The sequence below is a fragment of the Microcaecilia unicolor genome, chromosome 2 (genome assembly GCF_901765095.1).
Source record: "Microcaecilia unicolor chromosome 2, aMicUni1.1, whole genome shotgun sequence".
Classification (NCBI taxonomy): domain Eukaryota; kingdom Metazoa; phylum Chordata; class Amphibia; order Gymnophiona; family Siphonopidae; genus Microcaecilia; species Microcaecilia unicolor.
Genome location: NC_044032.1, coordinates 336,456,770 through 336,600,948, shown reverse-complemented (window position 1 = coordinate 336,600,948; position 144,179 = coordinate 336,456,770). Strand labels below are relative to the sequence as shown.

Sequence of the window (144,179 nt, the reverse complement as noted above, 5' to 3'; positions counted from 1 at the left end):
CTTTTTGGATCTGGCGTTCTTCCACCCTTGTGTGTTTTGATATCCTTGTTTCGTCTGTGGAAGTATTGGACCTCCTTCTTCTTTTCTAGTTCCACAGTAGCCATCCATGAAGGTACTGATGCTCCTAGCTATGCATTTAAGCCATGCTGTTTGTTCCAAATACAATATTCTGGCCAGGGACCCCCTGATCAGGATGGACACTCATGCATATTTAGCCTTCTCCAGCACATTTACCCTTCTGTTTGTTGCACTGCATCTTACAAAATGATAGCACCTGACCCCTATTGTGCATTTATTCCATACTCGATATATCGCCTTTCTGTAGATACAGTGAAAGGGGTTTACATATACTGTTTTTGTGAGGTTGACACTTAATGGTGTGTCCCTATGTACCAATAAGGGTCAGGTGCCACCACTTTGCAAGATGGCAATGACTGAAGCAGGAGCAAGTGGGCATCACTCCTGCCTCCCACCTTTTGTAGGCACATGCAGGTTGGGGCTCTGGGGAGGTCTGAGAGAGGGGTTTACTTGGACCACCAGGGATAGTTCATGTGGGGTACTGGGGGACACCTGATCACTGGGCACTGTTTTGGTGGGGTTGGAGAGTGAGGCATCTGGGCCACCAGGGATGATCTGTATTGAGATGCTGCACTTAATCTCCGATCACCCCCTGTTTCTCATGCCAGTATGAGCTGACATAAAGATTCAGCACTAAAAAGGAGTTAAAACCTGTGCTAGGCTTTAGCACAGTTTTGTTTTTTACATTATTCAGCCATTTAATGCATTTTCTATGCCCACATTGCTACCCTTTAATGCAGTGGTTTTACACTGATTTTCCCATGGTAATATTTCTTCCTGCATTAGCAGTAAGATTAGCAACAGGAAAATTAAGAGTAAACCACTGTGCTGAAAGTAGTGCAGCTTACTACATCACCCCCTTATTTATTTATTTTATTTGTTACATTTGTATCCCACATTTTCCCACCTATTTGCAGGCTCAATGTGGCTTACATAGTGCCGGAGATGCGATTGCAGACTCCGGTGTAAACAAATACAGAGTGATGTAGAGATAAGATAGGTTCATGTGGTATAGCCACATGAGATAGGATAAGTTCATGTGGCATGGCCACATAGGGGCATCGTACTCAGGAGAATTGTGTTGTGTCCATGATGTATTTTGTTATTATTGTGTCCATACTGTGTTTTGGTTTTGTTGTGTCCATACTGTGTTTTGGTTTTGTTGCCTTGCAGCTGTCTGGATTTATGTTGAGTTGGTAGGGTATGCCTTTTTGAACAAATACGTTTTTAGTGTTCTCCAGAAGTGTAGGTGATCGTATATAGTTTTTAAGGCTTTTGGAAGTGCGTTCCACAGTTGTGTGCTTATGTAGGAAAAGTTGGATGCGTACGTTGATTTGTATTTCAGTCCTTTGCAGCTTGGGTAGTGCAGGTTTAGGTACGTTCGTGTTGATTTTGAAGTATTCTTGGTTGGTAGGTCAATCAGGTCTGTCATGTATCCTGGGGCTTCACCGTAGATAATTTTGTGAACCATTGTGCAGATTTTGAAAGCAATACGTTCTTTGATTGGGAGCCAGTGTAGTTTTTTGCGGAGAGGTTTTGCACTATCAAATCGGGTTTTTCTGAAGATAAGTCTGGCTGCCTTAGACTGTATCCCCTCCAGAGACAAGGAAATACCTAGAGTACCTGGATGTATGGGATGAGTTAAAGTATTTTCTTTCTACTTGGGTAGAATCTGAAGGAGTTTGCTGTGATCTCATGTACAGAATTCCCTCTGGATACATTTTATCTTTCAGCCTCCAGTGAACCCCGTGCAACCTATAGGAGAGTGAGAGGTGCTGATGTCATAATGGGGCATTGTGACAGTGGAACCTTGGCAATGAATCCCCAGATAACCTATTGGAGAGTGGGAGGCACTGATGTCATAACGGGCATTATGACAGTGGAACTTTGGCAGGAGAAGAGCCTTCCAGGACCACCTGACCAGCTTTACTCCAGCTATAGCAGGAGCCAGCCAGAATCACTCTGCATTCGCTGCCCAGATAGAGCCTACCATTTAGACCTCATCTGTCTTCCAGCAGGAAGTATGATCATCGGCTGAATGTGTGGTCATTGGGTCCTGTTCATCTCCATGCCTTTGTATAATGCCTTTCTCTTGTCTTCACTATCTGCTTAATAAAGATATTTGGCAGTTCTGAACACCAGTGAAAATATGAGCAAAGTCTGGGACAGAGTAATCTAAAGATCCAATAATTGCTGCTAGCCAGACCATATTTGGATGGTACTATAGCACTAAAGAGCTTTTGACATTTTAAATGGCTTCATTTAGAAAACTGTATTTTCCAGCTTTGTTAACAAGAATGATCTGGCTCTTTTCAGTAGTGGTTCAGGGCAAGTTATATTTAGGTATGCTATTTCCTTGCCTCCAGGACAGAGAGAGAGAGAGAGACTCCGCATTTCATTACTACACTTGGCCTTAAAGACTCCTCTGCAAAGATCATATGTTTTGAATCAACTCATCTCTCAGAAGTAGGTGTCAGACGGTGTTGAGTTTGAATACTAACTTTACCACTTACTCTTAGCAGAATGTTTGATGAGTTTTTTAAGTTTATCTGATAGTAAGCTGCACTTGGCACTCCAACCCACAGAAACAAACACTTCTAAGACTCGACACAGTGTTGTGTTTCGGCATTTCTGCCTGCATCAGGAGTCTGTACACAGGAAGTATTCAGTTTATATTTAAAAAAAACCTTAATTGCTCAAGGCTGTATACAGTACTAGACAAAATTTTGTAAGCCACATAGAAACAATAATAGTTGGATAATGTGGGATATAAGAACCAAGAAATGGAAATGGAAGGCTAGAACACCTATATCAGGAGACTGCTCACAAAATCGATCTGTGCTTCCAGCGATTTTTGGCATTCATGTCAAAGCATAGATCGATTTTGTGGGCAATCCCCTGATGGTGTTCTAGACTTCAGCGATTAAGGTCTTTTTGATATAAACTGAACGCTCCTGTGTACAGATGCCTAACTAGGCAGAATCACTGAAACACAGTACCGTGTCGATTCTTAGAAGTGTTGTTGGCCATTAAAACTACTGTATTGGAGTTTTTGCTGTTCTGTTTCTGTGATTTGAAGTGGGGGGGGGGGGGGGGGGGGGGGGTAATCCACCTAGGTGGATGAACAACAAAATCCCACAAATCAAATGGACGAAAAAGCAGGAGTGGGAAGTGGACCAATGACTCCAGAGACTGGGACAGTAGGGTGGAAAGAGCTGCATGACTTCCGTTTTCCCGTTTGAGCTCCATTGATAGAGCTGAATGACATGCTGTTCAGATTGCATACCTTCAGGTCTTTTTCAAGACCCCCTTATCTGTCAGAGGCATTCCTTTTAACTACATCTTACAGAGATTCCTGAGGCAGGCCTGTGGCTGAAACACAGATCTGTGTCGAGTCTGTAATAAAGTTTTTTCTCGTTTAACCCTACTTTCCCAGTCTTTGGAGTCATTGGTCCACTTCCCACTCCTGCTTTTTCATCTCTGTGATTTTAAGTGCCATCTGACACTCAACTCCTTTCTTGTGAGTTGTCGTGATGGTGTCTTTGGTTCCTCCACCTTCTGGTAGTTTTTCTGGCACAGTAAGCTGCACTTACCATTTTACATCCTGTAATCTTGAGGGAGACACTTTTGCCCTTTCCTCTTACAGAGCAGTTGCATAGCTACAGGGGGCCTTGGGTGCCCAGGCCCCCCTATCCTGCTCTCAGCCCCTCCCCCCAATGCTGGTGGGCAAAGAGGGGCCTGCTTTGTAGACAACTTACTAGATGTTCACTGTGCCTGCCTTGGAAGTCCTGTTAAAGGATGACAGTGCCTGACATCCGATGTGCCTCTGACACTGGCATCTGCTCCTGCAGCCCAGATGTGCTGGCTCCTGCCTATCGGCACCACATTGAGTCACTGAGTCATGTGGTGCCGGTAGGCAGGAGCAAGAATGTCTGAGCCGCAGGGGCAGGCGCCAGCGGTGAGAGCATCAGAGAGCCCATGCAACCCTCACTGAGGAGAATTCCGACGTGTGTAACAAAAATTACTTGAACCCCACCCACCACGACCAGTGTCAACCCCAACTCAGGCAGGAGCCCTATGGCCATCGCCCTTTAAGGGAAGCCCTTCTGGGCCGACCAGAAGGGATCAGACTGTGCCTTTAAGTGGAGCCACATATGGTCTGGTGTTGACAGGTTTCTAATAGAGGTAAAGAGAAGGGGAAAGAGCCTGGATCGAGAGCCAGTGGATGACAAGGGAAGCAAGGATCATTGGAAGCTCAGGCAGCCAGCAGAGATTAAGGAGGATATGATCAGAAGTAGTTCCATATACAAAGAACTTTTCAGAGCTCCTGCTGCGGAAGGGGTTATTTATTTAAGAAACATTTATATACAAAGCCATCCACGATCTGGTTTCATGCTGTTGCCGGCTGATGTTTCATCCATTTATAATTTAGTTTGACTCCCCTGGACATTTCTTATCCATTTATCAAGGATTTGGTGGTTGGGTCAGCCTACCTGAATACAGAGAAATACACGTCAATAAAAGTTAGGCGGAAAAGGAACAACTATGGGCAACTCAGAATCGGCGGAGATATGTGGAGAAACGGGAGTACAACAATCCTCACGTTGTAATTGAGGTCAATTTTCCTGTTTTACAAAAACCTACGGAGGTTACACTAGACACCCTTTGGACACTGATTGTGGACTTGGAGAAATCCTTAAGTCCACAAATAAAACAATTATCACAAGATATTGTTAATCTTGACCGAAAGGTGCAAGATACTGAAGTCAGGCTGGAGTCATTATCGAGCCAACATAAAGAAGTGGAAAAAGACTTGAAAGAATTACATTCACACCAAGAAACTATGATAAGAGATTTAATTTCACTCAGAAGGAGAACAGAATTTCTGGAAAATGTAACTAGGAATAATAATATTCGATTTGTGAATTTTCCTAAGCAATTTGGGGTTTTACCAAGAGAAATGCTCCGGAACTATATTAAAGAGATACTAGGAGTCTCAGAAGAGATGATTCCACCATTCACACAGATATATTATTTACCTTTAAAAAACCAAGTATCTCAGGAAAAACCAGCTCTAGATGTTTCGATGATGTTAGAGGCCTCAAAGTGAGTCAATAAATCCATCTACATTGATAGCTACGGTGGCCCTATCACCAGACAAGAACTGGCTGATGAGGCTTTTCTTTCAAAATAGAGAAAAGAGCTTTCTCGGATTGAAAGTTCAACTCTTCCCTGACGTGACTAAAGTAACAAAAGCGAAGACAAAGATTTTTGTTAATGAGACCTGGTGTAATCCAGTTAGGTGGAACTTTTTTCCTTAAGTACCCCTGTAAATGTATTATAAAATACCAGTCAAATAAGTTTGTATTCTGTGAGCCTTCACAGCTCTCTGTTTTTCTGCTGCTAAACAGAACAAGGGAGATATTAGATCATAACTCTTTTTGTTAATATATAGGGGTAATAGATTAGAGCCTCTGAATTAGTGAAGTTTCCTGTAACTTTGTCTTAAATTGTCCATATTCGAATATTTTGAATCCCATTAGTGTGGACTTTAGAAACTTGCTGTATGTATTTTTCTTTTTTTTTTTTTTTAGGGTATTTCCTTTTTACTACTACTACTACTATTACTTAACATTTCTAGAGCACTACTAGGGTTACGCAGCGCTGTACAAATTAATGAATAAGGACGGTCCCTGCTCAGAAGAGCTTACAATCTAAAGGACGAAATGTCAAGTTGGGGTAGTTGAGATTTCCTGAGAAGAGGTGTAGTGATTAGGTGCCGAAGGTGACATTGAAGAGGTGGGCTTTGAGCAATGATTTGAAGATGGGTAGGGAGGGGGCCCGGCGTATGGACTCAGGGAGTTTGTTCCAAGCATGGGGTGAGGCGAGGCAGAAAGGGCGAAGCCAAGAGTTGGCGGTGGTGGAGAAGGGTACTGAAAGGAGGGATTTGTCTTGAGAGCGGAGGTTACGGGTAGGGACGTAAGGGGAGATGAGGGTAGAGAGGTAAGGAGGGGCTGCAGATCGAGTGCATTTGTAGGTGAGTAGGAGAAGCTTGACCTGTATGCGGTATCTGATCAGAAGCCAGTGAAGTGACTTGAGGAGAGGGGTGATATGAGTATATCGGTTAAGGCGGAAGATAAGACGTGCGGCAGAGTTCTGAATGGACTGAAGCGGGGATAGATGGCTAAGTGGGAGGCCGGTGAGGAGTAGGTTGCAGTAGTCAAGGCGAGAGGTAATGAGAGAGTGGATGAGAGTTCGGGTGGTGTGCTCGGAGAGGAAGGGGCGAATTTTGCTAATGTTATAGAGGAAGAAGTGACAGGTCTTGGCTATCTGCTGGATATGCGCAGAGAAGGAGAGGGAGGAGTCGAAGATGACACCGAGGTTGCGGGCAGATGAGACGGGGACGATGAGGGTGTTATCAACTGAGATAGAGAGTGAAGGGAGAGGAGAAGTGGGTTTGGGTGGGAAAACAATAAGTTCAGTCTTGGCCATGTTCAGTTTCAGGTGGCGGTTGGACATCCAGGCAGCAATGTCGGATAAGCAGGCCGATACCTTGGCCTGGGTTTCTGCAGTGATTTCTGGTGTGGAGAGATAAAGCTGGGTGTCGTCGGCATAAAGATGATAGTGGAAACCATGAGAAGAGATCAGGGAGCCTAAGGAAGAGGTGTAGATTGAAAAAAGAAGGGGCCCAAGGACAGATTCCTGAGGAACTCCAACAGAGAGCGGGATAGGGGAAGAGGACGAACCATGAGAGTGTACTCTGAAGGTACGATGGGAGAGATAAGAGGAGAACCAGGAGAGGACAGAGCCCTGGAACCCAAAGGAGGACAGTGTGTCAAGAAGTAGGTTGTGATTGACAGTGTCAAAAGCGGCGGATAGGTCGAGGAGGATGAGGATGGAGTAGTGACCTTTGGATTTGGCGAGGAACAGGTCATTGCAGACCTTAGATAGTGCCGTTTCTGTCGAGAGTAGGGGCAAAACCCGGATTGAAGCGGATCGAGGATGGCATGAGTGGAGAGGAAATCAATGCAGCGGCTGTGAATGGCGCGTTCAAGTATTTTGGAGAGGAAGGGTAGGAGGGAAATGGGGCAGTAGTTGGAGGGACAGGTAGGGTCAAGTGATGGTTTTTTGAGGAGTGGTGTGACCACAGCATGCTTGAAGGTGTCCGGGACTGTTGCAGTGGAGAGAGAGAGAGGTTGAGGATATGACAGATGGTGGGGGTGATAGTAGGAGTGATGGTGTTAAGTAAGTTGGTGGGGATGGGGTCTGAGGAACAGGTGGTGGATTTTGAGGAGGAGGAGATGGGCGGTTTCCTCTTCGGTGATAGCAGGAAAAGAGGAGAAGTAGGCCTGGGTAGGTTGGTTGAGAGAGTGGGTTATAGGATGGAGAGGAGGAGAAGGTTTGGTGGTGAATTCGAGGTTGATCTTCTGGACCTTGTCACGGAAGTAGTTGGCCAGAGATTGGGGAGAGAATGAGGGGGGGGGGTGGGAGCAGAGGGCACTTTGAGGAGGGAGTTGAAGGTGGCAAAGAGACGACGTGGGTTAGAGCTGAGGGAATTAGTCAGTTGGGTGTAATAGTCCTGTTTAGCGAGGAATAGGGAGGATTGGAAGGAGGATAGCATGAATTTGAAGTGAATGAAGTCAGTATGGGCGCGAGATTTCCTCCAGAGGCGTTCAGCCGAACGGGCGCAGGAGCGAAGGTATCGGGTGCAAGGGGTCAGCCAGAGCTGGGGATTGCTACGCCTTGTGGGATGGGAGATGGACGGTGCAAGGGTGTCTAGAGCAGAGGAGAGAGTGGCATTGTAAGTGGAGACAGCTATGTCAACAGATTTGGAGGACATGGTGGAAGGGAGGAGATCAGAGATACTAGAGGATAAGGTGGGGGGGTCAACAGCCTGGAGATTTCTGGACGTAGTAGTTAGTGTTGGGCAAGATTGAGGGGGAGGGTGCTGAAGTGTGAATGTGATTAGGTGATGGTCAGAGATAGGAAGAGCTGAAACGCAGAAATTGGAGGGTGAGCAAGTAGAAGAGAAGATGAGATCAAGACAGTGGCCAGATTTGTGAGTAGGGGTGGTGGGGCTCAGTTGGAGGTTGAAGGAGGAGGTAAGAGTGAGGAACTGAGAAACATATGAGTCGGATGGGTTATCAGTGTGAATGTTGAAGTCACCAAGAATGAGGGATGGGGATGAGGGCTCAAGAAAAACGGAGAGCCAGGCATCGAAGTCGGTAAGGAAGGAAGGGAGGGATTTATCAGGGGGTGGTAAATGACTGCAACTCTGAGTGGCAGTGGGTGGAATAGACGGATGAAGTGAACTTCAAAGGATGAGAAGCAGTGAGACTGAGGTAGGTGGAGAGGTTGAAAACTGCAGGAGGGCGAAAGTAGTAGCCCGACGCCACCACCGCAGCCAACTGGGCGGGGCGAATGGGAGAAAAGATAACCTCCGTGGCATAGGGCTGCGATTGAGGCAGAGTTGTCAGGGGAGAGCCAGGTTTCAGTTAGGGCGAGCAGTTGAAGGGACTGGGAGATGAAGAGATCATGGGTGAAGGGAAGTTTGTTGCAGATCGAGTGGGCGTTCCACAGGGCGCACGAGAAGGGGAGGGAGGAGGGGGGGAGGAGGGGAATAGAGATGAGATTGGAGATATCGCGGGAACGTTTGCATAGATGAGATGAGGGCGAGGACAGGTGTGGGGGACCTGGGTTGGGATTGATGTCACCCGCAGATAGCAGGAGAAGGAGCAAGAGAGTGCGGAGAAGGGTGGGTGAGGAAGAGCGACGAAGGCGACGAAGACGGGATGCGCTTAGGAGGAAAGGGGAAGGGTTCATGGCAGGAAGGAGGTGTTGAAGGTTGAGAGCTAGGAAGGAGGAGGATGACAGTAGGGATGGTGAGGTGGTGGGGGACAGGGGTAGGTAGGGTATTGCAGTAGTGAGCAGGACGGAAGGGGACAGGGATGGGTAGTGAGATAAGTACATAAGTAGTGCCATACTGGGAAAGACCAAAGGTCCATCTAGCCCAGCATCCTGTCACCGACAGTGGCCAATCCAGGTCAAGGGCACCTGGCACGCTCCCCAAACGTAAAAACATTCCAGACAAGTTATACCTAAAAATGCGGAATTTTTCCAAGTCCATTTAATAGCGGTCTATGGACTTGTCCTTTAGGAATCTATCTAACCCCTTTTTAAACTCCGTCAAGCTAACCGCCCGTACCACGTTCTCCGGCAACGAATTCCAGAGTCTAATTACACGTTGGGTGAAGAAAAATTTTCTCCGATTCGTTTTAAATTTACCACACTGTAGCTTCAACTCATGCCCTCTAGTCCTAGTATTTTTGGATAGCGTGAACAGTCGCTTCACATCCACCCGATCCATTCCACTCATTATTTTATACACTTCTATCATATCTCCCCTCAGCCGTCTCTTCTCCAAGCTGAAAAGCCCTAGCCTTCTCAGCCTCTCTTCATAGGAAAGTCGTCCCATCCCCACTATCATTTTCGTCGCCCTTCGCTGTACCTTTTCCAATTCTACTATATCTTTTTTGAGATACGGAGACCAGTACTGAACACAATACTCCAGGTGCGGTCGCACCATGGAGCGATACAACGGCATTATAACATCCGCACACCTGGACTCCATACCCTTCCTAATAACACCCAACATTCTATTCGCTTTCCTAGCCGCAGCAGCACACTGAGCAGAAGGTTTCAGCGTATCATCGACGACGACACCCAGATCCCTTTCTTGATCCGTAACTCCTAACGCGGAACCTTGCAAGACGTAGCTATAATTCGGGTTCCTCTTACCCACATGCATCACTTTGCACTTGTCAACATTGAACTTCATCTGCCACTTGCACGCCCATTCTCCCAGTCTCGCAAGGTCCTCCTGTAATCGTTCACATTCCTCCTGCGACTTGACGACCCTGAATAATTTTGTGTCATCGGCGAATTTAATTACCTCACTAGTTATTCCCATCTCTAGGTCATTTATAAATACATTAAAAAGCAACGGACCCAGCACAGACCCCTGCGGGACCCCACTAACTACCCTCCTCCACTGAGAATACTGGCCACGCAATCCTACTCTCTGCTTCCTATCTTTCAACCAGTTCTTAATCCATAATAATACCCTACCTCCGATTCCATGGCTCTGCAATTTCTTCAGGAGTCTTTCGTGCGGCACTTTGTCAAACGCCTTCTGAAAATCCAGATATACAATATCAACCGGCTCCCCATTGTCCACATGTTTGCTTACCCCCTCAAAAAAATGCATTAGATTGGTGAGGCAAGACTTCCCTTCACTAAATCCGTGCTGACTTTGTCTCATCAGTCCATGTTTTTGTATATGCTCTGCAATTTTATTCTTAATAATAGCCTCCACCATCTTGCCCGGCACCGACGTCAGACTCACCGGTCTATAATTTCCCGGATCTCCTCTGGAACCCTTCTTAAAAATCGGAGTAACATTGGCTACCCTCCAGTCTTCCGGTACTACACTCGATTTTAGGGACAGATTGCATATTTCTAACAGTAGCTCCGCAAGTTCATTTTTTAGTTCTATTAATACTCTGGGATGAATACCATCAGGTCCCGGTGATTTACTACTCTTCAGCTTGCTGAACTGACCCATTACATCCTCCAAGGTTACAGAGAATTTGTTTAGTTTCTCCGACTCCCCCGCTTCAAATATTCTTTCCGGCACCGGTGTCCCCCCCAAATCCTCCTCGGTGAAGACCGAAGCAAAGAATTCATTTAATTTCTCCGCTACGGCTTTGTCCTCCTTGATCGCCCCTTTAACACCATTTTCGTCCAGCGGCCCAACCGACTCTTTGGCCGGTTTCCTGCTTTTAATGTGGGAGGGGAAAAGATTAGGGAGGGACAGGGCAAGGAATAGGATGTGAATGGGAGCCATGAGTAGTGACTGAGGTGTTCACAGGGCAGGTAGGTGGGCTGGGAGACAGGCAGGTGAGGGTGAGCAGTTGGGCAGGGGAGTGATGAGTTGGTAGGAAGATGGGCTGGGAGGCAGGCAGGTTTCAGGGTGGGTGGTAGTCAGTCAGTCAGGTGATTGGCTAGTAGGCAGGTTGAGTGGCAGGAGCAGGTGGATTGGGCAGCAGGCAGGCAGGAGCAGGTGAGTGCGGTGGAGAGCACAGCAGCAGTACTGGAACAAGCTGGGATGGTTTGAAGCAGGAGCTGGCGGACTAGAACAAGCTGAAGCAGACAGACTGGAACAGGCTGGAACAAGCTGAAGCAGACGGACTGGAACAGGCTGAATCAGGCAGTCTGGAGCAGGCTGGCTGTAGCAGAAGGCCTGGAGTAAGCAGGGAGAAGCTGGATCAGGCGGACTGGAACAAGCTGGATCAGAATGATTGGAGCAAGCAGGGAGAAGCTGGATCAAGCGGACTGGAACAGGTTGGAGCAGATGGACTGGAGCAAGCAGGGAGAGCAGGATCGGGCGGACTGGAGCAAGCTGGATCAGGCGGACTGGAGCAAGCAGGGAGAAGCTGGATCAAATAAGTGGCAGCAATTGTTTAATTTCTTGACAAGTATTGTATTTTGCTTGTTTTTGTATTATATCATTTAATAAAAAAAAAAAAAAAAAAAAAAAAGTTAGGCAGCAGTTCTCTTTCTGGTTTTTCTTCTTTCTTTTCCTGCGAAAGAGATTGCCCAGGAATGGACAGTTGGATTGGATTTTAATTAAAAGGGGGGGGGGCTTGGATGATGGTTTTCTGGTGACCCTTCAGGACAGCTTAGCTGACCAGTGCCTTTTCCTTCAGTTCTTGGTCAGATTATATCATCAATATTAAAACTTCAGGGGTAGAGGACCTGGCAGATAATATTAACCTGGAAGATGGGGCAGAAGGTAAGGATAATGGCCTGTCCAGGTTTACATACTTAATCCATGACAATCCTTTATTTGATTGCTCCTCCATAAGGAGAAGTGGGTGGAAGGAACACAGGAACTACAGGGACTTGAACTGGTGATGTCAGCCTCAAAAAGGAGAGAAAGCAGTAGAACCAAAGGAAGAGAAAAGACAACTTCAAAGGTATTTTCTTATTTTATTAATACAGATAAATAAGGCATTTTATATTTGTTATAAAGCAAAGTAGAGGGACATGCGCCACTGCAGTAATTATTATGTGTGTTGAGAGGTTGATCAGACTTGAGACAGACATGGGAAGCAACTGCTTACCCTCGGATTTGTAGTATGGAGTGTTGCCACGATTTGGGATTCTGCCAGGTACTTATGACCTGGCTTGGCCACTGTTTGGAAAACAGGATACTGGGCTAGATGGACTACTGGTCTGTCAGACCAGTATGGCTACTCATATGTTCTTATGTTCTAAGTCTAGTATGATGACAAAGTTTAAGTTACTATTATTTGTTACATTTGTACCCCACATTTCCCCACCTATTTGCAGGCTCAATGTGGCTTACATAGTACCGTAGAGGTGTTTGCCAATTCGGTTGATAGATACAAAGTTATATTGTGGTCAGATGAGGTAGGTGTGGATCAGGCATCAAGGGGTCGAAGGAAGTGAAGATTATAAATTGTCCAGTACGATCATTAGTTATGCTGTGTTGCTGGATGCTGGGATTTATGTTGGATCGGTGGGATAGGCCTTTTTGAAGAGGTGAGTTTTGAGTGATTTCCTGAAGTTTAAGTAGTCATGGATTGTTCTCAGAGCACTTGGGAGTCCATTCCATAGTTGTGCACTTATGTAGGAGAAGCTGTTATGGGATAATGCAACTTTATTTAAGAATGTCAGTGTTTGTAAAGTTTCCTTAAGGGTATATGTGGTTTATGTTGATGTAGGACAGACTGTTTACTTAGAAATCATTATCAAGTGCACTATAAGGCATTATTTTAGGAATATACCAAACATTACTCTCACCTATATGCCTAGTGCCCCCATGTTAACTCTGCCCTGCCCCCCCCACCCCCCCCCCCCCCCCAAAAAAAAAATGTCAGGTCTAGCAACGCCCCTGTTACAGAGGGATTGACTTAGGCGTAATGTTAGAAAGTACAACTTTTTCATGAAAAGGGTAGTGGATGCCTTGGATGCCTGGAAGAATAAAATGGTATCAGAATTCAAAATGAGTGGGATAAACACAAAGAATTCTTATATGGAAAGAGAAAGGAAGCAAAACAAAACTTAGCAGTGCTTAGATGGTAACTTCAGTAATTAAGTAGAGAGGTATGGTAGCCGTGTTAGTCCACTTTTAAAGGTAATCAATAGAAATAAAACAAAATAAAACATGGAAAAGAAAATAAGATGATACCGTTTTTATTGGACATAACTTAATACATTTCTTGATTAGCTTTCGAAGGTTGCCCTTCTTGTTTTATAAATTGTATTGATCTCCTGTCTCCCTGACTCTCACCTATCCACCCCCATCCTGTTAGACTGTCACTGAAATGCTTTGATGTTTCACTCATACTGTATATACTGTCATCTACCAACATTTGCTTATTTCCGATCTGGCGAAGAAGGGCAACCTTCGAAAGCTAATCAAGAAATGTATTAAGTTATGTCCAATAAAAAAGGTATCTTATTTTCTTTTCCATGTTTTATTTTGTTTTATTTCTATTGATTTCCAGTAATTGAGAAATAAGGCCAGTGCCAGGCAGACAGAATTCTACATGATATGCCCTGATTATGGCTTTAGACACATCTGGATGGGTTTGAGTAGGCTTCAACGGCAACTCCAGTAGTTGGGGATTATGTCCAGACTCTGATGTATCCTGTTTTCCAATAAATTTGCTGCAATCAACCTCTGGGCAAATGATTGATTGGTTGGCCTACATTCCCTTCCCTACTACTTCATCGGGAATCTTCCTTGTCTGTTGTAGTGTGTTAATCCAATCCTGACAATCATGAAATAGAATACAGATAGTAAACAAGGTATAAAACTTAGGAAAGAACAAGTAAATGATCATTCAGCAACTTTTCTTTGTAGCACAAGCACATATGCATACTCAGACACTTTGGAGGGATGAAGATTTTAAAAGTGGGCTTTTAAAGAATTGATTTTCTCAGTTAATAATATATACAATGAACAATAAACCATCTAGAAAGAATTTGATGCTTTGAATTAAGGCAAAAGTATGGAAGAATCAAAAAGATAAGACTAGACTGACCAGGAATAAAATTTGAGTCAACTGTGAATTTAGGTGTTAATTTTCTGTTAAATAGGGGTTCTTGAACGGTACAAGAATTGGTATTTATTATTGTTTTTTTTTCACAGATATAACTGTTTGGTATGTTTTATGGAGGACTCAAATGGGTATGCTTCCATCACTTAAACAGCACTGTCTCTCTCACAGACACACTCACACCCAGTCTCACTCTCTCTCTGTCACACACACACACTCACACATTCAGTCTCTCTCACACACACTCTCTCTCAAACATACACACTCCGAGGAAAACCTTGCTAGCGCCCGTTTCATTGCTTCCAGAAACAGGCCTTTTTTTTTTACTAGTAAAGCAATAATTCTCTCTCTCCTCTCCTCCATCCAAGTCCAGCATGTCTCCTCTCTCCCCTCCAACTCTTCCATCCATCCATGTCCAGCAATTCTCCTCTATCTCCTGCTCTCCTCTCCATCCATTTCCAGCATTTATCCTCTCTCCCCTGCCCTGCCTTCCCCTCCCATCCATGTGCATCTCCTTCCTGTCTTCCCTGCCCTCCATGTCCAGCATGTCTCCTCTCTCCCCTCCCATGTCCAGCGAGTCTCCTCTATCCCCTGTCCTCCCCTGCCATCCATGTCCAGCAATTCTCCTCTCTCCCCTTCCCTCCCCTCCTCTCTCATCCATGTCCAATGATTCTCCTCTCTCCCCTGCCATCCCCTCCCATCCATGTCAAGCATGACTCCTCTCTCCCCTGTCCTTCCCTCCTATCCATGTCCAGCAATTCTCTCTTCCCTGCCTTCCTCTCAAATCCATGTCCAGCATGACTCCTCTCTCCCCTGCCCTCCCCTCCTATCCATGTCCAGCAATTCTCTCTTCCATGCCTTCCCCTCAAATCCATGTCCAGCGATTCTCCTCTCTCCCCTGCCCTCCCCTCCCATCCATGTCCAGCAATTTTCTCTTCCCTGCCTTCTCCTCCCATCCATGTCCAGCAATTCCCCTCCCCTCCCCTCCATGTCCAGTGATTCGTTCAAACCCCAGCCCCATCTGCCCGCCCTCAGCTCCCCGACTTTCCGTTCGTGCACCCGTGTTCCCTGCCTTTAAATCTTCTGTTTACCCGAAGTTGCGGCGAACCGGCAGTGAAAGCAGCAGGCAGGCAGGGAGGCTCGCCTCCTCGTCGCTTCCCTTCCCTCTCAGTGTGTCCTGCCCTTGCGGAAAGGAAATTATATCAGAGGAAGGCGGAACGCGCTGAGAGGAAGGCGGAACGCGCTGAGAGGGAAGGGAAGTGACGAGGAGGCGAGCCTGCCTGCCTGCGTGCTGCTTTCACTGCCGGTTTGCCGCAACTTCAGGTAAACAAAAGATTTCAAAGCAGGGAGCACGGATGCACGAACGGAAGGGAGCGGGCAGGTGAGCCGAACCTCACAAAAAAGGTGCCGGTACACCGTACCAGCACAAAAAAGCACTGCTTGTCCGTCTCAAACAAGAAGCAAAAGCGGCTTACCTTAGCCAGGTCACAACTACTACTACTTAGCATTTCTATAGCGCTGCCAGGGTTATGCAGCGCTGTACAAGTTTAACATGGGGAAGGACAGTCCCTGCTCAAGACAGCTTACAATCTAAAGGTTACAAACTATGTAGTCAGTGTAGGTAGCATGAATGGGGAAGGTGGTTAGGCGCCAAAAGCAAGGGAGAAGAGATGGGCCTTAAGTAAGGACTTGAAGATGGGCAGGGAGGGCGCTTGGCGTATGGGCTCGGGAAGTCTGTTCCAAGCATAAGGTGATGCGAGGCAGAAGGGGCGGAGTCTGGAGTTAGCAGTGTTGGAGAAGGGTACAGATAGGAGTGATTTGTCCTGAGAGCGGAGGTTACGGGCGGGAACATACGGGGAGAGGAGGGTAGAGAGGTAATGGGGGGCTACAGATTGTATGTCACAAGTGGTGGTGGCATACAATGGGGTTTCGATTCCTATTCTCTGGGCCTGCTTAAACTCAGTAAGGCCCTGTCTTATATATATCCTGGTTTAGGCTCCACCCCTCCTCCAGGCTCACTTCCTCCCGGGTGGGACTAGTGCTCATAAGGTGGCTCAGGCTATCTAAGGGACTGTTCTTAAGGGTGAGGGGTAGAGTTCTATAAAGCCCCTCACAGGGCCCTTTTACTAAGCTGCCATAACCACTAAAGCGTCCTTAATGCAGCAAAAAAGTGCTTACTGTGGGCACCCTCAAGTGTTGTGCAGTAATGTTTGCATGTGTGTGCACATACCATGCACTACAAAATAAACTTTAATTTTTAGCACTGGGTGTGGCTCAGGGACAGAGAGTAGGCATGTTCTGTGTTAATAGGTTAGCACAGCTACATTGTCGCATGCAAACCGATTAGCACTTGGTTAGCATGTGAACCCTTACTGCCTACATAATAGGTGTAGGTAAGTGTTCATGCACTAATGGGAAAATTAAGGTATGGCCATTAATGCTGGAAATAGAACAATCGGCCATTTTACCCAGGTGTGCGGGAATGACACGCACTAAGGCCACTTTTTACCACAGCTTAGTGAAACGGCCCCTTAGATTGTAAGCCCTGCGGTGACAGAGAAATACCTATTGTATCTGAGTGTATCTCACCTTAAGTGGCCTGAATCCAAATAAACCAGAAAAAGCACAAAAACTGAGTAGAAGATACCAGACAAGCCAGGAGAGGGGTGAGAGGGTACTAGGGAAAGTGATGTTAGTCCAAGAAATATCTATTTTAATTTTATTGCATCGGTGTTTTGCATTATTGGTGTTTATTGGTTAAAACTTAAAATCAGAAGCACAGTATAATAATGATTAATAGTAGTAGTGTTAAAGCTAGCTTTCCCCACTCCTGACAACTTGGGCTATCCCTGATATCTCCTACAAGTTAGAGGTCATAGCAGACTGGGTATCTGAGCACAATCCCAAGATGAACCCAGGGAGAACTGAGGCAATTATCCTCTCCAGGGGCAGCACAACCCTTCTCTCCAATGTCCCCAGCATTAAAGGGTCTCTAGTCTTTGTAAAGGATGCCACTAAGATACTTTTCAAACCACCTTCATATCTTTGTTTTGTTTCTTTTCTGTCACCTATTCTTTAGACCCTGTACATTTAATAGGTACAACTCATCAGTTCCCAGTATAACTTGACATGATTCTCAGTCCTAGGTCGACACCTATCATATTTTCCTTCGACCTCTGCAATATCCTTACATGCACAAGCCTAGCTCAAGAACGCAAATATATCACTGAACACATATACATCTGTCCCGATGACAAAATTGGCAATAATCTTGTTTCCTACTATAACCCCTGTTGGTCCTGGGCATTTGTCCTATGGTCCATGGACCCAAAATTCTCTATCTAGGGTGTCAAACCGACTGATTCGGTTTTATTACACTTACAATGCCAAATGACTATCCTTAGGTCCCCAGCTGACTCTTCCCGATGTAGCACTATGAAATGTAACCCTCTCATTTTCACCTTTAAAAATGTTGACCAGACTTTGGCTCGTACCTATTCCCTAGCTATTGATAGTGCAGGTCGTGATCCTATGATCCGTTTTCGGATCAAGGTTACAGACCCACCTATGACCCCTGAAACCTGGTTACCCATATCACACAAGCATCACTATGATCCCCAAATTCTTAATGCTAATTCTGTTCAGGATACCATATTCCAAGAGACTGGATATGAAGATTTTAATACATGGTTAAACTGGCTACACTACACTGCTTCTTCCCTTAAGGTTTCTGACTGCTACACGTGTACAAGACCTCGTCCTGCACCCCAGTTATTTTCCTTTCCTTTTCTTTTAATTTCAAACAACATTATAATACTTGTTTGTGTATGCTATTGTCTTTTACTTCTGAACATCCTATTTCAACTTCTTGCAGGTTTATTTACAATTTATATCCGCCTTTAGCTCTTCTTTCCTTCTTTTGGTGTGCGTTTTAATCTAACCTTTTCTATATGCTTGTGACGCTACACTACCCAGGCATATTTTCACTTTCTAGGAAATGTTACCCATTGTTCTAATATTTTTGACCCTTTCGACCTCCCAATGCTTAATTTCTCTGGCCTCTCTATCCCACGTTCTGATGTATGGTGGTATTGTGGGACCAAAATTCTATATCCCCTCTTACCATTCAAATGGTCTGGTATATGTGCTCTCGTTCAGTTAGTTATACCTATTGTTATTGCCTATCCTCACCAGGTATCACGTGTCAAAAGACACGTTCCTAACTCTCTTGATGACACTATCTATATAGACGCTATAGGAGTTCCAAGAGGGGTACCTGATCAATTTAAAGCCAGAAATCAGGTTTGGGCAGGTCTAGAATCTACTCTGTTTTGGTGGGTCACTATTAATAAAAATGTTGATTGGATTAATTACATCTATTATAATCAACATTCATAAACTTTACTAGAAATGCCATTCAAGGCTTGACGGCCCAACTTGATGCCACTAGTCGAGTAGCCTGGGAAAATAGACTTGTTCTTGACCAAATGCTTGCCAAAGATGGTGGTATTTGTATTGTACTGGAGGAGTGGCCTAGTGGTTAGGGTGGTGGACTTTGGTCCTGGGGAACTGAGGAACTGAGTTTGATTCCCACTTCAGGCACAGGCAGCTCCTTGTGACTCTGGGCAAGTCACTTAACCCTCCATTGCCCCAGGTACAAATAAGTACCTGTATACAATATGTAAGCTGCATTGAGCCTGCCATGAGTGAGAAAGCGTGGGGTACAAATGTACCAAAAAAAAAAATGGTCATTGTTGTACTTTCATTCCCAATAATACTGACCCTGATGGTTCTGTTATGAAGGCATTACAAGGCCTTTCTGTTTTAGCCAATGAATTAGTTACCAATTCAGGTGTTGATACTAGCTGGACATCCTGGTGGGATACAATCTTTGGTAACTGGAAAACCTTTTTTATGTCTATTTTTACCTCCATTTTGGTTGTCATTTTAGTTTTTGCTTTAATTGTCTGTTGCATTATTCCCTGTGCTCGCAGGCTTGTTTTCAAACTTGTTGCCACTACTTTCAGTACAAGACAAAATGTACTTCCTTTATGAATGTTGTGTAAGCCTGCTGCTGTTGACCTTATTCATTTTATTACTGTTAGAACATTTACTGCTGTAATGCAAGTATACCTCCTTTAGGAAGACATTTATTCAGCTCATACTGCTTTTAGTTGAATTATATATATTCTTTTTTTATACATATATTTTTTTGCTTTTGTACCTATTTCACCCATTTTCAATCTTGTCTTTATGAAATTTAATGTTTACATTTATTATTAGTGGAGTGGAGGAGTGGCCTAGTGGTTAGGGTGGGGGTGGTGGACTCTGGTCCTGAGGAACTGAGTTCAATTCCCACTTCAGGCACAGGCAGCTCCTTGTAACTCTGGGCAAGTCACTTAACCCTCCATTGCCCCAGGTACAAATAAGTACCTGTATATAATATGTAAGCCACATTGAGCCTGCCATGAGTGGGAAAGCACGGGGTACAAATGTAACAAAAATAAAATTAGCACTTTTCTTGGTTTAGCCACTTATTTGTAACGTGTTTCTCCTTGTAGAGCTTATTTTAGCTCCCCAGGCATAGATAGGTTTAGTTTTGGTTCCTTCCTTTTCAAACTGTTGTACCCTTCATCGATGGACATCGAATGGGCACCCTGCACATTATTATCTGTACAGGTGATGATTTCACAATCATCAAGAGGGGAATGAATTGATTTGCACTTTTCTGACCACTGAATTGTATAGCTAAAAGCTCAAACTTTAAAATGCCTGAAACTGCATTTTCTGTATTTTTGCTGAGAGCTGTAAAAGCTGTGAATACAAGGTCATGTTGATTCAGCAAGGAGTGCTCGTCCCCTCCCCTGACAGAAATGGTGCCACCAACTCTAGTTCAGCAAGGACACAAAGAATATGGAAACAGTTTGAGAGAGAAGATGTGTTGAAGTTCCTAGACAAAATAGAGATAAGACCTGGGTTTTGGAGAGATTCCTGTAGCATGGTGGTGACTATAATCTCATGAGAAAGAAACCTTGGACTTCTGTTTTTTATAAACATTTTAGATATTGTGTGTTCTGTATTCCATAACATTCAGATAGTGTTTTCCATTTTATGTAAACAATAAAGTAAGACAGAAATTAGCTGAGAAAGACAGAAAATAGCTGAAATTGCAAGGTTGTATGATTTGGGAGGGAATTTCCATTGTGCAAAAGAGTATAAAAGTGGCTGCTGTGTGGTATTTAGACAGAGGCTGAGATGATCAACTGAGTGACTCTTTACCACAGTGGTCTCTCTCCTCGTAACAGATCTTTATTTGTTGTTGACTGATTGCTTTGTTGTTACCTAATTGGGTAAGTAATAAAGACTTTCCCCTTTGAAGGAACATAGTCTCTATCTTCTCTGGTTTCTCTGTCATCTCTGTCCATTGTATCTTGGGGTGGGTGTAAGGAGGCAGAAACCCTATTTGCCCCACAGGTCCAAATGGTATATTTCCCATGGTAAGTAGAAATATATCAGAGAAGGAATTCCCATATATTACAGCCCTTCCCTGAGACTAGGTAGTTATCAGGGGGGGGGGGGGGGGGCTTGGACTCCACTATAAACATTTGGTAGCAGAGGAACACGGGTTCGATTGCTGTACGGTGGAATCAGAGTTATGCTTTACTAATTCCTCTGGGATTGAATTTTGAAGTGTGTTTTTGGTAAATTTAAATAGATCTGAGATGGGGTTATATCTTTAAATTTGGGTACATTTGAGCTGCAGATTTTACTGCCAATTTTAGGATCCTAATTTTTTTTCTCCAGTTTCTGTTTCAGTGACAGGATTGCAGAAACTGTTCAGAGTTCAAATACTTTTTTGGATTCAGCTGTCAGATTTCTGAAACTGATATTTATCCACTGTTAGAATTTTATTTTTTAATTTTCAGGTGTGAAAGATCTTTTGTTTCCCTGTGCCTTGCCAAGAAATCAGTACAGGATTCTTGGTATTACAATATTTAGGTTCAGCTGCAGATATCCTGAATATCGGACTTACAGAAGCTGTGATTGACTCTGTAAGTACCTACAGACATCCAAACGTGAGTATACCTTTTATTATTTGACTATATTGTTTAGAAAGTCTGTTAGGATTTTGTTATTGTTGTTTACATTATGATCACACCTGTTGAAATTGTAGTAAGGTACTTCCCTACTCAGCAAAAGGAATTAGAAAATATTTGTATTCAATGGCATGATTGGAACAAAAGACAAACAGATTTTTTTTGGCCATCTAAAGGATCCTTTGATAGACAGCTTTTGCACTCACTTATGAATTATATTGAAAAAACTAAGAAAGGTACCTCTCGCCTTAAACACCTTCAGGCTTTACACCAATGGGTTTTTGTCTCCCAACATGAGAATGACATTAACTCCTTACCTCAGAGTGAGAAATTTCCTCCCCCACCACCTGAAGTGGAAACCGAAGCTAAGGCTCTTTCATCACCATATTACTCCCAGATTGAGAATACATCCGCAGTTGGATATAAGCCTATTTATCCTTCCCTATCCAACTGTACTCCTTCTTTTTCTTCCCCCCCATGATTCTCCTGATAAATTGGTAAATACAAGCGATTCAAAAATTACAGGACGTGCTTCTGCACGTTTTGAAGGCCAAATTGAAGGCCAGATTTCCCTTTCTGATCTTATGGTTACAAAACTTTAATTCCAGTCCGGATAATTGCGCTACAGATATTACCACCTCAACTGCAGTTTGCTTTCAACACCCTGGTAAAACTGATGCTAAACAGGTCCAAATAGACCACAGCCGTAATTCCTCTTCCACAAATCTGTGTACTCCCTCACAGATTGACGTTGATCATGCTAGTAACAGTGCAGCAGATCTTCTATCCTCTGTTACAGAATTTAATAGTGACCCTAGTATGTCCTCTTATGCGAATATTCAGGCACACCAACAGACCATAAAAAATCAGATGGATAATATCGACCAGGCTTTAGATGATATTACTAATACGTTGCAGTCCGCAGACAGTCCATAATAAACATGCAGCGAAAATCTACATCAGAAACACCACCTTTTCATCAAATGCTCCCTCATTCCAAACTCAACCCACGATCTAACATTGCTGCCACCACTGAAACTGCTAAATCATCCCTTCTTGAGGATGTTGACATTCTTGCCACAACAAAACCTGAGCTTTTGATCGGCGCTACCGCTCTTCCTAAGGAAACTGACCAGGTTATATTAAAACATGATACCCCACCTTGACCTGACCATTTATGCTCACACACTGGTCCTATACCTTCTCCTTGGAAATCGAGAGCGACTTCTACTGCACAGAAAGATGAAATCCCAGATACGTCTTTATTTTCTTCTCCAGGGTCCCAAAATCTTACGGGTTATATGGGAACACAACCACTTTCTGCTAATGAGTATGTAGCACAACAAGAAGATTCTTGGTATTTTGTGCTACCCTGGTCTTATGACCTAGCAAAATGGTCAGAATCTTTATATCCCCACTTCTTCTCTTCTACATGGCCACGCACAGGTTCCTTAACTACAGAAGGGCTCACGTTAGCACATAATCTACTCCCAGCCAGATCCCCAATGGAGTTCTAATGTTAAAACTTACCTGCAGGAAGGTCTTAAAGTTTGGTTAAAATATGCAGGAAAGTTTCTTCCATCTCGACCAACAGATGCACTGTTTCCTTTATTAGATAAACAGTCTGGTTTCAAACCCCATACAGAGTATGTCCCATATTCAAATGTAGAATTAACTAGCATTATTCAGCAGCTTCCAGATCTTACTAATGGTGTTGATAAGTGGATAAGGTGTTTTGAAAAACTGACTATGGGTAACAAATTGGCTGTTGGGGATATTAAAGCTTTACTTGGCCGTATCCCTCAAGCCAATGTTGTAGACCTCTTTACTTCAGCTGGTTATGTTTCCATGGTGACATCATCTGATTGCGATGGTAATAGCTTTGATCAAATCCAATCTGCACTTTGGGCTGTTATTAAGCGTTATTTCCCCACTAGAAAGGATTTCTTTGTCCTTACTTCTCAAAAGATGGGACTCTGTAGAACCTACTGAAAAATACATGTTAAAATTATAGGAATTATATAGAGATGAGACTGAGGAGAGATTCGATTCACCTAATAGTTTGCATGTATTTTATCATCTTTTTAAGGAAACTCTCCCTCCTAAAATAAAAGAAGGACTTGATAATACTGTAGGGATTTCTCAGAAATCATGGCCCGAAATGAAAGAACATATTTTACATCATTGCCGTTCTTTTATTGCACTGAGTCAGAAACAAACCAACGATGCACTTAAACTACAGAATCACCTCATGAATCTATAAGTACAGAAATTACGAACTGAATCTAACTCCAGTGCTACCACTAGCAGACCTGTTGAATCCTTTCAGTATGTGAGGACTAGAGGAAGGGGTAATTTCCATGGTAGACCAAGAGGTTTTTCAGGAAATAGAGATCTAACTCCCAACCCTAGCCCATCACGCAGATATAGTGTACAATGTTTTAGATGTAATAATTTTGGACACTTTGCAGCTGAATGTAGGGTTCCCCAAAGGAAAAGAGTTTGGGACCATTCATATTCTAACAATCACCAGCAACCTTTTCCATCATGGAACCCTGAGACACAAAACAATGAACATGATGCCCATTGACTAGCGGTAGTCCAGACCACTGCTGGATATAGCGAGTCCAGACTAGAGAGCTGCGCGGCTTCCGTCCCCGCGGGAATCCCGCAGAACCCGCGGGATTCCCGCGGGGACGGAGGCAGTTCCTGCGGGGTTCCCGCGGGGATGGAAGCAGTTCTGCGGGGTTCCCGCGGGCACGGAGGCAGTTCCTGCGGGGTTCCCGCGGGGATGGAACCAGTTCTGTGGGCTTCTCGTGGAAGTGTAAGCTGCACCTGCACCAGCCTCTCATCTACCGAATACCAATTTATTTGAGTGCTGTCTCTTCCTCCTCTTCTTCCTTGCTTTAACAGCATAAATGTGGAAAGTCTTCCATTAAGGAGGTGGTAGAGTCACAAATGATGACGGAATTCAAAAAGGCGTGGGATGAACACAGAGGATCTCTAATTAGAAAATGGAAGTTATATAAAAGCTTAACCTTAAATGGCTGCATGTGTGTGGATATGTCAAGTGACACTTAGATGGCGACTCTGGCTGTGATGAACTAGAGCTGATACCTGGCAGACTTGTATGGTCTGTGTCTCATACATGGCAATCTGGTGTAGGATGGGCTGGAAAGGGCTTAGACAGCAACTTCAGTGGCTGGAACATAAGGACAGTGCTGGACAGACTTTTACGGTCTGTGTCCCACAAATGAGAACATGAATAGGCTGGAGTGGGCTTCGATGGCAACTCCAGCAGTTGGAACATAAGGATGGGGCCAGATAGACTCCTGTGGTCTTTGTTCCAGAAACACGAAAGAAAGACCATAATCAAGTATATAATATCACACTCGTTGATTTAATGATGAATTGATCATGAGTGTGACTATTGGGCAGAGTGGATGGACCGTTCAGGTCTATTTGCTGTCACTTACTATGTTACTGTTATAATGCCGTTGTATCACTCCATGGTGCGACCGCACCTGGAGTATTGTGTTCAGTACTGGTCTCCGTATCTCAAAAAAGATATAGTAGAATTGGAAAAGGTACAGCGAAGGGCGACGAAAATGATAGTGGGGATGGGACGACTTTCCTATGAAGAGAGGCTGAGAAGGCTAGGGCTTTTCAGCTTGGAGAAGAGACGGCTGAGGGGAGATATGATAGAAGTGTATAAAATAATGAGTGGAATGGATCGGGTGGATGTGAAGCGACTGTTCACGCTATCCAAAAATACTAGGACTAGAGGGCATGAGTTGAAGCTACAGTGTGGTAAATTTAAAACGAATCGGAGAAAATTTTTCTTCACCCAACGTGTAATTAGACTCTGGAATTCGTTGCCGGAGAACGTGGTACGGGCGGTTAGCTTGACGGAGTTTAAAAAGGGGTTAGATAGATTCCTAAAGGACAAGTCCATAGACCGCTATTAAATGGACTTGGAAAAATTCCGCATTTTTAGGTATAACTTGTCTGGAATGTTTTTACGTTTGGGGAGCGTGCCAGGTGCCCTTGACTTGGATTGGCCACTGTCGGTGACAGGATGCTGGGCTAGATGGACCTTTGGTCTTTCCCAGTATGGCACTACTTATGTACTTATGTACTCTTTGCTCCCAGGCTGGTGCACAGACCTCAGCTCTGACACAGGCACGAGAATCAGATGTCACCTGACCTACTGGCGCGTGCATGTGGCGTGAATGGACTCATCCTCAGCACACACTGCCAGTGAATCAGAGACAAATCTTACATGTGCGCACCAGAGTGTTCTAAGTTCCAACTTCTATTCCTTCCTTGCCTACAGTGCTGTGGCTCAAATCCAGAAAGGGAGCTGACTGGAACTTTCTTTTATGTACTATTAAATTCTTACGGGGATGGGTGGGGATGGGTTAAATTCTTGCGGGGACGGGTGGGGACGGGTTGGAATGGTTTTAATTTTTGCGGGGATGGGTGGGGACGGGTAAGATTCCAGCGGGGATGGGTGGGGACGGGTAAGATTCCAGCAGGGACGGGCGGGGATGGGTAGGATTTCTGTCCCCATGCAACTCTCTAGTCCAGACCACTGCTGGATATAGTGATCCAATGGTCACCTTGTTAATTGAAGATATTCCTGTTCCCTTTCTTGTCGATATGGGTGCTTCTCGATCTGTACTAGCCCATTACCCAAAAGAATTGCACAAACATTTAAAAACTTCTGTTGAATCCATCACTACTGTCGGTTTTGATGGGATCACTTCGGATACACCCACACTACAACCACTTAACATCTGTTTAGACAACCAAGTGCTTTGTGCACCACTTCTTTATGCTCCCTTATGCCCCATTAATTTGTTAGGACGTGATTTACTTACACAATTCCAGTTTCAAATTCACTTTGATCTTCCAGAACCTACCTTAATTTTTGCTGTCATTACTTTACTTGATCAACAGGTATCACAAGCTTTAAGTAACTTGCCTTCTTTTCTTTGGGCTACCTCTGATAATCCTTATGGCTTAGTGGATATACCACTCCATCAGATAGAACTCTTGACTGACTGTATCGGTCCAAAGATAGGACAGTATCCCTTAAAACCAGAAGTTATACAGGGTGCTCAAGATCAAATTCACTCCCTGTTAAAACATGGTATCATTGAGCAATGTCACTCTCCATACAATACACCTCTCTTTCCTGTTAAAAAGAAAGAACCAGGTCAGTGGAGAATAGTACAGGATTCACGTGAACTTAATTCTGTGACAAAACCTATTTTCCCTAATGTTGAAAATCCCACGACCTTATTGCAGAGTGTGACTTTACAGAATTACCATTCCACCATTGACTTGTCCAATGCATTCTTCTCAGTGCCTCTTCATCCCAAATCCAGGCCATTCACTGCGTTCCAGTTTGATAATGTCACCTATCAATAGACTAGATTACCCCAAGGCTTTACTGATAGCCCTACTATTTTTTCGAGACTTTGGCTGGACACATTAAAGAATTTAAATAGCATTGTTGTATTATGCCTAAGAACACATATTTACTACAATATGTTGATGACATTTTGATTACTGCACCCGATTTTGACACCTGTTTGCAAGTTACCGAAGTTTTTTTGAGATTCCTTTCTCAGAAGGGTTACAAAGTAAACATGAAAAAATTGAAGGTTGCCCAACAACAAGTCACATTTCTTGGCCATGAGATAGGAACTCAAAATCGCCTTCTTGGCCCTGATACTTTGAACCATGTTTCTAAATTAAAAATTCCTCCTACTGTGACAGAATTAAGAACTGTGTTAGGTATGTTAAATTTCTGTAGGTTGTGGGTCCCTAATTATTCTGACCGGACAAAGCCCTTTTACCAAAAATTGACAGGACATCATGACAATAAACAGGAGCCTATACACCTTACTGATTCAGAACAATCTCAATTACTTTCACTAGTGAAAGATGTTATGCACAGTACCCCGTTAGCTACTATTGATGTGTCCCAGGATATCCATTTATGGATTGTTCATAATGACCATACCTGGTCTGCAATGATTATGCAGGATGATGTTGATATTTCCTGTGGATTTCTATCTGGAAATTTTTCCCCTGTTGAACTGAGTTTTGCAGCTTGTGAACAGGGTCTAGTTGCTGCTGCTACAGCTGTATTAAAATTGTACAACTATATTCCTTATTTAGCTGTCATTCTTCACACTTCTCACGATGTTAAATACCTCCTTGATAAAACCATTAGTTATATGACTCCTTCTAGATTGCAGAAATGTCAGGTTGTCCTTCTTATCATTGTTCATAAATTACATACTTTGAACTCTGCTGATTTACTGTGTCTTCAATCTCTAATTGCTATTAATGATACGTCTAATTTGTTTCCTCATGAATGTACTACTCAATTGCCCCTCTTACCTAATGCAGTACACGTTGTCTTCGAGCTCCTCAGCACCAGACCTGTGTGGTTTACAGATGGCTCGAAACAGGGTGATGTTGTTGGTTTTACTGCATTACATTATACTCCTAGTGCAGACATACTTGACATTTTTCAATGTAAATTACCGTCAGATTATTCGGCTCAAACTGCACAAAACCTGAAAATTCTTGGAGTTACCATTGACCGAAGCCTCACACTTGATGCTCACATGAAGAACACAATGAAAAAGATGTTCCACTCCATGTGGAAACTCAAAAGAGTAAAACCTTTCTTCCCGAGATACATATTCCGTACCTTAGTACAATCAATGGTATTAAGTCATCTGGACTACTGCAACGCACTGTACGCTGGCTGCAAAGAACAGACTATCAAAAAACTCCAAACAGCTCAGAATACTGCCACCAGACTCATATTTGGAAAAACCAAATACGAAAATGCAAAACCCTTAAGAGAGAAACTTCACTGGCTCCCACTTAAGGAACGCATTGCGTTCAAAATCTGTACTATTGTACACAAAATCATCCACACAGATGCCCCAACCTACAATGCTAAACCTCATGGACCTGCCTCCCAGGAACGCCATAAGATCATCCCGCAAATTTCTCAACCTGCACTTCCCCAGCTGTAAAGGACTAAAATACAAGCTGTTACATGCCACCACCTTCTCTTACATGAGCACGCAGCTGTGGAACGCACTGCCTACAGCCCTGAAAGCTATTGACGAGATAACTAACTTCCGCAAATCTTTGAAGACACATCTCTTCAACAAGGCATATTAAGAGAACCCATACCCTGTACAACATTACCACACCAACATTTCCAATTATTAAAGTCCACCTTCCACACTATCCTGTCTAGAACCTTCGTTCTCTCTTCCCTTACTTAATCTCTATACAACACTAAGTGTATCTGATATCATGTAATGACTATGCCATAACAAACTATGTAAGCCACATTGAGCCTGCAAATAGGTGGGAAAATGTGGGATACAAATGCAATAAAATAAAATAAAAAACTTGCAGCTGTACTTTATGTGCTACAAAACAAAGCCAAAATGGTAGATCTTTCCATTGTTACAGATTCTACCTATGTTTTTTCCTCACTGACTTCTCACTTGACCAAATGGAACAAAAGGGGTATGATTTCCTCTACAGGACACCCCCTCACACACATTACACTGTGAAATAAAGTATTTGAGGCCTTACAAGCTAGGCACTCTAAGGGTCTACGGACTGCCATTAAATGTATTAAAGCCCATCAAGAGACAGATTTTTCCTTTGAAATTATTGGTAATAATCTTGCTGATAGTATGTCTAAACAAGTTACCAATCAACCTGTATCCTCTATTACCATGTTTCCTTTAGTTGAACCTGACATTGACTGTATGGCAGACTCTGATTCTGGATCTGACATGGATTCACACATGCACTTAACAGACTTAATGGACTCTTCTAATCTCCCTAACATTGATTTGCTTGCACTGGAGGGGTGTAAGGCCTCTGATTTCGGTAATTCGGTACAAGAGGCACCGCGTCCTCCTGACTCTCTCCAAGTATCCCCATTAAAATCTTTACAAGATCAAGCCACGCAAACTGAATTTCAATCTTGGCAACATGCCGGCTGTACCCTTAGCCCTTTGGGACTCTGGACACACCCTTCTGGACAAATTTGTGTAGCTCACAGCCATATTTGGTTATTGCTCCATTCCCTGCATTATCCTTTACATTTAAATGCATCCATTTTGTATGACAATTTATCATCTAAAATTTGGACTCCTCAGTTGTTATCACTTTGTCATGCTGTTGTGCAGAACAGTTATAAATGTTTTTTAAATGTTCCAAAAAGAGGTAAAGTTATTCCATCTAGACATTTACCTACTATTCAAGGTCCAGGTTTGCATTGGTATTGTGATTTCACTGATATGATTAACCCTGATAAAGGAAAAAGATTTTTGCTTGTTTGTGTAGATGCATTTTCGAAATGGATCAAAGCAATTCCATGTACCAAAGAGAATGGTCATGTAATGGGCCAGGTACTTTGTAATGATATCATTCCTAGATTCGGCATCCCCTGTAAAATTACCACTGACAATTGAACTCATTTTGTCAATCAATTAATCCAGAATTTGACCTCCAAATTGAATATTACCCATCACACTCTGCATCTATAAACCCACCAGCAATGGGTTGGTTGAAAGATACTGTATAATGGTTTGCTGAAAACAAAACTCAGACAGTTGATGGCAAATGGTCTCAAGAATTGGCTAGAAGCACTGCCTTTGGCATTGCTCTGTTTGCGTGCCACTCCTTCTACCTAACTCAAATTGTCCCCATTCCAATTATGTACTGGACGTCGTATACATCTCATTCCTGGCAATCCCAATCATCACTTGCCTGATACCTATTCTGTATATTGGAATCAGTTACAGAATGTGATAACTGCCTTGTCCTCGTTTTCCTCTGTTTCTAGTGAATCTGCTCCTACAACCACCCCTCTGATCCAAGTTGGCGATCTTGTTCATCGGAAATTCTACACTCATAAGACTTGGAAGGATCCTATTTATGTGGGACCTTTCAAGGTAGAGGCGGTCTCAGCAACTGCAGTGAAACTAGAAGACCATAATTCTTGGGTTCATCTTAAAGACATACGTTTGCACCTTGGCAATGACCTACATGATACAGAACTTTCATCTGCAACTGAACCTTAGAGAACAGGAGTTGAAGTACTTTCTGTGATCTCCGAACAGGACATTGGAGCTGTGATTTAAATCATCTACAAATTAATAGAGACTAATTTGCTATGAACTTGATTTAGGCTGTTTTTATTTTTTAATTTACATTTTATGCTTTTTTACCTCCTACTATTTTCTTCTCCCGCCTAGCTATCGAATGACTGGTGTTTACCCTAATAATCCTCTACATGGTGCCTATCCCACACACCCCCTAGATTGGGATCCTGGCGTTGATGATAATCCTGACTGGGACCCTTTAACTAGATTTGATATTTTGTGTTACCATTTACTTGACCAATGGACTACTGGGCCTGATAGGTTAGTGTTCGATACCATTGACATTATCCACGGATGTGGACGAATTAAAGAGCAAAGTACACATCCATTACTCAGACCCTCTACCAGAGAACCTGTATTCTTTTGGTGTATTACTTACAACATTGTTCGTACTAGGTGTCATCCTTGGTTTTTCATCCGAAAAATTGGAAATAGATATATTGAAATGTTTAAACTTTTTTCCATATACGGATACATAGGTGCCGTACCTCTCTTGTCGCTGCATTCTACCTCTGTTTAATTTCCACTTTCTAATTTTTCCCTGATTATTAACATTATGTCTCCTCTAACCTTTACTTTTCAAACCACCTTCATATCTTAGTTTTGTTTCTTTTCTGTCACCTATTCTTTAGACCCTGTACATTTAATAGGTACAACTCATCAGTTCCCAGTACAACTTGACATGATTCTCAGTCCTATGTCGACACCTATCATCTTTTCCTTCGACCTTTGTAATATCCTTACATGCACAAGCCTAGCTCAAGAACGCAAATATATCACTGAACACATATGCAAGCCCAGAAACCAGCAGCTACCTACTTCTTCAGCTACCCAACTGCAGAAATATAACTTACAAATCTATCTACATGGCCGGATTTAACTATCTGGTCTCCAAATGGTGGAACTCAATACCAAAGATCACAAGAAGCATCACGAACTATCTCCAATTCAGAAAAGAACTGAGAACATACATCTTTAAAAAATTCTACAACACACAATTTAGCTACTGATGTCTATTCCAATCATGAATCATAAGCTATCCTGTAAGCCCCAACCAAAATGAAAACTGTAACTGTAACTGTAAGCCATCACAAGTCTTAACCAAACTGTAAAATGTAAACCAATACTGTAACTGTTAACCAGAATGTAATCTGTAAGCCACTTTGAACCAAGACTTGTTTTTTGATAACAGTGGGATACAAGATTGCATTCATGCATGCTTGAATAAGTAAGTAAGTAAGTAAGTAAATAAATAAATAAGGGGGTGTGGATGGGGAAATCTAGCTTTAATACTAGATTAAAGAGCCAGTGGGGGGAGGCGGGGCTGGTGGTTGGGAGGTGGGACTAGTGCTGGGTAGACTTCTACGGTCTGTGCCCTGAAAATGGCAGATACAAATCAAGGTCAGGTAACACAAAAAAGTCACATATATGAGTTTATCTTCTTGGGCAGACTGGATGGACCGTGCAGGTCTTTCTCTGCTGTCATCTACTATGTTACTATGTTACTACTGCTATTAATCATTCATATAACAGTACAAGACATACAATGTGCTATACAAACACATACAACAGAGAGTTCCTACTCCCTGAAGCAAACAAAACCAGAATGATCCTAAATGACTTACACTTGTAGATTATATTTGGTATGGAAAGGGGCTGTAAAACCACTACTAAAAGGTTCAACATGAGCACAATGAACCAAAACATGTATGTGTGTGTATGGGAGGGGGTGGATTGAATATCAGCTGCAGTTAACATAAGTGCACTGGCTGGAAAACAAATGTTTCATAAGCTCTCCAAGTTTCACTGTTTGTATAATCTAATCCAGAACAGGATGACCTATTTGTTTTAATTTTACAGATAATAAACCAACCAACATAGGTCCTGTTTCTGATTCTCTCATTAGTGAGAGTTGCCCTGGTATGGAATGAGTACTTTATACAGATAAGCTGAAGCAAAAGGAAAACAACATTTAAAGACTAACATGAGGATCTTAAAGCGGATGCAGGCAGAAACGGGAAGCCAGTGCTCAAGATGAAGAAGGGAAGTAACATGATCAAAACGGTGTTAACGATGTAGAAGTTTAACCACAGTGGATTGGATTAACTGAAGGCGTTCTATTGCTGAACAAGGAAGAATGGCATAAAGGGAATTGCAGTAATCTATATGAATAATAACCAAAGCCAACACCAGAGATCGAATGGATTGAGGGGACAGAAATGGATGGACAGAACAAATATGATGGAAAGCAAAGAAGGAGGAGCGAACAACAGAATCTAGCTGAGCTTTAAATGTGAGCCTAGAATCAAAGATAATCCTACAAATCTTTTTTTTTAACTCATGTTTATTAATCCAATTGCAAACATACAACAAACATGGTAATTGCAAAACAATTTTCAACTGAGAACTTTAATAGATCCCTTCCCCTAGGAATCTAATCCCCCCTACCTAACCCCCATTACCCTCCACTTTCTAAGTGTGATATCATGGAATAACAAATGTCACTGATTAAGTAGCTGACTATGAGCGACTGGGTGTGAGACAGTTCCAAAACAGCTCCCAACAAAATTGAAACTGGTGGTCTTGTGCAGAATCCATCGAAGAAAACAAAGCTTCTCCAGCGCTGCTAATTGTAACATAGATGAATGCCACTGGGCCAATGTAGGAGGCTCTGACTCCAGCTATTTTTGTAATATACATTTCTTTCCTAACAAAATAGAGTATTTAATAAATCGCCCAAAACCCTTTGGCGAAGGCTGTAGTATACCAACAGAACCAAACAACATATTTGCTGTCGGGTTCCACTCCTTCTACCACAGATGGCCAACATGTAAAGCAACAGAGTTCCAAAAATTCAATATTAGTGAACAATTCCAGAACATGTGACCCAATGAGCTTTATCTTGTGAACATTTCAAGCATAGACCATCAGGTTGAAGTTTAGCCAGAAATACTCTGTGAGGAGAAACATACAATCTCAAAAACCCCCAAACTTATATTGCAATTCTCCATACATAGCATCCTGTGTGCACCTTTATTCAGCACATATCTTTTAAATTGTTCTTCTGTTATTGAAATCCCCAAATAAGCATATACAATAAAATAAAGTAATAAAATAAAATAATCTACAAGGAACTTATAGTAGTATAAATGGTGTTTAAATAATAATAGACAATGCATTAACTAGAGTGAGCTTAAAACAACATCTACTATAATAAAACTCACCCTCAACGTTCTGAAGACAACATTCTGAAGTCACTCAGACACCCTGAACGGTTCGTGGATTCATGGTGGTGAAGCCACTCCACTGACCCGTGCCCCGCCCACGCGTCAAACGTCAGAACATTGTCTTCAGAACAGTAAACTAAAGGAAGTGAATGGGGATCGCAACCAAGCAGGTGGAGGAGTAGGGAAACACGCTCCGCGTGTTTCCCTACTCCTCCCCCTGCCTAGGAAACACAGCCTACCAACCTCCTGACCCACCCGCGGAAAAATTCTGGAGGGAAACCACCTCCAAAGCTCCGGAGTCCAAATGACTCCGGACACCAGTGTTCGAGGTCCAATCCCCCCCCCCCCCCAGCCACTCACCAAAGCTGCAGTTCAAAAGAAGCCCCGCCCACAGAATGCAGGAGGTGCAACACCCCCCCGCAACACCTCCCCCGCAACACCTCCCCCCCCTAAGCCACCCACCGTCGCGTTGCTTTGCCAGCGGGGGACCCGAAACCCCGCCAGCAGAAGTCCTGTGTTGTCTGCTGAGTCTCACTCCAGCGATCTTCGGCGTTGCTAGCCTGTGCAGGCAGGGCTTCTGTGCGTCTGACGTCCTGCACGTGCAGGACGTCAGATGCACAGAAGCCCTGCCTGCACAGGCTAGCAATGCCGAAGATCGCTGGAGTGAGACTCAGCAGACAACACAGGACTTCTGCTGGTGGGATTTTGGGTCACCCGCCAGCAAAACTACGCGACGGTGGGTGCGATGGCGACGGTGGGGTGCATCGCGGTGGGTGGGATGGCGGCGGGGGGGGGGCATCGCACTGAGGAGGCGCTTCCTTCCTTCTTCTTCAAAGCAGGATCCCCCCCCACAAAACTGAACTATACAACACACACACACACACTCTCATCTGGCAGCGCTTCCTGACCCCCCCCCCCACACACACACACACTTACTCTCATTTGGCCACACTTCCTCAACGCCCCCCCCCCAACACACACACTCTCACATCTGCCAGCGCTTCTTGAAACCCCTGCCCCCCCACACTCACTCATCTGGCAGTGGTTACTGAAACCCCCCCCCCCCCACACACACACACTCACTCTCATTTGGCCACACTTCCTCAATGCCCCCCCCCCCCAACACACACACACTCTCTCATCTGGCAGCGCTTCCTGAAACCCCTGCCCCCCACATACACCTCACTCATCTGGCAACCCCCCCCCCACCACACACACACACTCACTCACTCAGTCTCTCATATGGCAGCGCTTCCTGAACCCCCCCCCCCCCACACACACACTATCATGTGGAAACGCTTGATAAAACACCCCCCCCACACACACACACACTCACTTATTCATCTGGCAGCACCACACACCCCTCTTCTTCCAAGCTGAAAACCCCCAACACACACACCCCCCCACACACCCCTCCAACACACACACACACACTCTCTCTCACTCTCATCTGGCAGCGCTTCCTGAACCCCCCTCCCCCCCATACACACTCTCTCTTTCTCATCTGCCAGCGCTTCCTGAAACCCCGTACACACACACACAGACACTCACTCTCTCTCATCTGGCAGCGCTTCCTGAAACCCCCCCCCCCCCACACACACTCACTAATCTGGCAGTCGTTCCTGAACCCCCCACACACACACTTACTCACCCTCATTTGGCCCCGCTTCCTGAACCCTCCCCCCTCCCACACACACACTCTCACTCTTCTGCCAGTGCTTCCTGAACCCACGCCCCAAACACACACACTCTCATCTGGCAATGCTTAATAAACCGCCCGCCCGCCCAACACACACACTCACTCACTCATCTGGCAGCACTTCCAGAACCCCCACACCCCTCTTCTTCCAAGCTGAACCCCCCAACATACCCACACAACACACACACCCTCTCTCTCATCTGGCAACACTTCCTGAAACCCCATACACACAAACACTCACTCACTCACTCTCTCTCTCAACTGGCACCACTTCCTGAACCCCCCCCCCCCCCCCCCACACACACACACACACTCACTCTCTCTCATCTGGCAGCGCTTCCTGAAACCCCATACACACACACTCACTCTCTCTCTCTCTCTCATCTGGCAGCGCTTCCTGAACCCCCTGCCCTCTCCCCCCCCCACACTCACACACTCTGTCATGTCATCGCTTCCTGAACCCCCCCCCCCCCCACACTCACTCTCTCACTCACATCTGGTAGCGCTTCCTGAACCCCCCGCACCCCTCTTCTTCCAACCTGAACCCCCCCAACACATCCCCCCCACCCCCCCAACACACACACTCTCTCTCTCTCCCTCCTCCAGCACACCAGTTGCTTGGGTGCAGTGGCGGGAATCTCAGACAACAGAGAGAGGGGGGGGGGGCCTGACGCCAGAGAGAGAGAGAGAGAGAGAGAGAGAGGAAGGGAGGTATCTCTGTCACACACACACTCTCTCTCTCACATACATCTTTCTGACTCTCACTCTCACACACTCTGTCTCACACTGTATCACATTCACTCTCTATGTGTCACACAGTCACTCACACACTCGCTTGGTCTCATACACTCACTCTCACAGAGAATCTGTGTCTCACACACACTCTCGCACACACACACACTCTCTCTCACACTGTCTCACATACGCACTTGCACACACTCTCATTCTCACACACACACTCACACTTTCACTCTCTCTCTCACACAGTCACTCTCACATACACTCTCCCAAACATACACACTCCAAGGAAAACCTTGCTAGCGCCCGTTTAATTTGTGTCAGAAACGGGCCTTTTTTACTAGTATAGATAATAAAGAATACTAATCAATAGATTACTGCTGACCTTATAGGTAGGTTGCACAATGGTAAATGGTAGCGGGGATGGGACGACTTCCCTATGAAGAAAGACTAAGGAGGCTAGGGCTTTTCAGCTTGGAGCAGAGACGGCTGAGGGGAGACATGATAGAGGTATATAAAATAATCAGTGGAGTGGAACAGGTGGATGTGAAGCATCTGTTCATGCTTTCCAAAAATACTAGGACTAGGGGGCATGCGATTAAACTACAGTGTAGTAAATTTAAAACAAATTGGAGAAAATGTTTCTTCACCCAACGCATAATTAAACTCTGGAATTCGTTGCCGGAGAACGTGGTGAAGGCGGTTAGCTTGGCAGAGTTTAAAAAGGGGTTAGACGGTTTCCTAAAGGACAAGTTTATAAACCGCTACTAAATGGACTTGGGGAAAATCCACAATTCCAGGAATAACATGTATAGAATGTTTGTATGTTTGGGAAGCTTGCCAGGTGCCCTTGGCATGGATTGGCCGCTGTCGTGGACAGGATGCTAGGCTCGATGGACCCTTGGTCTTTTCCCAGTGTGGCATTACTTATGTACTATGTACTTATGGTATTTCCAAAACCACATTTTTGAGTAAGCGTCTCCCTTGGTTTTTTTGGAAGAGCCAGTCTACCCTACTTTTTGGGCTCCTTCTTTGTCAACGCTCATAGGGATTGAGTGTGCCTCCACTTTGAGTGGTTGTCTCCTGCTTTCGGTACCATGGCTTTCCAACATTGGGATGATGTCCTCAGCTACAGTGATGAATATTTGAATCATCTGATGCAAGACTTTGATCATTCTGAAGATGACACAGTTCACCATAAAGAGACCACAGCAAACATATGGAAGGATGTTGTAGAAATAAAAAACATTATTAGAAATGATTTGCATTTCATTGGTATGATCAACTATTGTAGGGCTAAAAAGACCCCTAGGGGGTCTCCGTATTTAAAAAAAAGTATGTTTTTAGACAATCAAATGTTTTTAGACAAATGGTGTTGCATATTAAACAAGTGTGCTTTAAATCTTATGATTTTAATTGCCGAAACCGCTAAGAATAAAAGTATTGCTTTGAGAAAGAAGTGCAAGGATAAATTTAATACACTTAAGGAGGAGAATCAAAATTATGATGCCATAAACAAAGATATAGATTATAGGATTGAAAAATTTGGACAAGAATTGAAGGAGGTAAAAAATAATAAATTTTCTAGAGATGGCGGAGACTATAAGAGAGGATCTATATATCCTTTCTCTAAAGCTAGGCCTTATTATGTCCCTAAAAAGGGAAACAACTTAGTTCCTTTTTCACAAAATGCTACTTCCCAAGCAAGAGAACAGATTCCCATTGAACAAAGGAGGAAGCGTGTGAGAAGTGAATCTGGTGACTTATACACATCACCTCTTAATAGTTCCATTATTTCACCAGTCTCCATAGATCAGCCGGACATGGCCATAATACGATCTTCACCGGAACATACTGTAGCTCTTCCTCAGCCATCTTTTTTAGAGAAAATTTGGCAGAAAGATACCTGAGAGATTCCACCCCACTTCTAGAATTCAGTTTACAATCAATATCAGATGCAGAACAGATATTCTCGGTTAGAAGGTTGGAGGGGGAGAGGAAGAGGCATGGGTCAACCCTACATACCAGAAAACAGAGGACACTGCCGGGACAGCAGGAGATGAATATCCCTGTTTTCAATTTATCAGACATTTCTCTTAGTTCCACAGATACCTCTGTACTACAAAAGACCTTTCGTTTGTCCCTACAACTAGGCATAATGCCTTTCAGACTCAAGTTGACCTGTTTAAGTTCACCAGATGACCTGTTTAAGTTCTCCAGAAAATTACAGATCATCCAGTGTTTCTCTCACCAGCCACCTAGTAGCGACTCTTCTGTAGTTAAGAAACCATCCAAATGGATTCCACCAGGTCCAGTTGATCCACTTATTAAGGCATTTAACTGTTCTGTAGAACAAGATTTAAAGAAAATTGAAAATAATAGACCACGCTTCCACAAGATTTCTAAAGAAGAAGAGATACCTTACATTCCTTAGCAGGAAATTCCAAAATCGTAATTAAACCAGCCAACAAAGGTGGTGGAATCATTATTCTCAATTGTCTGGACTACATCTCTGAGACAGAGGGTATTATACACTTATCTAATGATCCTACTGCGGAATTACAGAAGGATATTACATCTCTCATAGATATTGCATCCAAAGCAGGGTACCTAACCAATAAACTGATTTTCTATGCACACCCAATCCAACCATCCCAATGATTTATGTATTACCTAAAATTCATAAGTCTCTTACGAATCCTCCAGAAGACCAATCATATCTGGAAATGGCTCAATCTTGAAACCTCTTTCAATTTTTGATTTTTTCCTCAGGCCATTTGTACCACTGATACCATCATACACTTGTGACTCTACACATATGGTCAACATGCTTCAAGATTTTGAAGGAGATCTTAATGACACATTTATGGTTTCTTTAGATATAGATTCACTGTATACCAACATTCTTTAATATGAAGCTCTTCAAATTATTGAAGAGACTCTCAGAAACCGCATTTCCCACAGACAAATTCCCAACTGTTTCATTCTGACATTGGCAAGTTTTGCTCTTACTAACAATTATTTTTGTTTGACACAACTTTTATCAGCAGATTAGGGGCACAACCATGGGCTCAACCATGGCCACTCATGTGGCCAATCTATACGTCACTCAATTTGAAAAATCATTCCTTGAAGATCATTCATACCAACATCAAGCCATTTTTCACAAAAGATACATTGACAACATTATCATCATTTGGAAAGGTGATTCTGTATCATTGGAAAAGTTTTTCAATTGGCTCAATACCAGAAATGATAACCTACATTTTAAGATGCAGTACAATACCACCGAGATCAGTTTTTCAGACTTACTCATTCATAAAGATAATTACCATCTTACCACCACCCTTTTTAGAAAGCCTATGGATCAGAATGCATTCCTTCACTTTACCAGTTACCACCAACATAACCTCAAGAAGAATCTACCTCTGTGCCAGTTTTTACGACTGAAAAGGATTTGCACAGATTTAAAAGGTTTTACCCATCAGTCTGATATTATGGCACACAGATTTGAAAACAGGGGATATTCGAAAAAACACATAATGACTGGATATACTATAGCACTCAATGAAGACAGACAATCTTTATAGTCTTCTAGACCTGAGAAACCTGCACCGGACAATGAATGCACATTGAGGTTTTACCATCTCACAAGACATTTACAGAAGTCCATCAGACGCCACTGGCATATCTTAGAAAAGCACAAATGTTTCAATAAGAAACGCTTGGTTGTTGAATATTCCTGTGAGAGAATTCTCAAAGAAATCTTATTTCCATCTAGTCTTCCAGAGATTTCATCTACAGCTCAGAGTGATACACCTTTAGGCCATTAAAAATGTGGTATATGCAATGTATGCCCACATGCTTAATTACACATTTCATTACTCCAAGTAATGGAGTTACGTATAATCTTAAATATAGTTATGACTGTACTTCTAACATCATCTACATGATATTATGTCCATGCCTTCTAGCATACATTGATAAAACCCAAGAGACCCATAAAGACTAGAATCATTGAGCATCGAAGCTGCTAAAAAGAGGCATTGAATCCTCACCCTTGGTTTCCCATTGGAAGACAGCTAGACATCCCATACAGGATCTCAAGTTCTTTGTTTTTAAAATTTTCAGAAGATACTGGCGTAGAAATACAATAGATGATATGTTGATACGTGAAGAACAAAGAATGATTTTTCAACTATAAACACTGGACTATGCTAAATTATGTCACTTGCTCTGTGAACTTCACACAGTTTATCCAATTAACCCTTTTTATTTGTAGTCGTGTATGCCGAGGCTTAAACTGTATTTAGCTCACAGAGTACAGAGTGAACATAAGAAAACATCATCCTTAGAAAGGTGTTACTGGATAAAAACAGTTATATGATTTGATTTCTGTAAAGAGAATCAATTTGGTTCACATAAATTCAAGGCACAACCACTTGTAAATATAAATAATTTATTAAAGTGCAAATAAATGATTATATTGCACTTAGAATTTGCTATAACTAGTTAAAAATACTTAAAAGCTTAAATATATTAAATATAATAAACAGTTAAAATCCCTCCTGGATCCAGTTTTTAACACTCTAAAATATTTTTCTTTCTTATAGAAATTCATAGGATTACTAAAAACTACAAGTAAGTATTGCACATACTACTAGTACTACTACTACTATTTAGCATTTTATAGCGCTACAAAGCGTACGCAGCGCTGCACAAACATAGAAGAAGAAAGACAGTCCCTGCTCAAAGAGCTTGCATAATATTTCCTAATAAACTTGTACTTAATAACTCCAATTTTCTTTTCTCCTTTAGGAATTACTTTTAAGGTAAGTATTCATTAATGGTATTACAAATCAATTGTATTATTAATAAGTAATTAAACTAATTTAATGTCTTCTTTTTCTTTTGTCAGGTTCTCAGTTCCTTAAGGTAAGTATGAGTAAGCACTGTAAATGTAAAATGTCTCTCTGTCAGTTTCAGAGTCCAGTTAAGTTAATTTTTCCTCAGTACTTAGCTTGAATGTCAGCTTAACTTAGCTTGAATGTCAGCTCTGTATTGGTTGTCTTTATCTTGATCTTCTTTCTAAACTTATTCTTAAAAAGAAAATAACAGGAAAGAATCTGCCTCCCTGTAGTGTGTATCTGGAGATGAGCCTGCCTGTCACAGGAACCTGAATATTCTAGTATAAATAAAATAAATTTTCTCTGGGTCTATTTTCCTGACTTATTCTAACAGACTTTTAATTCCTAACCCTAACCCTGGAGAGAGCAGTTCCTCTTCCAGGAAGTTGCTGAATTTGAGGATCACAGCTGTTCATATCACTCACACACACAATCACACTGGACTCACACAGTACTAAGAGGTTTTGACTAAATTAATCTTTACCCCATGGCCTCAATGTTGATATCAACTTCAGACCTTTTCTTTAAATAAACATGAAATACTATTTATCAGTATTCACACTTTTTTGGTGCAATTTTAGCCATTTAAATAACTGATGCCACAGTGCGTCTGTTTCTTCACCGTTCTTTCGGCTTTTGCTGGCAGATGTTTTATGTTTGTTCTACATTTTGATGAGTACTGTCTGAAATGTTCTCATTATATTTTTAGCCTTGCAGTCTTTAAGATCGGGTATAGGTTGTCCTGTACATTTTCTTAACTAAAGGCCCTGTTTACTAAGGCGCATTAGCGTTTTTAACATGCCTACAATTAGCGCGTGCGCTGTGTAGACGCCTATAGGGATATTGTAGGCACATACACAGTTAACGAGCGTACATGGTTAATGCATGTTAAAAATGTTAACGCGCCTATAATGCAGCTTAGTAAACAAGGCCCTAAGATTCTTGAGGTTCTTTTCAAAATGGGTTCAGTAACTTTGTACCCACATTCATTTTTTATACGATCCACCTAGTGGAATATATTTAAGTATTTATGTTGACATAAACCTTTGTAGTGATATTATCTCTCGTGCTCACATACTTTAATCCATATGACATTCATATTTTTTTTTGTACATTTTTTCTTTTACGTTTGACTATTAGCACTTTTTGACAGTATGGCGTGATTCAACATTTTAAACACTGCTGCTTAGGTATGGTTGCTTCCTGTAAGTGTCCTTAAAAGTTTTTGGTGAACATCATTTGTCACATTTTTACTTTACATATTTTATGTATTTTATTTGCAAATCTAGATGTGTATTCTTTTCCTTTTTGGATTCTTCCCCTTATATGTTTATATATCTTTCATTATTCAGATGGAAATGAAGTATATTTTATGCTGTGTTTCTCATACTGCTATATTAGAAGATACTTCCAAATTATTGTTGACATTTTGTCATATTAAAACCATGTCCTCCATCATATCCCTCATTTTCAAACATTGCTGATTTTTTAATTGATTGTATTCTACATGTACTCCTTCCTTAAGAAAAGCATGTTTTAGGTTATGGGCAACTGTTTTACATGCTTTTGTTTTTTTCATATAGACAACTTTATCTACTTACGGTTGAACTGTTCTTATAGACAAATGCGGGAGGGGGGGCCCTGTGTAGACCAGTTCAGTGGGGCTCCCCCTGCCTAGCCTTTTTGACAAGATGGGTTTTAAAATGTATTTATGAAATTTCAAATAAAGACAAATCAAACAAATAATCTGGACGCAAACCATCAAACATCTTATACAAACAGCAAGCCAGTCTAAAGAAAATTCAAACATTAATAGGAAGCCAATTTAGCTTAACTAAACATGGAGTGGAACAATCAAACAAGAATAATAAGAAAGGCAGAAGAAAGAACCAGAGGTGAAAGAATAAATGGTTTTGTTCCTACCTGTGAAAAGAGACAAATATTTTTTTTTGTTACATTTGTACCCTGTGCTTTCCCACTCATAGCAGGTTCAATGCGGCTTACATATTATATAAAGGTACTTATTTGTACCTGGGGCAATGGAGGGTTAATTGACTTGCCCAGAGTCACAAGGAGCTGCCTGTGCCTGCAGTGGGAATTGAACCCAGTTCCCCAGGACCAAAGTCCACCACGCTAACCACTAGGCCACTCCTCCACTAGGTTCTAGGCAAAGGAAGGATTACCTAAGCTGTATGAAGGGACTATCTATTGATATCAACAAAATCACATACAATAGGCAATGCTGTGGGCCAGATTTTGTAAATTTTTTTTATTTTTATTTTTGTTACAATTGTACCCCGCACTTTCCCACTCATGGCAGGCTCAATGCAGCTTACATGGGGCAGTGGAGGGTTAAGTGACTTGCCCAGAGTCACAAGGAGCTGCCTGTGCCTGAAGTGGGAATCAAACTCAGTTCCTCAGTTCCCCAGGACCAAAGTCCACCACCCTAACCACTAGGCTACTCCTCCATGGCGTCTAAAATCTAGATGTATCTGAAAAAAGCACTTAGCGCTATTCTATAAGCTGCGACTAAAGTTAGGCGCGGTTTATAAAATAGCATATACAGCCGAGGAATGCACCTACATTTAGGTAAATACCAGCAACTAAATGTTGGCACGCTCCCCCAAATTCTATTACAATGCGAGTAAATTTGAGCAACACCCCCACACGGCCATGCCCCATTTTCAGCTACACACATTAGAATTTACATGCATCTCTTTTTAGAATACGCCTAAAAAGTGTGCATAAATTCCAATTATTGCCAATTAGTGATAATTGGTTATCAGTCAATTATCATGTTACTCAATTAAGGTGCACGTGCCTTATATAGAGCCCAGGGATATATACAGGTACTTTTCTCTGTCCCTAGTGAGCTCACAATCTAAGTTTTGCACCTGGGGTAATGGAGTGATTTGTCCAGAGTCACAAGGTGCTGCAAAGGAGATCCAAGTAATGTTTCTAGAAATTACAGACCAATAACATATCTACGCACAATCTATAAGCTGCTCACCACAGTAGATGCTGACAGAATATACGATCATATCAATTACAATACTATCAAGGCAATAAAGCAGAAGGGAAATACAAAGGGAGCATGTGGAACGAAAGACCAGCTACTACTGAATAAAGCCATCATGTCCAATGCTAACAAATGAAATCTCAATATAGCATTGACTAACTCTGATAGCAGCCCACATTTATGGTTTATAAATTGACTTCAAGTGTACAAAATAAACTCTGCATTGATCAATACATCACGTTCACCATGAAAATGTGGCAGACCACACTCATTCTGCAGTTTGGCGATAGGCAGTTTGTCATTTCTACCATAAGGATCTAGTGAGGAATACTCCAGGGACACACTCTGTTGCCCCTTTTATTTTGTAAATCACTTAATCCACTGAATATTCTTATTAACTCGTTGGTCTATATATTTAGTTCTACTCATGTGTACACCCCCTAGCAGTTACAAGTCATGGAGCCCTTTTACAAAGCAGTGGTAATTCCAATGTGGGCTTACCATGAGCCAATCTGTAGCTACCACTGGCCCAGCGTGGGTACCAGCAGTAGTTCCAACCCCAGGTGCAGCAGTAATCAGATGTCTCGTGCTGCCCGGTTACCGCCAGGTTAGTGCGGGAGCCCTTATTGCCACCTCAATAGGTGGCAGTAAGTGATCCCCACCTCCATGGCCATGCGGTAAATGAAATCTTACCATAAGGCCATTTCTTTTTCATCCTTTTTACCCGCTGCAGTTAAAAGGGTCTCAGTGTGCGGCAAAAACGGCCTCCACCATGGCGCAGGGCCCTTTTACCGCACCTTGGTAAAAGGACCCATGTAGCACTTACATGCTAACATATAGAATAGCACACAGTGCAATTATGCACATAAATATGCTATTCTGTTCGCTTACACAAACAAGGCATGTGTAACGGTACATGCCTATTTATAGAATTGCTCTTTATAAGTCCTCTGGATCTTGCCATTGAGGGTAGCATGGTGACAGAATACCCAGAGTCTTGGGTACCTGATACGCAAGGTACGGACGTTGACGACCGTGACAGATAGTACCTCCCTGGTCTAATGGTCTCTTGGGGGCAGGAATGAACCCCACTCATTCCTGCCCTGTGCGCTGCTCCAATGGAAATGGCTGCTCCCAAAGAGACTATAACAGCACCAGGGCTTTGTAAGGTAGGCCCGGGGAAGGTCTTAGGAGGTGGGGGCCATCGCTGGCGGGGTAGGCTTTTTTTTGTTTGGGGGTGTGTGTGGGGGTGCATTTTTATTTACAGTTACACTTTCTGCTGAAACCAAGCTGCCAATTTTGGTTGCAGATTCAGTTTTGGCAGAAAACAAAAATTCTGGAAGTGAAGAAGGCTTCTTGCTTTTGCCAAGTCCTTTGTCTATGCTTACAGTTATTAGTTTCACTGTGTTATCAGTGCTGTATGAAAATCTCTGCACACCTTAAACTGCCTCTCTGATTGAAGGAGTCGGCTCCCTGCAACATTGGTACAGCCAATCAGACATATGCGATCAGGTGACAATTAGGTCATGGATGATGATGAGGAATGTAGTAGTATATTTACTGTACATAACAGCAACTTTGTGTCATATTCAAGGTTTTCATAGCTAAACTTAATGCGGAGAAAGACTCTGGTACTAAGTTTGTAGCATGTACATAGTAATATTCGTTGCTCATATTCTGGCAGCATAGCCTTGGCAAACTAACAGGTCCACAGTGCTTTGTAGCAGAATCCATGATGGTGTGGCTCTGGCCTCAGATGGATACAAACAAGTTGATCAGGTTGTTCCCCTACAATAAGATGGGAAATTTCTTTATTTTTCTGGCACATCTTCTTAGAAGCAGATTACATTATCTTCTTTATCTGCAGGTATCCACTTAAATGTAGTTAATGTCTCCCATGTGAGACTCTTTGTGAATTTTTAGACTTGATAGCCAGATGAGGTTTTTATTACTCAGTACATGGAAATAGTTTCTCCCCCAGGTGGATCTTTTGGTGAAGTTTTAGCTGTGAATGCCAAGTGAAGTTTTTATGACACTCAATCCATGGAAATAGTTTCACTCACATGTGGATCTTTTGGTGAGATTTTAGCTTTGAAAGGCCTGTGAAGCCTTTATTACACTTTGTACATGTTAATGGTTTATCTCTTGTGTGGGTCTTTTGGTGACTTTGTAAACTTTAAAGTCAGGTGAAGCTTTTATTACACTCAGTACAAAGAAATGGTTTGTTTCCTGTGTGGATCATCTGGTGAGTTTTTAGATTTGAAAGTTGAGTGAAGCTTTTACTACACTCAGCACATTGAAATGGTTTGTCTCCTGTGTGGATTCTTTTGTGAGTTTTTAGAGCTGAACGGTGAGGGAAGCTTTTATTACATTCTGTACATGTAAATGGTTTATCTCCTGTGTGGGTCTTTTGGTGATTTTTTTAAACTTAAAAGCCAGGTGAAGCTTTTACTACACTCACTACATTGAAATGGTTTGTCTCCCATGTGGATCATTTAGTGCTTTTTTAGATTTGAAAGCTCAATATAGCTTTTATTACACTCAATTCAGGCAAATAGTTTCTCTCCTGTATGGATCTTTTGGTGGTTCTTTAGAGTTGAAAGCTGAGTGAAACTTTTATTGCACTCGGAAAACTGAAATGGTTTGTCTCCTTTGTGGATTCTATGGTGAGTTTTTAGAGTTGAAGGGTGAGTGAAGCTTTTACTACACTCACTACATTTAAACAATTTCTCACCGATATGGATCATTTGGTGCTTTTTTAGATTTGACAGTTCAGTGTAGCATTTATTACCCTTACTGTAGACAATAGTTTCTCTCTTGTGTGGATCTTTTGGTGGTTTTTTAGAGTTGAAAGCTGAGTGAAACGTTTATTACACTCAGTACACTGAAATGGTCTGTCTCCTGTGTGGATCATTTGGTGACTTCTTAGACATGAAAGCCGAGAAAAGTTTTTATTACACTCAGTACATGGAAATGGTTTATCTCCTGTGTGAATTCTTTGATGAGTTTTTAGAGTTGAAAGTAGAGCAAAGCTTTTATTACACTCTGTACATGTAAATGGTTTATCTCCTGTGTGGATTCTTTGATGAGTTTTTAGAGCTGACAGCTGAGTGAAGCTTTTATTACACTCACTACATTGAAATGGTTTCTCTCCGGTGTGGACCATTTGGTGCCTTTTTAGATTTGAACGCTCAACATAGCTTTTATTACACTTGGTGCACACAAATTGTTTATCTCCTGTGTGGATCTTTTGGTGGTTTTTGAGATTTGAAAGTTGAGTGAAACTTTTATTACACTCACTGCAGACAAATTGTTTCTCTCCTGTGTGGATCTTTTGGTGGTTTTTTAAAGTTGAAAGCTGAGTGAAACTTTTATTACACTCAGCACACTGAAATGGTCTGTCTCCTGTGTGGATCATTCGGTGACTTCTTAGATATGAAAGCCGAGAAAAGTTTTTATTACACTCGGTGCATGAAAATGGTTTATCTCCTATGTGGATTCTTTGGTGAGTTTTTAGATTTGAAAGTAGAGTGAAGCTTTTATTACACTCTGTACATGTAAATGGTTTGACTCCTGTGTGAATTTTTTGGTGAGTTTTTACAGATGAAAGTTGAGTGAAGCTTTTATTACACTCACCACATTGAAATGGTTTCTCTCCTGTGTGGATTATTTGGTGTTTTCTTAGATTTGAAAGCTCAACATAGCTTTTATTACACTTGGTGCACACAAATTGCTTCTCTCCTGTGTGGATCTTTTGGTGGTTTTTTAGATTTGAAAGCCGAGTGAAATTTTTATTACATTGAGTACACTGAAATGGCCTGTCTCCTGTGTGGATCACTTGGTGACTTCTTAGACATGAAAGCTGAGCAAAGTTTTTATTACACTCAGTACATGGAAATGGTTTGGCTCCTGTATGAATCACATGGTGCATTTTTAGTTGTGAAAGCCAAGTGAAGCTTTTATTACACTCAGTACATGGAAATAGTTTCTCATTACTGTGCTTCCTTTTGTGTATTTGAAGCTCTGAAAACAAGGGAAAGTGCTTATTACAGTTAGGACCAATAAAACTGCTGCTCCTGTTATATCCAGTACATGTAAATTCATGTTGGTGTATTTTTACTTTCCCCCCTTCGTGGTGGAGTTTAAAAGTCACTTGATCACTTTTAATAGTTTGGAAGTGTCTCTCTGGTAGGTATCTCTGGTGCCCAGGGATATTACTGAGCTCTCTGCCATTTCTATCATACTTACTGACTCCATCCATTGAGTTGCCTGATGGGTCTCTTTGCTGCATTGATTCCTGCTCACAATTCCTTGTGTTAATCCTCTTAGATTCCTGGGAACTATTCTCAGACACATTTTCTGAATGTCTTTGAATTTCTTCCATTTCTACAAGACGGTTTCCTCTGTTCTTTTCAATCTTTCTTTCTTGTGTAATCTGATGATCTGTTAGACAAACAAAAGGTATTAATTATGTGCTAGAAGGCAGTGGTGGTTTCTAAGATATTACCTATGCATAATAAGAAAGAGGATAGGATATGTTGTGGGATTTTCTAAGCATAGCTTAAGAATTAGTGGGTTTCTTATTTGCATACCATTTCTTGAAGCCTGTGTCTCCACCTACTGCAAGTTTGTGAGATGATGAAATGTCCCTTTCAAATAGCAATGTGTATATATATATAAGAGCTATGAAGAATGGTTTGAATAAGAATACATGAAAATCTGCTTATCAGGGAGTTTCTTCCCTAGTGATGAAGCAATAACACCTAACCCAGACTCCTACTGAAACACAGCCACTGTTAGGTCAAGTTTGTTTCCATCCTAACTTCCAAAAGGAAGAACTTCTGACTAGAACATGGAGACATATGACAGAAAATCTGTTTAATGTGACCCGACATAATTAATGATGCGGTTTATAAAGGACTCAAATATAAGGGGCCCAATATCCAGGCAGAAGAGGCTCCTACCCTAAGTTCTGCTCATTAAGTCATATCTGGATTTTCAGCAGCACTTATGCAGACAGTGCCACTGAAAATCTTGTCAGACTATCTCAGTACTATTCATGTATTGCCAAGGCAGTCCAGATGGAGTCAGGAGTTACCCAATTAGTACAACAACATAAGCAATGAGCTGCACATAGATAATCCTGAAACAGACCAGAATATATAATAACATAATATTAAAACAAAGGTTTATGTTTACTGAGACTTAGTCCATAGCCCATTATTAAAATGACTTGGGGAAAATCCACTGCTTATTTCTGGGATAAGCAGCATAAAACGTACTGAACTTTTTTGGGATCTTGCCAAGTATTTGTGACCTGGATTGGCCACTGTTGGAAGCAGGATGCTGGGCTTGATGGACCTTTGGTCTGGCCCAGTGTGGCAATACTTATGTACTTATATACTTATACTATAGCTGCCAAGGCAGAGCAGAGCGGTTTACATAAATTAAAAAACAAAAAAATAATAGAACAAAAGGAAAAATAATGCCATAAAATCATAGGAAAATTATTCATTCATACTTAAAGGGGGAAAGCAAGGTTAGGAGAGTATTATACACAGAAATCTCATGCTGGCTGGTCCATCACCCTATGTCTTCGAAAGCTTGATGAAAAAGAAAAGCTTTAAAGTTAACCTTGAAGGATTTTAAAGATGCTCCAAAGATGAATAGGAAGTGAGTTCCAGATTGGAGAAAGGAAGAAAAATTCAGTGTTTCTAGTGGATTCGTTGTGACCATTTTTGGGGCCAGGAAGGATGAATTGGTGATTGCTGATAGAATGAAGAAGATTTACTGGGGGATATGGGATGGTCAGATGTGAAAGATAATCCAGGAGGCCAGTTCTGAGTGCTTCAAAGGTTAGAAGACCTATGTTGTAGATTATACATTTTTCCATGGGCAACCAATGAATAATGACGAGCACGGCAAAGTAATTTGATTGCAATATTCTGGAGAGATTATCATTTTTTCATTGAAGAATGAGGCAGGCCTGCATATACAACATTACAGTAGTTGAGACAAGAAGTAAAAAGTGAGAGGATGAGGGCATGAAAGTGGTTAGTGGCGAAGAGGTGGTGAACTCCTTGAAGACACTTTTAGAGGCATTAATATGGAAACATAGATCATGGGACAAAAAAAAGTGTGCAGCTCCATTTTAGTAAAATTGTGGCAGTCGGAGCATAGATATTTAGAGCCTGTGACATATTTTAGAAATGCAGGATTGAACATTTTAGCCCACTGTAAAACTGACTTATCTCCACCCCCCCACCCCCCGAGTAAGATGTATTAAAGGCCACCAAAAGTACAGCACATCGAGAGTGGTTTCAAAATGTGTGAATGTAAAACATTCAGACAAATGTTACCCAGGAAGTTGAAAATGGTCCACAGATGCCTATCGAAGCATGTCCTTCCCCCACAGGACAGATAGATGGTGATTCTGAGGTGTCCAATCAGTACCTCGAAAGCAAAATGTGTTGTGCAGCTTGTGGCAGAAATGCAAAATGTATAAACCCAGCTGCAAAACCCAGTGCTAGCCCCTCCTACAAAACATATAGGGGCACAAGATGTATAGTGCTAGCCTCGGCTGCAAAAACATTACAGGGGCACAAAATGTATAGCACTAGTTTCTGCTGCAAAAAAATTACCGGGGCACACTAGCCCTGGCTGTAGATCAGATAAGGCACAAGAATTGCATATTTTGTGTACACTAATAGCACTATAGAAATGATAAGTGGTACTCGTAGTAATTTTGTTGTTTATATCAAAAAGTTCTCAAGTTGTGTGATACGTGGAGGGGCATAATCGAAAGGGACGCCCAAGTTTTCCTGGGGACATCCTCGCAGGATGGCTCCAGCAAGGAGCAGGGAAACCCGTATTATCGAAACAAGATGGGCGTCCATTTTTCATTTTGATAATACAATTGGGGACGCCCAAATCAGCAAATTTAGGTCGACCTTACAGGACTTGGTCGTTTCTGATTTTCAGCGATAATGGAAAGAGAGGACGCCCATCTCAGAAACGATTAAATCCAAGTCATTTGGTCATGGGAGGAGCCAGCATTCGTAGTGCACTGGTCCCCCTGACATGCCAGGACACCAACTGGGCACCCTAGGGGCACTGCAGTGGACTTCACAAATTGCTCCCAGGTACATAGCTCCCTTACCTTCAACCAGATGCACTAACTGAACGGAAAAAGCCCTTCCCTTACCGATCTCTTAACGATTCGAAAAGGAACAGGCATGCATGAAGGAAATCGCATGCAAATGAGCTGCTCGCTGTTAGCTCATTTGCACACGATTTCCTTCCTAAGAAGGGGAAGCCAGTGCAGAGCAGCCAAGCATTATACGTGGCTACTCTACGCATGCCAAAGACAGCTTCATACATGCAGACAAGCCGCATGTATAATAGCCATCTACAACCTCAGAAAAACACAAGTCCAGGTGAAAACGTCCAAGTGCTCGTCAGGGACGTCTTTTTTTTTTTTTTTTTTTTTTTTTTTTTTTTAAGAGTATGGGTGAAGGACGTCCTTCGCTATGCCTCCGTCCCTGCGACGGCAGTTTAGGACGTCCAAAATGTGGATGTTTCTGTGAGGACGCCCATGCCTTTACTATGTCTCCGACATCCCCTTTATTTATTTGGATTTTGGATCACAAGTAGCATCGGTGGGATTTGAACTGGCCACCTCTGCATTGCAAGACCAGTGCTCTAACCACTAGGCTAGTCCTCCACTCCACTCCTCCCTTGAAATTTGGCCGTCCCTGTGGGGGGGGGGGGGGCAGTTCAGGACGTCCAAAATGTTTGAAAGGACGTCCATGCCTTCGCTATGCCTCCGCTGACACACACATACCTCCCCCTCCAGGGACCTACATACTGCTGCGATAGACCTGAGTATGACATTTCAAGCCGGCAAAAAAAGTTTTTAAAGTTGTTTTTTTTCAGGGTGGGAGGGGGTTAGGCACCACTGGGGGAGTCAGGGGAGGGCATCCCCGATTCCCTCCGGTGGTCATCTGGTCAGTTCGGGCACCTTTTTGAAGTTTGGTTGTAACAAAAAATGGACCAAGTAAAGTCGGCCAAATGCTCCTCAGGGACGCCCTTCTTTTTTCCATTATCGCTCGAGGACGCCCATCTGTTAGACACACCACAGTCCTGCCTTTGCTAGGCCTCCGACATGCCCCCGGGAACTTTGGTCATCCCCGCGATGGGAAGCAGTTGGGAACGCCCAAAATTAGCTTTCAATTATGCCGATTTGGGCGACCCTGAGAGAACGACCATCTCCCGATTTGTGTCGAAAGATGGGCGCCCTTCTCTTTCGAAAATAAGCCTGACAGTGAGCTAAGTTTTGCTCTAGCTGTGTTTAGAGACTTGAGAACCAATGTGGACCTAGAAACTTTCTGTAAATTTTAAAAACTATGTAATGATGCTCAGAGCACTGCTTTGATAGCTTTTGGGCTTGCAAGTGGTATATTAGAAAATAAGGAGCCCTTTTACTAAGCTGCGTTAAGCAGCTAATGTGGGGTTTACCACATGATAGACAGAAGCACTGACCTGCGCTACTGTCTCCTTTGTTAAAAAGGCAGCCGTTGTGATACATTCTTGAGTGACTATGATAGTGATTCACATTGGTGTACTGAATGATTTTGGAAGAAATAGAAACTGGATTTGATCATGCATTTTGTGATTGTGACCTTACATGATTCTAAGACATTCAAGGACCTTGTCAAGATAAACTTCCGAGAGGGCAATGTATACGAGCAAAAGTGAACGACCGTTTGAATTCATCATTGATTTTCTGAATTGGGAAGGAGCTTGACTTCAGATAAGTCCTGGGATTTTTATGATTAGATCAGATCTAATCACATAGACTGCACTTTATTATTGGAAAGTTTTGTGGACAATATCTCAGCTTCTGATTGGTGGTTTAATATATGGGGGTAATCAGTGTGTATTTTTGTTATTTTATAATAAACATTTGCAAGCATTTGTAGGTTATCACTTGTAATGCTTTCATTTTCCTGATTTGTATTTATCATGTTTATTGTTTTTTGATGTATGTAGGTTATATCTAGGTTTTATATGATTTAATTACTTTATATTTTCCTGTGATATTTTGGGACATTAAATTTTAAACTGCCAGACCTTTGACCATTCTTCTAGTTTTTAGAGATCTCTTCATGGTTCCTATTCCTTCCAGGGTATTCACTCTATTGGCTATCTTCGTGTCATCAACAAAAAGGCAAACTTTTCTAATTCTTCAGCAATGTCTCTCAGAAATATATATATTTTTGTTACATTTGTACCCCGCGCTTTCCCACTCATGGCAGGCTCAATGTGGCTTACATGGGGCAATGGAGGGTTAAGTGACTTGCCCAGAGTCACAAGGAGCTGCCTGTGCCTGAAGTGGGAATTGAACTCAGTTCCTCAGGACCAAAGTCCACCACCCTAACCACTAGGCCACTCCTCCACTCAAAGCCTGAGGCATTCCACTACTCACCTTCCTTTCCTCCAAACAGATTCCATTTACCACTACCCTCTGTCATCTATCGGTCAACGAGTTTCCAAACCAGTTCACCACTTTAGGTCCTAAGTTCAGCCCTCTCAGCTTATTCACTAGCCTTCTGTGAGGAACCATATCAAAGGTTTTCCAAAAATCCAAGTAGATTACATCTAGCGCATGTCCTTTATCCAGTTCTTTTGTCACCCTATCAAAGAAATCAATCAGATTTGTTTTGCAGGATTTTTCTTTCGTAAGGCCATGTTGCCTCAGTTCCTGCAACTTATTGGATTTTATTTATTGCATTTGTATCCCACATTTTCCCACCTATTTGCAGGCTCAATGTGGCTTACAGAGTTTTGTTATGACATAGTCATTACATGATGTCAGATACAATTAGTAATATACAGAGAATAAGTAAGGGAAGAGAGAAGGAAGGTGTTATGCAGGATGCTATTGTAGGTGGACTTTGGTAACTGGGTGGGTTGGTGAGGTAGTCTTGTAAGACTATGGGTTCTCTTTGTAGGCCTTGTTGAAGAGGTGTGTCTTCAAAGATTTGCGGAAGTTAGTTATTTCGTCAATAGCTTTCAGGGATTTGGGTAGTGCATTCCACAGCTGCGTACTCATGTGGGGTATATCATTTATACCCCACAATTTCCCATTGCTGGCAGGCTCAATGTGGCTTACAACATTTAGTTAACAAACAGGAAAGTACAATAAATTGAAAGTGATATGGGTGGCAGGAAGGTACAGGGTTAAGAAAAAGTAGTTAAGTCCACAAGATCTTTATATGAGTTGGAGTCCAGGAATCACAGCTATCCTTTCTTTGATCAGCGACTCCATTATTTTTCCTACACTAATGTGAGGCTTACTGGCTTGTAGTTTCCTACTTCTTCCCTGTCCCTGGCTTTGTGAAGAGGGATCACATCAGCTTATCACTAATCCTGCGGAACTTCTCCCGTTTCTAAAGATCTATTAAATAAATCCTTAAGAGGTTCCACCAGGACTTCTCTGAGCTCCTTCAGTATCCTGGGATGTATATTATCTGGCCCCATAGCTTTGTCTACTTTCAGATTTTCAAGTTGTTTATAAACGCTTTCTTCTGTGAGCAGTTCAATATCCACTCCATTTCCAGATATACCCTCCACAGCTGATAGCGGTCCTTCTCCAGGATTTTCTTCTGTGAACACTGAAGAGAAGTTGTTTAGCAGGGTTGTCATATCCTTATCACTCTCCGCATAACCATTCTTAGCTTTTCTCCTTTTCACAATATATCTGAAAAAGGTCTTGTCACCTTTCTTTACATCTTTATCCATTTTTAATTCCACATGCGCTTTCGCTAGCCATGTTTCCCTCTTCACTTCTTTGAGTTTAATCCAGTAATCTTTTCCATGATCCTCTTGTTGCGTTCTTCTGTATTTATTTTTTCAACCACTTGTTTGGAGAACCATATAAACTTCCTGTTTCTCTTGTTTTTGTTTACTTTCCATGTAGAAAGATCTGTTGCCATATTTATAGCGGCTTTCGGTTTGGACCACTGCACTTCCACTTCTCCTGTGCCTACCCATGCCGTCAGCTCCTTCTTCAGGTAGTCCCCCATTTTAGCAAAATCAGCACATCTGAAATCCAGTACTTTGAATTTCATACATCTGCACTCTACTTTTGCTCTTATATCAAACCATATCATGTGATGATCACTAATGCCTAGGTGGGCACCCATCCGGATGCTGAAAATGCTTCTTCCACTTGTGAGCACTAGATAGTAACATAGTAGATGACGGCAGAAAAAGACCTGCACGGTCCATCCAGTCTGCCCAACAAGACAACTCATGTGTGTTACTTTTTGTGTATACCCTACTTTGATTTGTACCTATGCTCGTCAGGGCACAGACCGTATAAGTCTGCCCAGCACTATCCCCGCCTCCCAACCACCGGCTCTGGCACAGACCGTATAAGTCTGCCCAGCATTATCCCCGCCTCCCACCACCGGCTCTGGCACAGACCGTATAAGTCTGCCAAGCAATATCCCTGCCTCCCAACCTCCAGTCCCGCCTCCCACCACTGGCTCTGGCACAGACAAGTTGCCTGCCCTGATGTTTGAGGAGGACTTGGATATTTTTGCTGTTACAGAGACACATGGTTCAATGATTCCCATGAATGAGATGTGACCATACCGGGCTATAATCTTTTTAGTAAAGCAGGGAGTGCTGAGGAGGTTTAGGAGTGGCACTATGTGAAAAATAATACCAGAGTGGCTGAAATGAGGAGAAACTGGGGAAAGGAAAATGCTACATGGATCATCCTGGAAAGAGAAGATGGAACCTGTATCCATAAGGGTGCTATCCTCAGATCTTCGGCACAAATGGAGAAGCTGGACAAGGATCTGATTAAAGATATCCATAAGAATGGAATGAAAGGGGAGGCGCTGTTGCTGGGAGATTTCAACTTGCCTGATGTGGATTGGAATGTCCCATTGGCAGAATTGGAAAGAAGCAGAGAGATTGTAGATGCCTGTCAAAATGCTTTGCTCAAATAGCGATGGAACCCACGAGGGAAGGGTCGATGCTGGACTAATGTTAAAACACATACCAGGAAATGTAGATGGAATGCGTTGACCACAAATGCTTTCCTTTTGCTAAGTGAGTTTAGATGGTTTTCTATATTAACATTACCTTCCCTACTGCCATCTATTTTCCTGGGGGGGGGGGGGGGGGGAGTGACTTTCTGAATTCTCTTGCTTCTTTTTGTCACCCCACTCTCTATTTTAAATATCTAGAAATACACAATTTCTCCCCAAAGCTCCTTTTTCCTGTCACATAAAGATGTAGCCCATCATTTTATTTTTCCACGTACTACCCCATCCAACGAATGTAAAGCCTTCTTCTTTACACCAAGCTTCAATCTACTTACTGAATTCCTCTGTTTTACGTATTTATTTATTATGATTTATTTACCCCCTATTTGAAGGAAAATACGAAAGCGCGAAACCCCTACGAGAAAAACTACACTGGCTCCCACTAAAAGAACGCATCACGTTCAAACTTTGCACCCTAGTCCATAAAATCATCCATGGTAACGCCCCAGCCTACATGTCAGACCTAATAGAACTACCACCCATGAACGCAAAAAAATCTTCTCGCACACTCCTTAATCTTCATCCTCCCAAGTGTAAGGGTCTGAAATACAAATCAATGCATGCATCTACCTTTTCCTATACGAGCACGCAGCTCTGGAACGCGCTGCCACGTAACCTGAAAACGGTCTATGAATTGACCAATTTCCGCAAACTATTGAAAACTTATCTCTTCGACAAGATATATCACAAAGATCAACATGTGTAACTGCATAATCTTTAAAACTTCTAGAACTGTCTTATAATGTCTTTTGCTTTAACATCATCATGTATTTCACTACCATGTAACACAAAATCCTCTGTAAACTAAATGTATATTCACTTCTATTTCCAGTATCCATGATGAATTGTAAGCCACATTGAGCCTGCAAAAAGGTGGGATAATGTAGGATACAAATGCAATAAATAAAATAAATAAATTCACTCAAGGCGGTGTACAGTAAGAATAGATCAAACATGAACAATAGACAATTACAGCAGTAAAATATTCAAAAACAATACAAATTATGGCATGGTCAGGGTCGGTCTTAGCAAGTGCGGGGCCCTGTGCAGACCAATTTGGTGGGGCCCCATCCTAGCCCCGCCCCTGCCCTAGCCCCACCCCAGCTCCACCCCATCGATTATTCAATTTTTAGAAACATTTTTATTTATGAAATTTCAAATAAAGACAAATGAAGCTAAACTTGTACAGAAAAACTGATTGAAATAATAAGCACAATGCTATCATGAAACCCCCCCTCCCCAGAAATTATTCAGTTCAAGTCCACTACAATTAGTAGTTCCAATTCTCATAACCCCGGGGGGAGGGGGGGGGGGGGTCAGAGATGCAGACACACAATCTCTCCACTGAAAAACACTATACACAAACTTGTGCAAAAACACACTCATAACCTTACCAAACCATAACAGCCCTAATTCCAAGGACAGGATGAGCTACAACCTTATGCGTGGAAAGGCAGAACTGTAATTACACCGGGCTGTAAAACACCAGTACACAACCTAGTGAAACAAAAAAACCCCAAAAGGGCTGCAAATACTACACGCTAACAGAATACTGCACCTTGATCACACATGAAAAACACATGACACAACCAATACAAAGGCAAAATACTGAACTGGAAGGTTACCTCAAGAAGTCACATGCAGCAATACTAGAAAAATAGGCACGTGCTAAACGCTAGAGACACCATTGTATTCCTATGGGCATCTCTAGCATTTAGAACCTGCCTATTATTAGCTAGCATTAAAAACACCAGCATACCTCAGTAAAAGACCCCCACAATTTGTAACGGAATGGGATGGATTTGTATGACTCTTGTGAGAGTTTTTTTTAGGTCTTTCTGTCAAAATTACAGAGCTCTTTTTATTAGATTTTATTTTGTATATATATCTTGTTTTTATTTACCTGTTGTTTTATACATATTGTAAACCACTTTGATCTGTATAAGTTAAGCAGTATATTAAGTTTTAATAAACATAAACATACTGATGCCAGTACATTGTGGCCTGATACTGACATATCTTGCTCTGATCCCTTGGGGATGATATTGAAGCAAGAAGGCGATTTCTCTTTCATCTCCAGCATATAATTATGCATTCAGTGTTCTCTTATCCCTGGAGTCTCATTAGTGCATATTCCAGGCAGAATGATTGAGTCAAGCACAGATTCTAAGGAGGAGTATTCTGAAGTGACACCTGATGCTTATTCAGAGGATTCTACTTATGCTATAAGGAGCACTTCAGAGTACCTTATTCATTTGTTAAGAAATCTGTCATCATCATTTTTTTTTTCCAGTTGAGGAGTAGGTGGGACTTCTAGAACTAATGTTACTGAATCCCTGTCAACACAATACGTAATCGAACATTATAGGTGATAGTGAAGGGTAAAGCAAAAATGTAACATATAGAAGGGTAAGAAAGTAGGAAGAGTTAAAAAGTAAGGTAATTGATTTAAAGAAAGTTGCACATGAGGTCAGCGAAATGGTTAAATGTTATCTCAGCTAGGGTAGGAGTGGATAAACATGTCCTGCTGCAGTATATGCAGCCTGAGTACTCCTTGTCTGTGTGAGTAAGTCTTTCTTTCCCTTCCTATATGCAAGAATAACTTCAGAAAAAGCTGAAGTCCCTCCTCAAGCTTCTGGAATGCTCTCTGTGCTCCAAACTTGCTATTGTTGGCCAGGCCAGTTGTCCCCAGGTGGATTGCAATATCATTAGTAGAATCCTTACTCTCTTCTTGGATCACATTCAGGATTTGGTTGGTACTTCTGGCAGCAGAGGATCCGGGAAGGCATTTCACTAGGTTGGGGCCCTTGAACTGTGTTCCTAAGTATAGCAGTTTATAGAGGCCAGAACTTCTGCAAGTGAAAGGGAGTTTTTTGTGGGGGTTTTTTTCCCTGTACAGGATAGATATTGAGAGGGACACACTAGTGAGAGAGCAGTTTACAATCTACAAAATCAATCCAAACCCAGAAATCTGAAAATATATAAATTCAGACAAGCTTAGCTTTTTAGCATCCAGTACTCCAAATCAAAAGTGTTTTTCAGGAATTCATCTCTCCAGGAAGCTATCCCTCCCTTAAAGACCAAAGAATCAGTGTACAACAGAGTTGATAAAACACTAAACTGAGTTGTCCTGTGACTAACTTTAGTTTGCAGGACAGATTAGCCATTTAAAATAAAGGAATACAAAGCTGGGGGAGGCAGTAATGTCACATTCCCAAATATCAGTAGCTTGAGAGAGCTCTGTGCCTTAGCTCGCATCTTTGTCCATCTGTCCTCCTTGGGCTTCTTTTGAGGGTGCTAGTGTCTCCTGGGCTTGGATTGTCCAGTTGGTGTGTGCACTGCCATCATGAAAGACACTGTAAAGCAATCGCAGAAGCTGGGAGCGAAAGCAGTGGCCCGCCATGGCTTGCCCCTGCAGGCCTCACTGTGTGCTACTGACTCTGACTCCAAGGAAGATGAGACTGGTGCGGCCAAGGTGAGTGGTCTAGAGTGCAATTTACAGAAGTACTTGGAGGGTCTTCAGTATGAAAATCTCTGCAATATCTTAAATAAGATTGAGCTGATGCAGGCACATTTTTGAAAGAGGACGCCCATCTTTCAACACAAATCGGGAAATGGGCATCCTTCTCTCAGGGTCGCCCAAATCGCCATGATCGAAAGCCGACTTTGGGCGTCCCCAACTGCTTCCCATTGTGGGGACGACCAAAGTTCCCAGGGGCATCGGAGGTGTAGCGAAGGCGGGACTGGGGCATGCCTAACAGATGGGCATCCTCGAGCGATAATGGAAAAAAGAAGGGCGTCCCTGAGGAGCATTTGGCCGACTTTACTTGGTCCATTTTTTGTTACGACCAAGCTTCAAAAAGGTGCCTGAACCTCAAATATCATACTCAGGTCCATCGCAGCAGTATGCAGGTCCCGGGGGGGGGGGGGGGGGGGGGGGAGGAGGTGTGTGTGTCAGCGGAGACATAGCAAAGGCTTGGACGTCCTTCGAAACATTTTGGAAGGCCAAATTTCAAGGGAGTGGAGGAGCAGCCTAGTGGTTAGAGCACTGGTCTTGCAATCCAGAGGTGGCCGATTCAAATCCCACTGCTGCTACTTGTGATCCAAAATCCAAATAAAGGGGAATTGGGACTTGATACACCGCCTTTCTGTGGTTTTGGCAACTACATTCAAAGCAGTTTACATATTCAGGTACTTATTTTTGTACCAGGGGCAATGGAGGGTTAAGTGACTTGCCCAGAGTCACAAGGAGCTGCAGTGAGAATTGAACTCAGTTCCCCAGGATCAAAGTCCACTGCACTAACCACTAGGCTATTCCTCCAATAAATAAAGGGGGTGTCGGAGGCATAGCAAAGGCATGGACATCCTTCTCACAGAAACATCCACATTTTGGACATCCTCAACTGCCCGTTACAGGGACAGAAGCATAGCGATGGCGCCTAACACTTGGACGTTCTTCACCCATATTTAAAAAAAAAAAAAGACGTCCCTGATGAGAACTTGGACGTTTTCACCTGGACTTATGTTTTTTTAAGGTTGTAGACGGCTATTATATACACAGCTTGTCTGCATGTATGAAGCCGTCTTTGGCATGCACAGAGCAGCCACACATAATGCTTGGCTACTCTGCACTGGCTTCCCCTCCTTAGGAAGGAAATCGTGTGCAAATGAGCTAACAGCGAGCAGCTCATTTGCATGCGATTTCCTTCATGCATGCCTGTTCCTTTCCGAATCGCTAAGGGAAGGGCTTTTTCCATTCAGTTAGTGCATTAGTTAGTCCACTGCAGTGCTCCCTAGGGTGCCCAGTTGGTGTCCTGGCATGTCAGGGGGACCAGTGCACTACGAATGTTGGCTCCTCCCACGACCAAATAAGTTGGATTTGGTCATTTTTGAGATGGGTGTCCTCGGTTTCCATTAGCACCGAAAACCGGGGACAACAATCTCTAAGGTCGACCATCTCAACATTTAGGTCGACCTAAATGTGGAGATTTGGGCATCCCCGACCGTATTATTGAAAGGAAAGATGGCCGCCCATCTTGTTTCGATAATACGGGTTTCCCCACCCCTACGCGGGGACGTCCCTCAGGAAAACATGGGCGCCCCGATTATGCCCCTCATGGTGACATCCAGGAACTCGGCGGGTGCATAGATGATCTGGAGATACACGTTGAAGAACAGGCCAAATCCCTCAACGAGACCCACCACCAATCGGATGACTTATTGCATCAGCATGAGGAGCTCCTTCTAAAGTTGATGATCTTAAGAATCACAGAAGGAGGCACAACCTCTGTTTTCGTAGAGTTCCGGAGACATTTCCCTTATTGTACACAATTTTTGTAAGCAGCTTCTTAGTGAGTCAGAGTCTGATCAGTTTGTTGAAAGTAATTGTGCCCATCAAGCTTTGGGAATACTGCCCGTGAATAAACCTTGCGATATTACTGTACATTTTACTAAATATACAGACAAGGACAAACTTTATCAAAAGGCCCAACAGGGTGCAGTACATACCAGTGGCATAGCTACAGGGGGCCCAGGCCCCCCCATCAACAATAGGGAGGAAAAGGGACTTGATATACCACCTTTCTGTGGGTTTTGCAACTACATTCAAAGCGGTTTACATAATATATACAGGTACAGTGGTGGAAATAAGTATTTGATCCCTTGCTGATTTTGTAAGTTTGCCCACTGACAAAGACATGAGCAGCCCATAATTGAAGGGTAGGTTATTGGTAACAGTGAGAGATAGCACATCACAAATTAAATCCGGAAAATCACATTGTGGAAAGTATATGAATTTATTTGCATTCTGCAGAGGGAAATAAGTATTTAATCCCTCTGGCAAACAAGACCTAATACTTGGTGGCAAAACCCTTGTTGGCAAGCACAGCGGTCAGACGTCTTCTGTAGTTGATGATGAGGTTTGCACACATGTCAGGAGGAATTTTGGTCCACTCCTCTTTGCAGATCATCTCTAAATCATTAAGAGTTCTGGGCTGTCGCTTGGCAACTCGCAGCTTCAGCTCCCTCCATAAGTTTTCAATGGGATTAAGGTCTGGTGACTGGCTAGGCCACTCCATGACCCTAATGTGCTTCTTCCTGAGCCACTCCTTTGTTGCCTTGGCTGTATGTTTTGGGTCATTGTCATGCTGGAAGACCCAGCCACGACCCATTTTTAAGGCCCTGGCGGAGGGAAGGAGGTTGTCACTCAGAATTGTACGGTACATGGCCCCATCCATTCTCCCATTGATGCGGTGAAGTAGTCCTGTGCCCTTAGCAGAGAAACACCCCCAAAACATAACATTTCCACCTCCATGCTTGACAGTGGGGACGGTGTTCTTTGGGTCATAGGCAGCATTTCTCTTCCTCCAAACACGGCGAGTTGAGTTCATGCCAAAGAGCTCAATTTTTGTCTCATCTGACCACAGCACCTTCTCCCAATCACTCTTGGCATCATCCAGGTGTTCACTGGCAAACTTCAGACGGGCCGTCACATGTGCCTTCCGGAGCAGGGGGACCTTGCGGGCACTGCAGGATTGCAATCCGTTATGTTGTAATGTGTTACCAATGGTTTTCGTGGTGACAGTGGTCCCAGCTGCCTTGAGATCATTGACAAGTTCCCCCCTTGTAGTTGTAGGCTGATTTCTAACCTTCCTCATGATCAAGGATACCCCACGAGGTGAGATTTTGCGTGGAGCCCCAGATCTTTGTCGATTGACAGTCATTTTGTACTTCTTCCATTTTCTTACTATGGCACCAACAGTTGTCTCCTTCTCGCCCAGCGTCTTACTGATGGTTTTGTAGCCCATTCCAGCCTTGTGCAGGTGTATGATCTTGTCCCTGACATCCTTAGACAGCTCCTTGCTCTTGGCCATTTTGTAGAGGTTAGAGTCTGACTGATTCACTGAGTCTGTGGACAGGTGTCTTTCATACAGGTGACCATTGCCGACAGCTGTCTGTCATGCAGGTAACGAGTTGATTTGGAGCATCTACCTGGTCTGTAGGGGCCAGATCTCTTACTGGTTGGTGGGGGATCAAATACTTATTTCCCTCTGCAGAATGCAAATAAATTCATATACTTTCCACAATGTGATTTTCCGGATTTAATTTGTGATGTGCTATCTCTCACTGTTACCAATAACCTACCCTTCAATTATGGGCTGCTCATGTCTTTGTCAGTGGGCAAACTTACAAAATCAGCAAGGGATCAAATACTTATTTCCACCACTGTACTTGTTTGTACCTGGGACAATTGAGGGTTAAGTGACTTGCCCAGAGTCACAAGGAGCTGCAATGGGAATCGAACCCAGTTCCCCAAGTACAAAGTCTGCTGTACTAACCATTAGGCTACTCCTCTACTCCAAACCAGGTGTTTTTTTGTTTTCTCAGGCTCCCTGCTCCCTGTGTCAGGCAGCTGAGCTCTTCCTCCCTTCCTTTGGGGCCGGCTGGCTACATCTTTCCTCTCTGTTTCAAGCAGTGAGCCGCGGCGCAGGCAGCGCTGAAGGCAGCTGATTCCGGATACCCGGTCAATTCGCTGCTTCATCCCTTTTCAACTTCCTGTGAGTGGGACAAAATAGCAAGATGGACCGAAGCAGGTGTCTTCAGCGCTGCCCGTGCGGCTCACTACTCAAGGAGGTTTGATCATTGCTCAAAGCCCACCTCTTCAATGTCGCCTTCGGCACCTAACCACTACACCTCTACTCAGGAAAGCTAGACTACCCCAACTTGACATTTCGTCTTTTAGACTGTAAGCTCCTTTGAGCAGGGACCGTCCTTCTTTGTTAATTTGTACAGCGCTGCGTAACCCTAGTAGCGCTCTAGAAATGTTAGTAGTAGTAGTAAGTAGTAACAGGAGCAAGAGGTCAAAAAGGGGAAACCACAGAAGTTAATCTCTCTTTCTGCTCCTCTGCGCAGTTGTCATATCAATTCCCTATACCCTCAAAACAAAGCAAACAAATCTATGACCTGCTGCATCCACGTTCGTGTTGGTACCATTTTTATTTGATCCCATTTATATTTTCAAATAAGCTGGCTTGTGCAGCACACAGATGTACATAGAGGAAGTACAATAACGGAATAACTTTTCATAGGAAGAATAGTAATTTGTTATAAATTGTAATCAGTGTGTCATTTGGAGGGGTTGGTTATAGGGACACCCTAGCACATGTTGTATTTGTGCAGAGATTTATTTTCTCCTAGTAAAGGGCCACTAAAACAGACATCATGTAAGGAGAATCAATTGCTCAACATTCAGAGTTTATACCTATTTATATATTTTACTTATTTATGACATTTATATCCCACATTAAACATGAATTAAGTTGAAACCTGGGATCATTTAAAATTTATTTTCCTGTGCCCAGATCAAAAGAGAAAGATGGTTTATGGGAACTTGCTCTTTTTGTTTTGTGGAATGCAGTGGTATATGATAAAAATGCACTTAATATTGTTTATTTCTATTTATAAGAAAAATATTGAATGAGGGCACTGCTACCCTTCATGCAGAAGTCCAGCGTTGGTCTAAAAGTGCCAACATTTTCCAGTTCTGTGGTATGTATTTATTTCTTCTTCAAGTCTGTTTGGTTGTAAAAGGCATTTTTTGGGTGGGGGAGGGGTTAATCTTTGTATATAGATGAGCCATTGGAATAATGATGGCTAAGGAAAAGCAGCTGAATGACATTTAAGTTCATACAAAGTTAATTATTTTCAACTGAAATTAAATCTGTTGGCTGCCTGCTGTGTGAATATTCCATCACTGTTTCATTATTGCTACCAAGTATTACATATTTAGGGCATATGCCTTCAACATAGAGTGTTTAAATTTGTTTATCTAGACCTTACATGCAGATGGTATTACTTGTTAAACCCAAAGGCAAATCCTAAGGATGGTTAAACAATTTGGTATAAACTGTATTGTTTATGACTATTAGTTTTGCACTGCTTTGGGTCCTACTGGATGTTCAACGCCAGTCACCGGAAACAGCCTGGAACTGAATAGCCAGGGTCAGTGCCGATTGCAGCACTTATGCAGGCTGTCTCCTGTGGTCCGAATATCAGACCCACTGTCTCACAGAAGTTTTTAACATTTCATGAGTATCCAGACAATTTATTTGTGGGTTTTATTTTGGGGTAGAAAGTGATCTTGCATTTTGCTTCCTACAGTAGATAATGCATTTTTATTTCTCCTGGGTTGTACTGCTTATAGAGAATGTGATATCTTGGTGTTTCCTTTTATAAGTTTTAGTCCTTTATTCTGTAATTGGTGAAGATTGGTCTGTGTTCTGTGAGAGACTGAAGAGATTTAAAAATGTCAGTTTCCAGTTTCCACAAATGTGAATCTGGTTTATATTGACACAAAACAGACTGTTTACTTAGTAATCTATCATAAAGTTCACTCTAAGGCATTATTTGGTATACTCCTAAACACCAGTCACATCAATATGCCTAGTGCCTCTCCACATCAACTCTGGGCCCCCCCAAAATGACATCTGGCTATGCCTCTGGTACTGGTGCATGTGTACCAAGATGTTTTGGTTCTGACCTTAGCTAAGCATCGTGAGTTGAAGCTGATTTTTGACACCTTGATGCAAGAGAACATTAAATATGGTTGGGCCTTTCCTTTTTCTCTTTGCTTTGTTGCTGGTGGGAAGACCTTCCACATGAAAACAGTGGCAGAAGCCCGCTACATATTTGTTGAACTGGGCCTGACTGTTCTCACCACTGCAGTACAGCCCCTTGCAGCATCCATCAGGAAGAAGTTGAAGCTTTGGCAGCGGATGCCTGATAAGAATTGGCGAACTACGCAGCTGTCTACTGCTGTGGGGGACTGTTTATTGGTTGCTGATTTTCCTTGTGTATTTTTCACTGCTTTTGAAGATATGTCTATTTACTTCATGCAGCCTATCCCCTTGTGATGTTTGCCTCTGATACAGTGGCCTGCAAACAGAGATGTGTTGCACTTTTGTTTGCTAAAGACCTTTTGGTACAGGTGCAGACGGTGAAATAGGAACCTCAAGGGAAATACCTTTTTGTAAGATTAGGAGGCCCTGATACAGAGAATCAGGGAGAAAAGATTTGTGTCCAAGTATCTTTATTGAATTTTGAAAAGAACAAAAAGAACACATGTACAACAGAACATTCTTATTAAAGAATTCAATGAGACAAAGCAGTAGAAAAAAAACAATTTGTCAGATAAATTTTAGATATGAGAAATGAAAGTTATCACCTGTCAAGTACAGTATCTAGGGAAAAAACACAAAGGTGGAGAAACTGGACCTGCTAAGGGAGGAAAAGTAAAAGCAATAACACAGCGATTTTCTGTTCAGCACCCACTGCGTTTGACTTGTTCTATAGTCTCAATTGTTATTCTGAGTTAGTGCTTGGCATATTCACCAATCACTAGGTCTTTTTAAAGGCTTGATTTGGTTCTCTTGTCTATGTAGCTCCATTCATTGGCTTTCACAACATATAGACTCCTGAGGCAGGCGTTGTTCGCCGAAACACAGCTCTGTATCGAGTCTTATTTATGAGTCTTACTTATTAATAAAGTATCATTTTTTACCATTCGTCTCCCTGGTGTTTTGGAAGTGTTGTGTTGATCACGCTACTTTTTTGTCTAGTACAGTACCTAGAAAATGTCAGAAATAGGTATTAAAACTGTTAGGTAAGTAATTAAATAGTGGACATATAAGAGTCATAGGTATTAAAACTGTTAGGTAAGTAATTAAATAGTGGACATATAAGAGTCAAGACTAGGCCATACTTTAAGTGCCAATGGAGAGAGATCTTTCTTGTCTATTACTGAAACTTCAAATTGATGAAGCTGCAATACAGATTGCCACCAGAAATGAATATTTAAAAGAGAATTATCTTTCCAATTGGATAGTACAGATTGTAAAGCAACTGCTAATAAAATATTAAGCAATTTAGAGTCATGTTTGTCCAGAGAGATGTCCAATGCCAGAGAACCAAAAATAATCAGTTTCCATGAGAGCGGTTGTCGAATATGTAAAATTTTGTAAATAATGTTCCATATCTTTTTAAGGGCTTGATTTGGTTCTCTTGTCTATGTAGCTCCATGTACAACAGAATATTCTTATTAAAGAATTCAATGAGACAAAGCAGTAGAAAAAAAACAATGCATCCCAATCTGGATTCCATGCTAATCACAGTACTGAAACAGTTCTTATAACACTCCTGACTAAATTCAAACAAATCATTGCAACTGGCAAAAATGTTCTCCTCCTCCAATTCGACAAGTCCAACGCACTTGACATGGTTAACCTTGGTGTTCTACTAAACATCCTAGAATACTTTGGAATGGGCGGAAAGGTATTGAACTGGTTTCTCAACTTCCTATTAGATCTTACTAAGTGATATTTAAGTCGACCATATCATCACCATGGAGACCTGGATGTGGAGTGCCTCAGGGATCGCCGCTTTCTCAGATTCTCTTTAACTTAACGATGTTACCATTGGCCAGATCACTATCAAACCAAAGCCTAAACCCGTACATTTACGCCGACGATGTCACGATATACATTCCATTTAAGAACAACTTATCAGAAATTACAGATAAAATTAATACCAGCTTCCAAATAATGAGCTCATGGGTGGATGCATTCCTGCTCAAGCTTAACGCAGAAAAGATGCAATGTCTTATCTTATCATCGCAGTATAACAAGACTAATTACGCCAATATAAATACACCAATTCACACTCTCCCTGTTGCGGATACCCTGAAACTCCTGGGTGTTACTATTGACTGAAATCTTACCCTAGATTACCATGCGAAGAATGTTACAAAGAAAATGTTTCTTGCAATGTGGAAGCTTAAAAGAGTGAAACCTTTTTTCCCCAAGGGAGGTATTCCGCAAGCTGGTGCAATCACTGGTATTGAGCCATCTGGATTATAGCAATTCCATTTACGCAGAATGTAAAGCAAAAACCATCAAGAAACTCCAAACTGGACTTCCGGTGGAGCCGGGCAGAAAAGATGGCCGCCGAGGAGTGAGCTCCGCCATACCTCAAGCGAGGCCCCTAAACCTGCGGGCTCCGGACCCCCTCCCAAAGGGCCAGACAGCTGTTGGAGGCTGGCGGGACAGCGAGAGGAAAATCTACCATGCGCCCAGCAGGGGGGAGAGAGCCGAGGGAGTGCTGAAAAACAAGATGGCGGCCGGAGACGGAGCGTGAGGAGCCGCTAGGTGCGGGACCCGAAATCGGGCACAATAAAGAACAGGGTAGGGAGAGCTGGCGGTGCCCCCGATGGACAGAGCACCGGGAGAGCCGAGGTGGGTGCAGCGGCGGCCAGTCTGGGGGTGAGTGATGGGCCCTCCCCCTTCCCTCGGAAGGGAGTTCCAGCAGCTGGGGAATTGAGGAAGCCAACAGAGAACAACAAGAGGAGCGGTAGGGGTCCTGGATCGGGGAGAGGTGGAGGAGAGGTGGTAGAGGCACCCCCTCTTGTAGAGATCAGCGGATTGACGGGGTGGAAGATATAAGTCCACCACCAGTAAGGCTGAGAGAGTGCATAGGAAGCCTGGATAAGGAGCAGTAAATACAACGGAAAAGAGTCCCACCTTGGAGGGAATAGCAATCCCAAGCTGAATGAAAGGCTGAGAGAGAGAGTACCTTTCTGACCCACCAAAAAAAAAAAAAAAGTCTACTAATAGAAAGGCCTGAGTTCCAGGAAACACCTGGTGCAGATACAAGCCCAGCGTACCTCATTAAGGGGTGAGAAAGACAAAGGCCAAGACCAACCAGCCTTAAGGTAAAATTATGTATCATACCTGATAATTTTCTTTCCATTAATCATAGCTGATCAATCCATAGACTGGTGGGTTGTGTCCATCTACCAGCAGGTGGAGATAGAGAGCAAACTTTTGCCTCCCTATATGTGGTCATGTGCTGCCAGAAACTCCTCAGTATGTCGATATCAAAGCTCCATCCGCAGGACTCAGCACTTAGAGAATTACACCCACGAAGGGACACTCTGCCCAGCTCACCACCGCCGAAACGGGGGAGGGGAATTAACCCAGCTCATCCCCACACAAGTGGGGGAGGGGAATCCGTCCAGCTCATCCCCGCGGAGCGGGGGAGGGACACCACACCCGCCGATGCGGGGGGATCTGGCTTATCCTGCAACCGCAACCGCGGGAGGAGTTGACTGACCCTAACACCGCCGAAGCGGGAGGGGTACAAAGCTGCCCTACAGCCGCACGAAGCGGGAGGGAGTGCCGGCAGAATTTAAATCTCAATCCAGCCCCGTAAAACGGAGGGGAGAGGAATGCAGCAGCTCACTGTAACACAAACTCGTCTCAACTCTTGAAGAATCCAAGTGAAAAAACTTGAACACGAAGTCTTTCTGAAGTAACTGAAGACTAAACTTGAACCTGAAATGCAACCAGAATAAAAACAGTACAGATATCTGGGAGGGGCTATGGATTGATCAGCTATGATTAATGGAAAGAAAATTATCAGGTATGATACATAATTTTACCTTCCATATCATCAAGCTGATCAATCCATAGACTGGTGGGATGTACCGAAGCAGTACTCACCCAGGGCGGGACATTGAAATCCCTGACCTCAACACTGAAGCTCCAAACCGGGCCTCCGCCCGTGCAGCCACAGTCAAGCGGTAATGCTTGGAGAATGTATGAGCCGAAGCCCAAGTTGCCGCCTTGCATATCTCTTCCAAGGAGACGGACCCGGCCTCTGCCATCGAGGCCGCCTGAGCTCTAGTGGAGTGAGCCTTCAGCTGGATAGGCGGCACCTTCCCCGCGGCCACATAAGCCGCTGCAATGGCTTCCTTGACCCATCTTGCCACTGTAGGCTTAGCAGCCTGCAGACCCTTACGAGGACCTGCAAACAGGACAAACAGATGATCCGATTTCCGGAACTCATTGGTCACTTCCAAGTATCTGATGATGACTCGTCTCACATCCAGATATTTAAGAGCAGAGTACTCCTCTGGGTAGTCCTCCCTACGAAAGGAAGGGAGACAGAGCTGCTGATTCACATGGAAGCGAGAAACAATCTTGGGCAGGAAGGAAGGCACTGTGCGAATAGTCACTCCTGCCTCAGTGAACTGCAGAAAGGGCTCTCGACATGAGAGCGCCTGGAGCTCGGAAACTCTTCTGGCTGAAGTGATAGCCACCAAAAAGACTGCTTTCAACGTCAGGTCTTTCAGAGATGCCCTCGACAAGGGTTCAAAAGGCGGCTTCTGCAATGCTCTTAGCACCAGGTTGAGATTCCACGCAGGCACCACTGAGTGCAGAGGAGGGCGCAGGTGATTAACTCCCTTGAGAAAGCGCACCACATCTGGCTGCGAAGCCAGGGAAGCACCCTTCAGGCGGCCCCTGAAGCAAGCCAGAGCCGCTACCTGGACTTTAAGGGAACTGAGCGACAGGCCTTTCTCCAGACCTTCTTGCAGGAACGCCAACACTGAAGAAATTGGAGCAGTGAAGGGAGAAAGTGAGCCTGCTTCACACCACGCTGCAAATATACGCCAAACCCTGGCGTAAGCAGTAGAAGTAGAGCGCTTCCTCGCTCTCAGCATAGTGGCGATGACCTTGTCTGAGAAGCCCTTCTTTCTCAGACGCTGGCGCTCAATAGCCAGGCCGTAAGACCAAAGGGGGAGGGATCCTCCATCACCACGGGACCCTGATGTAACAGGCCCTGCTCCACTGGCAGCCGCAGAGGATCGTCCACTGAGAGCCTGATCAAGTCCGCATACCAGGGACGTCTGGGCCAATCCGGACCCACCAGGATTACCCTGCCGGGATGCTTTGCCACCCGGTCTAGCACCCTGCCCAACATGGGCCAGGGCGGGAACACATAGAGAAGCTCTTGAGTCGGCCACTGTTGGAGAAGAGCATCTACTCCCAGGGATCGAGGGTCCCGTCCTCTGCTAAAAAAGCGCGGCACTTGGCAATTGGCCGATGACGCCATCAGATCTAGGCTCGGCTGGCCCCAGCGCTTCGTGATGTCCAAGAACGCCTGAGCAGATAGCTGCCACTCTCCGGGCTCCAAGGTATGGCGACTGAGAAAGTCCGCCTTGACATTCATGACTCCGGCAATGTGGGCCGCTGACAGCTGCTCCAGGTTCGCTTCTGCCCACTGGCATAGATTCATAGCCTCCTTGGCTAGAGGAGCGCTCTTGGTACCTCCCTGGCGGTTGACATAGGCCACAGCCGTGGCATTGTCCGACAGGACCCGTACCGGCTTCAACACCAGTACCGGGATGAACTCCAAAAGCGCCAACCGAATGGCTCTGAGTTCCAGGAGGTTGATAGACCACTTTGCCTCTGCAGGAGACCAGAGCCCCTGCGCTGTCCTTCCCAAGCAGTGGGCTCCCCAGCCCGACAAAGAGGCGTCCGTCGAGACGACAATCCACTCCGGGGTCACCAGAGGCATTCCCGCAGACAACTTGTCTGTCTGCATCCACCAGCTCAGCGCCTTGCGCACTGCTGGGTCCAAGGGAAGGCGCACAGCATAATCCTCCGACATCGGAGTCCAGCGCTGCAGCAGAGATTGTTGTAGTGGTCTCATATGAGCCCTGGCCCAGGGCACTACTTCCATCGTGGCCGTCATAGAGCCCAACAGCTGCACATAGTCCCAAGCCCGAAGAGGAGAGGCTACTAGGAACTGGTCCACCTGAGCCTGAAGCTTGACAATCCGATTGTCTGGCAGGAACACTCTGCCCACTTGGGTGTCGAATCGAACTCCCAGATACTCCAGGGACTGAGTCGGGCGCAGCTGGCTTTTCTCCCAGTTGATGATCCATCCCAGGGAGCTCAAAAGAGCAACTACCCGGTCCACAGCTTTGCCGCACTCTGCATAAGAGGGGGCTCGGATCAACCAGTCGTCCAGATAAGGATGGACTTGTACTCCTTCCTTTCGCAGGAAGGCCGCGATGACCACCATTACTTTGGAAAAGGTCCGCGGAGCAGTAGCCAACCCGAACGGGAGGGCTCTGAACTGGAAGTGTCGGCCCAGGACTGCAAAACGCAGAAAGCGTTGATGAGGAGGCCAGATGGGAATATGCAAGTACGCTTCCTTGATGTCCAAGGATGCCAGGTACTCCCCTGCCTTCACTGCCGCTATAACAGAGCGGAGAGTCTCCATGCGAAAGTGCCGCACTTTCAAGGCCCGATTGACCCCTTTGAGGTCGAGGATAGGCCGGACAGAACCTCCTTTCTTTGGTACCACAAAGTAAATGGAGTAACGCCCCTTGCCAAGCTGACTTTCTGGCACCGGAACGACTGCACCCAGGCGGATCAGATTGTCCAAAGTCTGCTGCACTGCCACAGCTTTGACCGGAGACTTGCAGGGAGAGAGTACAAACCCGTCTCTTAAGGGTCGGCAGAACTCTAGCTTGTAGCCGTCTCTGATGACTTCCAGCACCCAAGCGTCTGAAGTTATTGTGGTCCACTCGCCCAGAAACGAGGACAGCCGTCCTCCAATCTGCACTGGGGCGTGGACCAAGGCCCCGTCATTGGGCACGAGACCCTGGGGGAGGACCGGAGGGAGCACCTCTGGGACGGCGGTCTCTGCGAAAGGAATGCTGCTTGGGGGAGAAATTCCTCTTAAAGGAAGAGGGGGCAGAGGAACCCGACCTGCCCGGGCGGTACCGACGGGCTTCCTGAAACCGTCCTCTGGAGGTACCGGGACGAGTACTAGCCCGAGCCCTGACCTCTGGTAACTTCTTGCCCTTAGACGTGCCGAGATCGGTCACGATTTTGTCCAGCTCGACCCCAAAGAGCAGCTTGCCTTTAAAAGGCAATCTAGCCAGGCAGGATTTAGAGGCGTGGTCAGCAGACCAATGTTTCAGCCAAAGCCACCGCCGCGCAGAGATTGTCTGAGCCATGTCTTTAGCTGAGGCCCTCAAGACATCATACAGCAAGTCTGCCAAATAGGCTAAGCCCGATTCCAGGGCCGGCCAATCAGCCCTCAAGGAATGATCCGAGGGGGAAGCCCGCTGCACCATAGTCAGGCACGCCCTGGCCACATAGGAGCCGCAAACTGAGGCCTGCAAACTTAAAGCAGCCGCCTCAAAGGACGACCTTAAGGCCGCCTCCAATCTTCTGTCTTGGGCGTCCTTTAGGGCCGTGCCACCTTCCACCGGCAACGCCGTTTTCTTAGTCACCGCAGTGATTAAAGAATCCACGGTAGGCCACAGATAGGCCTCACGTTCACTTTCAGTCAAAGGATAGAGGCGGGACATAGCCCTAGCCACTTTAAGGCTCGCTTCAGGGACATCCCATTGAGCCGAAATTAAGGTGTGCATGGCATCATGCACGTGGAAGGTTCTAGGCGGGCACTTCGTCCCCAGCATAATGGCAGAGCCAACAGGGGCTGAGGGAGAGACGTCCTCCGGAGAGGAAATCTTCAAAGTGTCCATGGCCTGTATCAACAGGTTGGGCAAATCCTCTGAGCTAAAAAGCCGCGCTGCAGAGGGGTCATCCGCTCCATCCGAGCGGGGATCCGTCTCCTCCAAGGAATCCGCAAAGGACCGTTGGGAGAACTCAGATACGCTGCCCTCATCTACATCGGAGGAGACAAAGTCCTCCAAGGCCTGGGAATCAACCCGAGGGCGTTTACCTCTGGGAACCTCAACCTCTTTACCAGACGAGGGAGCAGGGGCAGCGTTTTGCATAAGGAAGGCCTGATGCAGCAGCAAAACAAACTCGGGGGAGAAACCCCCCAGACTGTGCACTTCCGCAGCCTGGGCTACAGCCCTAGACGCACCCTCAACCGGCGCTCGCAAGAGCGGGGGAGAGACATGCTGCGCATCCAAAATGGCGTCCGGCGCGACACTCCGCGAAGGAGCCGCGCGGGAAGAACGGCGCTTAACTTTAGCCGCTTTTGTGCCGTCGCCCAAATTAAGGGCGTTCATGGCATTAATGTCTCCCACCTCAAGGGCGGCCCAAGAAGAAGCCGTCCGAGCCGCGTGGCCGGCCAAGATGGCGGAGGCGAGGAGCGGGGGATGGGCGTTTATGGCGGGAAAAACCGCCACGCCGGAGGAAGGACCGGGACATTCATCGGTCACGAAACTGTCACCCAACAAGGGTGAATCAGGCTTTAAGACCCCCGCATCCCCTCTAGAAGCGCTCAAGCGATCCGGGGAGCGACTCTTTGCGCCCTCGCCCTCCGACGCCATATGCCACGAGGAGAAGAATCGGGGAACCCCCTGCCCGCTATAAAAAGGTAAAAATTACCTGCTTGCCGCTCCGAGCTGTAACGACCTGGTGTCCCAGTGAGTAGCTGCAATAAACGTTTAAATAAACGTCGAAATAAACGCCTTTAAGGACGTTCAAAATTTTTTTTTTTTTTTTTTTTTTAACGGAGCCAGCGGGAGGGGGGAGAAAAGGAGGGACCTGGCACCACCAGGTTTGCACTTGCTCAAGAAGAGCCCTCAACCCCAGGCACTCAACAAAACCTAAAAATTAGGCTTGGAGGCCTAGCCAGAGCTGCTGCTGTGTGTGACCACCACCTGCTGAGATAGAGAACATACTGAGGAGTTTCCGGCAGCACATGACCACATATAGGGAGGCAAAAGTTTGCTCTCTATCTCCACCTGCTGGTAGATGGACACAACCCACCAGTCTATGGATTGATCAGCTTGATGATATGGAAGAGACTTTTGCGCCATACCACTCAGAAAAGGGGAGCAATAAAATGCTGCAGAAAAAGAGTCTAGAAAAATTCCAGTATGCAGGAGATCAGGCGGGAAAGGTGAAACAGGAGGTGGCAGGAACCAGCCATGGAGTGGAGAGGCTGGCCGCGATCCCCTCAGACTCAGAGTCCCTTAGAGACATGGGTGAGAACAATGAAGATATCACCAAAGCAGAAGCGGTGGGCTGGTTCAAATAATTGAAGTCGGAACTGGAAGGGGTCCGAAAAGACATTCAAAACACGCTCCGAGAGATTCGGATGGAGATCGTGGACCTGGGGAAACAAGTGGATGGAGTAGAGGAGAAGATGGAAATAGTCCAGACTGCAGAACGGAAAAGAAAAGCAGAAGCTCATGTTGCGGCAACAGAAATCCAGCAGTTAAAAGACCAGGTGGAGGATTTGGAAAACAGATCCCGCTGCAACAATCTACAGTTTAAAGGAATTCCAGAACTGGACATTTTCAGTAATTGTGAGGCGGTGATCAAAGAATTGTGTCAATATATCTTAAGTCCGGAGGGAGAAGAAGTGCACCGAGACATCAGCCTGCAACGGGTACACCCTCCTGCGGCCTTCCGGCACGAACTTCTCCGACCAAATGACGCTGGATGCGGAGCGCCGGACCAACTCCACCAGAGAAGGACGCTGATCTCCCAGGACATCAGAAAGCTCACAGTGCACGCCTGTCCTGGTTCAGCTGGACAGGGACGGATAGCCAGTGCCTGCGGAGTTGGGGACCTGTGGAACTCAGTAACCTCCCCGGCAGGTTGGGAGGCCCGCTCTAGCATAGCCCTCTCAAGCCCAACAACCCGATGCCCCAGTGCTTGGTGAGCCACGTGGACGCTACCTACCCGCATGGTGGTGCCTGCGGAATCAAAGATCTACGGAAAACCTACGGAACTAAGGAACAACCCGATGCCCCCAGCGCTTGGTGCCCCACGTGGACATGACCCACCCGCGTGGAGACGCGAGTAAACCGGAAAAGGTCGCGAGAATCACCCACCTCATAATTACCTGAACCGAACCCGACCGAGAGACGCCACTGCCAGCCCCCACATCTACCCGAATCCGACCAAGGGACTCCAACGCCTGCCCGATACCACCTGTCCAAGCCAGGATACTATCTGAACCCGATCGAAGGACTCCACCGCCTGCCCAACACCACTCGTCCAAGCTCGGACACCGATAGAACATTCACCAACCTGACCCCAATGAAGTAACAAGGCAGAACAACAAATCTAATCTTACCGACGAGACTGGCGAGACAAGTGAGCAGGGACCAACAAAACTTAATCCTGAGGGTAAAATAATTGCACAAATTAACTCTCTGCTTTTGTTGCATGCTGAGGGACCTATTGTAGAAAATCTTTAGTTCAGTACTCTATTCTTTGCAACTCATGTAGGGCTAAAGCATTTAATCATTGTAGCATTGAATTGTTTAACGAATACAAGCCTCTACTTTCTAAACACCTTTTAAATGTTTGTTACACATCTCATAGCACCAAACTGAAGCTAGACCTATAACCTGCTAAATGCCTTTTAAATGCTTATTATGCATCTCATAGCATTATATTGCATCTAAAACTGTAACATAAATGCCTTTTAAATGTTTGCTATACATCTCATAGTACCATACTGAAGCAAGTTCTGTAATCTGCTAAATGCTTTTTAAATGCCTATCATCCATCTCATAGCACTATACCGCTTCTAGAATCGTAATCTGCTGAACCTGACACTAACCACCACTTATGCTCCACAGTCTCTCACACTGAATTACACGACTGAACGCTGCATACATCAATGTCAACATGAACACTAACAAATTACTTCTAATTATCTACTGTCTCTACCTAAGTCACTACGCACTAACAACCCCTATCGCAGACAACACTCTTCCCACAACACACAAACCACGCACACAACTCAAACACAACACACCTAACCAAAAGATTAAGAAATGGAATGGGCAACCTTCCACCTATGGTAAAAACCAACAGAAAGGAAAGAAGGGACACAATAAACTCAAAGACCGAGAAGACAGACAACTAATAAAAATCATCACATCCCAGACCCAGACTGAACCCCATCGATTAATACAAATGGGATATATAAATGCCAGATCTGCAGTTAACAAAACTACGACAATCACTGACTGGATCACAACAATCTCGGCTTTCTCTTTATAAATGAAACCTGGATCCACAACCTCAAAGACCCCATAATTCTAGAACTATGCCCTCCAGGTTACAAAATCACCCACTGGACAAGGAATGGAAAAAGGAGGAGGAGGATTAGCGATAATCTATAGATCCCAATTCACCGTCACAACAACAGCCGAATCCATACTACCTCAACTTGAAATTGCTTCAGTCAGAATCAATCACCCAACCCTACAGAACCACCTAAACCTTATCCTGTTCTACAGACCACCAGGCAATTGGCAAGACTGCCAAACACACTTTATGGACTTCATATCGAACACATGTGTTTCAACCCAAAACCTTCTAATAGTAGGCGACATCAACCTCCACCTCGAGGACACTAACCTAACAAATGTGAGTGAATGCAAAGACTTCCTTCAATTTTGGGAGCTCCAATGGCCAAACATGCAACCCACTCATATTAAAGGACACACACTAGACATAATTACATACAAATTCTCACATGAACTAAAACTCGACTAAAAGATACAAAATGGACAGCCATACCATGGTCTGACCACTACAAAGTGAACCTATCCCTTCTCTGGCAAACCTATCCCTTCTCTGGCGAACAAAACATTCACAAAACAAACAAGAACAATCAACCTATACCACGAGAGGCAAAATAGACCCACTAATATTTTGGCAACAATTCTATGACAATGAATGGACAACACCAACAGACTCACCCCAATTTCTTCATGACTGGGACAACAGATGCAGGACCATATTAGACAACATAGCACCACTCCAAACCAGAACCTCACATAGAAAAAAATCAATACCATGGTTTAATGAAGAGCTGAAAGATCTAAAAACACAAGTCAGAAGATTAGAACGAGCATGGAAGAAGAAAAAAGACAACTCTGCACTCAATGAATGGAAACAACTACAAAAGAAACAGATTGACAGATGAAGTTAGGAGCAGATTAGAAATGACATGCTGAGATGGAAAAATAAGTGGCTGTCCTGGTGTGGGAGAATGGCGGTGATTAAAATGAATGCTCTGCCGCACATATTATTCTTATTTCAAACACTGCCTGTAGAGGTCCCGAAACGATTTATTAAGAGATTACAGAGTTCTATAATGAACTTTTTTTTTTTTTTTTAATTTTATATTTTATTCATTTATCATTTATGCAGAAAACATAAATACATCTTTAGAGAAAAAGAAAACATTTTCAAAAAAATAGAACATAATTGTATAGGAAAAATTCCTCTAAAATTTTAGTCCACTAATAGTGATCCAAGATCAAGGAAATATCAAATCAAATATAATAAAGTAAATTAGTAAATATCAAGTGGACAGAGCCAAAGGGAACGCAGCTGGGCTTCGCGCCTGCAATCAGGAACTACTGCAGTATTTCTTTAGAGGAAATAAAATCTGATAACTTCTCAGGATCAAAGAAAATATAGTTAACAGAATTCAAAGAAATATAACATTTACAGGGGAACCTTAACATAAAGGTCCCACCGATATGTAAAACTCTTTCTTTTAACAACAAAAATTTCTTTCTTTTTCTTTGAGTTTCTCGGGCAAAGTCTGGAAACACTTGTATTTTTGCTCCCAGGAAGGGTGAATTAGCGTGACGAAAGTAAAGCCTAAAGATATTATTTCGATCCAACTGCAGAGCAAAAGTAACCAAAAGCGTTGTTCTCTCAGTCGTTACTTCCAAAGAGGACTCTAAAAGTTCTGTTAAATTCAAATCAGGTTGGGGGTTAACAGGCAATTTTGTCTCTCCAGCCCCAGAGATGTACAATAATCTTGTAATAGGTGGGTATCCTTCAGAGGGAATACCCAACACTTCATTGAGATATTTTTTAAACATATCTAGAGCTGATATGAGAGGCGTTTTAGGGAAATTAAGGAAACGTAAATTGTTTCCCCTAATCTGATTTTCCAAATATTCTGTTTTTCGCTTTTGGAAATTGCTTTCATCAATACTTGCATAGAAGAATTCACCATTTTGAGATCATTATCAAATAGTTCCATCTTTGTAGATTGTTCTGCAATTTTCCCTTCTAAATCATGTTGTAATTGCTTTAGCTCCGTTACTTCACCTCTAAAAATACCTGTTATTTGCAGCAAGTTGGTATTCAGTCCCTGTATTGCCTCCCATAAGGAATCCATTGTAACAGTCGCTGGTTTACTCAAAACTCCAAGAGTCGTAGAAGGTACAACAGGACTTCTTTCAGACATTCCTGTCTGAGATGACAAACTCACTGGTGTCGACGCGGCGGCAGGGCCCCCACTCGCAGTTGCGGATGACCGACTTCCGGACTCGGCTTGCTGCGCTCTCTGCCCCGCGGTTTCACTTCCCGGTCTTGGAGGAGCTGTTATCGGAGGAGGGCTCAAAGACGCTCCCTCGGCGCTTAGGTCAATTTGTTCTCTCGAACCTCCCAAAGCATTCACTCCGGTTCCCGGCGTTCGGAGCCCTGATTCTTCAAGCGTCAATTGCCGCATGAGAGGTGAGTCAACCCTGCCTGTGGAGGAAGGCACTCCGAGTTTTCCTTTCCGTTTCCCCATTCCGGGGCCGCGGTTTCTCGGTTGGCAATTTTACTAGAAGACTTCTGGAGCTCTTTCCTGCACGTCCACTCAGGCAGCCATCTTGGATCTTCTCGCCTCTATAATGAACTTTATATGGGGAAATAAAAAACCACGATTGGCACAGAGAGTATTGTGGGTTGAAGTGGGGAATGGGGGGAGAGCGGTCCCAAATTTGGAGTGGTATTATTGGGGAGCCCAACTGAGGTTGATTCTAGATTGGGAGAGGGGAACAGGGAAACCCGTGGTTCAGGTGGAACAGTCATATTGGCCACAAAGGAGTTTGAGATCTTTGTTATTGACATCAGAGATAATAGGGAAAGGGTTACAGGGGGAACACAGCCCATACTTTAGGCATTTACTCGATTTATGGGGGGACATGAGGAAGCGATGGGGGCAGAAGGATGGAGTGTCATCCATGGCCTCCCTCCGGTGGGAACCTAAGTTCAGGGCGGGCAGTGAAAATGCTACCTTTGTAAGATGGGAGCAGAAGGGAGTGGTGAAATTTCGGGATGTGCTTCATGGGAGCGGGATGTGGAGCTTTGAGGAGGTGTGTACCCGATACGGGATCTCAGCAGGAGAAGGATTCGCATACATGCAATTAAAACACTTTATAGATAAAGAGGTGTGGAGGAGGGGGTACCCCCGGGAAGAGGAAAGTTTAGAAAATTTGTGGATTATGTTGGGAAGAGTCCCAAAACCAATATCGGTGACATACCGGTTCTTTCAAGGGGGCGAGGAATAAAAAATATTCCTTTCCTTTCAGGAAGCATGGGAAAGGGATCTGCAGTGCCAATTTACAGAGCAGAAATGGGAAGCTATATGTGGGGAAATACAGAAAGCCTCTGTTTGCGTGTTAATACTAGAAAATGCGTATAAAGTGCTAACGCGATGGTATTATACACCAGAGAGGCTGAAAAAGATGTACCCAGGGACATCGGATGGGTGCTGGAGATGCAAAACACAAAGGCACATTTCTCCACGTGTGGTGGACATGTCCGGGGGTTATATTATTATGGCAGGCAGTGATGAAAGTGTTGGCCCGAACTATGGTAGTTTCTCTGCTGTGTGGTCCACGGGAATGTTTATTGGGAATGTATAATGAGCGGGAGGTGTGGGAGGAGAGTAAACTGATGCGGTGGGGCCTAGCAACGGCTAAGTGTCTTATTGCGCGCTGCTGGAAATCAGTGGACCCTCCAAGTATAGGGGATTGGAAGGTTAAAGTGAGACTTTTGTGGCACACGGAGCGTTTAACGGTATATAGGAGGGAGGGAGAGCTTAGACGTAAGAGGGGATGGACAAGACTCCAAACAAATGATTGAGAAACTTTAGGGGGGGCTTGGGATATATTCCAGGGAGGGGGGATGGGTAGGGGGGGAAGGTGGAGGGGAGTATTAGGAAACTAAGGGCATAAATAGAACGGAAGGTAGGGAGGAGGGTATTGGGGACAATATAGATTCCACCTCCTGCAATAGAGAGGTGTATAGATAAGCAGGGGAATACATAGGGGGGAACACAGTTGGAGGAATTGTTCAAAGGGAATAGTTTGAAATTAACAGGTTGAGATGATGTTTTGTTATATTAGTTAGTGGAAAAGTCTGAAGGTTGAGACAATATATTGAGACAATGAAGCATATTTTCAAAGCACTTTGGGAGGCTAAGTTCCATAGGTTTCTATGGAACTTTGGGAGGCTAAGTGCTTTGAAAATGAGCCCGAATGTAATGTGACGGATATATAAGCTGCTGTACATTTAATGATTTAATGGTATGATGGTTTCTAAATGTACAAAATGTTCATTAAAAATTTCAAGTTAAAAAAAAAAAAAAGAAACTCCAAACTGCCCAGAACACAGCAGCCAGACTCGTATTCGGAAAAGCGAAATATGAGAGCGCCAAACCCCTCAGAGAAAAATTGCATTGGCTTCCATTAAAAGATTGAATTGCATTCAAAATCTGCACCTTAACTCATAAAATCATCCATGGAGAGGCCCCATCATACATGCCAGATCTAATTGACTTACCAGCACGAAACACCAAAAGATCATCATGTAACTTACTAAACCTCCACTTCCCCAATTGCAGAGGACTTAAATACAAATTAATACATGCATCTACCTTCACATACCTCTGTACACAATCATGGAATAAACTACCGAATGCTATAAAAACAGCACATGACTTGACAACCTTCCAGAAGTTACTGAAGACGCACCTGTTCTAAGAGACTTACAAAAAGAATCCTCCTTAATGACCTGATTCCAATCTATACCAGAACCAACTAAGACTGATCCCTCTAATTCGACTATTTTAATCATATTATCATCATTGATCATTATATCTTAACCTGCTCTCAATTATATGTTATCATTCTACTGACCCTATTTACCTGAATTCTTATACATGAATCTGTAACATTATGCTGAATTTCTTACTCTGTTAATAGTGATGTCTTTGCAACATAATGTAAGCCACATTGAGCCTGCAAATAGGTGGGAAAATGTGGGGTACAAATGCAGCAAATAAATAAATATCTGGTTCCAAAAGGCATGAGTGAGACTGCATTCAAAAAGGTGGTGTTTCAGAGTTCCAGGATACATGACCAGCAGAAATTTTGACGTAGTAGACTTGCAACTGCTAATTTTTGTGGATTCCAGGTGTCTTTGTGATGCAAAAAGAAAAGAGATTGGATCACATTAGCTGAGGTTGCTGGTCATCCAAGAAATTTTCTAGAAGTCTTTCCATTGTTCTGATGTTAGTTTATGTTTCAGGTCTAATTCCCATGATTGCATGAGGCCAGATTTCAAAGATGATTCTTTGGATACTAAAATTTTGTATACATTGGAAGCCATATGACCAGTACTAAACAATTTCTCAACAAAGGACGTTAGACGGTTGTTGTGAAGAAAGTGTCTTAGTATTATCATTACTGGTAAGGCAATGTTGTAGTTGCAACCATCTATTGCAAAAATTGCAAAAGGACCTTACAAGACTGGGCATCCAAATGGCAGGTGACTTTCAATGTGAGCAAGTGCAAAGTGATGCATGTGGGCAAGGTTCCACATTTGGAGTCACCGCTCAATGATCAGCAGCAGATAAGAAAGAAAATAGAATATTAGGAATTATTAGGAAAGAAATGGAAAACAAAACTGAGAATGTTATAATGCCTTTGTATCGCTCCATGGTGTAACCGCATCTCAAATACTGTGTTCAGTTCTGGTCACTGCATCTCAAAAAAAGATATAGTGGAATTACTTAACATAGTAAATGACGGCAGATACTGAAAAGGTACAGAGAAGAACGACGAAAATGATAAAGGGGATGGGATTACTTCTCTATGAGGAAAGGCTAAAGCGGCTAGGGCTCTTCAGCTTGAAGAAGAGATGGCTGAGGGGGAATATGATAGAGGTTTAATAAAATACTGAGTGGAGAGGAACAGGAAGATGTGAATCGCTTGTTTACTCTTTCCAAAAATACTAGGACTAGGGGGCACACCAGCTGACATAATGCACTTCCTGAGTCACCTCCTTCCTCCTCGTACTGGCTGAGGAGCGAGGAAGTCAGCAGGGTGCCTCCAGCCACCAATGCTTGCACACCCCTAAGCATGCTCAGTTTGTGCATGAACTGAGCATGCTCGGGGAATGCCAGCACCTTCGACTAGCTTCAGAATCCTCACCAACAAAAGTATGATGTGTAATTTGGGGGGGGGAGGGGGAAGAGAGGAAATGTGCCCCCTATGAACAGCTGGCTATGGCACAACTTTAATTGTGCGATAAATCGTGAGATCAAAAGTTTTAATTGCGCGATTAATCTTGACTATCAAAATGCAGCCCTAGTTATTATACGTAATACATCAGTATCCTACAGACAAGATGCTCATGATTACTATATAAATTAGAGCTGTACCAAATAGTATATTTTACTATTCGGCCAAATACGAATACCAAATACGAATAATGAGCATTGAGCTTTAACATAATAATAATAAAATAATAAAAGTAGCAACGTGAAATCAGAGATCAAGTGTTTACTTCAGTAGAATTTAGCAAAGTACAGCCCTGGATTTGGGGCTGGATCGAATATGAATACTCAGCACAGCCTTAAGTCTCCTTCTCAACAGCCCCCTTCCCATCTGGGACATGGGAACCCAATGAAATACATGTGGAAGCTCAAGTATTCAGCTGAAAGAAAAATGTGACAGCAGCATTAGCAGACAGCCTAAATTTAAGCACCGTATGTGAACGTAGATTTACAGGACACTAGCAATCGCGCGGATGAGTGTGTACTTACTTGCATAAGTGCTCACAGAGCTCAGTCGTATTCTATGCAGTACACACTGAGTAACACGTAAATGCAAGGGAGGCATTCACTGGGGAGGGGACATTGGCAGGGTTCACACTTATATTCTTAACTTACAGAATACTCTAAGTTATGCTCTAAAGTCCAGCATCTTCGCGCACAGATGGTATTATAAAATAAGGGTTAAACCACACCCAGTGCATCCTAGGATGCAAAAGGCAGGGCAAGGTGTCGCCATTTTGAAGAGGTGCCCACAGAGGAGGGAGGGAGTGCCACGAGGGGGGGGGGTTTGCCGTAGCGGGGGTAAAGGGCTAGCGGTCCCACTGGACCACCAGGGTCTTGTTAGTGTTGGTGGGGAGGCTAGGGTCATTTTGGTGTTTGTGGAGTGTGGGGGGGGGGGGGGGGGGGAGATGTGGGCTTAGGACCGGTAGAAAATCCAGACCAGTCAAACCTCTTCTGCTGTTTGACATGTCTGGCCTTTTTTTTTTTTTTTTTTGACAGCCCGGACCTGTGAAACAACTTTTGTGGGAGGATTGTGCCTTTGGCACATGCCCAGGCACAAACCTCCCGCAGAAGTACCCCTATGATCAGAGCAAATAGTGTGCCTAAAATTTGCATGCTATTAGCTCTGATCAAAGGGGCATTAATGTCCTGTGCTGTTCCGGCGCTAATTTTAGAGCGCTATTTGGAACAGCACAGGGCTTCTGATCATCCGCACCCAAGTGACTGATCCTTATTCTATAAAGGGGCATAACATCCAGCACTTACCCTACAATAGGTGTCTATAGAATGCATTTTTACTGCAGTCCCTCCTATTACTGTACTTACCTGAGCAGCTGCTTTTTCCAGTTTTTCTTTCCACCAATACTGGCTCATCCCTGATGTACGGCTCTTCCCCTCGTTCAATGTGGGATATAATCTTAGGGGTGGTTGAAGAACCTGTTCCTGGGGTAAGAAAATTACATTTGGTTTCTCAAAATTCCCTCAAATTCAAGAGTTAAGACACATTTCCAGCATAAACAATTTCTCCAACTTCATTTTCAAATTTCTGTTAGAGGGGAACAATTTTGTAGCTGAGCAAATCTCATAAAAGTACATATATATATATATATATATATATATATATATATATATATATATATATAATTAAAATCTAAAAATATGGTCTAAAAAAGTTTATATATGTGGATGATATCAATATTGGGGTTTAAAAACAACGAATCTAAGATATAAATTAATAAATCCATCTAAACATCTCTCTCAATATATAAAGAATTTTAATCCAAGGACACATTTTAAATAAACAAACCACTTTGCGGAGATCTTTTTGAAAAAACAAAATTAAAACTGAATCTAATAAGATATATAGCTTCAATAAAAACGAAATGCTAAATAATTGTACCATATGAGTCTATTAGAAATGAGTAATAAAGCAAAGATTATTACGAAGGAACTATCTAACTAATAAACAAAACTGATAAATAAAACAAACTCTCCGTATCCTAGCGTATTTGCCTAAAACAGGGGGAACCCTTAGTCTGGTTTATAATTATTTAAATACAGAAGCGGAAAGAACAATAACACACGCACTGTATATATGTTAGTATCTGGGCTATAAGAATATTCCAAATAGTCTAAAGCGATATTTAAAAAAAATATATAAAACGATATCTGAAGACTAAAAGGTTGAATTCATTTAGAAAGTTGAGTTTATTTGAAACCACCCGATCAAGGAAGCTTGTAAAAACAAACAGTATTTCAGTCAACAGATCTAAAAGATGAACACTTACGCAAACGAAAAATAACCTTACCTTGGCGAGCTTTTTATATAACGTGCTGCCGATATAAATGCAAAAATTGAAAGTGGCGCCGAAAAAACGCTCAGAATAAATGTCAAAGTATGGTGACGTCGAGGATGATGATTGGGTGTATAATGATTGACAAATAAACAAACAAACAAATAGCTGATCCCCATAAGGCTTCAAACATCCACATGCAATAAAATGTAAATAAATCAATTGAAGACGACCGTTAGGCTAATGATCATTTAAATATTTCAATCAATAAATCTTAAAAATGTGAGCTCCATCTCTAAATCCGTTCAACAGAATCAAAGGAAATACTCTCTTCTTGATAACGTGAGGCTATTGATCGTTTACTTATTTGACCAACTAAAAAATAATAATAATAAGTCCATTTGCTACATCAATTGACTACTAAAAAATCCTATTTGAAAACCGCTTAGAATCAATGACAAAGTATGGCGCTGATCCCCATAAAAGCTTCAAACATCCACATATAATCCTATATAATAATTCTCACCTCCAACAGGATGTGCTTGGGACCGTGCCTGCCGGAAGTGGTCTGCTAGGCAGGCAAGCACTGACCTCAGTGACCTCAGTGACAGACAATTTGGGAAAGAAAAACAATCTGAGTGCTGGCCATTAGGACACAGGGTAGATAGGAGAGTTTTAAAAGACTGAAGGAACCGAAAGTGTTAAATGGGGGGGGGGGGGAGGAGTTGTGAATGACTGAAAGACATGCAAATTTCGGACAGGAAAACAATCTCAATGCTGGCCATTAGCACAAAGGGTACATAGGACAGTTTTAAAAGACTGAAGGAACCAAAAGTGTTCGGGGGGGGGGGGGGGGGGGGGGCAAGTTCTGAATGAATGAAAGAAATGAAAATTTATGAGAGGAACACAATCTGAATGCCGGGCATTTGTACACAGGGTAGATAGGACACTTAAAAAAAAAAAAAATGAAGGACGTGAAAGTATTACACCTTGGGGGAGGGGTGAGGAGGAAAGCGGTGGGGTATCCGGATACTGGGCGTTAGGGCCACGGGGGTACATAGACTTTTGAAAGCCTTAAGGAACCCAAAGTGTGGGAAGGAGGAGGAAAAGGAGGGGAGGGAACGGGGTGAGGGGCATTAGGAACAGGGGAGGGGGCCCTGTCAGACACTCTCATTCTCACACACACACTGTCACACAGACAGTCTCACTCTGTCACACACCCGCACATTCACTCTGGCTCTCTCTCTCAAACATACACACTCCCAGGAAAACCTTGCTAGCGCCCGTTTCATTCGTTCCAGAAACGGGCCTTTTTTACTAGTAAAATATAAATCAAATAAAATTATTATTATTTTTTAAATATTTTATCTCCAATTAGTTGGTCAAATAAGTAAAAGAATAGATGAGCTGCTAATTAATTATATTTTTTTGGTTATAGAATCATTTGCTTATAAGATAACCAAACTAATTAACGATTTGATGCTAATAAGAGGTGATTAACTTTTTAACTTTTTTTCATTGAGATGTAACTCTGAAATCTATTGATTTGAATCTTTAAACGATCATTAGCCTTGTTTTTACAAGCTTCCTTGATCAGGTGGTTTCAAATAAACTCAACTTTCTAAATGAATTCAACCTTTTAGTCTTCAGATATCGTTTTATATATTTTTTTAAATATCGCTTTAGACTATTTGCAATATTCTTATAGCCCAGATACTAACATATATACAGAGCGTGTGTTATTGTTCTTTCCGCTTCTGTATTTAAATAATTATAAACCAGACTAAGGGTTCCCCCTGTTTTAGACAAATGCGCTAGGATACGGAGAGTTTATGTTTTATTTATCAGTTTTGTTTATTAGTTAGATAGTTCCTTCGTAATAATCTTTGCTTTATTACTCATTTCTAATAGACTCATATGGTACAATTATTTAGCATTTCGTTTTTATTGAATCTATATATCTTATTAGATGGTTTTACCAAAGGGAAATTGTGCCAAACGAACCTCATTGAATTCTTTGATTGGGTGACAGGAGAATTGAATCAGGGACGAGCTATGGACGTAATTTACTTAGATTTCAGCAAAGCTTTTGACACGGTTCCCCACAGGAGGCTCTTAAATAAACTGGATGGGCTGAAGATAGGACCCGAAGTGGTGAACTGGATTAGGAACTGGTTGACGGACAGACGCCAGAGGGTGGTGGTGAATGGAATTCGCTCGGAGGAGCGAAAGGTGAGTAGTGGAGTGCCTTAAGGATCGGTGCTGGGGCCGATTCTGTTCAATATATTTGTGAGTGACATTGCCGAAGAGTTAGAAGGTAAAGTTTGCCTATTTGCGGATGATACTAAGATCTGTAACAGAGTGGACACCCCGGAAGGAGTGGAAAACATGAAAAAGGACCTACGGAAGCTAGAAGAATGGTCTAAGGTTTGGCAATTAAAATTCAATGCGAAGAAATGCAAAGTGATGCACTTAGGAAGTAGAAATCCACGGGAGACTATGTGTTAGGCGGGGAGAGTCTGATAGGTACGGATAGGGAGAGGGATCTTGGGGTGATAGTATCTGAGGATTTGAAGGCGACGAAACAGTGTGACAAGGCGGTGGCCTTAGCTAGAAGGTTGTTAGGCGGTATAGAGAGAGGTGTGACCAGCAGAAGAAAGGGGGTGTTGATGCCCCTGTATAAGTCGTTGGTGAGGCCCCACCTGGAGTATTGTGTTCAGATCTGGAGGAGGATGTAAAAAGAATTGAAGCGGTGTAAAGAAAAGCTATGAGAATGGTATGGGATTTGCGTTACAAGACGTATGAGGAGAGACTTGCGGACCTGAACATGTACACTCTGGAGGAAAGGAGAAACAGGGGTGATATGATACAGACGTTCAAATATTTGAAAGGTATTAATATGCAAACGAACCTTTTCCAGAGATACGAAGGCAGTAGAACGAGAGGACATGAAATGAGATTGAAGGGGGACAGACTCAAGAAAAATGTCAGGAAGTATTTTTTCACGGAGTGAGTAGTGGATGCTTGGAATGCCCTCCCGCGGGAGGTGGTGGAAACGAAAACAGTAACGGAATTCAAACATGCGTGGGATAAACATAAAGGAATTCTGCTCAGAAGGAATGGATCCTAAGGAGCTTAGACGAGATTGGGTGGCAAAGCCAGTGGCGGGAGACGGAGATGGTGCTGGGCAGACTTATACGGTCTATGCCAGAGGCGATGGTGGGAGGCGGGACTGGTGGTTTGGAGGCGGGGATAGTGCTGGGCAGACTTATACAGTCTGTGCCCGGAAAAGGACAGGTACAAATCAAGGTAAGGTATACACAAAAAGTAGCACATGTGAGTTTATCTTGTTGAGCAGACTGGATGGACTGCGCAGGTCTTTTTCTGCCGTCATCTACTATGTTACTATATATCTGGTTTTTTTCATATTTCATTATTTGGTATTCTCATTGACATATCTAAATGCTCAAATCAATATATTAATGAATACCAATAGATTGGTAAGTGTTTTCTCTTTTTCTCCTCACTTTTTAAACTACCCATTTTATGTTAAAGACATTTGGTTATATGTGGTGTTATAACATCTATACACAATTATTTTAATATTTGTTGAAATTGGTTTAAATATTTTAAAAATATAAAAAATGTTTAAAAAACTTTTTTATGATTTTTATAAAAGTTTTTTTTAGAAAAATAGAAATATGGAAAGTTGAAATTGGTTTAAATATTTTAAATATAAAAAATCTTTGAAATATATATAGAATTTTTTCAAATATGTATATGTATGGGTACATATATATATATATGTGTGTAGATATACATACGTATGTATTATTTTTTATATATATATTTTAATTTAATCTGTGATGTTTTTCAGTACATTATTTAACGATTAAAAATTGTTTGTGTGTCAATATATTTGTATTTCAAAATTTTAAATTGAATTTGTGATGTTGTTTTTAGTATATCTTTTGGATTTATATTAAAATTATGGTTTTTAAGACTGTGTAAATGAATACTATCTATTGTTATATATGGTTTTTATATTTGTTGTTTATATATTTACAATTTTATAGACCCCTGAAGAAGGCTGTTCTAGCCGAAACACGGACCGTGTTGGGTCTGAATAAAGGGTTCTTTTGGAGCATCTTACCCTTGTGTGGTTGATTGATCATTTGATTTTGGGTCCTTTCCACCCCTTTACTGTTTGGTTTCCGTTCCTGTGGAGAGTGAGAACCCCATTTGTTTCTTTGTCATTTACCATATTCATCCCCTTGAAATCAAACCTAACAGAAATCTCTGACAAAATATCCATGGGAATGAACATCTTAACCTCCTGGGCCAACACCTTTAGGATGAAAATGAACAAAGAAAAAACACAATGCCTAATCCTCTCATCTCAGCACTCTGCACCCCCCCCCCCCCCCCAATCTAATCTTACCACCTCCGGCACTACAATCCCCATTTCTGACAACCTGAAAATCCTTGGAGTGACACTAGACAACCACCTTTCCCTCGAGAACCATGCCACAACCACCACGAAGAAAATGTTCACAATGATGTGGATACTGAAACGCGTAAAACCATATCTACCCCTGAAAACATTCCAGAACTTGGTGCAATCCACGGTACTTACCCACGTTGACTACTGTAACAGCATCTTCTTAGGCTGCAAAGCCCACATCCTGAAAAAACTTCAGACTGCCCAAAACACAGCAGCGAGACTCATCTTTGGCAAATCACGTTTTACGAGTGTAACTCCTCCCCGTGCAAAACTACACTGGCTCCCCATCAAAGAACGTATCAACTTTAAAGTCCACACATTAATCCACAAGATAATACACGGCGATTCTCCAGCCTATATGACAAATCTAGTTGACCTCCCAGCAAGAAACATGTCTGTATCCTTGCGAAACTACCTCAACCTGCATTATCCCAACTGTAAAGGTCTCAAGTACAAAACTTATTATGGATCCAATTTCTACTTCCTGGGCAGCCAACTCTGGAATGCCCTCCCTAGACATATCTGATCAATCTATGACCATCTACCTTTCAGGAAAGCATTAAAAACCCATTTATTCAAGCAAGCGTACCCTAAAGACCCTGATTAAACTTATAAACCGATCTATCTAACGAACGAACGCCAAAGCAGCAACGACAACGACATTGACCCAGACTACATCTCCCACATCACCCCCCACATCACCTATCCTTACCAACCCATCCATTCTTCCACTTATCCATTCAATCACTACCCCATATCGCCTATATTTACCCGACCCATCCAAGCTACTCCTATGCTACATTTAATTTTCTTACCTATCTAACAAAATTCTGTATAACCTAATACTATGTAAGCTGCATTGAACCTGCTTTTAGTGGGAAAGCGCGGGATACAAATGTATTAAATAAATAAATAAATAAACATTTCAGAGATTATCTTCAATGAGTGCAGTAAAGATTTCTTTTCAATTCTACATTATTTAAAAATATTTATAGTCCAGAGTCCACAGTTCCTAGCAGATTACAAAAATCACACACATAACTAAAATCAACAAATACATCACAATAAAATATACAATAAAGCGAAGTTACTTACTTGTAGCAGGTATTCTCCGAGGACAGCAGGCTGATTGTTCTCACATATGGGTGACGTCCACGGCAGCCCCAGGTCCAGAAAATCTTCCTAGCAACAAAAGTTGCTAAAGCCTTCGAACGCATGGGTGCACGCACCGCGCATGCACGGCCATCTTCCCGCCCGTTGCGCGAGAGACCCGCTTCAGTCAACTTATGAAGCAAAAACAAAGAAAAGAACAACTCCAAAGGGGAGGCGGGCGGGTTGGTGAGAACAATCAGCCTGCTGTCCTCGGAGAATACCTGCTACAGGTAAGTAACTTCGCTTTCTCCGAGGACAAGCAGGCTGCTTGTTCTCACATATGGGTATCCCTAGCCTCCAGGCTCACTCAAAACAACAAACAGGGTCAATTTGGCCTCGCAACAGCGAGGACATAACAAAAAATTGACCTATGAAGAAACACCTAACTGAGAGTGCAGCCTGGAACAGAATAAAAATGGGCCTAGGGGGGTGGAGTTGGATTCTAAACCCTGAACAGATTCTGCAGCACCGACTGCCCAAACCGACTGTCGCGTCGGCTATCCTGCTGAAGGCAGTAATGAGATGTGAATGTGTGGACTGATGACCACATCACAGCCTTGCAAATCTGTTCGATAGTGGCTGACTTCAAGTGGGCCACTGACACTGTCATGGCTCTAACACTATGAGCTGTGACATGACCCTCAAGAGTCAGCCCAGCTTGGGTGTAAGTGAAGGAAATGCAATCTGCTAGCCAATTGGAAATGGTGCGTTTCCTGACAGCCACTCCCCTTCTGTTGGTGTCAAAAGAAACAAACATTTGGGTGGACTGTCTGAAGGGGCTTGTCCTCTCCACATAGAAGGCCAATGCTCTCTTACAGGCCAATGTATGCAACCTCTCATGAATCGAACAACTAAAGGCTGTCCAGAGATAGGCTTACCCTCCACACGATAATGATAAGCACTAATAGCACTAAGATGAACCCTTACGGAGTTGGTCACCAGACTCTGACAAGTGCAGAAGGTATTCAAGCAGGGTCTGTGTAGGCCAAGAGCGAGGATCTAGGGCCTTGCTGTCACACCAGACGGCAAACCTCCTCCATTTAAAAGAGTAACACCTCTTCGTGGAATCTTTCCTGGAAGCAAGCAAGACTCGGGAGACACCCTCAGAAAGACCCAAGGAAGCAAAATCTACTCCCTCAACATCCAGGCTGTGAGAGCCAGAGACTGGAGGCTGGGATGCAGAAGCGCCCCCTCGATCTGAGGATTGGAAAACATTCCCATCTCCACGGTTCTTCGGAGGACAATTCCAGAAGAAGAGGAAACCAAATCTGACACGGCCAAAAGGGCGCAATCAGAATCATGGTTCTGCGGTCTTGCTGTAGTTTCAGCAAAGTCTTCCCCACCAGAGGTATGGGAGGATACGCATACAGAAGGCCTGACCCCCAATGTAGGAGAAAGGCATCTGAGGCTAGCTTGTCATAGGCCTGAAGTATGGAACAGAACTGAGGGACCTTGTGATTGATCTGAGTGGCAAAAAGATCCACCGAGGGGATGCCCCACGCTTGGAAGATCTTGCAGACAACTGCCCTGTTGAGAGACCACTCGTGAGGTTGCATTATCCTGCTCAACCTGTCGGCCAGACTGTTGTTTACGCCTGCCAGATACGTGGCTTGGAGAAACATGCAGTGACAGAAGGCCCAAAGCCACATCTGGATGGCTTCCCGACACAGGGGGCGAGATCCGGTGCCTCCCTGCTTGTTGACATAGTACATGGCAACCTGGTTGTCTGTCTGAATTTGAATAATTTGATTGTACAGCCGATTTCTGAAAGCCTTTAGAGTGTTTCAGATCGCTCGCAACTCCAGGAGATTGATCTGAAGACCTGATTCCTGAAGGGACCAAGCTCCCTGAGTGTGGAGCCCATCTACATGAGCTCCCCACCCTAGGAAAGATGCATCCGTAGTTAGCACTTTTGAGGCTGAGGAATTTGGAAGGGACGTCCCAAGGTCAAATTGGATCGAATTGTCCACCATCTCAGGGAGTTGTGAAAAGCGGTGGACAACAGGATTGCATCTTCTAGATCCCCCGCAGCCTGATACCACTAGGAAGTGAGGGTCCACTGAGCAGATCTCATGTGAAGACGTGCCATGGGAGTCACATGAACTGTGGAGGCCATATGGCCCAGAAGTCTCAACATTTGCCGAGCTGTGATCTGCTGAGACGCTCTGGCCAAGGAAACCAGGGACAGAAGGTTGTCCACCCTCGCCTCGGGAAGGTAGGCCCGAGCTGTCTGAGAGCCCAGCAGAGTTCCAATGAATTCTAGTTGTTGAACTGGAAGGAGATGGGACTTTGGGTAATTTATAACAAACCCAAGTAGCTCCAAGAGTTTGAGAGTCATCTGCATGGACTGTAGAGCTCCTGCCTTGGAGGTGTTCTTCACCAGCCAATCGTCGAGATAAGGGAACACATGCACTCCCAGTCTGCGTAGAGACGCTGCAACGACCGCCAGGCATTTGGTGAACACCCGAGGCGCAGAGGCAAGCCCAAAGGGCAGCACACAATACTGAAAGTGCTGTGTTCCCAGACGGAATCTACTACTACTACTTAACATTTCTACAGCGCTACTAGGGTTACGCAGCGCTGTACAATTTAACAAAGAGAGACAGTCCCTGCTCAAAGAGCTTACAATCTAATAGACAAGTGAACGGTCGGTCCGATAGGGGAATCGAAGATACTGCCTGTGAGCTGGCAGTATCGGGATGTGAGTATAAGCATCTTTCAAGTCCAGGGAGCATAGCCAGTCGTTTTCTGAATCATGGGAAGAAGGGTTCCCAGGGAAAGCATCCCGAACTTTTCTCAAATCAGATATTTGTTCAGGGCCCTTAGGTCTAGGATGGGACGCATCCCCTCTGTTTTCTTTTGCACAAAAAAGTACCTGGAATAGAATCCCAGCCCTTCTTGCCCTGGTGGCACGGGCTCGACTGCATTGGCGCTGAGAAGAGCGGAGAGTTCCTCTGCAAGTACCTGCCTGTGCTGGAAGCTGAAGGACTGAGCCTCTGGTGGGCAATTGGAGGCTTGGAGATCAAATTGAGGGAGTATCCCTGCTGGACTATTTGAAAAACCCACCAATCGGAGGTTACAAGAGGCCACCTTTGGTGAAAAAATTTTAACCTCCCCCCCCCCCCCCCCCCCCCGACTGGTAGATCGTCCAGCACGGACACTTTTATTGCGGCTATGCTTGCCTGGAGCCAGTCAAAAGCCCGTCCCTTGCTTTTGCTGGGGCGCTGCAGGGGCCTGTCGAGGCATACGCTGTTGACGTGAACGAGCGCGCTGGGGTTGAGCTTGAGCAGGCTGGCGGGAAGGTGGATTGTACCTATGCTTAGAGTAAGCATAGGGAGCAGTCCTCCTACCCCTGTAAAAACGTCTACCTGATGAGGTAGATGCTGAAGGCGCCCGGTGGGAGAGTTTGTCGAATGCGGTTTCCCGCTGGTGGAGCTGCTCTACCACCCGTTCGACTTTCTCACCGAAAATATTATCCCCCCGGCAAGGAACATCTGCAAGCCGCTGCTGGACTCAATTGTCGAGGTCAGAGGCACGCAGCCATGAGAGTCTGCGCATCACTATATCTTGAGCAGCGGCTCTGGACGCTACATGAAAAGAATCGTAAGTACCCCTGGACAGGAATTTACGACACGCCTTCAGCTGCATGACCACCTCCTGAAAAGGCCTGGCCTGCTCCGAAGGGAGCTGATTGACCAGGTCCGCCAGTTGCTTCACATTATTCCGCAAGTGAATGCTCGTGTAGAGCTGGTAGGACTGGAATTTGGAGATGAGCATAGCTAACTGTTAGGTCTTCCTCCCAAAAGAGTCGAAAGTCCGAGCTTCCTGTCCTGGGGGCACCGAGGCAAAATCTCTCATACTTTTGGCTCTCTTGAGAGCAGAATCCACAACCCCCGAGTCATGAGGCAACTGGGCCCATCAACTCTGGGTCCCCGTGAATCCTATACTGGGACTCAACCTTCTTAGGAATGGTGGGGTTAGATAGTGGTTTCATCCAGTTCCTCAACAGTGTCTGCATAAGGACATTATGCAGAGGAACAGTGGATGACTCCTTAGGTGGCAAAGGATAGTCCAGGACCTCGAACATCTCAGCCCTGGGCTCATCCTCAGTTACCACCGGGAAGGGAATGGCCGTAGACATTTCCCAGACTAAGGACGAGAAAGACAAACTCTCCGGGGGAGAAAGCTTTCTCTCTGGTGAAGGAGTCGGATCAGAGGGAAGACCACAAGACTCCTCAGAAGAGAAATATATTGGGTCTTCCTCTGCTTCCCACGAGGCCTCTCCTTCGGTATCGGACAGGAGGTCTCCAACTGCAGTCTGAAGCCGAGCACGTTTCAACGCCGAGGAGCTAGGTCCTCGATGGCGATGCCGAGAAGTTGACTCCAGTGCCGGCGGCGATGAAGCTCCCTCCATCGACGTCGCAGAGTCAACCCGGGGGGGGGGGGGGGGCAGCCGAGGCCAATGCCGCAGGCGGCACCGACATCGAGGGCCTCACCACAGGCGGGGGAGCCAGCTGCTGCATCTATCGATGGTACCATCGGCGCAAGCACCTCTGGTACCGGAACAGACAGTCACAGCAGCCTTTCCAGGATCCCTGGAAGAATGGCATGGAGGCACTCGTCCAAGAGTGTCTGTCGAGAAAAGATGTGGCATCGGTATAGGAGTCGAGGCCAGAATCTACCGAGGAGGAGGAGGTGATACTGGGCTGTCCGGAGACCGGCGCATCGACACCTCTTGTATGGAGGGTGAGCAGTCCTCCCGGCGTCAATGCTTCACGGGGGCCGATTCCCTTGACGCCCCGGAGCTCTCGGTACCGTGATGAGAAGGGGACCGATGATGGTGCTTCTTTGCCTTCGCTCGAGACACGTCACCGGTACCCCTCGGTACCGACGAGGAGGACGTGGAATCCACACTCCTCCTCGGGGTCAGGTCCGAAAGGGGTCGGTCCCGATGGGCCTGCACCGCAGGAGCCCTTGAGGCAGGTGGAGACCCACTCAATGGTTCACTGCTGCCAGCATGCGATGGTCTCTGGACAGCCATTACCTGCGCTCCCGAGGTCGATGCACTCTCCGGTGCCAACATCGACACCGCCGACTTCGGTACCGCTGTCGATATCGACGCCAAAGTACCGGGCAAAGCTCCAAACAGGCATTCCTGTTGTGCTTGTCTTGACGCTTGTGTCCGCTTTTTAAGGCTAAGACACAACTTACATGCGTCTGGGCGATGGTTGGGCCCAAGGCACTGGATACACCACGCATGTGGGTCGGTATCTGAGATTGCCCAGTTGCACCGAGTGCACTTCTTGAAGCCGCTGGCAAGCCTCGATGTCATCGATGGAAAAATAGCGGTGGCGAAATCAAAATTCGGGATGGTGCCAAAGAAAGGGCACAAAAAAAGGGAGAAAACCCGTACGGGCAGCCAAAATGGCCGTACACGACGACGAAAGAAAACTTGAGGCCAAACTAAAGAAACTAAGGGGAAAAAAACTTTTTTTTTTTTTTTTTTAAAGAAAACTAAACAGCTCGTGCATGAGCATGACGAAGAAGAAAAAACCAGCGAAAAGCCGACTAAAAACCGAAGGCTCTTCTTTTCTGCGGCACAGAATCACCGTAAACAGCCGCTCTTGACCACAGAAAAAAGAAAACTGAAGCGGGACTCTCGCACGATGGGCGGGAAGATGGCCACGCATGCACGGTGCGCGCTCGAAAGCTTTAGCAACCTTTGTTGCTAGGAAGATTTTCTGGACCTGGGGCTGCCATGGACATCACCCATATGTAAGAACAAGCAGCCTGCTTGTCCTCGGAGAAAACAAATATATCACATATAATAAAATAAACAGCAAATGAGAACCAGCCCTGGCCTTTATATACCCTTAAACAGATGCCTCATGAAACAAAAAAACCTTAAGCAGCTTTCTAAAAGTAATAAGAATCAATTTTACGTAAATTTACAGGTACAGAATTCCATAAAGTGGGCCCTAATATCTGGAATGTAGAAGACCTAAGACCAAGCAAATTCACAGAACACACACTAGGGTTTTCCAATAACAATCTGCCAGCAGACCTCACAGGCCGAACAGGTTTCTACATTTTCAAGATGGTAAACATAATTGATGGTGCATCATCAAGATCTTAAAAACTAAAGTCAAAATCTTAAAAGAAATCCTTTTCTCAATTGGCAGCATGTAAAGTAACTAGCACAGGAATAATATACTCAGATCATTGAATGTGAGCAATCAAACGAACTGCAGAGTTCTGGGTCACCGTTAAAGACTTCAGTATATTAAATATCTAGGGGTCCTGATGCCGATGAACCCAGCTCAACTATATAGTTATAACGTCCCTCAGTTACTGGACGCTACTAAGGAGCAGCTGTCCGCGTGGATATCCTTGCCGTTGTCCTTTATGGGCAGGATGCATTCATATAGAATGATAACATTTCCGAAATGGTTGTACATGCTGCAGTCGCTGCCAATCAGGCTGTTAAGAAAAGATCTGAGGGCATTGCAGAGACAGGCAGCGCGGTTCTGCTGGGCGGGTAAAAAATCAAAAATGAAGTGGCAGCATGTATGTGGAGCCCAGAAACGAGGAGGATTAGGCATGCCAGAAATGAGGGAGTACAACCAGGCTTGTCTGTTACGCCATTTATGGGACTGGATCTTAGATACAACAACATACACAGATATAGGATGGGAAAAAGCAAACTTCTACCCATGGACTATGAGTTATTTATTGCACGCTAAAGCGACGGGAATTCCGGCACAACTAAAGGTCAGTGTGCTTTAAAAACCCATGCGTTATATCTGGCGAGTTATATTGCGGTTTTGGGGACAGAACCCAGAGAGCAGTGTACTATTATCGATTTCTGGAAATGTAGAGTTCCCCGCGGGTCGAGACAATAGAATCTTCAGAGACTTAGAGAGGCAGGGGGTGACATTGCTGGAGAACTTTATACAAACAGATGGGACAGTGTTACCATTTTCGGAGTTTTAGAAGCGCTGCGCGGGGGGACCATTAACAAGGCTGGCATATTTCCAGTTAGCTCACAACATTCGGGGGCTATCTAAACCTAGTCTTTCTCTGGAATTCGGGGGGGAAGCTTAGGGAATTTTTAGCAGGGGATGCGGCGGGACAGGTATCAGTATCCTGGTTCCATAAGGCGCTGGGGGAGTAGAGGCCTAAACGGGATGTTAAAGAGGTGTCTGAACACTAGGGTAAGGAGGTGGGAGGGAGGGTTACAGAAGGGAGGATCCTGACAGCACTCAAAGGAATCACGGGGGTGGTGCACAGTGCGGAGTTACAGGAGTGCCATTTTAGGACGATACACAGGACATACTTCTCGGGTAAACAGGCTTGGTATGCAGGTGTAGTAGACTCAGATAAATGCAGGAAATGTGGAGCCGGGAATGCATCATTGGCACATGGAGTGTGACACTGAAGGACCATTCGGGTGTTCTGGTTGTCTCTCTCCCGTTTTTTATCAGAGGTTTTGGGAGGTCGGGTCAATATGACTTTTGAAAGGGTAGTGTTTAGTTCGCTGGGGGGGGTGGGGTGGGATAAAGGATCCCGGGAGGAGAAACTATTTCTAAGTAAATCATGCATTCTGGGGAAAAAAGTATCTTAAACTACTGGGTTTCAGACAAGTCCCCATCATATTGGTATTGGAGAAACAAGCTGCACGAGCTTATGCTCTGGGAAGCACGTGGTGCCTGTCACACGGCAAAAAGACGACAGCATTTCATTAGAGTTTGGGGAGCATATTTGAATAAAATCTCACCTAGAGCACAAAGTCAGATATTGAATGAGTTGAGATGAATGTTGAGTGACTGGAGTGGGAGGTGGGGGGGGGGGGGGGGGGTAGTGTGTGGCAGGATTAAGAGGAGGCCTACGGGATTATGATATGCTATTTTGAAGGGGCAAGGGGGGGCGGGAACAGGGGGGAAGGGAAGATAAGTTGGATTGATGTTGAAAGGATGGTTTATTGGTTTCGCTAGTATGTTTGGTTAAATATAACGAATAAATGGGAATAGTTTATACCTTGGGATTCGTAATAAAGATTGGGTAGAGGTTAAGGAGAGAGTTTCCTTTTGCAGGTTGTGTGTGATAGTGAGGGGAAGGTGGATTTACAATGTTAATGACCCTAGTAGGACATTGAATCCTGAGTACTAGACTTGCATATGACAAAGGGGAAGTTCCTCTTACTAGCAGATAAATGATGTGTATGATGATGGGGGAAGGGGAGGAGGGGGGATCGGGGTAGGGAAGGAAAGCTGTGTATAAAAGGAAAAAAGGGAACAACATTAAATGTTTATGTACAATAGTTCATAAGGCAGTTGTCGATGAATGTATATTGTGATGTGTTAAACTATGTTTGTATACTGTGGAATAAGGTTCCTAATAAAAAAACTGTTTAAACCTAAAAGACTTCAGCATATAAACTGGAAGACCAACCAATAAAATGTTACAATAATCAAAATGTGGTAGCACATAGCTCTGCAGCATCATTCAACTCTGGAACTCGTTGCTTGAGGATGTGGTAACAGTGGTCATCGTATCTGGGTATAAAAAAGATTTGGACAAGTTCCTGGAGGAAAAGTCCATAGTCTGCTATTGACACAGACATGATGGGGATGCCACTGCTTACCCTGGGAGTAGTAGCATGTAATGTTGCTACTATTTGGCTTTTTGCCAGGTACTTGTGACCTGGATTGGCCACTGTTGGAAACAGGATAGTGGTCTGGAATGGCTCCTTTTTCAAGACATGGAATATGGACGAGGGAGTTCCACAAGGCTCCCCTTTGACCCCTATTTTATTTAACGCCTATTTGAGTGAATTCCATCAGATTCTGAGATCATTTAAGATCACTTATTTTTCCTATGCCAACAACATTACAGGTAAATGTCTGCCTTGTCTGGTAATATCTCACAATGGATTTTGATGAATGATCTAAAGATGAACCCAAGCAAAACCAACTTTGTGGGTGGAGAAGAGGGGGGAAGAGAGGAGATCAACTATTAGTACAACTGTTAGGTTGTCAGGTGTTGATATCTTCCTTCAGACTAGTATTAAAATTATTTGGGTTACAATAGACTAATTTGAATCTATGGTAACCCCAAGTTGTTCAGAAAGCTTTCTTTAAGTTAAAGCTCCTTCGTAAAATAAAACCTTTTCTGGAGTTATCTCATTGAGAACAATTTTCCAGGCCACTATTACTTGTCAATTAGATTATTGCAATATAGACCTGTTTGGCTTACCCAATGTCCAAATTTGTCACCTAAGCTTATCCTCGGTGGCAGACCTACTGACCATGCAACACTGTGCTTAATTAAATTAAACTGGTTGCTAATACAAGCCAGAATTCATTTTAGGTTTTAACATTTTTATTGATAATTCAAAAAGAACATTCCAAATAACAACAGATATGCAGATCAAAGCTGAAATTCCTGTATTCCTCCGCAACAAAACAGTAATACGATCTTTCATCAATCTTCTCTCCCATTCTCCCTCCTTCCCCCCCAACCACTCTCATGTACTACTCAACCCTATAACTAGTGACTCTGCGTAGGACCATCATCCTATGTTAAGGTGGTTAATCCCCTCATCGATGTCCCGATAGTACTATTCTTCATCAAGTGCTTAGTGTCAAACCCCCCTTTTCCCCCCCTCCAACCCCCTTTTTCCCCCCTCCCCTTCCTCCCGTTCTTCCCCTTCGGCTCTGTACCTTCCAAGCGCGGACACCCCCCGACCGCCACAGGCTACGCTCCAGGTCCTCCTGATCTTATTCCAAAAATCCCCCTTCCTTGCCTCAGGAAAACGAATTCAGCACCAAGCTGCGGGCTCTGTGGGACAAGGACTGGATATATTTATCCCAAATGGACAAAAACTGTTTCCTTCGCTTAAATGTCAAGCGAGCATATTGTGATTCTAACAGCATCAGGCCATGTAGCTTATTCCTCCATTGCCAATATGATGGAGCTTGGTCGCTGATCCACGCCCCCAACACGGTTCGCTTGCCCAGTATCCCTGCCTTCCTGATCAATAATTTAAAATGTTTATTTTGCGGGCCAAAATTCTCATATTGATCCAGTAGCAATCCCGTAGGAGATAGCTTAATTGGCCTATCCCCCAAGCTCCCTAAATAAGAGATTATAGCCTTCCAAAAATCTTGAATTCGTATGCACTTCCAGAGCGCATGTATAAATGAGTTGACTTCAGTCTTACGTTTTTTTGCAAATTGGGGATTCTATTCCTCCCGCTTTAAAAAGACGTTCCTGTGTAAAATAAGCTCTGTACAACACTCGAAAATTACATTCTCTAAGCTCCGCGCTCACTGACCCCGATGGTATTCGCCCTACTAATTGATTTAGATCGATGGATGCGGCCGGTATGCCCAAATCCTGACTCCATTGTCGCTGCAACTCCCCCTTCTCCTGTCTCATCTGAATTGCCTCTAGCGCTCGTTTCAGGGTGGACATCGAGACCCCTCTATACTGAATGGGCTCAAAAAAGTTTAATAGTCGCTGTCTAAGGGGAAACTGCGAGTCCTCCAAATCCATACTGCGAATATAGGGTTGTACCTGTCCATAGGCAAACAGATCACGGCCGTCCACCTTCCCTGACAGCAACATCGCCTCCCATGTCATTAATTTCCCCTCCGCATCTAAAAGGTCTCCAACATACTTAACCCCCTGCTTTCCCACTGTCTAAAACAAATATTATCAACCCCCGGTTCAAAATCTACATTGCCCACCAAGGGTATCTGGTCTGACTGCTACTACTACTACTATTACTATTTAGCATTTCTATAGCGCTACAAGGCATACGCAGACTACTGCGGATTCCCTTCTAACAAAGACATCAAGTACTTCTATGACATCCGCATCGATTTCAGGAGAAAGTTGGAGCGCAACTCCTCGGGAAGTTTAGCAACGGGGCAATGGACCAAGGAAAAAACGTTCCATTTACCATACATGGCCTGCTCCAACTTCCTAGGTGTGTATGTTTGGCTTTCCAACACCCAGTCTCCCAGGTGCCGGAGCAGACATGCCCAGTTATAGCGCTGCATATCCGGCAGCCCTAATCCCCCCTGCCGCCACGTGCCGATCAAGTATCTAAATGGAGTTCTAGGTTTCTTCCCTTGCCAACAAAGGTGTGATACCATTCTGTATAGAGCATTAAGTTCCCTCCTAGTAAGTTTGATCGGTAGTAGCTGCAGCGTATATAACAATCTGGGAAACAGGGTCATATGAAACAGGTCCACTCCGATCCACTCAGGGCCTCCGCTCTAGGTGCCCAGCGCTCCCACCAGGTGCTGTGGAGGACTTGCAGCCCTTCTGCATTTCCTCACAGCTTATCCGGGCTGACTCCAGTTCCACCCCGATCTTCCCAGGGCCTTCTCTCCAAGTGCACAGAGTTTCCAGGTGCTTTTTGGCTAGGATCAGGCAACCCTCAGGGGGAGGAATGCTGGCTTTGGCCTAACCCCTGGTAAGCCTTTCCTCAGCTGAGAGGTGCCCAGCTCTTCCACCGGCTGCCTTTCAGGTGCTGCGGAGGACTTGCAGCTCATCTGCATATCCTTACAGCCTTCTCCGGGGTGACACCCAGGTCCACTCCGATCCACTCAGGGCCTCCGCTCTAGGTGCCGCGCTGACTTCATCACCTCACCTTCTCTCCTACCCTCTTCCTCTCTCTTGGCTTTTAATCTCAGTCTCTTTCTTCCCTCCATTTTGCCTTCCCCATTCCACCTAAATACCTCTCGCCTTCGACGCCTTCGTGGCCACACCTCTCCTACTCTCCTCCGCTCTCTTTTACTCCTTCTCTTACTCTCAGCTGGTGACATCAATCCCAATCCTGGCCCTCCTCACCAACTATTATCCAAACTCTACAGATCTCACCGTGACCTCTCTAACCTCATCTCTATTCCTCTACTCCCCTCCTCTTCTCTGCCCTTCTCTTGCGCCCTATGGAATGCTCGCTCCATCTGTAACAAACTCCCCTATATCCAGGACCTCTTTATCTCACGTCACCTCCATCTGCTCGCCATAACAGAATCCTGGCTCTGCCCTGATGACTCTGCTTCAGTCGCAGCCCTCTGCCATGGCGGTTATCTTTTTTCACATACTCCTCGCCCTGCTGGCCTTGGGGGCGGTGTTGGAGTACTTCTCTCTCCCTCCTCCAGATTTCAACCCCTTCTTCCACCTCAATCTCACTGTTTTTCCTCCTTTGAAGTCCACTCTATCCGCCTTTTCTCTCCTCTGCCTCTTCGAATAGCGGTCATTTATCGTCCCCCTGATAAGTCCCTTTCATCCTTTCTCAGTGACTTTGACGCCTGGCTTGCCTTCTTCCATGATCCTTCCTCCCCCTCTCTCATCCTTGGTGACTTTAATATTCCTGCTAATGATCCTTCCAACTCTTATATTTCCAAGTTACTCGCTTTAACGTCCTCCTTTAATCTCCAACTATGCTCCACCTCCCCCACTCATCAAAATGGTCACTGTCTTGATCTCATCTTCTCCTCCAACTGTTCACCTTCTAGTTTCCTTGCCTCTGATCTTCCCTCCTCTGATCACCATCTTATAACTTTCACACTTAAATCTCCTCCCTCCCAGTCCCGTCCTATCTTATCTAATTTATCTAGGAATCTTCACGATATTGACCCTTCATCTCTATCCTCCCATGTTTCAAACCTCCTCTCTACTGTGGCACCATCCACGTCTGTCAACGAGGCTGTTTCTTCTTACAACAATACTCTATCATCTGCCTTAGACACTCTTGCACCTTTGATGACCCGCTCTGTAAGGCGTACAAAACCCCAACCTTGGCTGACTTCTAATATCCGCTACCTACGTTCCTGTACCCGCTCCGCCAAACGCCTCTGGCAGAAATCTCGGGCCCTTGCTGATTTCTTACACTTTAAGTTCATGCTGACCTCCTTCCAATCTGCTCTTTTACGTGCCAAACAGGATTATTATATCCAACTGACCAACTCTCTTGGCTCTAATCCTCGACTTCTCTTCACCACATTGAACTCTCTCCTCAAGGTGCCCCCTCCCCCAACTCCCCCTTCATTATCTCCTCAGACCCTTGCTGAATTCTTTCACAACAAGGTTCAAAAGATAAACCTTGCTTTCTCTACCTCACCACCTCTCCCTCCACTAGTCTGTTCCCCTCTCTCTCCTTCCCCTCATTCCCTTTCCTCCTTTCCTGAAGTTACTATTGAGGAAACTACACTTCTCCTTTCTTCCTCAAAATGTACCACCTGTTCCTCTGATCCCATTCCCACCCACCTTCTTAATGCCATCTCTCCTGCTCTTATTCCTTTTATCTGTCACATTCTCAACCTCTCACTTTCCACTGCAACTGTCCCTGCTGCCTTTAAACATGCTGTGGTCACACCTCTCCTTAAGAAGCCTTCACTCGACCCTACTTGTCCCTCTAATTACTGACCCATCTCCCTCCTTCCTTTTCTCTCCAAATTACTTGAGCGTGCTGTTCACCGCCGCTGCCTTGATTTTCTCTCCTCACATGCTATTCTTGACCCACTACAATCTGGTTTTCGCCCTCTCCACTCAACCGAAACTGCGCTTACTAAAGTCTCCAATGACCTATTACTGGATAAATCCAGAGGTCAATATTCCATCCTCATTCTTCTTGATCTTTCCGCTGCTTTTGACACTGTCGATCACCGCATACTTCTCGATACCCTGTCCTCACTTGGATTCCAGGGCTCTGTCCTTTCCTGGTTCTCTTCCTAACTCTCCCTCCGCACCTTTAGTGTTCACTCTGGTGGATCCTCTTCTACTTCTATCCCTCTGCCTGTCGACGTACCTCAGGGTTCTGTTCTTGGTCCCCTCCTCTTTTCTATCTACACTTCTTCCCTTGGTTCATTAATCTCATCCCATGGCTTTTCCTACCATCTCTATGCTGATGACTCCCAAATCTACCTTTCTACCCCTGATATCTCACCTTGCATCCAAACCAAAGTTTCAGCGTGCTTGTCTGACATTGCTGTCTGGATGTCTCAATGCCACCTGAAATTAAATATGACCAAAACCGAGCTTCTCATTTCCCCCCCCCAAACTCACCTCCCCGCTCCCCCCGTTTTCTATTTCTGTTGATGGCTCTCTCATTCTCCCAGTCTCCTCAGCTCGAAACCTTGGGGTCATCTTTGACTTCTCTCTCCTTCTCTGCTCATATCCAGCAGATCGCCAAGACCTGTCATTTCTTTCTTTACAACATCCGTAAAATCCGCCCCTTTCTTTCCGAGCACTCTACCAAAACCCTCATCCACACCCTTGTCACCTCTCGTTTAGACTACTGCAATCTGCTTCTTGCTGGCCTCCCACTTAGTCACCTCTCCCCTCTCCAGTCGGTTCAAAACTCTGCTGCCCGTCTCATCTTCCGCCAGGGTCACTTTACTCATACTACCCCTCTCCTCAAGACTCTTCACTGGCTCCCTATCCGTTTTCGCATCCTGTTCAAACTTCTTCTACTAACCTATAAATGTACTCACTCTGCTGCTCCCCAGTACCTCTCCACACTCGTCCATCCCTACACCCCTTCCCGTGCACTCCGCTCCATGGATAAATCCTTCTTATCTGTTCCCTTCTCCACTACTGCCAACTCCAGACTTTGCACCTTCTGTCTCGCTGCACCCTACGCCTGGAATAAACTTCCTGAGCCCCCACGTCTTGCCCCATCCTTGGCCACCTTTAAATCTAGACTGAAAGCCCACCTCTTTAACATTGCTTTTGACTCGTAACCACTCGCCTCCACCTACCCTCCTCTCTTCCTTCCCGTTCACATTACTTGATTTGATTTGCTTACTTTATTTATTTTTTTGTCTATTAGATTGTAAGCTCTTTGAGCAGGGACAGTCTTTCTTCTATGTTTGTGCAGCGCTGCGTATGCCTTGTAGCGCTAATGAAATGCTAAATAGTAGTAGTAGTAGTAACTGAATACGCCCATACACTGAGATAGGCAGCGATGACCACTGTGACAAGAGCTGGCTTGTCTGCTCTAACAGATGACAAACGTTCAAGTCCTGCATCAGAAACGTCCTATAAGGGAGTTTGATACCTAAATATTTAAAGTGGTGCACAGCTCATTTCAAAGAAAATTGTCCCTCTCACTGCCGCTTCACCGAACTACTAGTTGGTAAGGCCAAAGACTTGTCCAAATTTAATTTAAACCCTGAAAAGTCGCCAAATTCGGCGAAGCTATCCATCAAAGCAGGAAGGGATTCTCTGGGGTTAGTCAAATGTACCAACAGATCATCGGCAAAAGGCGATACCTTAAAGTCTTGTCCTCCCACTTCCACTCCACAAATATCTGGGTTCGACAATATCTCCCTAATCAAAGGATCTATGCTTAAAACAAACAACAGTGGCGATAGCGGGCACCCTTGTCGTGTCCCCCATTGTATGTCAATAGATTCTGAGAAGATCCCATTCACCCATATTACTGCCCACGGTGCTTTGTACAATGCTCGCACCGCCTGAACCCATGATCCCTCAAAACCGTAGGTCTCTAAAGTCACGAACAACAAGTCCCAACTCACTCTATCGAATGCCTTCTCCGCGTCAAAACTGATCAGCAGAGAAGGCTTTCCACCCAGTCTATTGAAGCTAGTCTTTTCCGCATATTCTTAGCTATAGTCCGCCCCCTCACGAACCCAACCTGACTATCCTCTATCAGAGCAGGTAATATCACCACCAGTCTATTGGCCAGTATTTTGGCAAACATCTTACCCTCCACATTCAATAAAGATATGGGTCTATAAGATGACGGCTGCTCAGGGTCCCGGCCCGGTTTTAACAATACCACCATCCGGACTTCACTCAGAGTCTGACATATCCCCTGTCTCTACAAACTTATTAAACAAAGCCGCCAGGGGTGTCACAATCTGATGGCTTAACACTTTGTAAAATTCATAGCGAAAGCCATCTGGGCCCGGAGCTTTAAACAAAGCCCCTTGTTGTATCACTCTCAACACCTCTTCTTCTGTAATCGGTTGATTTAGTCTAGCTCGCTGCGAATCCCATAAAGTTGGTAATTCCCTCCCCTCTAAATAGGACCTACTCTCTAGATCATCCTCCTTCGGGCAAGTATACAGCTCCCGATAGTATTATCGAAAGGTTTCTGCTATTTCCTCATCAGTTCTCACTAACTCTCCCCCAGGTCTCAAAATTTGCAGTATCTTTTGATTCCCCATTTTCCGCCGCACCAGACCTGACAACATTTCCCCCTGTTTATTACTGTGAAGATATAACTGGTATTTATAATATTGCATAGACTTTATTGCTCGAGCATGCAGTAAGGTATTAAGGGAGGCTTGCAACGCCAAAAGATTCGCCTTATTCTGGGAGGTAGGCTTACAGGCCCCCACTGTTTTCTGACCTCTCCCACCTGATGGCTTAAACGAATAATAGTTTTATCTCTCACCTTCTTTTTATAGCTCGTGTATGCTATAATAACCCCCCTCAACACCGCCTTGGTGGTTTCCCAAAATAATATTGGGTCTTCTCGATGGGCGGCATTATGCATTTGATAGTCCATCCATTGTTGCGCTAAATGCTCTCGAAACTCATTGTTATGTAGCAGGTATGAGGGGAACTGCCAGTGAAACTGCTGACCCCCTCCTGATTGCACCTTCATAGTCCACCAAACATAGGCATGATCTGAAACCCTGTATGGTCCTATTCCCGCTTCGTGGACCATGGAAAAAAGATTTCTAGACAAAAGCCAATAATCTATTCGGGATTGAGATGAGTGGGCCCTTGACACATGTGTGTAGTCTCTATCGCCTGGATGTAAAAGCCTCCACACATCTATCAATTCCACAGCCGCACAACCATAGGAATCCCCTGCTTACTCGTCCCCCTTTCAGCCCTCTGACCTCTTGAGGAATCCAAGCTAGGGTCATGAACCGTGTTCAGGTCTCCCCTAGAATTACCGGGACACCCTAATGTTTAGCAATAGTGTGGATCAGCGACCGAAAAAAATTATGGTTATAGATATTAGGTGCATATATGTTTGCCAACAATAATGCTCGCTGGTTAATCAGTACTTTGGCTATCACAAATCTACCATCCTTTGCCCGCCAGCAGCCCTGTGTCTGTACATCAAGGGTTTTCCGTAACAGTATCATCACCTCAGCTTTACGGTCCTGCGCTGAAGCTTCTAGCAAATGTCCCACCCACCATCTCTTAAATTTAGCATGTTCTATCGAAGACAAGTGGGTCTCTTGTAAAAATACTACGTCCGCCTTCTGCTGATTCAGAAGCTGCAAAACCTTTTGGCGTTTAATCAGAGACGTTATACCGCTCACATTCCATGAAACAAATCTCAGCGGTCTCATCCTTCCCCCTTTAATTTCCACTGAAGCAAAAATTCCAACTCCTCCATCAAAAGGAGAGTCGGCCCAGACTCCGACCCTCCCCCTTTCTGCCTAGCTGCAGAAGGATCCGCCTCGGAGGCCTCCCCGACCGCCCCCCCCTGGAGCTGCTGTGGAGCCCCAACCCCTTGGAACGCACAGAGCCGAAACCCCCCCCTTTCCCCTCCCATCCTTAACTTGAACTCCCTCCCCCCTCAACCCCTCCCCTTCTTTGTGGTGCTCCCCTGCTAAGCCTCCCCCCTCTATCCCTTAAATTCCTAAACAACCTCCCCTGAGGTTTGCCCGTCCACAGCATATCTGTGCCGAGCAAAGCCTATTAGGTCACTTCGAGAGGGAATCTCCCCCCATTCCTCAGAGACAGCCTTTTCCATATGCAGTCTTCTCACTCCATTTTTCAGCAAAATCACCTTTATGCATATATCTTAGCTACTCCATCTTGAAATAGTCTTGTTTTATGCATTAAACAGCAGTCAATCAAATGCTTGAATATACATTCCCTCAGACAGACCTGTAACCACAATAACATTTCCCTCTGTCCCCGGTTCCTCATAAAATATTCGTACTCCTTTATGTCATATGATCTATACCAGCTCTCACCATAGTTATAGCCAGATCCAAAGCATTTATAGTCCTCCCCCTTCCCCCCATCTTACATCTTTCCTCCAACACCAATATATCCCACCCCTACTTTTAATTGCTCCAATTCTACTAGCCCTTTTTAAATTATACATCCAATTGTGCTCTCATAGGTAGACCCTTTTCGAACCAGTAAGAAATCTCAAATTGCATGCTTATTTATAACAGTAAAACTTTCCATGTCCACTCACAAAGCAAGTACTTCCTCTGAACTCGTGATGTATTATAACGTTTCAAAAATGATTCGGAGCCTCAGCTTTCCGAGCACCCAGCCAAACTTCACCCAAGTCTGGGGAGATAGGGATCTCACCTCTCCGACAGAGACACCCCTACCTCCAGTTCCGATATGTTTCCTCGGGTACTCCGGTTTCCCATCTACTGTATGGCACAATATCTCTCCAGTCGTGCTCTCAATCAACTTGTTCTTTTATTTTAAATCTTTTTTATTGATGGTAATTGCAAAACACAACACTTACATCATGGCAAAGCATCAAAAACTTATTCCAATAAACAATCAAGGTCAACAAGTTCAACACCATCGTAACATTTTCCCCCCTGAGTTACTCCCCTCCCATCCCCCTGGTCAACATTTAACAATATAACATTTCTTGTGTAGGTCTGCTTGATTTTACAGCACTCAGCCTCTGGGATACCCTCCAAGTCTGGCAGTGACTCCAACTGACTTCAGCACTCACTTAGGGTCTGTTCTCTTATGGCCCCCAGTAAATGATCAACATCTCAAACAAATATGAGCCACTGCTCATTAATCCCAGTTTTCCAAGTGCACATCCGGGCCGCTATCAATGTCAAACCCTTATAAATATCTCCAAACATCACCCTCCCAGTTACCTTTGGCTAACAAAGTGTGAGGCAGCTAAAGAGAGGCCAACAGACACTATCAACTAGTGGATCTCGAACCAAACCCTACACTTCTAAACTCTCTCCCTTCAAACCACCCTAGCCCCCTTCCCCCCTCCCCCCCCGTGTTTCCATGGTGTACCGATCAGCAATTCAGAACTCTACTGCGCGCTACTGGGGTCAATGAGTCCCAAAAAGGTGCCCACCTCCGACAAAACTCTTCTCCTCTGGCCGATGCCAGGTCACCCACCCCCCTGCGCTCCAGCGCGCACAAACAAATCATCCTGGACCTCCATTGCTGGAAAGTTGGGGGTTCCGCCACTATCCATTGATGAAGTATTACTTTCTTATCCATGAGCACCACCCGCTTTAGGAAGGGCTTGAGCCCCACTACCCCTGGGGCCGCTATTTGGAATAGATCAAATAACTGGGATGCATGTGGCATACAAGCCACTCCCCAGAGAGCCGACACATGCCCCGCCACTCGCCTCCAAAACTCCATTACGCTCGGGCATTGCCAGAACATGTGTCCAAGGCCCGTCGGGGAGTAGGCGCAACTGGCACAGGCATTATCTGTACGCATGGCTGCCCCCATTGCCCTGTGCGGTGAAAAATACATTCGCATTACAAACTTGTAAAGGGTTTCTCTCAGCGTCACATTCTCTGTTACCCTGGGAATATTCAATACATAAGTCTTTAGTTGCTCCCCCCGAAGCCTCAGGGGTAACTCATTGTTCCATTGAGTTGCCAGCTTTTCATAATCTACCTCACCCAGCTGACCCCACAGACATAAATGATAGTATTTTAGGGGGACTGTCGATTGCGCATCCAAGGCAAATAATTCAAGCAGCTTTTCCCACACCGCGTCTAGGCTGACTAGAAGAAGAGGCTCGTTGACTACCTGGCTCCGGGCTATAGCAAGACACACTTTCCTTACATTCAGTGAGGAGTGTCGCCCTCGGACAAAGCCCACCTGCCCTTCCCCAATCAGCGCTGGTATGTGTGGAGCTAATCTATCGGCTAGGACCCTGGCTAAGATCTTCAAATCCACATTTACTACTACTACTTAACATTTCTAGAGCGCTACTAGGGTTACGCAGCACTGTACAATTTAACAAAGAGAGACAATCCCTGCTCAAAGAGCTTACAATCTAATGGACAAAATGTGCGGTCAATCAAATTGAGGCAGTCTAAATCTCCTGAATAGAGGCAAAATGGTTAGGTGCTGAAGGCGACATTGAAGAGGTGGGCTTTGAGCAAGTGAGATCGGTCTGTAGGAACCCGGCAGGTCTGCCGGCCTGCCTGGCTTAGGTATCAAGGTAATCAGGGCATCGTTCAAATACCTGGGAAAGGAACCCTGGAGCAATGACACCTCAAAATAGTCAAGCAACGGGCCTGTAATTTGTGGGAACATACATTGGTAAAACTCAGACACATATCAGGCCCAGGCGCCATGCCCCTTTTTAACGCCTTGACCACCCGCTGAATCTCTGTCCCCCTCAGAGGGGCATCTAACTGAGCTACAAAGGAAGCCGAGAGGCGGGGAATACCCGAACTCTCCAAATAATCTCTCATCGAGGGCCCCTCTTGAGGGGCTGGCGACACGTACAAAGCAGCATAATAGTCATGAAACAACTTCGCTATCTTCGACGTCCGAGTCTCCCATCGCCCATCTGGTGCTGTTAATGACGGAATAAACCGATTGCCCCCCCCAGGTTTTCACAAGCCGTGCCAACAACCTGCCCGATTTGTTCCCAAAGCGATGAAACCTAAAAGAGCGGTAAAAAAGGTATTTCTTGGTACGTTCATGGAACAGGGCATTCAGTGCCGCCAGGGCCGATAACATCCGCTCCCGACTCCGCGCCGAGGGGGCCGCCAGATGTGCTCGCTTCGCTTCCTGATATACCCGCTCCAACTGAACCAGACCCCGTGAGAGTCGCTTCGAACACGCACACATATATGCTATTATGTCCCCACGCAACACAGCCTTGGCAGTGTCCCAATATAATCTAGCATCCGAAGTGTGGGAAACATTCGCATCAGCAAAGATCGACCACTTTTTCTGCAAATACTCCTTAAAATTGTCATCTTCTACCAAGTATGACGGGAATCTCCATAATCGCTGTCTCAGCCTTCCCTCACCCAGGTCCATGTCTACCCAAATTATTGCGTGGTCCGAGACCTCCATCGGACCAATTTCCGATCGTACCACCTGCGGAAACAGAGGGGCCGACACCAATATGTAATCCAATCTGGACCAAGTGCCGTGTCCTCGCGACAAATGGGTATAGTCTCGGGCACTAGGATTACACAGCCGCCACGGGTCTACCAAATTTAGGGCCTGACACAAGTAAGGTAAACCTTTCCCCCCTCCCATTACCATCCCCGGAGTCTGGGCCGAGCGATCCTGAAGGGCATCCAGCACCTGGTTAAAATCGCCCACCACTACCCAAGGCGCTGATGCGTGTTGTATCCCTAGGCGCACCAGGTGTTGGAAGAACGAGTGGTCATACAAATTGGGTCCATAAACATTTAATAGATAGAAGTCCTGCCCCATAACATTCATCCTCAATAAAATGTAACGCCCATTCCCATCGCATGCCACCACCTTGACGTTGCATTGCAAGCTCTTGTGCAACAACACTGCCACTCCCCCCTTTTTACCTTTGGCTGACGCAAAGAAGCAGTCCCCCACCCATCGCTGTTTTAACTTTAAATGTTCTACGTCAGATAATTTAGTTTCTTGTAGACAGGCCAGGGAGACATTGTGACGCTGAAGAGCCGCTAAAATTTTTGTGCGTTTGATAGGAGACGTGATCCCACACACATTCCAGGATATTATTCTAGGCAACGGTAGCTTAGCCAGGATCTCGGATCTTCACTCTAACAAAGACCCAAACTCTCCGAGGGTCCAGAACTCCCGGGCGCCCAGCCTTCGCCCCAGAGCCCAAAACCCTGACACATCTTACACAAATCTCTCTTACCCCACCAGCACACAACACAACACTAGAATCCCCATCGGACACCATGGAATACACGAGACCCAACTGCCCTTCCCCCCTCCCACAGTCCAACCCCCCACTCCCTATTTCCCAACCCCACCCCTACACCTCTCAGAACCATTCTTCTCCATGTAGCCACAGAGAAGCCTGTCTGTGATCACGCAATGATACCAGGAGGAGTCCCATCCTCACTCATAACCAATTCGTGCCCATTGGCCATGCCTGAATCCTCACACAACCCTCAGCTCTCCCAACATTCCCACTGCCTATATTACAGAACTCTCCCTTTATTATCCCCTCACACCTCACTCTTTCATACACCACCTCTTCTCACCCCACCGATCAGAACGCACTTCACACTTAACTTTACACGCTATCAGACACTCACTCACCTCCTACGTACCCGCTACCCCCAAGAAACCCTTATGGTACAGTAAAAAAGAACTCAGAAAGACAGTGCCTCAGAAATGTCCAAGTACAAGTCCTTCCTCGTCATTACCAACTCCTCAGGGCGATACGCTCAGCTTCTATAATCCGATCACTGTTACGTCCTCTCCTAGCTCACTCTCCTGCCTCTTGTTGCTCCGGGACTCCATTGAGGCAGGCCGTCGCACTCTCCGGTGTCTCATGCGAGCGCCACTGACCGTTGTGCCAAATCTTTAACACCGTAGGATAACGAACTTGAAACTTGTATTTCCTCTCAATCAAACGAGTGCAGACCTCAGAGAACCGGTGGCGCTTCGCCGCAAGAGCCGCGGAGTAGTCTTGATAGACCCGCACCTGGGCTCCCTCGTAGCAAACGTCCTCCTTATGCTGGCGATAATACTGAAGGAATGCGTCTTTCTGAGCCGAGTTGAGGAACTTCGCTATTACTGTTCTAGGGCGCCTTTCACCGACTCAAGCCGCTCCCAGGCGATTTGCACGCTCGAGTTTGACCGGGTCCCTCTCTTCATCCCTCGCCACCATCGGGCTCATCCACCTCTCCATTACCCGGCGTAGGGATCTCTCCGGTACAGTCTCAAGAATGCCCAGGAATCGAAGATTATCTCGACGAGACCTGTTTTCCAGGTCCTCTAACTTGTTTTGTTGCTCCACTACCAGCTCCTGGAGTCTTGTCAGTTCCGCGCTATTCCCCTGGGCACCATCTTCCAGATCGGACACGCGGCACTCTAATTCTCCCGTCCGCCGGGCCAATTCGGTCGTGATTTGTGAAATACCGGTCAGCTGCTCCGACAAGTGTTGCAGGTGCGGTTCTAAAGCAAGCACCACCGCGTTAGTCAGTTCTGTTATTGCCGCCTCGGTACAGGTAAGCTGCGGGGCCTGTCCCTGGTCCGCCATCTTGTCCTCTGCAACTTTGGCTCTGTCTGCCCCTTTTTTTGCCGTTCTTGCAGCCATTCTGCTTTTCGGTGTGAGATATCTGTCCATACGCTCCACCAGGTTTCACTCCAAGCAAAGGGCAGGCCAATTTGGGTCTTTCAGTGTCGATTCCAAGGGATTGAGGATGAGACCCTCGAGCAGGAGGCAGAAAACACGTCTGCCTCCTCTCACTGCATCACGTGATTTCCTCAACTTGTTCTTTTAAACCAATTCAGAGGTCTTACAGCTTTCAAACAGAGCTGAACATCTTCCTCTTCCACTCTGCACCAATCGTTCTTAATCCAGTAAAGTGATTCCTCTTACCAGCGACTCTTCCCAGTTCTGACCTTATCCGCTTTTCGCTCTTCTCACTCAGCAGCAGCCTGTTGTGCCGGTACGTATTGGTTCAGAAACTCACGAGCCGCTGCAGGTGTGTCGAAGAAGGTAGCTTTTCCATCTGAAAATATCTTAAGACGAGCTGGGTACGACAGTGCGAACTGCACATGTCGCTGATGCAATGTGGAACAGATCTGTGAGTATGCTTTTCTAAGCAATGAAACTGTCATCGAGAAATCTTGAAAGCAGAGTACCGATTTGTTTTCGTACTTCAATGGGCCTTTGGCTCTGATCGCTCTAAGGATATCCATCTTGTGGACGTAATTCAACAACTTGAAAATAACTACTACTACTACTACTTAGCATTTCTATAGCGCTGCCAGGGTTACGGCAGCGCTGTACAAGTTTAAACATGGGGAAAGACAGTCCCTGCTCATGAGAGCTTACAATCTAAAGGTAAAAACCATGTAGTCAGTGTAGGTATTAGGAAAGGGAAGGTGGTTAGGCACCAAAAGCAAGGGAGAAGAGATGGGCCTTGAGTAAGGACTTGAAAATGGGCAGGGAGGGCGCATGGCGTATGGGCTCAGGAAGTCTGTTCCAGGCATAAGGTGATGCGAGGCAGAAGGGGCGGAGTCTGGAGTTAGCGGTGGTGGAGAAGGGTACAGAAAGGAGTGATTTGTCCTGAGAGCGAAGGTTACGGGTGGGAACATATGGGGAGAGGAGGGTAGAGAGGTAATGGGGGGCTGCAGATTGAGTGCACTTGAAGGTCAATAGGAGAAGCTTGAACTTTATACGGTAGCGGATCGGGAGCCAGTGAAGCGACTTGAGGAGAGGGGTGATATGAGAGTATCGGTTCACGCGGTAGATAAGACGTGCGGCGGAATTTTGAACAGATTGAAGGGGGGATAGGTGGCTAAGTGGGAGGCCAGCGAGGAGAAGGTTGCAATAGTCAAGACGAGAGGTAACGAGCGAGTGGACGAGGGTTCGGGTGGTCTGTTCAGAGAGGAATGGGCGAATTTTGCTAATATTATAGAGGAAGAAGCGACAGGTCTTAGCCGTCTGCTGGACATGGGCAGAGGAGAGGGAGGAGTCAAAAATGACTCCGAGATTGCGGGCTGAAGAGACGGGGAGGATGAGGGCGTTGTCAACAGAGACAGAAAGTGGGGGAAGAGGAGAAGAGGGTTTGGGTGGAAAGACAAGGAGCTCAGTCTTTGCCATGTTCAGTTTCAGATGCCGGTTGGACATCCAGGCAGCGATGTCTGAAAGGCAGGCCGAAACTTTGACCTGGGTTTCAACTGTGATGTCGGGAGTGGAGAGGTAAAGCTGGGTATCATCAGCATAGAGATGGTACTGGAAACCATGTGATGAGATCAACGAGCCCAGGGAAGAGGTGTATATCGAGAAAAGAAGCGGTCCAAGGACAGATCCTTGAGGGACCCCAACAGAGAGCCGGACGGGGGTGGAAGAAGAGCCATTAGAAAATACTCTGAAGGTGCGTTGGGAAAGATACGAGGAGAACCAGGAGAGGACGGAGCCCTGGAACCCAAATGAGGACAGTGTGTCAAGAAGTAAATTATGATTGACGGTGTCAAAGGCGGCAGATAGGTCGAGGAGGATGAGGATGGAATAGTGACCTTTGGATTTGGCAAGGAACAGGTCATTGCAGACTTTAGAGAGTGCTGTTTCTGTTGAGTGTAGTGGGCGAAAGCCGGATTGAAGCGGGTCGAGGACGGCCTGAGAGGAGAGGAAGTCAAGGCAGCGGCTGTGGACAGCACGTTCAAGTAATTTGGAGAGGAAGGGTAGAAGAGAGATGGGGCGGTAGTTGGAGGGACAGGTGGGGTCAAGTGATGGTTTTTTGAGAAGTGGTGTGACTACAGCGTGCTTGAAGGTGTCAGGGACAGTGGCAGTGGAGAGAGAGAGGTTGAGGATGTGACAGATTGAGGGGTTAACTGTAGGAGAGATGTTGGTAAGCAGATTGGTGGGAATGGGATCAGAGGAACAGGTGGTGCACTTAGAGGAAGAAAGAAGGCGAGCAGTTTCCTCTTTGGTGATCTCAGGGAAGGAGGAGAAGGAGGCCAGGTTAGGTTGGTTGAGGGAGTGGGTTAAGAAGTCACAGGGAGGAGAAGGCTTGGAAGTGAATTCAAGGTTTATCTTCTGCACTTTATCGCGGAAGTAGTCAGCTAGTGTTTGAGGAGAGAGGGGGGGGTGGGAGCGGAGGGTACTTTAAGTAGGGAGTTGAGGGTGGCGAAGAGGCGACGAGGGTTGGAGCCAAGAGAATTGGTTAATTGAGAATAATATTCCTGTTTGGCAAGGAATAGGGAGGACTGGAAGGAGGATAGCATGAATTTGAAATGGGTGAAGTCTGACAGGGTGCGAGATTACCTCCAGAGTCGTTCAGCAGAACGGGTGCAGGAGCGAAGGTAACGGATGCAAGGGGTTAACCAGGGCTGAGGATTAATGCGCTTAGTGGGGCGAGAGACAGATGGTGCTAGGGTATCCAAAGCAGTGGAGAGAATTTCATTGTAGGTAGAGACAGCCGTGTCGACAGATTCGGATGACGAGATGGAAGGGAAGAGAGTGGAGATGTGAGAGGATAGGGTAGGGGGGTCGACAGCTTGGAGATTCCTGAAGGCAGTGGTTATAGTTGGGCGAGGGGGAGGGTGATGAAGAGTGAGGGTGATTAGGTGATGATCTGAAATAGGAAGGACTGAGGTGCAGAAATTGGAAGGTGAGCAGGAAGAGAAGAGAACGAGGTCGAGACAATGGCCATCACGGTGAGTAGGGGTGGTAGAGCATAGTCAGAGGTTAAAGGAGGATATCAGAGTGAGGAATTTAGAAGCGTAGGAGTTGGATGGGTTGTCAACGTGAATGTTAAAATCACCAAGAATGAGGGATGGAGTCACCAAGAACTACTCTCGGCTTAGCGTCTCCTTGTCTTTTAGGACCCAGTCTATGTGCCCGTTCAATTCGGAGCGGGCCTGCTGTAGATTGTAACTGAAGCGCGTTAGTGAGACATTCTTCCAAAAACGGACGCAATTCGATATCCATGATGGTTTCTGGTAAACCCACTAAGCGAAGGTTCTCTCTTCTGGATCTGTTTTCAATGTCATCAAGTTTGTTTTCCAGATCCTTTACCTTCGCTTGTAGTGTTTCCTTGTCTGTATTTATTTGTATGTATTTGCTGCACTCGGTCCTCCAGGTCCGACAGTCTTTGGTACGGCGCTGCAAATTCGCCTTTTAGTGCCTCCATTTTCCCGTCCATCGTTTCAAGTTTGTCTGTAATCCTCTGAAATTTTTGATCCAAGAATAGATTTAATGCCTGGGTTACCTCAGATACTATTTCGGTGACCCATGCGGAGCGTACTGAACTCGGGCCTCCCCCGTCCGCTTCCGCCATTTTGTGGGTTTCAGCCGCCTTCGGCTTATCCTCTTGTTTCTGCCCCGATTTAGATGCCATCGAAACCCGGATCTCTTGCGCCCGCAGTTGTTCTGTCTCGACCTCCTATCTCTGCTATCTGAAATCTATCTTTGCCGATTTTTGCAGCTGTTGTTAGCCGTTCTTTCGGTCAGGGCCCGGGAGCTCTCCTCGTCCACGTCTGCTTTTCAGCGTGGCATCACATGACCCGCCAGAATTCATTTTAAATGTATTTATTTTTTATTTATTTTGCAATTTGTTTGAGTTTCAAATAAACATAGCAGTGAATACATTTGCCCCTAGACATCTTAATCCTATCAAGGAACCCATCTACCGCTGCCTAAATCACAGAGCTAACTATAAAAGGAAGCTATGTCTTAAACTACTATTGTCCATTCTTCCATGCTTTGCAATGAATTACTCTCACCATGGCCGCTTATTATCCTTCCTACTAACCTAGAAAGCCCCCCTCCCTATCGCCTCTCCCCTCCCACCTCTACACCCACCCCTACCCACCCACTCCCAGGGAAAGTCTCTCATAGAAATTCACTTCCGATGTCCAAATGTCCAATTTACATGTTCAGGATGCGCCCTCTGCCTCATGAGGGAATAGTCTGCCAGAATGGTGTCCAGATCTTATAGAAATCTCTCTGTAAATTTCCGGTCCCCTTTGCAATCTGCCATTTTCTTTCCAAATCTCTACTACTACTACTACTATTTAGCATTTCTATAGCGCTACAAGGCATACGCAGCGCTGCACAAACATAGAAGAAAGACAGTCCCTGCTCAAAGAGCTTACAATCTCATATACTCTATCATCAGGCCACGCCACTGCTGCAAGGTTGGCACTTTGTTTGTAATCCATTCAGTTTTTGGCTGTTAGTGTTGCCCTATGAGTAAAACTTTTAAAGCTTGTAGGGATGGGACGCACCAGCGTCGGCTGCCCGAACAGCATCTGAGGACCCTTCTTCCAAGTTGCCCCCCACATCTTGGATGTCGACTGTGTGAGAGAGTTCCAGAATCTTTGGATACTGGGACACAACCAGAACATGTGGCCGAGTGTCGCTCCCTGTGCTCTGCATTTGGGGCAAGCGCCATCTGGGGAAACTCCCATGTGAAATGCCCTCCTTGGGGGGATATGGGTTCTCATTAAGAGTCTGTATTCCATTTCACTGTACATGACCATCTTGGAAGAGTTGTGTATCTTGTATATAAACTCTTGCAAGTCCCGTGGTGTCAAATTTGTGCCCAAATCTTTATTCCATTTCTGAGATAGAGTCTCATAGTCGGGCTCTTCCGTCATATCTCTGAGGTGTCAGTGGTGCATTGTCAAAGACACTCTGTCCTGGGATTGTAAAGAGTAGGCTGACGATAATTCTTCCTGCACATCTTCCGTAAGACATTCCCAGGGCTGACTTTTAATATAGTGCCTCAGCTGCCAGTAATGGAAGCGGTCTGTCAAATGGAGGGAAAATTGTGCCTGTAGATCCTCAAATGACCTCGGTTGCCCCGTTGCAGTTAAAGCTTGATATAGGTACACAAGGCCATTACGTCGCCATCTGCGAAAGGCTCCATGTATGGTACCTGGTGGAAAATTCAGATTATCACAGATAGCCAAAAAGGGGGTGACCTTACTCTTAAAATGGTGATACCTGCAGACCCATCTCCATACTGCTTGTGCCGTAGGCAATATATGTGATTGTTTCAAGGTTTGTATTTATTAGGATTTATTTACCACCTTTTTAAAAGAATTCACTCAAGGCGGTGTACAGTAATAATAAATCAAACATAAGCAATAGACAATTACAGCTGTAAAAATATTCAAATAACAATACAAAGTATGGCATAGTATTACAAAAACTAGCTTGAAACGTCTTCAAACCATCCAGAACATAGCAGCCCGTGTCATACGCCATGCATCAAAATTTGACAGGGTTACTCTGCCCCTACAAAGTCTTCATTGGATCCCGATAGTAACATAGTAACATAGTAGATGACGGCAGAAAAAGACCTGCACGGTCCATCCAGTCTGCCCAACAAGATAAACTCATATGTGCTACTTTTTGTGTGTACCTTAGCTTGATTTGTATCTGCCATTTTCAGGGCACAGACCGTAGAAGTCTGCCCAGCACTAGCCCCGCCTCCCAACCACCAGCCCCGCCTCCTACCACCGGCTCCACCACCCAATCTCAGCTAAGCTTCTGAGGATCCATTCCTTCTGAACAGGATTCCTTTATGTTTATCCCACACGTTTGAATTCCGTTACCGTTTTCATCTCCACCACCTCCCACAGGAGGGCATTCCAAGTATCCATCACTCTCTCCGTGAAAAAATACTTCCTGACATTTTTCTTGAGTCGGCCCCCCTTCAATATCATTTCATGTCCAGTTCTACCGCCTTCCCATCTACGGAAAAGGTTCATTTGCGGATTAATACCTTTCAAATATTTGAACGTCTGTATCATATCACCCCTGTTTCTCCTTTCCTCCACGGTATACATGTTCAGGTCAGCAAGGCTCTCCTCATACGTCTTGTAACGCAAATCCCATACCATTCTCGTAGCTTTTCTTTGCACCGCTTCAATTCTTTTTACATCCTTAGCAAGATATGGCCTCCAAAACTGAACACAATACTCCAGGTGGGGCCTCCCCAACCAGAGCAATTCAGTAACAAGGTGCTTGGTAGGAGCTTATTCGATAAACAAAGTAGGTGCTTGCTTACCTTTGCAGAATACTAGCTTAACCGGTTATATATGTACATAGCATTTAGATGCAACCACTTACAACAGCCAGAGTTGCTTAATTCTAGAGACACCATGAGCCTAATGTATAAGTTACATGCAAGTGGGAGCTCTACCCCTGGCCTCCTTGCAAATATTTTCTATGTAAGACATGTGTATATTCATAGAATAGCACTTAGGTGAAATACTGGAATGTACGTGCATATGTGCACGTACGTGCTAGTATTCTACATTAATAGTAACACATGTATAAATGTTAGTGTCTAGGTTACAGAATTGCCCCCCAAATGACTACTATGTACGAGAATAAATAAAAAAACAGCAAAACTCTAAATCCAAAGTCTATGCTGTGACATTTTGATATTTGTGATTTCTCTTGAAGCGTCTTTGTAATCTATACTTGAGTTCAATTATTAAGAAGATACAAGAGATTTTACTGCGAATGTAATAGAGATGTTGCACGTTATTGTTGGACTTAAGTTAAAAGTTTTATTTACTGTAGCGGTTTCTAGACATGAGGGAAACGTGGGAGAACAGTATTTAGGGCCCATGGGAATTGATGGTGTTTTTCAAATATTAAGTGATCTGCTGAAGCACCAGGGGAGGGAACGGAAAGATCAGGAAGTGTGCGAGTCTGGATGTGGGTGTTTGAAATGGCAAGAATGGTTTATGGGGGTCACTAAAGAGCACGCTGTATGGAAATGGGGTTAAGGGGAGCGGTTGGGTAAGTGTTGATTCTTGACGGCTTTCTTTACAGAAGCATCTGTGGGGGGGGGGACGAGAGGGGGGAGGGTCAGAAGGGAGGGTTTTCTGCTGGGGGTGTGTGTGTGTTGAGGGTCTAGGTGAAGGTGAATGGTGTTAACACTTTGTTTATTGCATATGGGCAAATGCAGAGATTGATGAATTTGGAGGGGAGGGGTCAGAGGCTGGGATGGCTCCTCTCATTGAATGCAATTTTTCAATGGTTGATACTCTATGTTTCAACTATGTGGTATGATTAAGATAGTTACCTGGAACGTGGGTGGCATTCACTCACCCATTAAAAGATCAAAAATTCTGCATTATCTCCAGAGAATTAGGGCAGATGTTCTTTTGAAGGAAACACACCTCTCTGATTTGGAGCATGTAAAGTTGGTTAGATGGTGGGTGGGAGATTGTGAATTTGTGATGCTACTCTCTTCCTAAAAGGATAGCCACCCCCCCCACCCCTTTTCATCCCACTGCCGAGGAAGCTACACAATCTAATCAAAGATCTGGGAGGCCGCTTTATTTTTTGTAATGTCACGATCGCTAGGCAACAGATAGTATTGGGTAGTACCTATGCCCCGAACACGCTAGACCTCAAATTTTATAAAAGATTAGTCTTGATTCTCACCAAAATAGAGTCAGTCCCTGTGATGTTGGGGGGAGCTTTTAATATGACATGGGACCCGCAGGTTGATAGGTCCCATCCTTCTTCTGAGTCGGGGAATAGGAGCACTAGAGGATTGCCAGACTTGTGCTCTATCTTAGATCTTATAGATGTATGGGGTACACTACACCCAATGGAAAGGGAATAAACCCACCAATCAAGAGCCCATAATACACATTCAAGGATTGATTACTTGCTGATTTCACGTATGGCTTTTACAAGTATCAGTGAGGCGGTCACTGGTCCTTGTGTGATTTCGGATCACGCAGCAGTATGGATGACTTGGCAAGTAGAAGTCACTGAAAATGAGGTCAGGGGATGGTCATTTCCCACTTATCTTTTTAAGGATGATAAATTTCGGGAGTTTTTACTAGCAAAATGGGAGGAATATAGGCATTTTAATGAGGGTTCGTTAAGGGATGCTTCATTATATTGGGAGGCAGCGAAAGCTGTATTAAGAGGAGAGATTATTAGTTATGCCAGACATTATAAAAAGGTCCGTGACAGTGAAATCATGCATCTGGAGAAGCAGTTAGCAGGTCTGCGGAAACAATTTGGTAGGACCACGAATCCTAGAGTGAGACAGGAATTAATTTCGGTACAAACAGCCTTGAATTCTTTGTTGCATGAGAGGGTGGTTAAATTTCAGGTGTACTTCTGATTTCACTTATATAAACATGGGAACAAGGGGGGGGGTAAGTTCCTAGCTAAACTAATAGCGCCACGATATGTTTCAAGACATATAGTGGCTATTAAAGGCCGGGATGGGAGGTTACTTCACACGGATCAGAAAATACGGGAGCCTTTCAGTCCTATTTCCAAAAACTTTATAGCGCAGGGGAGAAAGAGGGTCTCCAGGGTGATCTGTATTTGAAAAGCTTAGCGACCCCATTACTGAAACAAAAAGAGTGTAAACGCTTAAATGCCCCTATCAGCTGTGACGAAGTTATTTGGGATATTAGCCGAAGTCAATTGGGGAAGGCGCCCAGTCCAGATGGGTATAAAACTGTCATATGAGTTTTATAAACTGATGGGAGACTCTATAGTTCCCTCATTGACTAAGGCATTTAATGAATGGGTAGAAGTGGGTGTCTGCCGGCTCGCCTTAATTTAGCCCAAATAATAGTGCTACCGAAACCAAAACGAGACGGAATGTTGTTGTCTTCATATCGCCCTATTTCCCTTTTGAATCATGAAGTAAAACTATTTGCAAAAATATTGGCCAATAGATTAAGGTGGGTATTGCCGCAACTTGTTCATGAGGCACAAGTGGGTTTCATTCAAGGTCGATCTGTAGCTAAGAACCTGCGCAGCATCCTGACCTCTTTGGAGAGATTAAAGATGTCTCCGGAACAATCAATATTGATCAGTTTTGATGCCGAAAAGGCGTTTGATCGTGTTGAGTGGCCCTTCTTGTTCACCACTTTAGATACTTATGGATTCAAGGGCTGGTTTGTGCAAGCGATTCAGGCCTTGTATTCATCGCCCCGAGCTAGGGTAATGGTTAATGGGAAGTGTTCGGAGGATTTTGAGATCAGTCGGGGGACTAGGCAAGGATGCCCGCTGTCACCTTTGCTTTTTGCACTTTACTAAGACCCCATGATTCGAGATAAGCTCGTCAGGCTATTGGTGGAGTACAGATTGGGAGGTTGGAGTTTAAAATCACGGCATTTGCTGACGATTTGCTAGTGATTCTTACTAAACCTCGGGCGTCACTGGAAGCTCTTTTAGAACTTTTTAGGGAATTTGGAGACTACTCGGGATTTAAGCTAAATCTGGACAAATCAGAAGCATTGGCAGTAACACCGAACACTCGGTTTCTCTGGTCAGGGGACTTCCCTTTGAGGTGGGCGGATAACTCCTTTCGATACCTAGGGATCATCTTGACGGCCCAAACGGAAGCTTTATATAGATTAAATGTTAATTGGCTGTTGGGCCAGACGGAAAGGCAATTGGAATCATGGAGTGCAATCGGAATCATGGAGTGCAATTGGAATCATGGAGCGCATGGAGTGGCCGACTAGACGGTCACGGTAGCAGTGTGCTCCGTAGACCCAGAGCGGAATCGGCTGATTATCAGGAGATTCCGACGGAGTTACGGCCAACAATCACGGAGGACAGCAATCAATAACCGGGTGCTGCAGACTCCGACCGAGAAACCACCAGGCAGACGAAAAACAGGGACTTAAACAAGCCCAGGACATCCCGGGCCACTCCTGCGAGCCACCCGCACCTTCACGCGACCACCAGCAAGCAGCACGGCTATAAACGACCACATCATACACACTCACCCAGCCTTGTCGATCGAGCACCGACGACCACACCCGACAGCACATTGCGGCGAATTTCAGAAGACGCCCTCCCCATCATCAGCCACCACTGAAGGGCAGAGGAGGCCTGACCACCGCTGCACGTGTAACGAGGCCCACACCCACGAACAGCTGGCTCGTCTGTGAGTCGGGAAGCGGTGAGTCTCAGCGGTAATCCTGTCCAGGAGGTGAGCGTACGAGAGAGCGATCCACGGGGAGAGCGGGCGGACGAAGGCGTGAGGCGGAAGACAATTCTCCCAGCGAACACACGTTTTAGACGGCTCCATCCGGCCCATAGAAGCGCACGCGACTGGGGAGTGAGAGCGCCGGACACAGCACAGCTAGCCTTGCGGGTGTCGCCAAGAGCCAAATTAGCCCCCACGGAATACGGGAGGTGCTAACTAGACGAAGGCAAGACAGAGAGAGAGCAACGCTGCGAGAAGTGCTGCATATGCAATTATGGAGTGAGAACGCCGAGCGAGGGGAGGAATATGCGACGGCACGCAAGTGTGAGAAGTAGATTAAGAACCAGGACCTCTATCGTTTGTACTTATTAAAAGTTACTGCTTTTTAATACACACAACCACAGATACTGCAGAAGGTAACAGGAGTCCAGGAATCCTTACAGCAGCCATCAGTGGGAGAGGAGGGAAGAACAGAGAAAGAACAGGGAAAAACACTCCGAAAAAAAACTACAGACTCAGGCGAGAGCTGAGCGACCCAGACTCCTCACGGACCAGCTCCTGACGAGGATCGAGGAGACCCAGAGGACTGAGAGCAGATGGAGAGCTGAGCATGGGGACTCCTATGAGTTGGACCAGAACAGACTGTGAGTTGGACCACCGGACTACCTTATTAGCATATTTTAGTAGTTTAAAATGTAATTATTTATCTATTTGTATGCTGATATATTGTTATGTTTGTCCCACCATACACATCCACCCCCATCCAACCTAAATATTTCACCAGCATGATCACCCTGCTAATAAAATTCACAATCCACTCAATCAATACATCGCATACAACCCTCACAAACCCTTCAACTGAATTTACCATGACACCATCCCTCCAATACTACCCAAACATCCACACAATACCCACTCCCTTACAAACCAACATCCTCAGAAACCTTCCAACGTCTTTACCACCCTCAAAAACAGGAAAAAAAAAAAACCCACAACACCAAAACACAAAAAACAAGAAAATTTATCAAAATCCGCCCATCCCCCACACCATCGATCCACTTCACTCTGTCTAAATAGGGTATATTAATGCAAGATCAGTGGTAAATAAAAGCGAAATCATCACAGACTGGATCACATCAGAGAACCTCGATCTACTTTTCATCACAGAAACCTGGATACGTCAACCAGACGACCTATCATAAATAATCTATGTCCCCCGGGCTATAAAATATCACACTGGCCTAGAAAAAACAAAAGAGGAGGAAGAATCGCACTCATCTACAGATCTCACTTCTCCACAGAACCTACCTCAGAGTCCATCTCATCTGAACTCGAAGTCGCCTCTATAAAACTATACAACCCCATGCTATAGGAACATTTAACCTGCATACTGTTCTACAGACCTCCCAATAACTGGAACCACAACCAAACCATATTCATGGACTTTGTATCAAATGCATGCGTCAACAACCCCAATATATTACTACTTGGAGACCTAAACCTCCATTTAGAAGACTCCACCTCTGCCCACACCCGGGATTGTATAGACTTCCTCCAACTATGTGATTTCAACCTTCCTCCAATAGTACCAACCCACAATAAAGGCCACTCACTCAATATCATCACACAAACACTCTAAAGACCAAAACTTCCTATTATCTGATATCCATTGGGCCGCCTCTCCCTGGTCCGACCACCACAAAGCAACCTTATCTGTACATTGGCAAAAAAAAGATCAACCCAAACCACCGGAACCCACAACAATTAAAACCAGAGGACGGGTCGAAAAGGACACCTTCTGGCAACTTATCTACGAAAACAATTGGTCGATAGACCCAAACTCAAACCACTTCCTTACAGATTGGGACCACAGATGCAAACTCATTCTAGATGAAATTGCTCCATTACACTCCAAAACCCTAAACAAAGAAAAAAACCTCGCCGTGGTTCAACGAGGATCTAAAAAAACTAAAGAAAGAAACCAGGAAATTAGAAAAGGCCTGGAGCAAATCAAAAAGTGACAGCACCCTTAATGCGTGGAAACAAATACAAAAGAAATACAAGAATGACATTAAACGAACCAAAAGAGCATATTACACAAAACAAATCAGAGCCACTGGAACAGACATAAAAAAACAATATACAATCATAAAGAATCTTCTCAACACGAACCCAGTAACAACTTCACCCTCAAATTATCCATCTGCTGACCAGATGGCCAAATACTTCAACGATAACATCACTAATCTATGCAATACAATTCCACATGACGATACCAACATTGACACTTTCCTGGACGAACTGGACCCTGACTCCGAAGAGATCCCGGCAGATCGCTACTGGACAAATTTCGCTCCCCTCAGCACCAAGGAAATCTCCTCAGCACTATCCAAACTCTCCAAGTCTCACTACCACCTGGATCCATGCCCCAATTACCTGATGAAAAATTCTCCAGAACGATTCATAACAGAACTCGCCACCCACCTAAACTTCCTACTTCCAACAAAGCTCCTTCCCCTCTGAACACGGCAATATTCTACTTACACCAATTCCGAAAACCCCCCAAAAAACAGCAAATGACATCACCAACTATCGACCTGTGGCCTCCATCCCTAACTAAACTGATGGAAAATAGAATGACCTCCCAACTTAACGAATCATACAAAAATTCTCCATACTATATGAATCACAATCGGGTTTTCGACCCGAGCACAGCACAGAAACAGTACTACTCACCCTGGTATCCAAGTTCAAACATGAAATTTCAATCGGCAACAAAATACTTCTTCTGCAGTTCGACCTGTCCAGTGCATTTGATATGGTAGACCATGACATCCTCACAAAATTACTGGACAAACTAGGGATCGGCGGAAATATCATTACCTGGATAAAAAGCTTTATCACCACCAGATCTTATCATGTCAAATCAACCTCATCAATGGTCCTCAAAATGCAGAGTCCCCCAAGGCTCACCCCTATCCACGATCCTCTTCAACCTCACAATGATTCCTCTGGCCAAATCCCTATCCAAATCTGGCCTAAATCCCTTCATCTACGCTGATGACGTCACAATATTCATCCCTTTCAAATCCACTCTTACAGAAATCTCAGAGAAAACAATCACTGCCATGAACACCCTAGCATCCTGGGCCAACGCTTTCAAGATGAAACTGAATAAAGAAAAAACTCAATGCCTAATCCTTTCATCACAACACGCTACTCAGCTCCCAACCACCCTGAACACCCCCGACGTTACAATCCCAATATCTGACAATCTAAAAATCCTAGGAGTAACATTAGACAAACACTTAACTTTAGAAACTCATGCAAAAGCCACGACGAAGGATGTTCAACATGATATGGGTTCTGAAAAGAGTGAAGCCATACCTTCCACAGAAAACTTTCCAAAATCTAGTACAATCCACAGTGCTAACCCATGCCGACTACTGCAACAGCATCTTCATCGGATGCCAAGCCCAAATCATGAAAAAACTCCAAACTGCATGAAAAAACCCAAAACACAGCAGCTAGACTAATTTTTGGCAAATCACGATTCGAAAGCGCAACACCACTTCGTGAAAAACTTCACTGGCTCCCAATCAAGGAACGTATCAACTTCAAAGCCCACAGAATGATCCGCAAGATCCTCAATGGCGAATCTCCAAGCTACATGTCCAACCTGATCGATCTTCCAGCCAGGAACTGGACCAGAACATCTAGAACATATCTCAATCTTCATCTTCCTAACTGCAAACGCCTCAAATACAAAACCTACTACGCATTCAACTTCTCTGTCATAGGCAGCCAACTCTGGAACGCCATACCTCAACACATCCAAAAAACCACTGAACACCTACCCTTCCGAAAACTGCTGAAGACTTACCTCTTCAAACAAGCCTACCCAAAAGACCCGTCCTAATTCTCAAATATAATTCCACTCATAATTCCACACCATTAGTATTACCCACACCCCAATCCCTTCCCCACATCTCTTATTATTGTTCCACTCTATGTAATTATGTCATCTTTGCAACACTTTGTTCCATACTTTGTATCATCTCTGTGATACTTGTACCATAATGTATCATCTCTGTGATACTTTGTACCATACTTTGTAAGCCACACTGAACCCACTCTATGTAATTATGTCATCTCTGTGATACATTGTTTCCATACCTGTATTATCTCCGTGATACTTTGTACCGTACTTTGTAAGCCGCACTGAACCTGCTATCGAGCGGGGTATAAATGCCACAAATAAATAAATAAATTGGTGGTGATTTAGTGGGTCGCATCTGTCTTATTCGAATGGTGAGTCTGCATAGATGGTTATATGTCCTGCAGACTTTGCCGTTACGGCTAATTAAGAAAGACATTAAGCAGTTCTACCATTTAGTGTGATTTTGTTGGGCGAAAAAGGCTAAGCTTCAGTTAAAGTTTTTGTTGGGGGGTTGGAATCAAGGGGGATTGGGCCTTCCTAATTTAAAATATAATATTGCATGCTTCTTGAGATTGGTTAGAGATTGGGTCTTTTCATTGAGCTTTCATACTCCCAGAGGGCTGGAGGAAGCTTAAATCCCTATAATTTGATTGCTCTGCTGCATGCAGATAGAACCTCGTTGCCAAAATCATTTAGGAATTGTGTACTTTTATCGCCTTTATGGGAAACATGGAGCGTTTTGGGGAAGAAGTTGGGGGGTGACCCGAGCAAGTCAGAATTACTAGCTATTAGAGGGAATCTGATGTTCTCACCAGGGTTGGAAAATCCAGCTTTTATACGTTGGGAGAGATTGGCTTACACCTGTTCAATGACAATATTGGACATAGAAGGGAAACTTAAACCATTAAGTCAACTAATACCTTCTGATGTTGGTGGTTGGGGGGGATGTTTTTGCTTACCACCAGATAAAGCATTATATTCAGTCGCTGGATGGGGAGGTGCTCAAATTCCAGTTGGGGGAGAAAATCAAGTTTTTTTTCGATGAGGTTTCAGAGGACACTCCATCAATTTCATGCATTCAGAAGAAATTGTGGATTTTGATTCCGAGGGTGGGGCTGGCTCAGCTTCGTCAGAGATGGGAGGCAGATATGGGCACAGATCTGACTGAAACATCGAAGCTCACCTTAAGGGTATTCCTAAATTAATCAGTGGAGCAAGGTATCGGGAATATGCTTTTAGGATAATACACAGAGCATATTTCACTCAAGTTCAATTGTTCAGAGCGGGAGGGGTTAATACGCCAACTTGTTTGAAATGTAACTTAATGGAGAATACCTTTTATCATGCATTTTGGGAATGCATATAGGTACAGAGCTATTGGAGGAGGGTGGTAGCTTTCCTGTCCTCATTACTGTCACGTAGGATAGTAGGTTTTCCGCTCCAATTGATACTGGATTGTCCGGGTGCATTCGGGGGTTTATGTGCGGAGGGAACACTACTGTGTCGTAAACTTTGCCCGGTGGCAAGGAAATGTATATTGCAGTAGTGGACCTCGGCAGATTCTCCTGAATTTTGGCACTGGCACAATCAGGTGCATCAGCTAATGGCATGGGAAGCAAGAGAGACAAAAGGTTCATGCCGACGTAAGGCGCGTTTTCTTAAGATTTGGGGGAGTTTGTTGGGAATCTTAACTCAGAGAGGAAGAAGCCTCAGCCTTAATACATTGTGATTGGGATAAAGTATGGGGGTATACACTTGTGAGACCACACACACATCACCTAGATCGTAGGGAAGGGGAAGGAGGGAGGGGGTAAAAATTAGAAGTCTGACAACGGAAGATGCTAATGGAATTTATCATGTCTGTATTAAGTTTGTTTTTCATTATGTAAGGCTTGACAATTGATGAACAAGCATGGTTATGTTTTCTCATCAAAAAAATATGAAAACTAAATTTACTACTTTTTAGCTTCATTGAGTGCTCCTTAGTCCTAGTAGTTTTGGAAAGAGTAACAAGAGATTCACATCTACCCGTTCCACTCTACTCAATTTATCATAGCTCCCCTCAGCCATCTTTTCTCCAAGCTGAAGAGCCCTAGCTGCTTTAGCCTTTCCTCAAAGGGAAGTCGTCCCAAGTCCTTTATCATTTTCATCGCCCTTCGCTGTACCTTTTCTAATTGCACTATATCTTTTTTCAGTATTAAAGGAGATCCTGTAGTTGAAGGTTTACAGTGGCTCTCAAATCTGTTCTGGAAGAACCACCAGTCAATAATTTCAGGTACTGTATGAGATAGGAACAGGAATGCTGCTGGAGAAGAAGTGGAGGGAAAGAAAGAGGGGAATGCAGGGCAAAAAGCACTAAGAAAACGGGGATATAAGATAAGCAGTGAAGTATGGCAGTAAATGAAAGATGCATTGAAGGAGTGGAGGGGGAGAGAAAGAGGGACGAGGATGTTATGCTGTAGGCATTATCACTAGAGAGACAGTTATACCTCTGGCACCAAAAAACAGAGAGCTGTATTGAAAAAGCTACTGGAAAGTCATAAAGGTGTAATCTTGAACATCCACTCCATCCATTATGTGTTCAGTCCCATATCACCTGGTGTTCATTACCTCTGAATCAGATGAACCCCATTCTCAGCTCTGCTCAGACACCAATATGAGCACTGCTGAGACGATGTAAAGTGATCACTGCAGCACTTATTCATTTTCTCACCAAATCATACAATGAGAAAGTCATACCCAGAATTGTCTTTACAATGATGCCTCAATACTAATAAATATGTAAAATTATCTCTTACCCAGTGAAATCAGAATCTGATAATTCTCCTTCATCACCTCCCTGTAGAGCTCCTTCTGCTCTTCATCTAAATACTTCCACTCCTCCTGTGAGAATGAGACAGCTATGTCGTCAAATTTCACCTGCATCTGAAATACAAACCAGAATCATACTCAGCATCCTTTTATCAGATCCATCAGGAGATTTGTCAGTACATAAGTAATGCCACACTGAGAAAAGACCAAAGGGTCCATCGAGCCCAGCATCCTGTCCATGACAGCGGCCAATCCAGGCCAAGGGCACCGGGCAAGATTCACAAACGTACAAACATTCTATACATGTTATTACTGGAATTGTGGATTTTTCCCAAGCCCATTTAGTAGTGGTTTATGGACTTGTCCTTTAGGAAACTGTCTAACCCCTTTTTAAACTCTGCCAAGCTAACCGCCTTCACCACGTTCTCCGGCAACGAATTCCAGAGTTTAATTATGCGTTGGGTGAAGAAGCATTTTCTCAGATTTGTTTTAAATTTACTACACTGTAGTTTCATCGCATGCCCCCTAGTCCTAGTATTTTTGGAAAGCGTGAACAGACGCTTCACATCCACCTGTTCCACTCCACTCATTATTTTATATATCTCTATCATGTCTCCCCTCAGCCGTCTCTTCTCCAAGCTGAAAAGTCCAAGCCTCCATAGGCTTTCTTCATAGGGAAGTTGTCCCATCCCCGCTATCATTTTAGTCGCCCTTCACTGCACCTTTTCCAATTCTACTATATCTTTCTTGAGATGCGGCGACCAGAATTGGACACAATACTCAAGGTGCGGTCGCACCATGGAGCGATACAACGGCATTATAACATCCTCACACCTGTTTTCCATACCTTTCCTAATAATACCCAACATTCTATTCGCTTTCCTAGCCGCAGCAGCACACTGAGCAGAAGGTTTCAGTGTATTATCGACGACGACACATAGATCCCTTTCTTGGTCTGTAACTCCTAACGTGGAACCTTGCATGACGTAACTATAATTCGGGTTCTTTTTTCCCACATGCATCACCTTGCACTTGCTCACATTAAACGTCATCTGCCATTAGCCGCCCAGTCTCCCAGTCTCATAAGGTCCTTCTGTAATTTTTCACAATCCTGTCGAGAGTTAACGACTGTGAATAACTTTGTGTCATCAGCAAATTTAATTACCTCGCTAGTTACTCCCATCTCTAAATCATTTATAAATATATTAAAAAGCAGCGGTCCTAGCAAAGACCACTGAGGAACCCCACTAACTACCCTTCTCCATTGTGAATACTGCCCATTTAACCCCACTCTCTGTTTCCTATCCTTCAACCAGTTTTTAATCCACAATAGGACATTTCCTCCAATCCCATGACCCTCCAATTTCCTCTGTAACCTTTCATGAGATACCTTGTCAAACGCCTTTTGAAAATCCAGATACACAATATCAACCGGCTCCCCTTTGTCCACGTTTGTTTACTCCTTCAAAGGTGCTTATCGCGGTGCAGGGGAAAGTTTGCTAAAATATATATTTCATAATTACATAACACCAGTGACATAGCCACGAGGGGTCCTCGAGGGTCTATGCCCCCCTCACTTTGTGCTCAGGCCCCCTCCAAAATTGTGGCACCTGTGGAATGGGTGGAGGGGTTGCCTGAGCAGCAAAGAAGTCAGTGGTGTGCTTCAGCTGCCAACACTGGAACTCCCGTGCACGGTAAGTTCAGCTGCATGAACTGAGCATGCGCAAGAGTGCCAGCATCAGCAGCTGAAGCATGCCACCAACTTCTGCGCTCTTCAGACAGCTTATCCCAGGCAGTTTGAATAGCGAAGAAGAGCTGAGGCAGCAGACTGCTTCGGCTGGTGGGGCTTGAGCATCACAGCCAACAAAGGTAGGATTTAACACCAGCGGGCGGGCGGGGTGGACAGAGATGATGTGAAATTAATGCCCCCCCCTGCCCTTGCATAACATTTAGTCTCACAGCACCAGGTCTTTTTTTGCGGGGATACTGAGTACCGGCACCTTTTCCATTGTCTGCTAAATTTGACCCAAAGACCCCAAGTTTTAATGAAAGAACTCAGGCTCTACACACCAATTCTGCCTTGTCATTGATTATGTGACTGGTTGCAGGGGGCCTAGCTATTGTTGGGTGGGTCCCACCAGTGTTGCCAGGTGGGCGGTTTTACCGCCCAATTGGGCGGTTTTCCGCGCCCCGCCGCGGGAAATTTTTGCCCGCGGCGGGTTGCGGTTTTTTGGGCGGTTTTTAAGGCTTCCGGGCGGCTTTTTGGGCGGCTTTTTGATTTTTTTCGGCCGCGGGGGGCGGGGTTAGTGACGTTTTTGGGCGGGGTTAGTGACGTTTTGGGCGGGGCCGATGACGTGGGAGGCGGGGCCGATGACGTGAGAGGCGGGGCCGATGATGTGGGAGGCGGGGCCGATGACGGGGAGGCGGGGCCGATGACGGGGAGGCGGGCCCGATGACGTGGGAGGCGGGGCTGATGACGGGGAGGCGGGCCCGATGACGTGGGAGGCGGGGCCGGTGACGGCGGGGGCGGGGCCGGTGACGGCGGGGGCGGGGCCGGTGACGCGGGGGTGGGGGTGTCAGGGGCGGGGTTTGTGTTTGGGCGGGTTTTGGGCTGGTTTCTGGCCCGGATTGGGCTGGAAAAAAAATTTCTACCTGGCAACCCTGGGTCCCACAGTGATCACCCCACCCCTGAATGGTGGCTTAGCATTTGACTACCGGCACCTTTTTTGCTAGAAAAAATGTACAGAGCACAGTTATATTTCAGAAGACCTCCTAGTGCTGGGGTTAAACATGGTAGAGAGATATAATTCCAGTCACAGAGCAGGATAATAGCAACTAGAAACCAGTTAGACACAGGTTGGGGTGGTGGACTTTGGTCCTGGGGAACTGAGGAACGGAGTTCGATTCCCACTTCAGGCACAGGCAGCTCCTTGTGACTCTGGGCAAGTCACTTAACCCTGCATTGCCTCATGTAAGCCGCATTGAGCCTGCCAAGAGTGGGAAAGCGTGGGGTACAAATGTAACAAAACACAAAAAAAAAACCTGGGACACCAAAATCTCCCTTTGTGAGACTCCAGATCTCTCTCCCTCCCCTCAGTAGAGCCCCACCAAAGTGCTTTTCCTCAGGCCCAGGTTCCTGACGTTACACTGCCCCACGTTACACATCTGCAGCAGTGTCTGCAAAGAAAAGATAGGAAGTTGGGGGAATCTCCTACCTGAGTAGCAACTCCTGCAGTCATTTCCCTCTCTGCTTCTTGTTTGCAGGATTAGAAAAGAATTAGGGGCTCTTTGTCTGGTTTTGGGTGATGAGCCGAGAATTTCTGTCTTAAAATATTGGGAAGAAGGAAGAACAGATTTCGAGTCGTAGCTCAGCTGCAAAGCATTGGAAAGGAAGGGAAAAAAAAACTCCTCCGGCCTCCACCTTCTACAAGGCACAGAATGATGACATCACAAAGCGGAGGCGGAGCTTCCCAGAGGGATGTCAGAGGTTTGATTGAAAGCAGGCGTCTCCATGACGTCATTAAGTTTGAAGCCACTTAGGTCACTGTTTTCCCTTCCTCCCGCGAGTCCCGCAGCCATCGTTAGCAAACAAACCTAGGAGGAGCCGCTGCATCCATGCTGTTGTTCTTTATTGTTGGTAGCATTTTTATTTAATCTGAGTCACTTATATTTCTGTTAGCTTGTGCAGCATACCGATGTACACAGAGGAAGTATAATAGCGGAATAACTTTTCATAGGTAGAATAGTAATTTATTATAAATGGTAATCAGTGTGTCATTTGGAGGGGCCAGTTACACTGTATCACATGTGTTATATTCCTGCAGAGATTTTTTTCCTCCTGGTAAAGGGCTACTCAAACAGACATCATGTTATGAGAATCAGGTGCTCAACATTCACAGTTTCTATCTATCTATTGATTTATGACATGTATATCCAGGGCTTTTTTTGAGGGGATACTTGGGGGTACTGAGTACTGGCACCTTTTCCACTGTCTGCTAAAATTGACCCATGGACCCCAAGTTTTAATGAAAGAGCTCAGGCTCTACACCCCAATTCTATCTTGTCATAGATTCTGTGACTGGTTGCAGAGGGCCTGGCTATTGGGGATGGGTCCATCAGTCATCACCTCACTCCTGAAAGGTGGCCTAACATTTGAGTACCGGCACCTTTTTTGCTAGTAAAAACACACTGTGTATATCCCACATTAACCATGAATTAGGTTGAAACCTGGGAGCATTTAAAATCTTTGTTTCCTGGGCCTAGATCAAAAGAGAAAGATGGTTTGTAGGAACTTGCTTCTTTTGGTTTGTGAAATGCAATACTATTAATTAAAGTGAGATACCTTCATGCAGAAGTCCCAGAGTAAGTCTAAGGGGTATGTTTACTAAGGTGAGTTAGCGTTTTTAACTCACCTGTAAATTTCAGACACATTAAACGCTAATATGCCTATACATTTCTATGGGCGCATTAGCATTTAACATGCGTAAACCATTTACATGTGTTAAAAACGTTAACGCGCCCATAGCAGCTCTTAGTAAATATAGGCGTAAATGTGCCAACATTTTCCAGCTCCATGATACACATTTATTTCTTCTTCAAGTCATTTTTGAACAGTATTTTCTCAGTTATTACACAAATGCAAACAGAATTGAGCCTGCAAAGAGGTGGGAAAATGTGGGATACAAATGCAACAAATAAAATAAATAAATGTTAATACATTTTGGACGGTCTCACTGTATTTCCAATTTTGGCACACTATAAGTCATCACAAGGACAAAATGTAAGAAAACCAATAGGCTGCATTAGGGACTTATAGCCCCCATTTAGATGTGTTTAAATATATGAGAGATCGGCATGAAAGAAAATGTTTATTTTTCTTATTTTGACTTATGAAAACCACTTGTCCCTGAAACAAGCTCAAAACAGAATACACTATTTGTACAAAAAGAGATGAGGTGAGCGTATGATTTCATGTGCCTCATTGAAAGGAGAGTTTAATTTACTCCCAATCTTTATAACACTAGGCTTCCCAAGGCAGATTACAGATGAACCCATCAGTAAACAGGATATCTTCAACAAAATTTGGCCATGTTTAATGTATTGTATAGAGGTATATAAAATAATGAGTGGAGTGGAACAGGTGGATGTGAAGCGTCAGTTCACGCTTTCCAAAAATACTAGGACTAGGGGGCATGTGATGAAACTACAGTGTAGTAAATTTAAAACAAATCGGAGAAAATTTTTCTTCACCCAGCGCGTAATTAAACTCTGGAATTCGTTGCCGGAGAACGTGGTAAAGGCGGTTAGCTTAGCAGAGTTTAAAAAAGGGGTTAGACGGTTTCCTAAAGAACAAGTCCATAAACCACTACTAAATGGACTTGGGAAAAATCCACAATTCCAGGAATAACATGTATAGAATGTTTGTACATTTGGGAAGCTCGCCAGGTGCCCTTGGCCTGGATTGGCCGCTGTCGTGGACAGGATGCTGGGCTCGATGGACCCTTGGTCTTTTCCCAGTGTGGCATTACTTATGTACTTATTGTATAGAACAGTGTAGAAAATGAGCACAAAATACAGCCTTTATTAGTGCTGCTCCACCAGATACAACAATTTTTGAAGCTGTTTTAGTGATATTCAGTTTTCATTCCATGATATTTATATCTATATATGGAGAAAAGACGGCTGAGGGGAGATATGATAGAGGTCTATAAAATAATGAGTGGAGTGGAACGGGTAGACATTAATTGTTTGTTTACACTTTCCAAAAATACTAGGACTAGGGGGCATGCGATGAAGCTACAAAGTAGTACATTTAAAACAAATCAGAGAACATTTTTCTTCACTCAACGTGTAATTCAACTCTGGAATTTGTTGTCAGAAAATGTGGTAAAGGTGGTTAGCTTAGCAGAGTTTTAAAAAGGTTTGGGCGGTTTCCTAAAGGAAAAGTCCATAGACCATTATTAAATTGGACTTGGGGAAAATCCACTATTTCTGGGATAAGCAGTATAAAATGTTTTGTACTTTTTTGTGATCTTGCCAGGTATTTGTGACCTGAATTGGCCTCTGTTGGAAACGGGATGCTGGGCTTGATGGACCTTTGGTCTGTCCCAGTATGGCATGTACTTACATCATCACTGATTGATTCGTTACTCAATTAAGGTGTGCAGGTAAATTGGGCACGTGCCTTATATGGAATCCGGAGATATATACAGTTACTTTCTCTGTCCCTAGTGGGCTTACAATCTAAATTTTATACCTGGGGTAATGGACAGTTAAGGGGTCCTTTTACAAAGGCACGCTGAGAATGGCTTGCAGTAGTATAGGCACGGGTTTTGGGCATGTGCAGATCCATTTTTAGCGCGCCTGTAAAAAAGGCCTCTTTTTTTTGGCCAAAAATGGACGTGTGGCAAAATCAAAATTGTCACGCATCCATTTTGGGTCCGAGACATTACCACCAGCCATTGACCTAGCGGGAAAGAATCTGGGCAGTAATAACCTATGTGCATCCATTACGCACACCAGAAAATAAAAAATATTTTAACATAGTGAGAATAACATAGTAAATGACGACAGATAAAGCGAAGATACTTACCTGTAGCAGGTATTCTCCGAGGACAGCAGGCTGATTGTTCTCACTGATGGGTCGGCGTCCACGGTGGCCCAGGAATGGAGTTTTTTTCCAGCAAAAATCAACAAACTTTGTGACAGCTTCCGGAGTGCGTGACAGACGCACTGCGCACGCGTGGCCATCTTCCCGCCCACGCGTGTCCGTTCCCACCTCAGTTATATCAAAAAGCAAATAAAGAACAACAACTCCAAAGGGGAGGTGGGCGGGTTGGTGAGAACAATCAGCCTGCTGTCCTCGGAGAATACCTGCTACAGGTAAGTATCTTCGCTTTCTCCAAGGACAAGCAGGGTGCCTGTTCTCACTGATGGGGTATCCCTAGCACCCAGGCTCACTCAAAACAACAAAGAAGGTCAATTGGGCCTCACAACGGCGGGGACATAAGCAAGATTGACCTACGAAGAAACATCTGAGAGTGCAGCCTGGAACAGAATAAAATGGGTCTAGGGGGGTGGAGTTGGATTCTAAACCCCGAACAGATTCTGCAGCACCGACTGCCCAAACCGACTGTCGTGTCAGGAATCCTGCTGGAGGCAGTAATGAGATGTGAATGTGTGGACTGATGACCACGTCGCAGCCTTGCAAATCTCCTCTACAGTGGCTGACTTCAAGTGGGCCACTGACGCTGCCATGGCTCTAACACTATGAGTTGTGACATGACCCTCAAGAGTCAGCCCAGCTTGGGCGTAAGTGAAGGAAACGCAATCTGCTAGCCAATTGGAAATGGTGCGTTTCCGAACAGTGACTCCCCTTCTGTTGGGATCAAAAGAAACAAACATTTGGGCAGACTGTCTGAAGGGGCTTGTCCGCTCCACAAAGAAGGCCAATGCTCTCTTGCAGTCCAGTGTATGCAACTGACGTTCAGCAGGGCAGGTATGAGGACGGGGGAAGGATGTTGGCAAGACAATTGACTGGTTCAGATGGAACTCCGACACTACCTTCGGCAGGAACTTAGGGTGAGTGCGGAGGACTACTCTGTTATGATGAAATTTAGTATAGGGAGCATGGGCTACCAAGGCTTGCAGCTCACTGACTCTACGAGCTGAAGTAACAGCCACCAAGAAAATGACCTTCCAGGTCAAATACTTCAGATGGCAGGAATCCAGTGGCTCAAAAGGAGGCTTTATCAGCTGGGTGAGAACGACATTGAAATCCCATGACACTGGTGGAGGTTTGACAGGGGGCTTTGACAAAAGCAAACCTCTCATGAAGCAAACAACTAAAGGCTGTCCAGAGATAGGCTTACCCTCCACACGGTAACGGAAAGCACTAATCGCACTAAGATGAACTCTTACAGAGTTGGTCTTGAGACCAGACTCTGACAAGTGTAGAAGGTATTCAAGCAGGGTCTGTGTAGGACAAGAGCGAGGATCTAGGGCCTTGCTGTCACACCAGATGGCAAACCTTCTCCATTTAAAAGAGTAACACCTCTTCGTGGAATCTTTCCTGGAAGCAAGCAAGACTCGGGAGACACCCTCAGAAAGATCCAAGGAGGCGAATTCTACGCTCTCAACATCCAGGCCGTGAGAGCCAGAGACTGGAGGTTGGGATGCAGAAGCGCCCCCTCGTTCTGAGTGATGAGGGTTGGAAAACACTCCAATCTCCACGGTTCTTCGGAGGACAACTCCAGAAGAGGGAACCAAACCTGACGCGGCCAAAAGGGAGCAATCAGAATCATGGTTCCGCGGTCTTGCTTGAGTTTCAGCAGAGTGTTCCCCACCAGAGGTATGGGAGGATATGCATACAGAAGGCCCTTCCCCCAATGCAGGAGAAAAGCATCTGATGCTAGTCTTTCGTGGGCCTGAAGTCTGGAACAGAACTGAGGGACCTTGTGATTGATCTGAGTGGCAAAAAGATCCACCGAGGGGGTGCCCCACTCTCGGAAGATCTTGCGTACCATGCCCGAGTTGAGTGACCACTCGTGAGGTTGCATAATCCTGCTCAACCTGTCGGCTAGACTGTTGTTTACGCCTGCCAGATACGTGGCTTGGAGAAACATGCCGTGACGGCGAGCCCAAAGCCACATCTGGACGGCTTCCTGACACAGGGGGTGAGATCTGGTGCCCCCCTGCTTGTTGATGTAATACATCGCAACTTGATTGTCTGTCTGAATTTGAATAATTTGATTGGACAGCCAATCTCTGAAAGCCTTTAGAGCGTTCCAATCCGCTCACAACTCCAGGAGATTGATCTGAAGACCTGATTCCTGGAGGGACCAAGCTCCTTAAGTGTGGAGTCTATCTACATGAGCTCCTCACCCCAGAAGGGATGCATCCGTTGTCAGCACTTTTTGAGGCTGAGGAATTTGAAAGGGACGTCCCAAGGTCAAATTGGATTGAATTGTCCACCACTGAAGGGAACTGTGAAAATCGGTGGACAGCTGGATCACATCCTCTAGATTCCCTGCAGCTTGATACCACTGGGAAACTAGGGTCCATTGAGCCGATCTCATATGAAGATGAGCCATGGGAGTCACATGAACCGTGGAGGCCATACGGCCTAGAAGTCTCAACATCTGCCGTATGTGATCTGCTGAGACGTTCTGGCCATGGAAACAAGAGACAGAAGGTTGTCTGCCCTCGCCTCGGGGAGATAGGCATGAGCCATCTGGAAGTCTAGCAGAGCTCCTATAAATTCTAGTTTTTGAACTGGAAGAAGGTGGGACTTCGGGTAATTTATCACAAACCCAAGTAGCTCCAGCACTTGAATAGTCATCTGCATGGACTGTAGAGCTCCTGCCTCTGAGGTGTTCTTCACCAGCCAATCGTCAAGATAAGTGAACACATGCACTCCCAGTCTGCATAGCGATGCTGCAACCACCGCTAGGCATTTTGTAAACACCCTGGGCGCAGACGCGAGACCAAAGGGCAGCACACAATACTGAAAATGCTGTGTTCTCAGGCGGAATCGAAGATACTTCCTGTGAGCGGGAAGTATTGGGATGTATGTATAAGCATCCTTTAAGTCCAGAGAGCATAGCCAATCGTTTTCCTGAATCATGGGAAGAAGGGTGCACAGGGAAAGCATCCTGAACTTTTCTTGGACCAGGAAATTGTTCAGGGCCCTTAGGTCTAGGATGGGACGCATCCCCTCCATTTTCTTTTGCAGAAGAAAGTACCTGGAATAGAATCCCAGCCCTTCGTGCCCGGGTGGAACTGGCTCAACAGCATTGGCGCTGAGAAGGGCGGAGAATTCCTCTGCAAGTACCTGCCTGTGCTGGACGCTGAAGGACTGAGCTCTGGTGGGCAATTTGGAGGTCTGGAGATCAAATTGAGGAAGTACCCTAATTGAACTATTTGAAGAACCCACTGGTCGGAGGGTATGAGAGGCCACCTTTGGTGAAAAAATTTTAACCTCCCCCCCGACCGGTAGGTCATCCGGCACAGGTACTTTTATGGCGGCTATGCTCAGCTGGAGCCAGTCAAAAGCCCGTCCCTTGCTTTTGCTGGGGAGCTGCCAGGGACTGTCTGGGCACACGCTGTTGACGCAAACGAGCATGCTGGGGCTGAGCCTGAGAAGGTTGTCGGGAAGCTGGATTGTACCTATGCTTATTGTAAGCATAAGAAGCAGTCCTCCTAACCTCAGAAAAACCGTCTACCTGTTGAGAGCTTGTTGAGGGCGGTTTCCCGCTGGTGCAGCTGCTCTACCACCTGCTCGACTTTCTCGCCAAAAATATTATCCCCCGGCAAGGCACATCCGCAAGCCGCTGCTGGGTTCGATTGTCCAGGTCAGAGGCACGCAGCCATGAGAGTCTGAGCATCACTATACCTTGAGCAGCAGCTCTGGATGCAACATCAAGAGTCGTAAGCACCCCTGGACAGGAATTTACGACACGCCTTCAGCTGCCTGACCACCTCCTGAAAAGGCCTGGCGTGCTCCGGAGGGAGCTTGTCCACCAAGTCCGCCAGTTGCTTAACATTGTTCCGCATATGGATGCTCATGTAGAGCTGGTATGATTGGATCTTGGACACGAGCATAGAGGACTGATAGGCCTTTCTCCCAAAAGAGTCCAGAGTCTTAGACTCTCGCCCCGGGGGCGCCGAGGCAAAATCCCTAGTACTCCTAGCTCCAGGGGCGTAGCTACGGGTGGGCCTGGGTGGGCCCAGGCCCACCCAATTTCAGTCCAGGCCCGCCCACCCAAGCGCACACAGTCACACACAACTGCAGCAGCAGCCTAGCGCAGAGACGGCGGCACTCTGGCAGCTGATTTCTCCTCTCCAGGTTCCGATTCAGGCCCGCCCACCACCGGCACAAACACAGCCTAGCGTACGTCACGGTCGCGGCTCAGACATCGTCATCAGATTCACAATTCAGCCCACCTACCTTCGCTTCTGGCTTAATAATAGAGGCAGAGTGCGTCGTGGTTGGTTGTTATCCACACACGTCCATTTCTACGCGGAAGCGCGTAGCGGTACAACTCAGACGTGGCTGTGCGCGGAGTGCTCTCAGCCTCGCTCTCGCTCCGCTTGGCTGCTCCGTGTGCTCGCTCGTGGTCTGAGGGAGGGCAGGCTAAAAACAATAGCTGCATAGCTACATGCACGCAGGGTTGTGCGAGCCTCAGCCTGGCCTGCCCTCCCTGGATTCTGGAAACGTGGGAATTGGTCTTCGAATTGCGGAGAGATCATTCGAGAATCGGACTTTATCATCACAGAAGCGGAGCACTCCCCCATAGCCCCCCACTAAAGGTACAGGAGCCAGTGCACACAGCAGGTAATTCATACATTTTTTAATTTTAACCATGTCGTGTAATTGTAATCAAAATGCTGGCTGCTGGTGGTGGGCTTCTGGGTGGGGTAAACACTTCACTGCCTACAGGGCAAAAAAGGTATATTTAATCATTAAATATACCTTTTTTTTTGCCCTGTAGGCAGTGAAGAGCTCACCCACACCCAGAAGCCCACCACCAGCCAGCATTTCGATTACTCTTGTAATCAAAATGATGGCTCTGGTGGTGGGCTTCTGGGTGGGTGGACTCTTCACTGTCTATGGCAAAAAAAAAAGGTATATTTAATCATTAAATATATTTCTTTTGTCCTAGACAATGAAGAGCCCATCCTCACCCAGAAATTCACCAACAATAAATTTTAATAGTGCCCATGTTAATTTTAAAAGATTGTCTATTTCTCATGTTGGTGGGTTTTTGGGTGGGGATGGTCTCTGCAGTGCCTAGGTTAAAATAAAAAAAAAAGTGTAGGCAGTTTTCTCTGGGTGCCAAAGGAAGGGGAAAGGACTTCAAAGGTATTTTACCTATTTTCCTTAATCATTTACATTTCTTATAAAGCAAATTATATGCCATTCTTGTAATTATAGTGCAGGATCCTGTTATGTGTGTTGACATGTTTGTCATTATTATAGACTTATATTTGGTCAAGCTTGATATGGCATAACCATATTTAAAAATATAGGTATTTTATTTTATTTTCTCCATTAAGTATGTATGTGGTTTATGTTGATGCAGGGCAGCTGTTGGGCACACTACTTAGAAATCCCTCATCAAGTGCACTCTAAGGCATTATTTTATAGTATCCCAAGAAACACTACTCATACATAGTGCCCACCCACATTAGCTCTGGGCCCACCCAAAATGTCAGGTCTGGCTACGCCACTGCCTAGCTCTCTTGAGAGTGGAATCCACAACCATAGAGTCGCGAGGTAACTGCAACATCATCAACTCAGGTTCTCCGTGAATCCGATATTGGGACTCAGCTTTTTTGGGAATGGTGGGATTACTGAGC

General features: G+C 44.6%; 1 protein-coding gene across 1 annotated transcript; it reads right to left on the bottom strand.

Moving 5' to 3' along the window:
* Positions 1-45,501: 45,501 nt before the first annotated feature.
* Positions 45,502-135,256, bottom strand: LOC115463661 (zinc finger protein OZF-like). Its single transcript, XM_030194367.1, has 5 exons — positions 135,035-135,256; positions 131,807-131,933; positions 84,804-84,920; positions 47,636-48,585; positions 45,502-47,299 (listed from the first exon to the last, which is right to left on the bottom strand). Exons 1-5 carry the CDS (start codon positions 135,056-135,058, stop codon positions 46,901-46,903), a joined length of 1,617 nt encoding a protein of 538 aa, XP_030050227.1. The 5' UTR covers positions 135,059-135,256; the 3' UTR covers positions 45,502-46,900.
* Positions 135,257-144,179: the final 8,923 nt, after the last annotated feature.

Excerpts from the sequence above, each read along its gene's own strand:
- LOC115463661 (XM_030194367.1), bottom strand. The coding sequence starts at position 135,058 with ATGACTGCAGGAGTTGCTACTCAG. Across the intron at positions 131,934-135,034 it reads CTGCAGGAGTTGCTACTCAG|ATGCAGGTGAAATTTGACGA; the intron begins GTAGGAGATTCC and ends TTTGTATTTCAG. Across the intron at positions 48,586-84,803 it reads TGGAAAAAGCAGCTGCTCAG|ATCATCAGATTACACAAGAA; the intron begins GTAAGTACAGTA and ends TTTGTCTAACAG.